This window comes from Phyllobates terribilis, unplaced genomic scaffold (assembly GCF_046119375.1).
Source record: "Phyllobates terribilis strain yellow unplaced genomic scaffold, ASM4611937v1 Scaffold_8__6_contigs__length_399053987, whole genome shotgun sequence".
Lineage (NCBI taxonomy): Eukaryota > Metazoa > Chordata > Amphibia > Anura > Dendrobatidae > Phyllobates > Phyllobates terribilis.
The window spans coordinates 190,683,592-190,827,770 of NW_027362768.1; positions in this window are offsets into that span (position 1 = coordinate 190,683,592).

A 144,179-nucleotide genomic window follows, 5' to 3' on the forward strand; every position below is an offset into this window, starting at 1 on the left:
TAGCATTTTTTATGCGTTTTTGCACTTTTGTATTGCTTTCAACCGTAACAAATGCATTCAGCGGGAAATGTAATTTTAACATTTTACAATCTTATCTGGCCATGTCCTGTGTGACACATGCATACAGTGCTGAAAAGACATGGGAACAGCATGGGGAAGACCCCTGGAAGCATCTCTGACACCCAGGTCACTGCCTAAAAGTGTGCCCATCAGAAGTGATCCTTGCCAAAAAGAACGTTATCTGCCCTACAAAAACAACTATGCTCAGCCAGAACCCCTAAGAAACTGTCATATGTAACGAAATGGGAACAGGATCTGAATAGATCCTTCACCCCTTCTGAAATTAAAAGAATACCACTAGCACCCAAAGCCTCCTCTAGATGTGTTAGAATACAAGAGAATGGCTATAAGGTCCTCTCCAGGTGGTATATGACCCCATCAAAACTTCAGAAATTTTACAAAGGACTTGATCCTAATTGCTGGAGATGCTCTTCTGAAGTGGGCACTATGCTCCACATGTGGTGGAACTGTCCATTGATCAAGCCCTTCTGGACAAAAATAATTCAAGCTATAAATAAAATTTTAAACTTACAACTCTCGACCTCACCGGAAATCTGCTTTCTGTTTTTGTTTCCAGATAGCATCCCTAAATTAAAACTAACTCTTCTTAGACAGCTCCTAGCCTCGGCCAAGATTCTAGTGACATCTTTATGGAAATCTGTGAAGACTCCAAATACCTCACTCTGGGAAATTAAGGTAGAACAAATATATAGGCTAGAAGAACTAGCTAGTTGGGATGAAAAAAGGCATAAACAATTCTCAGTGATATGGCGTCCTTGGCTCAGATATACTACAGATCGTACAATATTAACCTAGAATACTTAGATCGTTAGCCCATTCCAACCCAGCTCCCCTCCCATTCCCCCCCTCCATCTTTATCTTCGTAATCCCCCCCTCTCTTTTCCCCGCTTCTTTCACCTCCTTCTCTATCTTCCCCCTACTTCATGTTTTTCTCTCCTAAAGTTTATTCTTAGGTTATCACATTAAAATTTCTTGAAAATGTAAACATATTATGCGACCACAGTTTTGGACTCTGGCATGTTCAAAAGAATCTAATCTTTCTTTCTTTTCTATATTTTTCTTTCCAGAAACTTGTCACTGACTGGCTGAAACTAGTGAAGTCCGTTTAATTATTTCTTATAATCTATGCGATAACCTTTTATTGAATTGTTTCACAAACAATGTGATATTTCTATGTTCAATTGTAAACCTTCTTTATAAAATCCTAATAAAAAGATGGTTAAAAGAAGTGATCCTTGCCGCATCAGAAGATGCAGACTTGCAACTATCCCCGTGCAAGTCCTTGTCCCAGGGCAGTGTTCAATTGTACCTCCCCCATTCCTTGCAATGCAAATATGCAGCCAAACACCCACCCACCCGCAGGCTGCAATACCATACTGATAGCTTGCTTGCACTTGAAATTGGGCCTTTTAGGCCTGTGGAGGCAGACGCCGGCCACCATGTCAGGACTGCGTCGGCGGCCCTTTTATCCATACTCAGTCCCCAGCCGCCCGGTGGCCGGGTGTCCACGCTCGGTCCCCAGCCGCCAGGGGGCGGCCGGGTGTCCCCACTCGGTCCCCAGCCGCCCCGCGGCCGGGTGTCCACACACGGTCCCCAGCCGCATGGGGGCGGCTGGGTGTCCATAAACGGTCCCCAGCCACCCCTATTTCTCCCGTTACCGACCCACACACTTTTATTAGCCTGGCCTGCTTTAGGGCAGCATTGGACGAGCCCACCAGAGAAACAGACTCCTCCGGTGGGCCCTGGCTTCTCCATCAGGGGAGTTGAGAGTGCCAAGGTGAGGAGCATGATGGTGATAGAAGTTAGCATCTGCTTTGTTTTCTTGGAATGCAAGAGCATGTATGTAGTAACGGCTAGGCCTTAGGTGGTCAGCGTTTTGGCGCATATCCTACCTCCTCCGAGGATTGCTGGATGTTTTCCTGCTACTATCCCAGTTCTATGACTCCCGTTAAAACAAAGCTTCAGGTGATAAATGATGGATGAGGTAGTGGCAAAGGAGAAAGAGCAGGAGGAACAGGGACCATTCACATCAATATCAGGCCAGTCAACCACACATGTCTTGTAGGATATGTTTCTGTAACAAAAGGAGCGGTTCTGCTACACAGTTATAGGGCATACAGTGAGTGCAATACCTACCAAAAATTTCGAGGCACTCCAATGCCCCTTGGAAGTGACATGGAGGTCAGAGGGCCTTAACTAAACCATTTTTTCCATTTATAGCAACTGGGTCTCCTGTACACTGTTGGCAGGGCCGGCTCCAGGTTTTTCTGGGCCCCGGGCGAAAGAGTCTCAGTGGGCCCCTTTAACACATACCACGATTCATGATGCAGAGATACGGCGGAGAAATAAATATAAATATATATAGTACAATGCAAAGATTTCACTTCTTACATTACATGAGTGATATCTATTGTAAATTCCACAATAGCTCAGAAACCGGTGAATCGCTCCACACAGAATACTGGCCCCCATATAAGGCTCCATACGGAATACTGGACCCCATATAACGCTTCATACGGAATACTGGCCCCCATATAAGGCCCCATACGGAATACTGGCCCCCATATAAGGAATACTGGCCCCCATATAAGGCCCCATACGGAATACTGGCGCCAATATAAGGCTCCATGCGGAATACTGACCCCCATATAAGGCTCCATACGGAATACTGGCCCCCATATAAGGCTCCATACAGAATACTGGCCCCCATATAAGGCTCCATACGGAATACTGGCCCCCATATAAGGCTCCATACGGAATACTGGCCCCCATATAAGGCTCCATACGGAATACTGGCCCCCATATAAAGCTCCATACAGGATACTGGCCCCCATATAACGCTCCATACAGGATACTGGTCCCCTTATAACGCTCCATACAGGATACTGGCCCCCATATAATGCTGCATGCAGGCTGTTACCCCCCACATAATGCCCCATACAGGCTGTCCCCCCTTATAATGCTCCATGCAGGCTGTTACCACCCACATAATGCCCCATACAGCCCCCCCCTTTTAATGCTCCATGCAGGCTGTTACCCCCCACATAATGCCCCATACAGGCTGCCCCCCCTCTTATAATGCTCCATGCAGGCTGTTCCCCCCACATAATGCACTATGCAGTCTGCCCCCCCCTTTATAATGCCCCATGCAGGCTGTTCCCCACCTTATAATGCCCCATGCAGGATGTCACACCCCCTCTTTATAATGCCCCATGCAGGATGTCCCCCCCTCTCTTTATAATGCTCCATGCAGGATGTCCCCCCCCCTCTCTTTATAATGCCCCATGCAGGATGTCCCCCCCCTCTCTTTATAATACCCCATGCAGGATGTCCCCCCCCTCTCTTTATAATGCCCCATGCAGGATGCCCCCCCCCTCTCTTTATAATGCTCCATGGAGGATGTCCCCCCCTCTCCTTATTATGCCCCATGCAGGATGTCACCCCCCTCTTTATAATGCCCCATGCAGGATGTCCCCCCCTCTCTTTATAATGCCCCATGCAGGATGCCCCCCCCCTCTGTATAATGCTCCATGGAGGATGCCACCCCCCCCTTCCTTTATACTGCCCCATGCCTCCATACATTAAAAAAAAAATCAAATACTCACCTCCCTTCTCCTCACCTGCTGCCTGCTGCCCGCTGCCCGCTGCTCGGGTCCGAACTCCAGCGTTGTCGGCATCTTCCCGCTCAGCGCTGCCTGTGACGGCTCAGGGGAGGGCGCGGTGGAAAGACGTCACCGCGCCCTCTGACCTGACACGTCACAGGGAGCGCAGAGCAGGAAGACAGCTGATCTGCGGAGGCACGGGGAGAGGTAAGTATCCAGCTGCCGGGGCCCTGAGCAAGCGGCGGAGAAGGGCGGGCGCTGACACCGCTCTCCTCCGCCCATAGCCCAGCGGGGTGCGCGACCGCCAGTGGGCCCCTCTGCCTGCTCAGGGCCCCGGCATTTGCCACGGTGCGCCGGGTGCTGACGCCGGCCCTGACTGTTGGCCTAAGCAGTGAATGGAAGGCTTTCCAAAAATTCTGAGGAACTGCAATGGCCCTTGAAACAGACGTGGATTACAGCGTACTAAAAACTTTCTACCCATTATTGGGGAGTGGGTCTCCGTTAGTTTTCGACTTTGCATTGAAAAGCAAAAGCTGACTAAAATTAGGAGGAAATGCAATGCCCGTTGGAAGAGTCGTGGAGGTTAGAGGTAATTAAAAACAACATTTCAATGCCCCTCGGAAGAGATGTGGAGGTCACAGTAGCTAAACAAGACGGTTTTAATGCCCCTTGGAAAAGTGGTGGAGGTCGCAGTAGCTTAACAAGACGGTTTTAATGCACCTTGGAAAAGTGGTGGAGGTCGCAGTAGCTTAACAAGACGGTTTTAATGCCACTCAGAACAGAGACATGGAGGTTGCAGTAGCTTAACAAGACGGTTTTAATGCCCCTCGGAAGAGACGTGGAGGTCGCAGTAGCTTAACAAGACTGTTTTAAAGCCCCTTGGAAAAGTGGTGGAGGTCGCAGTAGCTAAACAAGACGGTTTTAATGCCCATTGGAAGAGACGTGGAGGTTGCAGTAGCTTAACAAGATGATTTTAAAGCCCCTTGGAAAAGAGGTGGAGGTCGCAGTAGTTTAGCAAGACGGTTTTAATGCCGCTCGGAAGAGACATGGAGGTTGCAGTAGCTTAACAAGACGGTTTTAATGCCCCTCGGAAGAGACGTGGAGGTCACAGTAGCTTAACAAGACGGTTTTAATGCCTCTTACAAGAGCCATACAGTACAGCATCTTAAAAATATTATTCCCATCATTGGGGAGTGGTTCTCCCATAGTCTTTGCTTATGCCTTCCAAGCAAAAGCTGCCAAAAATAAGGACGGAGGAACTTTCAATAATGGCAACACGGACCACGGTCACCCTGGTGGTATAGTGGTGGTGGAGGCTGAGGATAAGGAGAAGAGCATAAAACAGCCGAAATGAGGAAGCGTATACCTATGTGTGGGTGTAAAGCGGTGCATGTGAATACACCTCCCGAAATAACACAGTGGATTTGACTTTATGTTACTCTGCTGTCATTTGGTGGTGATGAGAAGTCTGGCCCAATCCAGCCCTTGTTCATTTTGATAAGGGTCAGCTTGTCAGCATTGTCAGTTGACAGGCGAGCACGCTTATCAGTTATAATTCCCCCAGCGGCACTAAAAACACGCTCCGATAACACGCTAGCGGCAGGGCAGGCCAGGAACTCCAAGGCGTAGAGAGCGAGTTCATTCCAAGTGTCCAGCTTGGATACCCAATAATTAAAAGGCACAGAGGAATCATGGAGGACGATGGTACGGTCGGCAAGGTACTCCCTCACCATCTTTTGAAACTTCCACTCCTTGTGAGAGTACCCCGCGCCTCAGGGTCTGTCCGAAGGGAGGGTCTGAGAAAACTGTCCCAGAACGTTGACAGTGTTCCTTTGCCTCTGCTGGATTGGAGTTGCGTCTCTCTCGCATGTATGCCTTGGTTGGGCAACAAACTGTGACCTTTGCCGCTAGCGTGTTCAGATGGGAATTTTTTAACAGTTCTGCAGCAAGGGCCTTCTGGTACTGCCCCATTTTTGTAGACCTCTGCACCTCAGGAATAAGAGAGTGAAAGTTCTCCTTGTAGCGGGGGTCTAAAAGTGTCACCAACCAGTAATGACTGTCACCCAACATTTTGACAATGCGAGGGTCACGGTTAAGGCAGCGTAACATAAAGTCAGTCACGCGTGCCAGACTGGTAACCGGCAAGACTTCCGTGTCCTCACCAAGATGACGACTGACCATGCTCTCCTCCTCCTCCTCCCCCCCCTGTCCTCAGGCCACCCACGCTGAACCGACGGTATGACAGTTGTACAGGTACTACTGTCTACAGCGCATGATACCAGCTCCTGTTCTTCCTCCTCCTCTTTCTCCTCTCCCTCATTGTCCCCCAAAGCACGTTGGGATGAGATGAGGCTGGGCTGTGTGTAATCGCCCGCTACGGGTTCTTGATCCATCTCATCATACTCTGGCTGAAATGCCTCCTCTTTAATTCTCTGCAGAGAGCATTGCAAAGGACAGACAAGTGGAATGCTGACGCTAATGATGGCGTCATCTCCACTCACCATCTTGGTGGACTTCTCAAAGTTTGTCAAGATGGTACATATGTCAGACATCCAGGTCCACTCCTGAGGTCTTATGTGTAGAGTCTGACCTGAATAGCGACGACCTTGTTGCAGCTGGTACTCCACAACTGCTCTCTTCTGCTCACAAATCCTTTGCAACATGTGGAGGGTAGAGTTCCAACATGTGGGGACATCACACACCAGTCGGTGTGACGGAAGCTGCAAACGCTGCTGCAACACAGCAAGGGCGGTGGAAGCTGTAGCCGAGTTGCAAAAATGAGCTGATAGGCGGCGTACTTTCACGAACAGATCTGGCAACTCGGGGTACGATTTAAGAAACCGCTGAACCACGAGGTTAAGCACATGAGCCAGGCATGGTACGTGTGTGATCTCGTCTCACCTCAGAGCCGCCACCAGGTTACCGCCATTGTCACACACGACCATGCCTGGATGTAGATTCAACGGTCTCAGCCACAGATCGGCCTGCTCATTCACAGCTGTCCACAACTCACAAGCAGTGTGAGGTTTATCACCTAAGCTTATGAGTTTCAGCACAGCCTGTTGCCGCTTGTCTGAGGCAGTACTGCAGTGCGTCCAGCTTGTAACTGATGTGGTGATATCTGAGATGGAGGCTGAACATGAGGAGGAGGAGGAGGATGATGCGCAGGAGCTGTACACTGTGGGGGCAACTCTGACTGACATAGGGCCCGCAATCCTCGGTGTGGGGAGGATGTGTTCTGTCCCAAGGTCCGACTGGGTCCCGGCTTCCACTATGTTTACCCAGTGTGCCGTTAGGGAGATGTACCGTCCCTGGCCACAAGCACTTGTCCACGTGTCCGTTGTCAGGTTGACTCTCCCAGTAACTGCATTGTTGAGGGCACGGCAGATGTTTTGGACACGTGCTTGTGTAGTGCAGGGATGGCACACCGGGCAAAATAGTGTCGGCTCGTGACCGAGACCGAGGGACGGCCACCGCCATAAGGTTGCGGAAGAATTCCGTCTCCACCAGCCTAAAAGGCACCATTTCCAACCCAAGCAGTCGTGAAATGTGCGAATTTAGGACTGTGGCCTGTGGGGCGTTGGCTGCGAATTTCCGCTTTCATTCAAAGGTCTGTGATATGGACAATTGAACGCTGCGGTGGGACGTGGACGTGGACGTTGATGCTGTTTCTTGAGAAGCGGCCATAACAAGTGAAGACTGAGAGGAGGGGGCATCTTTGCATGCAGTATGGACAGGGGATTGCCTTGTACACACAACAGGGGGTTCTATTGCATGCACAACAGTGGAAGAAGCAGTGGTGACACCCGCTGACACTGGTCGTGGACCCTGGGGTTCACCCCACAAAGTCGGGTGCTTTGCTGCCATGTGCCTGATCATGCAGGTGGTGGTCAGGCTGGTAGTTTTGTCACCCCTGCTGATGCTGGCATGGCAGGTGGTACAAATGGCCTTTTTGGGGTTATCAGCAGAGTCTTTAAAAAAATTCCAGACTCTGGAAGACCTACAGGTTGTACTGGCAACGTCCCTCGTGTTGGTGTTACGGGGAACTGTTACCTGCCTTCTGTGTGCCGCCACCACACTTCTTCTTCCTGCCTGTTGGGTACTCTGCCTCCCTCACCCTGTGTGCTGCTGGCCTCGCTCTGCATGTCCTCCTGCCACGTTGGGTCAGTTACTAGATCATCCACCACCTCCTCCTCTTCCACTTGCGCACCACGATCCTCCTCCTCATTTCCTGGCAATTGTGTCTCGTCATCGTCCACCTCTTGTGACAAATTGCCAGCGTCGACTTCCTGTGCCCGTGGCTCTTCAAATATTTGGGCATCGCTACATGGGATCTCCTCTTCCAGCACTTCAAGCGGAGCAGGCGAGGGGCACAAATCTTGAAATGGACCAGTGAACAGCTATTCAGAGTGTCCAAGTGTGGGATCAGTTGCTGTCTGACAACACTCGGCATGCATGGTGTGAGGAAGGAGCATCAGGGTGAGGAGGAGTATGCGGTCGAGACTCACGGCTACTAACATTTGACCGTGTGGAAGACAGACCGGAGCTGGTGTTGGCCAGGTAACTGGAAGTATTATCTGCTATCCAATTAATAACCTGTTCACACTGATCAGGTCGCAATACTGGTGTTTTTCTGTGCTTCCCTAGTAATTCGGTCAAGAACTGGGAGTGAGAAGATGTGGCTGTTGGTTTGGCACATTTTCACCTTGACCATGGCCCCGTCCTCTGCACACACCATCACCAGAACGTCCAGTTCCACGTCCCTTGCCACGCGCCTTGCCCATTGTAAATGAAGTAAAATAGCTTACACTCGCACTATCAATGGAAAAAGGGTAATAAAAAGTAGATTACAACCGTGGAAGAGGAAAACCACAGTTCTATTTCTCGGGCCTACACCAGACTATTTTCAACAGATATATTTGTGTCTGAACAATCAGGAGACACTATTACTGTTTTTCTTGACAGCAAAAAATGCCAAAAGCAGGATAATACAGAGGTTTGACCCGTGGAACTGCAAAACCACACTTCTATTTCTCGGGTCTACACCAGACTATTTTCAACAGATGTATTTGTGTCTGAACAATCAGGAGACACTATTACTGTTTTTCTTGACAGCAAAAAATGCCAAAAGCAGGATAATACAGAGGTTTGACCCGTGGAACTGCAAAACCACACTTCTATTTCTCGGGCCTACACCAGACTATTTTCAACAGATATATTTGTGTCTGAACAATCAGGAGACACTATTACTGTTTTTCTTTACGGCAAAAAATGCCAAAAGCAGCATAATACAGAGGTTTGAACCATGGAACTGCAAAACCACACTTCAATTTCTCTGGCCTACACCAGACTATTTTCAACAGATATATTTGTGTCTGAACAATCAGGAGACACTAATACTGTTTTTCTTTATGGAAAAAATACCAAAAGCAGGATAATAGAGATTTTTTACAGTGGGACGGCAAAACCACAGCTATAATTTACTGGTGTATACCAGAGTCTTTTAAACAGATATATTGGTGTCTGAACAATCAGGAGACACTATTACTGTTTTTCTTTACGGCAAAAAAATGCCAAAAGCAGGATAATAGAGATTTTTTACCATGGGACAGCAAAACCACAGTTATAGTTTACTGGTGTATATCAGACTTTTTTAAATAGATATATTTGCGGCTGAACAGTGAGCGACACACTCAAACTGTTTTTTTTTTTGTAAAAATGGCCCAAAAGTGGATAATACAGAGATTTGACCCGTGGAACTGCAAAACCACACTTCTATTTCTAGGGTCTACACCAGACTATTTTCAACAGATATATTTGTGTCTGAACAATCAGGAGACACTATTACTGTTTTTCTTTACGGCAAAAAATGCCAAAAGCAGGATATTACAGAGATTTGACCCGTGGAACTGCAAAACCACAGTTCTATTTCTCGGGCCTACACCAGACTATTTTCAACAGATATATTTGTGTCTGAACTGTCACAGACACACTTTTTTTTTGGGGGGGGGGGGACCAAAAGGTTAATAAGACGGGTATTTGTACAGTGTGAAGGAGGGAAAAAAAAAAAGAGGATATTGATAAAAAAAAGGATTTTTCCTGGCCCCCGAGACCTGGAGCTAAGTCCAGAAATTTCAGCAACAGGAGCACACAGGACTGTAATGCAGCGTTTGCTGGTATAACCACTGCGTCTCCTATACAGCCTACCTGCCTGATATCTGGGATGGATATTAGTCCTGAGAAGGACTGTTTGTTTGATCTGGCATCCTTTAGAGACCCTACACTACCTATTTCGCAGTATAAATCTCTCCCTAGCTCTGCAGCACTTTCCCTACACTAGCTAATCCCGGGCGTCTGTGTCCAAGATGGCGGCGCGCGGTTTTAAATACTCAAGGTGGCGCTGTGCGGCCAGCCAATCAATGTAATGCCCACAACCAACATGACTGCGGCATTACAGTGACTGGCTGGCACTCCCTGCATGTTCATTGGCTCTGTAAAGAGCGCCAAACATGCAGGGCAGAGACCCGAGCTCCCGCCCGAGTAACCCGGAAATGCTCGGTGCTCGCCGAACATCCCGAGTAGCGTGATGCTCGGGCGAGTACCAAGCAGAGTCGAGCATGTTCGCTCAACACTAATTGTAACCCCTCCTCCAAACAAAAAAACTAGGCACATTGTAACTCTAAAAGCTAAAATGATAGTACCCTCATTGATCAAACATGCTGCCTCTTAGGATTAAAAAGTTGCAGATATCTATGGCTTTTGGATTGTGATTTCCTCTCTCTTCTCAGGATTTTTGGTTTCTTGGGACTCTGAATGTGAAGTTTAAGCTGTGTGCCTTTGTTATGAACCCTTATTCATGGAAGCTTGAGTGGGACCCCTTATCTGTAGCTCTAGATGCCTTGGATTGGATGCCTTAGGGTTAGATGCCTCAATTGGGTGCCGTCATTCATGGCAGCTGGAGTTGGTTGGGAGGCTTTAATAGCTCTATACCCCTTGGTTTGGAGTCCTTACTCATGGCAGCTGGAGCTGGTTAGGAGCTCTTCATTGTGGTAGCTCCATATCCCTTGGTTGGGAGCCCTTCATTGTGCCAGCTGGAGCTGGTTGGGAGCCCTTCATTGTGCCAGGTGGAGCTGGTTGGGTGCCCTTCATTGTGCCAGCTGGAGCTGGTTGTGTGCCCTTCATTGTGCCAGCTGGAGCTTGTTGGGAGACCTTCATTGTGCCAGCTGGAGCTGGTTGGGAGCCTTTCATTGTGCCAGCTGGAGCTGGTTGGGAGCCCTTCATTGTGCCAGGTGGAGCTGGTTGGGTGCCCTTCATTGTGCCAGCTGGAGCTGGTTGTGTGCCCTTCATTGTGCCAGCTGGAGCTTGTTGGGAGACCTTCATTGTGCCAGCTGGAGCTGGTTGGGAGCCTTTCATTGTGCCAGCTGGAGCTGGTTGGGAGCCCTTCATTGTGCCAGCTGGAGCTGGTTAGGAGCCCTTCATTGTGCCAGCTGGAGCTGGTTGGGAGCCCTTCATCGTGCCAGCTGGAGCTGGTTGTGTGCCCTTCATTGTGCCAGCTGGAGCTTGTTGGGAGACCTTCATTGTGCCAGCTGGAGCTGGTTGGGAGCCTTTCATTGTGCCAGCTGGAGCTGGTTGGGAGCCCTTCATTGTGCCAGCTGGAGCTGGTTGGGAGCCCTTCATTGTGCCAGCTGGAGCTGGTTGGGAGCCCTTCATCGTGCCAGCTGGAGCTGGTTGGGTGCCCTTCATTGTGCCAGCCGGAGCTGGTTGGGAGGCCTTAATAACTCTATACCCCTTGGTTGGGAGCCCTTACGCATGGCAGCTGGAGCTGGTTGGGTGCCCTTCATTGTGCCAGCTGGAGCTGTTTGGGAGGCTTTAATAGCTTCATATCCCTTGGTTGGGAGCCCTTACTCATGGCAAGTGGAGCTGGTTGGGAGGCCTTAATAACTCTACACCCCTTGGTTTGGAGTCCTTACTCGTGGCAGCAGGAGCTGTTTGGCCTATTATTGTCTTCAGATGCCTCCATTGGAAGTTTTTTGGTGCCTTCACATAACTCTATTGTGAGCTGTTATTCTTCACTTCAGATACCTCCATTGGGAGCTTTTATTTGTGGCTTCAGACGTCTCTATTCAAAGCCTATATTAGAGATTGCAAAGAAGAGTAGACAAACGGTGATCAGTCCATGTCTAAGGAAATTACAGAAGTAGTTAGCTCAGAGTTTTCTTCTAGCTTTGTTTCTCCTATGAGATGGTCATAACCCTTAACCATTGCAATCCTTGTTCCTTGACATGAGAATCCTACTAGTAGACATTTATGGCCAATCCAATGGACAGCCATTGGAGAAGAAGAAAAGAACTGGCTGCATATAGCTATTAGCGTTCTGCAATCATTGAGCATAAACCCTCTTACTACTTCCATTACTTCTCGGGCCCACATTTAGTGGCTTTATGTGCAACAATCATCAAAGGACCTTGTACCGTTATGGCGTGGTCTGTGTATATTCTGTCACCATAGGAAAGTATTAATGGGGCTAACTGGCACCATTATTACTTTTCTTTCCATTACTGTGTCATCACTGGTTTGAGAACGATTAAGATCTTTAGAGCTTTGTATAAAAATAAAATTGTAAATGAAGTAGATACATGAATAGATTCCATACACCCCCCCTCCCTTGCTGATCATCACTGCATCCTGACCAATAATGGAACATCAATTGTCTCTTATTGCCATTGTATATTGTAATGGAACGAAATGTTTCTTTTTTTTCAACCTCTGCATTTATGTAACAGTTTTACAATATCTGAGTCACAATGTACAGACTGAACCGTCGCCTCCATCAACAATACTATTCTATGTAAGTACAAAATGCTTTTACAGCCGCCAACACAACCCAGGCTTGAAGTCCACTTGATGGCAAACTTGTTATAATAGAAAGCTACAGTTATGTGCCCTTGGTTTACTTTATGTTGAAACAGAGAATTTACTTCTTGGGCGAAAGCAAAAAATAAAAAGTCTATTCTCTGTTAAAAAAGTGGAAAAAGATAAATTGCCTTCTCAGTTCTGAACTTAATACTGAACAATCCCATTAAATCACATGCATTATTCACTTAATCAGATATAGCAACTATTAATTAAGGCATTACACAGATAGCATTTACAGCAGTGTCTTGAATCAGATAGATTAGCTATTACATCATGTCACTTTTGACTTAAATATATTCCATGTTAGAGGAATACATCATGACCTACTGTACTCTACTAAGATCTATAGCCCGGCATTAAAAATTTACTTCCAGCCAAACAGTTTATTTTAAATTGAACATGTCAACTATTGAACCTGTTTTTGAAAGTTCTTAAGACAAAAATACATAAATCACGTCGGTAGCATCCGATAAATAGAGATTTTTCTCCGTGGCCGTTGCTGTTTTCATTTAATGATCGGTCCAGACTGCAGAAAAGTTTAAGTAAATTAGTAATGGGCGATGATAGCTGAAGTCTAATGACTTTATTGTCCATCACACTGCGATCGCGGCTGGCGCCAAGGAGACCTGAACCTATTAAATCTGAAAATTGGTTTTATCATTAGATCATTTTGTTCATTTTTGATATTTTTGCTAATGTGCAGTATATAAATAGGCTTATTGCTGTTCATACCAACAGAGGAATAACTCAACTTCCTATGACCCGAGGTGAACACTCTTAGACAATAAAGTTGGCCAAATTTGCCAATAACACCAGGACTGGCGATCATCTAGTGTTCCCCAACAGATGATGTTGGAGGAGAGAAAAATTGTGCATTTTGAATACTTTTTTTCATGGGAGATCTTCCGACGCCAGTGGAGTATGAGTGGCTTTTTTTTTCCTCTTCCCAATGAAAACCGATTATCCATTGGCTAAGCCGAGCGCTCATGTGTATGTGGAGTTTAGGAAAGATGGGTGGGCAGCCGACCAACAACTACCCAAAGTGTATATGTAATTTTAGTAATGTATCCAAACATCCTGATCATGGCAGAACCCTGGTGCCACCCGGCACCTTGGGCACTTGTCTTATTAGCTATCATTAAGGCATTCTGGAGGTACAATATATTTGAGGATCCACCGCACAGTTTGTCGGAGGCCTCAATGAGCAGTAAAGCAAATGCATATGTATGCACAGAACTTCAAGGAGACATTTCTGAAATTGTATACATAAGGCGCCTGTCTTATATGTGATATTTTTATTGATATCTGGAAGTTTTCACACTTTTGAAGAACCAAATATTAATCCAGAATATTTCATATTCTAGTAAGGGAAATGGAACAAGTGGATTTGGGGGAAGAGTTTTACGGAGAGCAGAATTAGAGAGACAGAGCGTCCGGCCGGTGCAATTCTGGTAGAGACTGGTTTACGGAAGCAAAAGAAGAGTAGAAAGAAGCAAGAGGCCATCGTAGTTGAGCAAAGTTGGAGAACTGGCCAAAGAACATTCAAGTTTATTCCAATTCTGTGATCTCAGAGGCCGAAGAGTAGAAGCAATCAGCATGAAAGTCTGCAACAGGAATTGGTTAGCAAAATAAAACACCTGGTGCACCGATGTTACATATGAGTGGAAGAGGCTGGAGAAACAAGAAAATCATAATAGGGTGGGGATGGAGGATAACAATGTGCAAGGAGGTGCTCAGCTGATGAGGCTGTGTGATACACAACCACTATAGCAGCTCAAAATGTCAGCTGCTGCAAGCCCACGAGTGGATCCAATGACAACTGAATCCAAAGATGCTTCTAGGCATTTTATTAGTAACGCGTTTCAAAGTCATCCGACTTCTTCTTCAGGTTTGTCCAGGTTTTTGTGGTTTGTCCTGATGAAGCAATCGGAGGACTTTGAAACATGCTGATAATAAACCACATGAATGTAAGATGACTGTGCTATTAAAAGGCAACACGCAGGAGATTCATACCACCAGAAGTACAGACAGCAGGAAGAGGGCACTGTCAGCGTTATTGCAGCCTTGTATGTTTTGCTCAAAAAACGTTGCGGCATTTCAGAGAACACATACTATGAATCCCGATTGAGGACTTTGTGTCTCGGTTGACTAGTCTAAGGCCAGTCCCCAGGGGACTTCTCTCTGCCCCGCTCCACTAGACTGTCAGGTTTCTCCTTATGTGTAAATTGACATAGACCTCTCAGTGACGGACACAGACAAAAGAGGGCTCCTGTGCTAGAAGAGTATATGGGCCCTTTTGAGTCAAATATCCAATCATACTTCACAGTGCCGCCTGCTTCAGAGGTGGTAGTGGGCCCCTTACCTCTTAGACCCCTGTGCGCCTGCATAGGTTCCACCAATGATGTGTCCACCTCTGGATTAAATGGAAAAATGTAGCATGTCTATATTTCTCATAACTGAGAAACTTTTGCCTGGAAGTTTTGTTTCATGAGCATAAAGCCACATATGGAAAATGTACACGTCCACCATTCCAGCTCAAACTCCTCGCTAGACATTGCTTAACCATGAATGTTTTTTTTTGTACTGGTAATGTATGAAAGTATTCTGGGCAAAGCAAAGAAATTGTTTGGTGTCCCCTCCTGGCAGCCATGACACTTTCCTCTCCAGCCTCACCGAATCCATCCACCTGACACAGCCTATAAGGGAGATCCATTTCTCATTGATATAAAGCTTTCTCCAGGGTTGTCATCTCCTGCGTCAGTCTTCAATGGAGGTCTTAATCTAATTTCTATCTCATGGGGTCTAAAATCATAAGAAGTCAAGAAAACTTTGTGTGTTTTGGAGAATGGAAAGAAATCCACACAAACAACCAGGAGAACAAAGAAACTCCATGCAGACGTTACCTTCGGTCAGCCTCGAATTCAGCGCTGCACGGTTACATTACCAGCCACCGAGCAGCCGTGCCGCCACTGTGCTCCTCCAGACAAGACCCTCTATTAGGAGTGAATGTATGATACAACTGTACAATTATTTTTTTCTGTTTCCTTTTATTTTTTCTGCATTGACTTGAACTTTTTTTTATATTTTAGAACCCACTTATTAAAAAAGAGAGAAATCAATAAAGTCTACTAAGTATAAAGAAGATGTAACAAAAATAATCTCAGACACCATACATTCCCGGTAAAAAGAGTCTTTGGAACTTACTGTACTTGCAATCCTGTTCCTTTTTCCACCATTATCTGCATTCAAAGTAATTTCTATCTCCCCTAAAATGAATGTATTTTATTGTTATACATGTTTACTGAAGTTTCCAGCTCTGTCTCAGCAGGGAACACACTTTAGTTCATAACTGCCTTTAGGGTAAAGAAAAAGATATTTTCAGTAGAAAAGATTGGATCTTGCTTTTTTTTTTCAAGTCTTAAAGGATCATCTTGTAATATACTGATAGCTTTAGGAGTAAAAAAAAAATACTCCCTGCTAATTCCTTTTATCACTATCATGTTTTTCCAGCAGAATATCATGTGTAGCTTTTTAAATCTACATCTGTTAATACGATCCCCTAGAGTGAGCGCAATCTCTGAATGGAGAAGGTCTACTCGGCAGAAAAAGAAGGAGTTTTTTGCAAGTTTTCCTCTGAAGCTCCGGGCTATAAAATAATACAACCATCAGCGGGAGTGATGGGAACATAATTCTCACCCTAAGGACTCATTCACATGTTATTGATATTTCGCGTACGTGATAAAAACGGACCAATTTTCATCCATGTTTTAAATCTGATTTTTGATCAGGATTTCATCACAGTTTGGATAATGATATTCTTGCATGCAAAAAAAAAAAAAATTGCAAATCTTGTCCTATACATTGCAATGTTAAAAACGGACAGCAAACAGATTCACAAGGATGACGTCCATGAGCTGTCTGTGATTTTCATAGACCCATAGTCTTGTGTGAGTGATTTTCATCAGACATGTCTCTCTGATTTTTTTGGCATAAAAACACAGACATGTGAATTGAACCATAGACTGTAATGGTTTCAGGAAAAACACAGATAGAATATGTACGTGTAAAACAAACGTCTGAATGAGGAATAATAGTAAATTCATAATTTTTAATTAGTGAAGTTTTGACCTCCTCTTCCCACTATATTACATCTACGCGGTGAGGAACGTAAATATTTTGCTCAGTCGCTGTTTGAGCGGATGATATCAGCCAGAATAGTTTATTAACTTTTGAATATCCAAGACTGACAAATCCCTCATAATAATTTCATGGGTGATGCCCACTGTGCTCAAGAGATCGCAGCTGAAGTCCACACCTGGGATCCCACTCCAACAGCCGAGATCAGAGTTTCCTCCAATCAACTTCAGTCCTCAAGACCCACCAGCAGATCATGCTTTCAGCATTTCATTAGTATTACACAGATAATAATTCCATCACCTGTGCAAAACTTAGGAAATCCTGAAAACATGATCTGTTGGTAGGTCTTGAGGACTGGAGTTGAGAACCACTGTTGTAGAAACTCAGCAAGCACTGTGTCTACTAGCAATGGACTCTGAACATGAACTTCTCACGGGAGTCCATGTTGTTGTTCGGGTTCGGCAGCCAGAATAAACCTGGTTGAAAGGCTGCAGCGCATCTGCTCATCACTCCGGCACTCGCACTGCCCTCGTGAGAACCAGCTGCTCTGAACTGAGGTAACCTTACTGACATCACCTCAGTTCACAGAAGTCGGGTCTCGCGGAGCACAGTGTGAGACCCAACAGTGACTGCTGCTCCAGTCTATGGAGCCGCTTTCTCTTAACTGGGCTCCATAGACTGGATGAAAAAGACTTGGGTCATCATGGGACCTCCATTTGGATTACAGAGGACCCTGTATATTATTATTATTTTTTTAATAAGTGGGGGGAAAAAGGGAAATTATTGGGACCTTTTTTTCAAATAAAGATTTTTGTCTGTGTTTTCTTCTCTTTTTATTTACTGGATTAATAATGGGGGTGTCTGATAGATGCCTGTCCATTACTAACCCGTGTGCGTGATATCAGCGGACATTGCACAGCTGACATCAACTCCACAATCCCATTACCCCAATTGCCACTGCACCAGGGAAATCAGAAAGAGCAGAAGCTAAGTGCCAGAATTGGCACATCTAATGGATGTGCCATTTCTGGGACGGCTGTGGGCTAGACTTATTAGACTGGAAAGGGGCCAATATCCATGGCCCTTCCCAGCCTATTCTTATCAGCCCCCAGCTGTCTACTTTGCCTTAGCTGGTTATTAAAAATAGGGGGGACTCCACATCATTTTTTGTGTCCCCCCATTTTTAATTACCAGCAAAGGCAAAGCAGAAAGCTGTGAGCTGATATTATTAGTCTGGGAAGGTCCATGGATATTGGTCCCTTCCCAGAATAATAAGACCAGCTCACAGCTGTCTGCTTTCCCTTGGCTGGTTATTAAAAATATGAGGGTACCTCATGTCATTTTTTTCATTCATTTATTTATTTGTATTTTTCATCTATATATTTATTAGTAATAAATTAATAAATAAATGAAAAAATAGCATGGGGTCCCCCCTATTTTTAATAACAAGCTAAGGGAAAGCAGACAGCTGCATGCTGATATTAATAGGCTGGGAATGCCCATGATTATTGGGCCATTTACAACCTACATATATGAGCCTGCAGCCACCCCAGAAGTGGTGTGTCATATTTGATGCGCCAATTCTGGCGCTTAGTCTCAGCTCTTCCCCATCGCCCTGGTGCAGAGGCAATTGGGGTAATTGTTTTTGAGGTTATTAATGGAGAGGTGTCAATCACACCCCCATTTCATAACCCAGTAGTAAAAATAATAAATACACACATACACACAAACACACAGAAAAAACACTTTGCTTGAATAAAGACTCCCCCACACTAGCCTTCATTTTCCAATTTATTAATACAAAGATCCAGTAAAGTAATCCACACTCATCTTCTTGGTCTCTGTCGCCTGTGGAAAGCAGTAAAGCTACCGCTATGCACAGCATGAACACTCTCATCAGCGTCGCCTGCTCTCATTGCTATCAGCAATAGCGGGCGATGCTGACGATGGTAGCAGTCATCAGCTGGCCCTTACTGGCGCTAACGTTCTCACTGTCGGTCACAACCCCTAGTTCACACACTGTCCTATGTATGACAGCGTGGGAACATGCAGTGGTCTGCTATATCCAGCGGCTGTCACTGGCGGTGACATCAATAAGGTTATTGCCGGTCAGAGATGCTGTTTCCCACGCTGTCACACAGAGGACCGTGTGGGAACTGCTAGCTGTTCGGACCCCCCATTCACTTGAATGTGGCTTGGAATCAAGTTCTGTACCTTTTTGGTACCTGAACCAAACTTTTTTAATAAAGTTCGGCCGAACCCGACAGGCCCAAACATGGGTCCACCCATCCCTAGCAGCGGGCTCTCTCAGGTCACCCTGGGGTAGGCAGTGCTTGAATTTATCCAGGAATTTCAATTTACATTCAATACAAATTAGACCTAGAGCATAATAAACTTAAGTAGAAAGACAAAAAGATTATATTAACCCAGCCTCGCTTGGCTTTCACCAGCGTTCTTCAGCACCTGGCCATCTTTGGAGCCTACTGTGCTTACTGTGGTGAGAGATTGAACATGGTGGACATCCCGGAGAGGGTCCAGTGAAGAGAGGACTGAAAAAGACAAAAGGACGGGCGCGGGCTGCACTGAGGACAGGTGAGCGCCGGGCGAGTATACATATTTATTATTGGAATATGGCTAGGCTCTGTATGGAGGCATGGAGTATGTTTGATGGATAGATAGATAATATTGAACCCAATAATAATAATAATACCCGCACATATGAATATCTCCTACTCGCAGAAGCCGCAGGTTGCTTCATGCCTTCTGCACTTTCTCTTATTCTATTTTTCTTACCATTTGTCAGAAATTAAAGTTCGGGATGCTATTTATTCTTCCCAAAGTTTCGTGCTTTTTTATGTCGTGTCTCAGAAACCAATGACATTTGCGAAGTTCAAGAGGCTAAAAGTTCCCCCCCCCCAGGAGACGTCTGATGTGTGAGTGATGCGCTGAGTCTTGGTGGCTCTCTGCTTGGATTACCTGTTCCTCCGCAGGTGATAATGACTCGTCTTCACACAGTCCATTCACAACTTAGAGCTCAATTCCTCAATCCCGTCTCCTGCTGGGCGAACCTAATGTGACATCTGAACATGAAGAATTCAGTCACTGGGTGATCTGGACTTAAATACTGCGTCTAAGTTTCCATCTGAGCTGAGACGCTGTCTCTGTAGAGCTGCCAATAAGATGCTATCAGCTCGTACAGGATAATTAGCTCCCAGCACTTGGATATCCCATGGCTGCACCCGCAGACTGTCACAGCTGTCTCTGTCATGTAATAGAAGAGGACGTGCGCATTTAGCATTTTTTTTTCTCTTAATAACAGGCATATTAGACTAAGAGGGAAAATGCTTATAATGAGCAGCATATTGGAATTAGTTTTACAGTAAAAGAAGACAGAGATGAGCGAATCAATTCTATGTGAATCAAATTCACATTGAACTTCAGGAAACTTTCTGGAGATCTTCAACACTCCTTGATGTGATTTCTGAAAAAAAATGTGATTTTCCACAAAGAAGAAGATTGATTCAGCTAGAGACTTTAGGCTCAACCGCGCAGACTTCCTTATAATGTCTTGCAGCTATCACGTCACATGGTATAACACAGCCAATCAGGAAAAACTATGATAGCCTGTATAAAAGCCAAGGCAGGGAATGCAGCAGCCATATTAAAATGAATCTGGATATTGAGTGAGCATCGCAGCTCAGCCATAGAGATAGAGAAAAGAAAGCCATAAAACACTGAATAAACATTTCAGATAGTGTGTGACAGCACAGCAGTAAAGATCAGCAACCATCCCATTTACCCATAGCCATACAATATATGTGAAGGTGACTTGGACATTAGTAAAGCTGTGTTTGCATTAGTTGAGCTTGAAAGGAGTTCAGTCCAGTCTTCGAGGTGTTATACACGACTCTTCAGAGCAATTAGAGGCTTTTGCCACATTTGTTTTTTTTTTTTGTAGCAAATTAAACTTTTTCAAAAAATTTGAAGAACTTTCAGACTTTGAATTTCAGAAGATTCGCTCGGCTCTTAAAGAAGGAGAAACAGCTTCATCTAGTGAACTGGAATGGAAAAAAGATTATAACAAAAAATATGTATAATATAAAATACAAAAAGTACAAAAATCCACACAGGGAAGGCAAAGCTGGATGAGAAAAATACTAGGACCTCTGATTTGGAAGCACAGACTTGTTTTTTTTTAGTCCCTTCTCTCAAGACCATCACTCTGGTACAGACTACCTACGATTACATATCACCTCCCCCTGCACCACAATCAAAATGAAAAATAATTAATAAGAATTCTAACATTACAAATAAAACATGAGACGATTCTCAGATAATTATTAAGGTTACATATCCCCTTCCCCAAACAATGGGAACTGGACGACACATTTTACTGAATCAAAAAATTGTAATCAAAGTGAAAATGTATAAATATCATTCATAAAAAGAGTTCTAACAATGGCATGAGGGCATCAGATGATAATCTTTAGACTTCTTCTATCAGAGACGGATCGGTCGGTTCCGTCTCTCAAGATCATAAATCCTGTCTAGTATGACATATCCTTTGCCCCAAGCAATAGAAACTGAAAGACGCCTTTCCACTGTATCACAATTATATTCAAAGTAAAAAATAACAAACATGATCAATCTACGGTGCAAAACTAATAGCACGTAATACAGATGTATTCAGTCCACGGCAGCAGCAGGAGCGCTCTTGCAGATAATCTTTGGGCTGCTTCTCTCAGGGACATTATCCCGGTATAGGCTCCTAGAGTTACAGATCCTCTCCCCCAAGATACTAAAACTAGAAGATGGGAGGGAAAAACCTCATTCTTAAATTTCTAAATAGACGGATTTGTTTCCACCCTCTATATTATCTTCTTAACGTACAACATTACCCGAGAGAGAAAGGCTGCCAGGCTGATCCCTCACTTTCTGAATGCTGAAAAATACTTAATAGCAAAACATTGAAGGCAATCCCATCCACCATGGATCTCTGACTTACACTCCTGACTTCAGCATATCAGGGGTATGGAATATTTGACAGTGTTGTTAAAGGGAATCTGTCACCACAAGGTTTTTGTTCTCCCATCTGGGAACAGCATGATGTAGTAGAAGAGTCCCTGATTCCAATGAGATGTCACTTACTGGGCTGCATAGTGCAGTTTTTTTTATATAAAATCCCTGTTTTATCTGCTGCAGATCTATCAGTTCCCTTAATGCTGAGCTCTGTATAGCCCCACCCACACCACTGATCGGCAGCTTTACGTGTACTGTCTGCATAGGCAGAAAGCTACCAATCAGTGGAGGGGGCGTGGTTGGACTACCTGTCAGCAGGTTTACTAGTCCTCTAATGAATCTCCTGCTGATAAAACTGTGATTTTATTAAAACTACATTAAAGCAGCCTGGTAAGTGATACATCACTGGAATCAGGGTCTCTGCCTCTACATTAGGCTGTTCTCAGATTATTTGCAATAATCTGTTGACAGATTTCCTTTAGATGATAAAATTGTTGCATTTGATGCTAAATGGTCTTTATGGGTCATTTTTGGGATGGGACCTGAATCTGAGTTTTTTAGGTTCCATATTTTCCTTACTTTCTGACTCTACGTGCTCTTTTAGGATGATTTTCCCATATGAAGAAAAGCACTATGAACCTGGAAGAAGAGCACTATGAACCTGGAAGAAGAGCACTATGAACCTGGAAGACGAGCACTATGAACCTGTGAAGAAGAGCACTATGAACCTGTGAAGAAGAGCACAATGAACCTGTGAAGAAGAGCACTATGAACCTGTGAAGAAGAGCACTATGAACCTGGAAGAAGAGCACTATGAACCTGTGAAGAAGAGCACTATGAACCTGGAAGAAGAGCACTATGAACCTGTGAAGAAGAGCACTATGAACCTGGAAGAAGAGCACTATGAACCTGGTAGAAGAGCACTATGAACCTGGAAGAAGAGCACTATGAACCTGGAAGTAGAGCACTATGAACCTGTGAAGAAGAGCACTATGAACCTGGAAGAAGAGCACTATGAACCTGGTAGAAGAGCACTATGAACCTGTGAAGAAGAGCACTATGAACCTGGAAGAAGAGCACTATGAACCTGGTAGAAGAGCACTATGAACCTGGAAGAAGAGCACTATGAACCTGGAAGAAGAGCACTATGAACCTGTGAAGAAGAGCACTATGAACCTGGAAGAAGAGCACTATGAACCTGGTAGACAGGATTGGGGGGCACTAGAGGTGAAGAGGACTAAGTGGGGAGCTACCTAAATAGACAGGTGCAGGTGAGGATGAGGCGAGTATAATTTTGCTTTTCTTAAGCCCTTCCAGGCTCCAAAATGAATCCAGCAAAGTAGTAGCTGGATGTGAGTGAATTGAATCACAAAAATGTGGGTTCTTGAAATCTGAATTTTTGTGTGAAATTTTTGATGTTAATTTATTTACTTTCAAATCAATTCGCTCTTCTCTAATTAATGACGTTGACTTAAATCCCATCTGTACATCTACAATGCCTGGAGCCGGGAGGATTTGGAGCCTGGATAGTTAACATTTTGTACAATCCAACACTTTACTCTTCAAGCACAGTTAACAATAGCAAGTGAGCAATCTCCCATCTCCTGAACAGTGCGTAAAACACTGGAAAATTACATGTAAATGGGTCAAGTAATTATATATGATCCTACCTCAATGTATCTGTAGAAACTCAGTTTTGGATTGAAAAAAATATATTTTTAGTGCCAGGGGCAGTGACACGAGACCTGCAGAATGAAGTGGCACCAATTTATTGATAAAATGAAGACAGTCCGTTTAAGATAATTAATTCGTTACTTTACAACCTGCATTAGGAAGGGAAGAAGTTACAAGGTGATTTTTTTTCTTTCACTTGCTCATCTGCAGCGCTAAATCACGTACCCATCATAGCAACGTTTTCCTTCATGCCTGTCATTTTCGTTTTAATGAGCTGTTTGGGGCAGTCAGCAAATTTTGCATCCTCAAGTTCAAAGCGAGCATGTATATTCTGCATTATTCATTACTCAAATTGTGGTATAGACGGGTTATGAGTTAAATAAGAAAATGTTCCTGAGCAAAACCCAAACGTGTCTCCGATAAAAATCATGAATAATGTAAGCTGATTTTTTTTTTTCTGCTCTTTGCTTTTACTTTTTAGCCTCCTGGTCTATGGCCAGAAAAAATAGTTGTTTAATTTTTTTAAATTATATTTATTTTATCTTATGATTTGCTCATATGTCATTTGTACGCTTGTCATTTTTATATACCGACTTCAGGAATAAAATCATTTATCTTTTCTATTTTTTTTTTTTCGTTTCTATTTTTTTTTTTTCGTTTTTCAACCATTTTTCTACCAATTAGAAATCTTGAGAGAAACCAAAAAGAAAAATGATGCTTCAAAATATCTCACAAATATATCAACATTATTAAATATAAAATGTAACGGATTTTGTTAAAAAAACAGAGTAGCTCAATGGAGGGCTAACAACAAACCTCCGTGACACGCTCCCTGAAGAAGCTGGGTGAAACGCGCGTTGGGGCGCAGGGCTCCACATTATTATTATGTAAGTTTTCCTCCTATACTCTTCTACCTGATGTATATCATTTAGTTAATATAGGAAGGGCCAGCCGCATTACGGCAAAAAAAGTTAGTGAGGGTGCAAAACACTAGGAAGCCAACTCCAGATAGAGTATGCAAAATAGTAGGCCAATGGAGTACACAGGCAAAAGATTTTTATTAAATAAGTACAAAATGTTAAATGAGCAGAGCAAAAAGATTAAACAACAATGCACCACAGAGAGCAAGATAAGCAGGTAGTACAATAGGGTTTATAGGGTAAATACCAGAAAAGGGGGAAGCACCTAAAAGCATGAAACATTACCAGACCAATAGTAAACATATTAATTAATGGCAAGTGCCAAAAAGGTCCCTAGGGCAAAAAAAGTTGGAACAAAAAGAGATGCTTGCCCACAGGTAGAACCACCTGAACCAATATTGCTACTGTGGAGCAGTGAAGGAGGAGGGGAGGGTTGGAAAAATGGCCCGACGCGCGTTTCGCATTATAACGTAACACTTTGTCAAGGGCATGATGTATATCATAACTACTAGGGAATGTAATGTAATAGAAATGTGAGCATACTAATTATATAGTTTATAGCCTTGGGAGGTTTGTTGATAGCCCTCCATTGAGCTTCTCTGTTTTTTTTTAACAAAATCCTTTATATTTTATATTTAGTAAAGTTGATGTATTTGTGACATATTTAAAGCACCATTTTTATTTTTGAGTTTTCTTGTGATACTTAGGTGCATCTTTCTTTTTCCCCCAGATACTTTTTGGTTATAGGAATATTGGTTGGTCCCAAATAGAAATGTTTACTGAATTTTCAAAACACTGAACATGAAAAGACTCAATGTAAGTGAAAAATGACATTAAACACTCAATAAAAAGTAACATATCTCAAATAAGCAGCATTTATATCAACGTAAATTATAAAAAAGCTCCTGGATGCAAAGAAACAAACAAACAAATAGACAACTAAACAAACACTCGTGTTTCAGCAAACTTTGCATGAATCAATAGTACAAGAAAATATCAGAAACTTTGTAATATATCTTATTAGAGAAACAAGCTTCTTTCGCTACTTACAAGCCACTTCTTCTTCTACCCCTGTTTCCTGAACTGCTAAAATCCATCCATTCATGACAATTTGGCTGCCAGCTTACAAGACATGAAATTACATCTGCCTATTGAAGTCAATGGAAGGAAGAGGGAAGACCAACATTAAAGTGAGGAAAATCAACATTCACTGCTGCTTTGTACTAAGTTTTTATCACACCCTAGAGATGGATTCACAGTTACATTGCTCAGCACTGCTGTATACTGTCCTCTATGCTGCAGCTGGATTCTGGTAAGTGTTATATCTTAACTCTGTGCTGAATTAACAGTTACGCCGCTCAGTACTTCTGTTTAATGTCCTGCAAGCTGCAGCTGCTTCTAAACATATGTTACATAGAGAGGAAAGCAGTAATCCTTCATGTCTGTATCTGCAGTGTAGGAAAAACATCATAGCAGCTAGTCCCTTCCCACTAGCTCAGAGACAACTAGACTGGTGAAAAATTCAGAAAACAAACTAGATATAGGGTAATTATTACTCATGTCCACACAAGACAGCATAAATGTAACCTAAAAATGATTGTAATTCCAAAACCCATAAGGTTTACTGATAGAGAGACATGGCCATTCTTATTGGGGTTGTTCGTTGAATATCTTGGTCCCATATTTTCCCTATTCTTTTGTACAGATGTTTCCTAAAACCGTAAAGGACACTGTGCAGTGTATTTCTTCCAAATGAAGTTGTCTGACAGCGCCATTGGTTGTCTATGCGGCTGACTACTTGCTGTGAACATGGAATGGACAGCACAGGAAAGTTGTCGCCGGTGGCACTTTTTTTTACTGAAACTATGTGTGTTGTCCTTTTAGTAATACTGTAGCAATGAAAGGTAGTATTGCATAATATCTCATAAAGCATTCAGAATGAACAGACACTAAAGTAATTATACTAGTAAGTATCACAGTTTGCCGAGGCTTTCTGTCTTGCAGAATACAAAGGGGGATGCAGCATGACGTTATGGAAGTATTCTAGATATCGTAGTGCTCCTGGGAAAATATCTCTATCCTCTTCAAAAGACTGAAAATATCAACAGCAAAGTCTTCCAAAGAAATGAATAGGAAAACTCTTTCAGGAAGTTTTCAAAGCAAACCAACTCCAAAAAAACTCTATTTAGTCAGAACCCAGTGATTAGGAAAGAAAAATATCCTGATGATTCTAAATGAAATTGTGTTGGGTCTTTAAAGGGGTTGTCTGGTCCTGCAGTGAACGTCTGCAGTAACCGCACACTTTTGAGATTATCAGATGTCGCTGCTGAGATCGGGCGGTCACTTGATGGCAAGTATGTGATCTGCATACATGCGGTCACATGCCAACTAGATGTGCTCAGCCTTGCTCAATACAATACTAGCGCGTCTAGTCGGAATGTGACAAATCACATACTTGCAGTCATGTGACAGCTCGATGTTGGCAGGGACATCAGAGAATCCTGAGAGCCTGCGGTGCATGTGCTGTAAGGATGCAGAAGTCTGCAGTCAGAGTGATTGTACACTTTCACTGCAAGGACAGACAACCCCTTTTTGTCACGGGTGTATCAAGTGTGACAGACAATCGCTCTGGATCTGGCTGTAGAAGGTCACTGCGCTTGGCATTGCAGATGCCTCCTTGATCCTCTCATCTCTGTAGTGTAGTGATATCCTTCTTCCTTTAGGACCAAGCAGCGACCTCCACCTTCTGCTGCTAATTGACACACCCTATCTTGGTAGTTAAAAACTCTGAGTGTCTCTAGAGAGTAGCCAGTGATATTTCTATGTTCCTCTGTCCATGCCTGGAGTACTAGTAGTTGGCCAGTTTCTTCTTGGAGTTCCCTTGGAGGACATTTGGCGTTATCTCTCTGGTGTCTTCTCAAGCTAAGTGTATCCCCTTTATTTGTTTACCTTGTTGTCTTTAGTTACAGTGGGACCTGACTAATGCTCACCCCGTCCCCTCGCTACCTAGGGCTAAGCTCTAAGGACATTCAGGTATTAGGTTTCCTGCTCTGTGATAGGTGCGGAACCTACATAGAGACGATAGGGTAGGCAGGGTGATATTAGATCTGCCTAGGGGTCTCTACTCCCCCTTTCCCTAGTTGTTGGGCTCCCTTCCCCCTCTTCCCTTCGTTGTACACTTGTTCCTTCCCTCACCTTGCGTGACACTTTTATACTTCGTATAGTATCAAATGGCAAAATAAATAGTCTAATGAGACTATTAGAAACCCTTAAAATAATAATTTAGTTATGAAAAGAAAAAAAAAATGATACGTTTTTTACATGTGATGTCGATCTTTGGAAAACTCTACAATTGATGGACTAAACGTTTGAAGCCGCGGTTATTTTTAATTCTGATTTTTTTTTTTTTCCTGCGTAGTCTTAATGTCGCTGATAAAATGATGAAATAAACTTACCAGGAGCAGTTTATAAAAGTGCATTATTTTTCACTGTCAATTAAGCTGAGAGATTTTATTAGGTTTCCTACTAGAAAACAAGCGTCGTGCGAGTCTCGGCTAAGTACTCAGCATCTTGTAAACATAAATAGGAAACACAATAAATTTGCAGCCGGATGGAGCGTTATTTGCGGTAACAGAATTTGGCTTGTCATTTCAGTGTATAAAATAACATTCCAAAAAACTCAAAAATGGGATTTTATTTCAAGAAGTTAAAAAGGGATCATTTTTCAAAATAAGCCCGATGTTCGTAAAGTTTCCCGGAGACATAATTTAAGTTTGACAGGGAAATATTACAATTTTCCGCTCGCTTATACAAAATATCCCGACTGTCTCCCCTCCTAATATACGCCGTGGACGAATTTAAATAAAATGAAACATTATTAAATCACGAGCAGAACAAACTCCATCAAGGTGGTTATAAATCTCCAAATATTTGTGATGCATTTCCCTAATTTATTTTTCTTCTTTTTTTTTTATATTTATGTTTTCTTAGATGTTATAACGTTACACAAAAATGTGATAAGGCATTAATGTGCCCCACTTCCATGTTAATGGTTTATGGTCGCGTTGAGACGCTGAGAGTTTTCCTTCCAAAGTGCCAAAGGCGTTTCACTGGTATGAGCAAGGAGATGCGCACCGAGGAGATGATATTAGTGATTATGAAACCATTAAAATTTCAATGTCAGGTCAACAAAGAAAAGTTTTCTTTCTATTTCCTCTAAGGTTCTTAAAAATGAGCTATAAAAAAAAAAAGCAAAAAAAAAAAAAATGACTGTTCGCAAGGGCTGATAATAAAGCAGAGAGCACGTTGCAGGTTGGTATTTGCATAGCAGACACCCCAATCTGTTCGGAGGATTTACACTTGTTTCTCTATTTAAAAATTATAATTCAGAAAAAGAATAAATCACATGTCAAAACGACATTCTATTTAGTGCTGAGGGATTTAGAGGATTAAAGAAAAGTATTTTGTTTTATGTTTTGTCATGCTTCCACAAATACGCGCATACACATTGGCCTGGAGTTGTTTTTGTTACTTTTTTTTTTTTTTTCAACTTCTTAAAAAAAAATCTTGCATTTACATTTACCTTATGATATGCTTGATTTTTTTACTCTACAAATCCAAGATAAGTTAAAAATAAAATAACCAAACATTGTGGTTTAGGGTTAAAATGTGATCCCCAATGGCCAAAGTCAGAAACTATGGCGGATTTAAAGCATAGCTGTCGTTTCAGGCCACTTTTCAGAATAATCTATCATAATTTCTGGCTATGATGTGACTTCTAGCTAGTTTGCGTTCTGTAGGGTGTTGCCACCATTAATCGAGACTGGGGATTTATATGCCAGTAGAGTTGGGAGTATTTATTTCAGTGGAATTAAATTTTACTCAAATTTTACAAAATTTTTCCAGAATACGGAGTTTTGGACTCTTTATAATTCACTCCTTGAAAATTCAGCAAAATGGTGAGGGGACACAAGGGCCAAAAAGGGTTAAAAAAACCTCATACCCACCGCTCACCTCTCTGGCCATCTCTGCTGCTTGCTGTCCCCCATACCATCCTTTCCTTACTGCTACTGTGCACTGAAAGACCTCTGCACGCCAGGCCAGAACTTCCAGCCGTGACAAAGACTAGGAAATTTCTGCATACGCACATTGAAAGGTCACGGCAATGTTGTGACATCATGATGTGCACTGCAGGGAGAGACCAGGGGCACTGCAGCATCGGGAGAGAGCAGGGACACTGCAGCATCAGGAGAGAGCAGGGACACTGCAGCATCAGGAGAGAGCAGGGACACTGTAGCATCAGGAGAGAGCAGGGACACTGCAGCATCAGGAGAGAGCAGGGACACTGCAGCATCAAGAGAGAGCAGGGACACTGCAGCATTAGGAGAGAGCAGGGACACTGCAGCATCAGGAGAGAGCAGGGACACTGCAGCATCGGCAGACAACAGGGACACTGCAGCATCGGCGGACAACAGGGACACTGCAGCATCAGGAGAGAGCAGGGACACTGTAGCATTAGGAGAGAGCAGGGACACTGCAGCATCGGCAGACAACAGGGACACTGCAGCATTAGGAGAGAGCAGGGACACTGCAGCATCGGCAGACAACAGGGACACTGCAGCATCGGGAGAAAGCAGGGACACTGCAGCATCAGGAGAGAGCAGGGACACTGCAGCATCGGCAGACAACAGGGACACTGCAGCATCGGGAGAAAGCAGGGACACTGCAGCATCGGGAGAGAGCAGGGGCACTGCAGCATCGGGAGAGAACAGGGACGCTGCAGCATCGGGAGAGAGCAGGGACGCTGCAGCATCAGGAGAGAGCAGGGGCACTGCAGCATCAGGAGAGAGCAGGGACACTGCAGCATCGGCAGACAACAGGGACACTGCAGCATCGGGAGAAAGCAGGGACACTGCAGCATCAGGAGAGAGCAGGGACACTGCAGCATCAGGAGAGAGCAGGGACACTGCAGCATCGGCAGACAACAGGGACACTGCAGCATTGGCACAGAGTAGGGACACTGCAGCATCGGGAGAAAGCAGGGACACAAAAGCATCGGGAGAGAGCAGGGACGCTGCAGCATCACGAGAGAGCAGGGGCACTGCAGCATCAGGAGAGAGCAGGGACACTGCAGCATCGGCAGACAACAGGGACACTGCAGCATTGGCACAGAGTAGGGACACTGCAGCATCGGGAGAAAGCAGGGACACTGCAGCATCGGGAGAGAGCAGGGACGCTGCAGCATCGGGAGAGAGCAGGGGCACTGCAGCATCAGGAGAGAGCAGGGACACTGCAGCATCGGCAGACAACAGGGACACTGCAGCATTGGCACAGAGTAGGGACACTGCAGCATCGGGAGAAAGCAGGGACACTGCAGCATCGGGAGAGAGCAGGGACACGGCAGCATCGGGAGAGAGCAGGGACACTGCAGCATCGGGAGAGAGCAGGGACACTGCAGCAACAGGAGAGAACAGGGACACTGCAGCATCAGGAGAGAGCAGGGACACTGCAGCATCGGCAGACAACAGGGACACTGCAGCATCGGGAGAAAGCAAGGACACTGCAGCATCGGGAGAGAGCAGGGACGCTGCAGTATCGGGAGAGAGCAGGGACACTGCAGCATCGGCAGACAACAGGGACACTGCAGCATTGGCACAGAGTAGGGACACTGCAGCATCGGGAGAAAGCAGGGACACTGCAGCATCGGGAGAGAACAGGGACGCTGCAGTATTGGGAGAGAACAGGGACGCTGCAGCATTGGGAGAGAGCAGGGGCACTGCAGCATCGGGAGAGAGCAGGGACGCTGCAGCATCGGGAGAGAGCAGGGACGCTGTAGCACCAGGAAAGAGCAGGGGCACTGCAGCATCGGGAGAGAGCAGGGGCACTGCAGTATCGGGAGAGAGCAGGGACACTGCAGCATCGGCAGACAACAGGGACACTGCAGCATTGGCACAGAGTAGGGACACTGCAGCATCGGGAGAAAGCAGGGACACTGCAGCATCGGGAGAGAGCAGGGACGCTGCAGTATCGGGAGAGAACAGGGATGCTGCAGCATCGGGAGAGAGCAGGGACACTGCAGCATCGGCAGACAACAGGGACACTGCAGCATTAGGAGAGAGCAGGGACACTGCAGCATCAGGAGAGAGCAGGGACACTGCAGCATTAGGAGAGAGCAGGGACACTGCAGCATCAGGAGAGAGCAGGGACACTGCAGCATCGGCAGACAACAGGGACACTGCAGCATCGGCAGACAACAGGGACACTGCAGCATCAGGAGAGAGCAGGGACACTGTAGAATTAGGAGAGAGCAGGGACACTGCAGCATCAGGAGAGAGCAGGGACACTGCAGCATCGGCAGACAACAGGGACACTGCAGCATCGGGAGAAAGCAGGGACACTGCAGCATCGGGAGAGAGCAGGGGCACTGCAGCATCGGGAGAGAACAGGGACGCTGCAGCATCGGGAGAGAGCAGGGACGCTGCAGCATCAGGAGAGAGCAGGGGCACTGCAGCATCAGGAGAGAGCAGGGACACTGCAGCATCGGCAGACAACAGGGACACTGCAGCATCGGGAGAAAGCAGGGACACTGCAGCATCAGGAGAGAGCAGGGACACTGCAGCATCAGGAGAGAGCAGGGACACTGCAGCATCGGCAGACAACAGGGACACTGCAGCATTGGCACAGAGTAGGGACACTGCAGCATCGGGAGAAAGCAGGGACACAAAAGCATCGGGAGAGAGCAGGGACGCTGCAGCATCACGAGAGAGCAGGGGCACTGCAGCATCAGGAGAGAGCAGGGACACTGCAGCATCGGCAGACAACAGGGACACTGCAGCATTGGCACAGAGTAGGGACACTGCAGCATCGGGAGAAAGCAGGGACACTGCAGCATCGGGAGAGAGCAGGGACGCTGCAGCATCGGGAGAGAGCAGGGGCACTGCAGCATCAGGAGAGAGCAGGGACACTGCAGCATCGGCAGACAACAGGGACACTGCAGCATTGGCACAGAGTAGGGACACTGCAGCATCGGGAGAAAGCAGGGACACTGCAGCATCGGGAGAGAGCAGGGACACGGCAGCATCGGGAGAGAGCAGGGACACTGCAGCATCGGGAGAGAGCAGGGACACTGCAGCAACAGGAGAGAACAGGGACACTGCAGCATCAGGAGAAAGCAGGGACACTGCAGCATCGGCAGACAACAGGGACACTGCAGCATCGGGAGAAAGCAAGGACACTGCAGCATCGGGAGAGAGCAGGGACGCTGCAGTATCGGGAGAGAGCAGGGACACTGCAGCATCGGCAGACAACAGGGACACTGCAGCATTGGCACAGAGTAGGGACACTGCAGCATCGGGAGAAAGCAGGGACACTGCAGCATCGGGAGAGAGCAGGGACGCTGCAGCATCGGGAGAGAGCAGGGGCACTGCAGCATCAGGAGAGAGCAGGGACACTGCAGCATCGGCAGACAACAGGGACACTGCAGCATTGGCACAGAGTAGGGACACTGCAGCATCGGGAGAAAGCAGGGACACTGCAGCATCGGGAGAGAGCAGGGACACGGCAGCATCGGGAGAGAGCAGGGACACTGCAGCATCGGGAGAGAGCAGGGACACTGCAACAACAGGAGAGAACAGGGACAATGCAGCATCAGGAGAGAGCAGGGACACTGCAGCATCGGCAGACAAAAGGGACACTGCAGCATCAGGAGAAAGCAAGGACACTGCAGCATTGGGAGAGAGCAGGGACGCTGCAGTATCGGGAGGGAGCAGGGACACTGCAGCATCGGCAGACAACAGGGACACTGCAGCATTGGCACAGAGTAGGGACACTGCAGCATCGGGAGAAAGCAGGGACACTGCAGCATCGGGAGAGAGCAGGGACGCTGCAGTATTGGGAGAGAACAGGGACGCTGCAGCATTGGGAGAGAGCAGGGGCACTGCAGCATCGGGAGAGAGCAGGGACGCTGCAGCATCGGGAGAGAGCAGGGACTCTGTAGCATCAGGAAAGACCAGTGGCACTGCAGCATCGGGAGAGAGCAGGGGCACTGCAGCATCGGGAGAGAGCAGGGACACTGCAGCATCGGCAGACAACAGGGACACTGCAGCATTGGCACAGAGTAGGGACACTACAGCATCGGCAGACAACAGGGACACTGCAGCATTGGCACAGAGTAGGGACACTGCAGCATCGGGAGAAAGCAGGGACACTGCAGCATCGGGAGAGAGCAGGGACGCTGCAGTATCGGGAGAGAACAGGGATGCTGCAGCATCGGGAGAGAGCAGGGACGCTGCAGCATCGGCAGACAACAGGGACACTGCAGCATTAGGAGAGAGCAGGGACACTGCAGCATCAGGAGAGAGCAGGGACACTGCAGCATCGGCAGACAACAGGGACACTGCAGCATCGGCAGACAACAGGGACACTGCAGCATCAGGAGAGAGCAGGGACACTGTAGAATTAGGAGAGAGCAGGGACACTGCAGCATCAGGAGAGAGCAGGGACACTGCAGCATCGGCAGACAACAGGGACACTGCAGCATTAGGAGAGAGCAGGGACACTGCAGCATCGGCAGACAACAGGGACACTGCAGCATCGGGAGAAAGCAGGGACACTGCAGCATCAGGAGAGAGCAGGGACACTGCAGCATCGGCAGACAACAGGGACACTGCAGCATCGGGAGAAAGCAGGGACACTGCAGCATCGGGAGAGAGCAGGGGCACTGCAGCATCGGGAGAGAACAGGGACGCTGCAGCATCGGGAGAGAGCAGGGACGCTGCAGCATCAGGAGAGAGCAGGGGCACTGCAGCATCAGGAGAGAGCAGGGACACTGCAGCATCGGCAGACAACAGGGACACTGCAGCATCGGGAGAAAGCAGGGACACTGCAGCATCAGGAGAGAGCAGGGACACTGCAGCATCAGGAGAGAGCAGGGACACTGCAGCATCGGCAGACAACAGGGACACTGCAGCATTGGCACAGAGTAGGGACACTGCAGCATCGGGAGAAAGCAGGGACACAAAAGCATCGGGAGAGAGCAGGGACGCTGCAGCATCACGAGAGAGCAGGGGCACTGCAGCATCAGGAGAGAGCAGGGACACTGCAGCATCGGCAGACAACAGGGACACTGCAGCATTGGCACAGAGTAGGGACACTGCAGCATCGGGAGAAAGCAGGGACACTGCAGCATCGGGAGAGAGCAGGGACGCTGCAGCATCGGGAGAGAGCAGGGGCACTGCAGCATCAGAAGAGAGCAGGGACACTGCAGCATCGGCAGACAATAGGGACACTGCAGCATTGGCACAGAGTAGGGACACTGCAGCATCGGGAGAAAGCAGGGACACTGCAGCATCGGGAGAGAGCAGGGACACGGCAGCATCGGGAGAGAGCAGGGACACTGCAGCATCGGGAGAGAGCAGGGACACTGCAGCAACAGGAGAGAACAGGGACACTGCAGCATCAGGAGAGAGCAGGGACACTGCAGCATCGGCAGACAACAGGGACACTGCAGCATCGGGAGAAAGCAAGGACACTGCAGCATCGGGAGAGAGCAGGGACGCTGCAGTATCGGGAGAGAGCAGGGACACTGCAGCATCGGCAGACAACAGGGACACTGCAGCATTGGCACAGAGTAGGGACACTGCAGCATCGGGAGAGAGAAGGGACGCTGCAGTATTGGGAGAGAACAGGGACGCTGCAGCATCGGGAGAGAGCAGGGGCACTGCAGCATCGGGAGAGAGCAGGGACGCTGCAGCATCGGGAGAGAGCAGGGACGCTGTAGCATCAGGAAAGAACAGGGGCACTGCAGCATCGGGAGAGAGCAGGGGCACTGCAGCATCGGGAGAGAGCAGGGACACTGCAGCATCGGCAGACAACAGGGACACTGCAGCATTGGCACAGAGTAGGGACACTGCAGCATTGGGAGAAAGCAGGGACACTGCAGCATCGGGATAGAGCAGGGACGCTGCAGTATCGGGAGAGAACAGGGATGCTGCAGCATCGGGAGAGAGCAGGGACGCTGCAGCATCGGGAGAGAGCAGGGACGCTGCAGCATCGGAAGAGAGCAGGGACGCTGTAGCATCAGGAGAGAGCAGGGGCACTGCAGCATCGGGAGAGAGCAGGGGCACTGCAGCATCGGGAGAGAGCAGGGGCACTGCAGCATCAGGAGAGAGCAGGGACACTGCAGCATCAGCACAGAGCAGGGGCACTGCAGCATCAGGAGAAAGCAGGGACACTGCAGCATCGGGAGAGAGCAGGGACACTGCAGCATTGGCACAGAGTGGGGACACTGCAGCATCAGGAGAGCAGGGGCACTGAGTCATCGGCAGAGAGCAGGGGCACTGCAGCATCAGGAGAGAGCAGGGACACTGCAGAATCGGCAGAGAGCATGGACACTGCAGCATTGGGAGAGAGCAGGAAGACTGAAGCATCAGCAGAGAGAAGGGGCACTGAGGCATTGGAAAAGAGCAGGGGCACTGCAGCATCAGGAGAGAGCAGGGGCACTGCAGCATCAGGAGAGAGCAGGGGCACTGCAGCATCAGCAGAGAGCAGGGGCACTTCAGCATCAGCAGAGAGCAGGGACACTGCAGCATCAGCTGAGAGCAGGGACACTGCAGCACTGACAGAGAGCAGGGACACTGCTGCATCAGCACAGAGCAGGGGCACTGCAACATTGGGAGAGAGCAGGGACACTGCAGCATCGGGAGAGAGCAAGGATACTGCAGCATCAGCACAGAGCAGGGGCACTGCAACATTGGGAGAGAGCAGGGACACTGCAGAATCGGGAGAGAGCAGAGACACTGCAGCATCAGCACAGAGCAGGGGCACTGCAGCATCGGCAGAGAGCAGGGGCACTGCAGCAGGAGTGAGCAGGGACACTGCAGCATCAGCAGAGAGCATGGACACTGCAGCATCGAGATAGAGCAGGGACACTGCAGCATTGGGAGAGATCAGGGACACTGCAGCATCAGCACAGAGCAGGGGCACTGCAGCATCGGCAGAGAGCAGGGACACTGCGGCATCAGCCGAGAGCAGGGACACTGCAGCATCGGCAGAGAGCAGGGACACTGCAGCATCGGGAGAGAGCAGGGACACTGCAGCATTGGCACAGAGTGGGGACACTGCACCATCAGGAGAGAGCAGGGGCACTGAGTCATCGGCAGAGAGCAGGGGCACTGCAGCATCAGGAGAGAGCAGGGACACTGCAGAATCGGCAGAGAGCATGGACACTGCAGCATTGGGAGAGAGCAGGAAGACTGAAGCATCAGCAGAGAGAAGGGGCACTGAGGCACTGGAAAAGAGCACGGGCACTGCAGCATCAGGAGAGAGCAGGGGCACTGCAGCATCAGGAGAGAGCAGGGGCACTGCAGCATCAGCAGAGAGCAGGGGCACTTCAGCATCAGCAGAGAGGAGGGACACTGCAGCATCAGCTGAGAGCAGGGACACTGCAGCACTGACAGAGAGCAGGGACACTGCTGCATCAGCACAGAGCAGGGGCACTGCAACATTGGGAGAGTGCAGGGACACTGCAGAATCGGGACCGAGCAGGGGCACTGCAGCATCGGCAGAGAGCAGGGGCACTGCAGCAGGAGAGAGCAGGGACACTGCAGCATCAGCAGAGAGCATGGACACTGCAGCATTGAGATAGAGCAGGGACACTGCAGCATTGGGAGAGATCAGGGACACTGCAGCATCAGCACAGAGCAGGGGCACTGCAGCATCGGCAGAGAGCAGGGGCACTGCAGCAGGAGTGAGCATGGACACTGCAGCATCAGCAGAGAGCATGGACACTGCAGCATCGAGATAGAGCAGGGACACTGTAGTGTAGCACCCTGAGGATTCGGCTGCTACAGGGGTATTGCACCTCAATCCAGAGGTGTGATATTCCACTCCCGGGTAAGGAAGGAGTGTGGATCTGAGCTCGGTAGGCTGCATGCACTACACACATCCCATTTCCGAGGAGCAGACCGACGGTACTCCCACTTAGAAATGTGCAGGTACGACCGAGTCTGTTCCTGGTTGGAGTGGGAGGGGGGTGGTACATCCCAAGTAGTGTAGGGGCAGATAGGGGGAGCAGCCTGAGTAAAGATAGGAGCTCATTGGGTGCTGGTCGCCTGAGCTCACACATAGAGGGTGTATATAAGGTGGGCACCATCAAAGAACAGGGTCAGTTGCAGAGAGAAAGTCAGGAGCAGAGGAGAAGAGAGACCCAGAGTGAGAGAGGAGAGAGGAGAGAGAGAGAGACTCAGAGGCACAGAAGAAAAGGACTCTAAGACCCCAAACTAAATCCCCGGGTGAAGAGTCGGCACCAGGGTACCGGAACCCAAGCTGGTGGGGGTAAAAACATTCCCCAGCCAGAGACCGGAGACCGTGGGCAGCGTTTGCCACGGTCACCCACCACATCCACCACGAAGGCATACCACGAAGAGGGTCAGGGAACCCAAGGCCAAGGGTGTCCCAACAGAAGGCCCGAGGGAGCTGGACCTGGGTGGATCAATAGTGGGGACGGCCAGAGAAAGGACTGAAGGAGAGCTCAGGGTCACGCTCCGGACTTATTTGGGAGTTGGCTGGATCCAGAACCTGGTGGACGCAGCACGGCTCGGGAGGTCACTCGAAGCTGGAGTGACCAGAACATCAGCAGTGAGTAAACATCCTAAACTGCATAACCCGACTCTGTCTCTGACTGCCGTCTACACTGCATCACCACAACTCCCATCCTCTGCACCTGATCCCCCTGAGGCTATACCCCACCCGTTGGGGGTTATACCATCACAAGCTGCACCTACACCATCAGCCTCAGCGGACCCTGTTGCAGCGGCGGCCACAGTGACCGCAACACAACGGGTGGCGTAGTCGACAAATAAAGAACTTATAACATCTGTAGGACTGCCACATACAACTGAGTTTGACACCCTGGGCACGGACCGGGTCACAGCCACTCGGAAGACTACAACCCCCATCTGATCCGGCTCCGGATATTCCCACTAACGAATATGGCCCAGGGGGCGCGTCAACTTTGGCGTAGTCGGCAGGATTACGTGCCCGCAACACCCGGGTACTGCGTGCCTGAAGAAAAGTGCAAGTTTACCTCAAAAAGAAGTCTCCTGCCGGTTCCGGAGGGTCCCCGCCATCGGACCCCATCACCAGTCGATTCCAGCCGGTTGTCCGCCATTAACAACTTTTTCCCGCCATCTGCAGAGTTTCCCGCCACTGGGAAGCGATTCCCGCCATTTCCAAAGGTTTCCCGCCTTGGAAGAGCGGACGCCATTATGGGCGTGCCAGAGGGTGGCGAGAGGCCACCTCCCATCGTGGGCCAGGACGGAAAATGGCGCCAAAAGTGGAAACCGCCCCCACCAACAGAGACTGTGATGCTAGAGGTGTCTGTCAGCGTGAAAGAACTGCCCCTGGAGCTGACAGTCACCAAGTGGCCCAGGGACCGCCCTCGAAGGGGGAGGAGACGAAAGAAAAGAACAAAGATGGGTGCCGCCTGGAGCAGTCTAGAGCGAGCGCACCCGGAGGCAAGAAGCCTGGAGAGGAGTAGCAGAGAATCTCACCCGGAGATGGCGAGAGAGCAGAGCAGCACCGGCCCGCTGGCCAGGAGCCTGCTGGAAGAAGAGCAGAGCAGCACCGACCCGTTGGTCAGGAGCCTGCTGGAAACCGCGACCCCACTAGGCCTAGTGGAGGTCCTTGCACAGCTCCCCCGAGACCGGGAGTGTGCACAAACTGCCCTGGAGGGCCTCGCAAGGAGGATGGCCCGGGTACAGCGAGAGACATTGGCGGAGTGGAGCCGAGAGATGGCCCAGCAAACCAAGACCCGGAGTACGCCAGCCAAGATGAGGAGACAGACCGCCTCTGAGGATGGCGCGGGAGGACCCAAGGCCGGAGACGGCGCCGAGAAGGGAGCCGAACGCATGGAGGCAGGTAAAGGGGACGTCTATACCCCAAGCCGGGACACCGCTTACCTGCCCCAGCTCCCCGTCGCAGAGCCCGAAAGTCCCCCTGCTGTGCCCGAAAACGCCATGTCACCGACGCAGACTAGGCCCCAACCGGAAGCCGCCGCCGCGACCCCTGTGACGTCACACGCCTCGACCCCGAGCGTGACCAAGCAGGAAGTACCACCAGCCTGGTCGCAAGGCCTAGTACCCCCGGGCGTCGCATCACCAACAGCGCCCCCTACCTCCGCGGAGCCTCCGGCCTGGCCGCAAGGCCAGGTAGCCCAGGGTGCCGCCGTCCTAACGGTGCCCTTCACCTTCCAGGTGCCCCAGGCCTGGCCGCAAGGCCTGGGCAACCCGGGCGCCACCACCACCGCGCCCGCACCCGTAAAACCAAGGGTGCCGCGTCTGGGAGAGGACTTGTTTGCCCAGCACACGTGGCCGGACGGGCAGCCTTTCATCTGGCCCCAGTAGTATTACGAACTGGAGCACCAGAGGAGGGTTGGGGCCATGTGTGCACCCCTGATTCCGGCTCCGAAGCCCGTAATAAGGATCTCGCCCCCGCTAGCGGAAGCGCAGTTTGAGTGGGACCCCACCGGAGAAGATCTAATGGGGTTCACTCAGGAAACCAGGGCAGCTGCAGCGGAGCGTGCTGAGTGCTGCCGCCAGCAGCTCGAGGAGTTTGCGAGGGAGCGGAGAGAGAGGCGGGTCCGGGAACAACAGGCCCAAATAAGGAGCGCCGAGCAGAAGAGCCGAACCAGGAGGGACCCCCGTGCAGCGCACAGTCCCCGCACCACCGGGACTGTAATTAAGTTCAATATGCAGCATGGGTGGGGCTTCATCAGAGACCACAACACCCCCGGCGACGTCTTTGTCACGCGCAGAGATGTGGAGTCCCATCTGCCGGAGGGGCACAGAGGTCGTGACCTTTATATCGGGGACGAGGTCACCTTTACCCGGCACAAGTGTGCCAAAGGACCTTACGCCCTCCATGTGCATCGCCTGACAGAGGAGGAGCTGCGATGTGAGGAGGAAGAGCAAGAGGATCCGGACGGGTCTGAAGCTGAGATCCCCAAAGAAAGAGCAGGAGGAAGACGTTGTTGAGTACAGCGGAGTAGATGCTGTAAATAGTTGCCCGTCGGGGCACCATAAACTGAAACTGTTGCTGCTGCTAATATAGTCCCCGTTGGGACCAGCTGAGTGAACTGTTTACCCGTTTACCCTTAATCCCACAGGCTGAGGACTGTGAGCAGCCATTCCCTTCCCCTCCTTAACTGGCCGAGGACTGAGAGCGGCCATACCCTTGTAAATAGTTGCGCGTCCTAAAGCGCCCCCTACCGGTTTTATAGGAAAAAACATTTTTCTAGAAAGACTGTCGCACTTTACCCGGTCACACGTTGCACAGTGACCGGAGGAGGAGCCTGAGACGACGAGAAAGTTTTATCTGCTAAGATATGTTATTTATATAATGTTTTATATGTTTATATGAAAATTTTGTATGTTTTTGGTGTTATGTCTTACAGCCCGAGGACGTGCTGTGATTTACCAGGGGGGAATGTAGCACCCTGAGGATTCGGCTGCTACAGGGGTATTGCACCTCAATCCAGAGGTGTGATATTCCACTCCCGGGTAAGGAAGGAGTGTGGATCTGAGCTCGGTAGGCTGCATGCACTACACACATCCCATTTCCGAGGAGCAGACCGACGGTACTCCCACTTAGAAATGTGCAGGTACGACCGAGTCTGTTCCTGGCTGGAGTGGGAGGGGGGTGGTACATCCCAAGTAGTGTAGGGGCAGATAGGGGGAGCAGCCTGAGTAAAGATAGGAGCTCATTGGGTGCTGGTCGCCTGAGCTCACACATAGAGGGTGTATATAAGGTGGGCACCATCAAAGAACAGGGTCAGTTGCAGAGAGAAAGTCAGGAGCAGAGGAGAAGAGAGACCCAGAGTGAGAGAGGAGAGAGAGAGAGACTCAGAGGCACAGAAGAAAAGGACTCTAAGACCCCAAACTAAATCCCCGGGTGAAGAGTCGGCACCAGGGTACCGGAACCCAAGCTGGTGGGGGTAAAAACATTCCCCAGCCAGAGACCGGAGACCGTGGGCAGCGTTTGCCACGGTCACCCACCACATCCACCACGAAGGCATACCACGAAGAGGGTCAGGGAACCCAAGGCCAAGGGTGTCCCAACAGAAGGCCCGAGGGAGCTGGACCTGGGTGGATCAATAGTGGGGACGGCCAGAGAAAGGACTGAAGGAGAGCTCAGGGTCACGCTCCGGACTTATTTGGGAGTTGGCTGGATCCAGAACCTGGTGGACGCAGCACGGCTCGGGAGGTCACTCGAAGCTGGAGTGACCAGAACATCAGCAGTGAGTAAACATCCTAAACTGCATAACCCGACTCTGTCTCTGACTGCCGTCTACACTGCATCACCACAACTCCCATCCTCTGCACCTGATCCCCCTGAGGCTATACCCCACCCGTTGGGGGTTATACCATCACAAGCTGCACCTACACCATCAGCCTCAGCGGACCCTGTTGCAGCGGCGGCCACAGTGACCGCAACACAACGGGTGGCGTAGTCGACAAATAAAGAACTTATAACATCTGTAGGACTGCCACATACAACTGAGTTTGACACCCTGGGCACGGACCGGGTCACAGCCACTCGGAAGACTACAACCCCCATCTGATCCGGCTCCGGATATTCCCACTAACGAATATGGCCCAGGGGGCGCGTCAGTAGCATTGGGAGAGATCAGGGACACTGCAGCATCAGCACAGAGCAGGGGCACTGCAGCATCGGCAGAGAGCAGGGACACTGCGGCATCAGCCGAGAGCAGGGACACTGCAGCATCGGCAGAGAGCAGGGACACTGCAGCATCGGGAGAGAGCAGGGACACTGCAGCATTGGCACAGAGTGGGGACACTGCAGCATCAGGAGAGAGCAGGGGCACTGAGTCATCGGCAGAGAGCAGGGGCACTGCAGCATCAGGAGAGAGCAGGGACACTGCAGAATCGGCAGAGAGCATGGACACTGCAGCATTGGGAGAGAGCAGGAAGACTGAAGCATCAGCAGAGAGAAGGGGCACTGAGGCATTGGAAAAGAGCACGGGCACTGCAGCATCAGGAGAGAGCAGGGGCACTGCAGCATCAGGAGAGAGCAGGGGCACTGCAGCATCAGCAGAGAGCAGGGGCACTTCAGCATCAGAAGAGAGGAGGGACACTGCAGCATCAGCTGAGAGCAGGGACACTGCAGCACTGACAGAGAGCAGGGACACTGCTGCATCAGCACAGAGCAGGGGCACTGCAACATTGGGAGAGTGCAGGGACACTGCAGAATCGGGACCGAGCAGGGGCACTGCAGCATCGGCAGAGAGCAGGGGCACTGCAGCAGGAGAGAGCAGGGACACTGCAGCATCAGCAGAGAGCATGGACACTGCAGCATCGGGAGAGAGCAGGGATACTGCAGCATCAGCACAGAGCAGGGGCACTGCAGCATTGGGAGAGAGCAGGGACACTGCAGCATCAGCACAGAGCTGGGGCACTGCAGCATCGGCAAAGAGCAGGGACACTGCAGCATTGAGAAAGAGCTGGGAATTCGACCATCACTGATAGGCTGTAGAAGTGGCCAATGACCAAAGCAATGAGCAGTAAACATTAAAATGAAGAATCCCTCTATTTTAAAAAATGATTTATTAAGGAGATATTTAATAGGAGGTGAATTGCAAATTTGCTACTTTTCATAGGATTTTGAAATTTTACAAATTTAAGAAGTTAAAAAAACCATTAGCATTTTACCTTAATCATTTGTTCCCTAGTTTTGCTCTTGCATTGATACCCTAATTTGTCAGCGGGTATTCTGAATTACTGATCAGAAATTCTTAAAACTCATGTTTTTCTTTCACCATTTTCTATCACCATTTGATAGTATTAATATTATGAATGAATGAAGCAGCTCCCTCTCCTCCCCTCCCAGCAGTAAGTCCCAGCACATCTCAGGCATCAGTCCCAGTCAATCACAAAACTGTGCCTTATTTTTGAAGCTGAAGAAATGCAGAAATTAAGGGAAGCATCGCCCCTTCTCCAGCACTGAAGACTCAATGGAACCATTGTAAACTCTACTGCTACAATGTAACAGTTGTACATATATTTGCCTTGTTTTATCATTCTCCTATATTTTGGCTGGAGTTACATTATTTCTTGCATATTTTTTATGAATTGTGAGTTGTATAATGGCTGGCTGGCAGAGTCACAGATGAACCTTTGATAATATCTTCTATATTGTGTCAATGCCCCGCTTCATCTGTCCCATCTCTCACTATCAGCAGTTTAGATAAAGAATAAAATCCGGATCTTTGTAGATCTTTTTCAGCAGACTTTAAATTGCTTTGGTGCATGGTTAACAGCCCACCACGGCAACAGTTTTATTGCAGCTTTCTGAAAGATTATAATTATAATGTCAGCTCTAACCTCCAGACTAACTTTGTAAGCATGTGGCGGATGGTATCATGTTGATTTTGCTGTTGTGATATTGAAAGTAATTGTCCTTGAAACAGTTTTTTTCTCCCACACTGTCGAAGCTGGAGCTTTTTGTGACTGTGTGCTTCAGAGTTCTTAGAGGTTTTTTTTTTGGTTCAACAACTCTACATATTAGTTTTCCAATTTTTAACTTTTTTAAGGATTTTTTTTAAACTTGTAACTTATTTTCAAAATTTCCGGTTGTATTAGTTTTCATTACATTTTGCGAGTTCATATTCTATCATTACTTCATTGTGTAACATCGTTCCCTGAGCGTTGTAATTTACATGTTAGCTTGATTGTGTTGGTTATAATGAGTAAGAGAACATATTTTGTTTAGCTTTAACCACTTTTTATTAATAATTATTATTTTTTTCATTTTATTTTTTTCTTCCTGCATTTATTTGATTACAGTTTGATATTTTTTTCGGCCCCAATACAGTTTTTTTTTATTTTATTTAGAATGCTTTGTAATTCTTTACCTTTGTGTTCCATTGCTTAGTTAATAGCTTATGCCTAAAATCGCACTAATATAACTAATAATTAAAAGTAAAGAATTACAGAAGAAATATAATTAGTGAATCTCCTGACTATATAATATGACAAAAGATAAACATTTATTAAAAACTGGATAGTTATGCTACCGCTATATTTTGATACGAATATTGTCAGCATCTGTCCTGCTTACTGATGATCTCCAAGCTGGGGTCAGTGTTTTGTTTACATTCAGAGTATACTCCAGGAAAACTTTCGATTCACATGTTACCCATGTCTATAGTGAGGTGGAGTTGCTAAGCCATTCATTAGAGATTGGAGCTGATGATGGAGCTGAACAAGCCAGATGTTATTTGGAAAAGCGAAGATCAGAAGACCTGCACATGCTGGACTGGACAAGAAGCAGTGGAGCTGGAAATGCTGGATGGCACAATAATCAGCAGAGCAGGGGATATGGACAGGCACTTTGGAGTAGCAGAGCTGAGTGTGCAGTTATCACATAAGAACAGAAGAGCTGAATCAATTGTCAGGGACCTTGCAGTAGCAGAGCTGAGTGTGCAGATGTCACCTAGGAACAGTGGAGCCGAGTCAGCAGTCAGGCATCTAGAAGAAGCAGAGCCAAAAGTGCAGACGGTGCACAGGAACAGCAGAGCTGAATTAGCAGTCAACCACCTTAGAGCAGCAGAGCCGAATTTGTGGACAGCACACATAAACTGCAGAGTAGTGTTTGTCAATTGGCATGCTAAGAATTAAATGAAACAGAGCCCAGTAGTTGCATAGCTGGGTAGGTGAAGTAATTAGCTCCAGGAACACAAATGGGAGCAGTGTTTGTTCCTCTCTCAATACTCAGGTGGCACACACCCAAACTTAAGAGGTCTAGGCAGATGACGTGGGTGCACACCAGTTTACCATACTAAGCCAACGTGCACAAGAGCAGAGGGAACCAGCCGCGGTAGAAAAGCATAGACTGGTCGTGGAGGTAGAACAGGCGGCTAACACACAGGACTCCATTACTTAGGATACTGTTTTGGTCTTTGTCTGGATTCAATGTTCCATCCAACTGAGTTTAGTAGAAAAAAAAAAAACATTTTCTGCTAAATTTACTTTTTTTTCAAAATGTAAACAGGAAAGTCCTGCTCCAGAGTGGACATTTTGGGGGGTATTAAATGCAAAAGATTTTGACCAGTAAATATTTCTAAGTATGAGATCAAGAATGTAAAGATCCAGAAACTTCTAGAAATAGAAAATTAAGTCTGTATGGTGAAGTTACAACCCAACAGTCTGACGCTGTATTACTGAGACACAATTCTGCAGTCTGTTTCATTGGAAAGCAACACAAAATAAGAGGTTTTAGATAAGTGCGACAATGCTCAGATATACAGACAACTCTGCCACTATCAACTCAGGAAGGGTGAAGATCTTGTTACATGTAATGATCTGTATCAATGTAAGATCTCATTTCATTTTCTATAAATCACAATTTGTTATGGTCAGAAAGTCTCAAAAATGAAGCCACTGACATTGGGTCTATACCTAAGAAGTAGTGTTGAGCATTCCGATACTGAAATATCGGGTATCGGCCGATATTCGCGGTATCGGAATTCCGATACTTAATTCCGATACTTTTACAATATCGAATGCACGTCACTGACAGCGTGGGAAAATTCTCCTGCACTCAGCGCTTCAGCGTGAGAATTTTCCCACGCTGTCAGTGACGTGCATGAGGTGAGCTGAGTTCATTGGACATGAACTCGGCTCATCTGGATGCCGTCACAGAGAGACACTGAGGAGCGCAAGCATGCCTGCGCTTCTCAGTGTCTGCGGGATGACAGGCTGGATGGCAGCGTTCTGCTGCGGTCCAGCCTGTCATCTCGATGTAGCAGAGCTGGAGCCGTCCTGGGAACCATGGAAAGGTAAGGATGATGTTGGTTTATTATTTTTCTTTTATTGCAGGAGATCGTTGGCTTCAGCTGGAATGGGCGTGATGGTAAGTATAGTTTAATTTAGAACAATAAAGAATTGTGTGTTTATTTCAATTAAAGGACTTTATTCTGGGTGTTGTGTTTTTGTTTTTTTAACTTTGACTATGGGGTTAGTAATGGGGGTGTCTTATAGACGCCTCTCCATTACTAACCTGGGCTTGATGTCAGCTGGCATTATAAGCTGACATCAACCCCAGCCCTATTACCCCCTGCCACCGCTACAGGGCAGCGTGGAAGAGCGAGGCTAAGTGCCAGAATTGGCGCATCCTATGGATGTGCCATTTCTGGGGCGGCTGACGGTTGGTGTTTCTAGCCTGGGAGGGGGCCAATATTCATGGCACCCTTCCTGGGCTATTAATATCAGCCCCCAGCTGTCTGCCTAGCCTTTGCTAGCTATTAAATTAGGGGGAACCCCATGTCATTTTTTTGGGGGTGTCCCCCATTTTAATAGCTAGTAAAGGCTATGTATTCAGCTGGGGGCTGATATTAGCAGCCTGGGAAGCTCCGTGGGTATTACCCCCTTCCCAGGCTTCAAACATCTGCCCCAGCCGTCTGCTTAACCTCCGCTAGAGATTAAAATTAAGGGGAACCCCACGTCAATTTTTTTAAATAAATCCTTTATTTTAACACTAAATGACAAGTACAGTGATCAACACTATCACTGTACTTCTTATATATGTGACTGACATGTTTCTATCTATGTATGATTCTCTATTCCTTCTATTCTAAATTGTCGGGTACAGATGCTGAATTGCCGGCCGGCTTTCTTAAAGAGACGGTGCATGAAAACACTATTATTTTTTTAAATTAATCCTTTACACTAAATGACATGTACAGTAACCAACACTGTCACTGTACTTCATATATATGTGATTGGCATGTTTATATCTATCTATGTGTGATGCTCTATTCTTTCTGTTATAAATTGTCGGGTACCGCTGCTGAATTGCCGGCCGGCTTTTTTAAAGAGACGGTGCACGAAAACACTAATATTTTTTTTAATAAATCCTTTGCACTAAATGACAAGTACATTAAGCAACACTGTCACTGTACTTCATATATATGTGACTGACATGTTTCTATCTATCTAATCTATGTGTGAAGCTCTATTCTTTCTGTTGTAAATTGTCGGGTACCGGTGTATGCGCTGATGAATTGCCGGCTTTTCGCATAATACATTCTACATTATTCTTAGTTGTTTTACTTCATGTAGAATTAACCTACAAGGAAAGAAAGGGTTTATTTTCATTCCGATATTTCTGTCCCATTGACTTGCATTGGTTTCCGGTATCGGAATCGGCGATATCCGATACTCTTTGAGTATCGGTCCGATCCAATCCGATACGATATTTCCTGATATCGGAAGGTATCGCTCAACACTACTAAGAAGGGAAAAATGTGTCATCAGAAAATGACCTCTTCTTTAAATCAATTTTTTGCGTTAAATGTATTTTTTGGGCAATATTTTTTTATCAGAACACAATCTGTGTTAAAAATATGGATGAGAATTTGTGCAATTTGCACATCAGCCTATATGACTCTATCTGTTGTATTGATGCATCTAATGTGCAAGGGTCATTGTTAAAGGAGTTGTCCACTACTATTGTTGTCCTATTCAATTGAATGGGAGGTGGATGTGCAGTATCCCGAGGCGGCCACTACAACTTGACGGCCAAGCAACGCAGGTAAGCACTTCCGGCCTGCGGACGATAACAGCTGATCGTCCGGGGTGCCGCGTCCGGGACCTCGGCCGATCATACATGGATGCCCTATCTTGCGGATAGGGCATCAATGTGAAAGTAGTGGACAACTCCTTTAAGGGAGAGGGAGGAAGAGGAGGGGTGAGCTGTGACGCCTAATGTGAATGTATATCCTGTGTCTCCTACTGTATATAGAGATGTTATCAGTCCTTGTACAGGAGGTGAGATGTGACATCATCTTTCACGTACACACTTCTCAGCACATGACGTGAGGTGCACCTGCAAGGGTTAATTTATCTCCTCTGACACAATCCAGCTCCCAACCTTGTTTTTGGCTATAAAGTGAACATAAATCACACCCTGACACAGTCCACACACCCAAGTTACTTCTGTGTCACCCTACCTGGATGCCACAAGTGTAATTAAAGCTGTGTCTGAGAGCAAGGGGGAGGTTCTCTGGTCAGGGGAACATTAGCATGCAATGCCTCCTGTCTCAGGCCAGTAGGGGGAGCAGGCTGCCCCTATAAAAGCTGGTACTGGGGACAGGGTTAGGGAGAACTGGATTGCCTGTCTCAGCTTTGAGACGTGTCCCAGAGTGGAGCAGGGACAGAAATTTGATTGCACCTAAGAGGAAGTGTGGCAGTAGGAGAGAGCCACAAGCCAGAGACAAGAGGCGAAGAGAGCCTGTCTTGGCAGAGAAAAGACTTAACTTTACCAGACTTTGGTGTCTGAGGCTGGAGGGATTCCACATCCCCCAGCAGAGAACCAGCCCGCAAGGGACTGTACATTCCTTGGCCTAAGAAGCCTGGAGGCCCTGCCACAACCGAAGGGACCAGAAAAGCCGTACAAGGCTGGGAGCAGAAAGGAACCCACGTCGCAGGCCATACAGGCGAGAATACACGAAAAGCTTGGAAACGTGGGCTGTTACCCTATAACGAGGAGATAGCCAGAAGGAGCGCAGAAAGCACGGTAGGCCTACACCCTCACCCTGACCAGGGCCAATTTCCCCGTTGCTCTCAGACATCCAGGTCCCCTCCTAGCTGGGACTGTTTGTGGGTCAGTTTGCCTGTTTAGTAAAGACCCTGGACTGCAACCTGTTGTCTGTGTGCTCCTTGCTCCTCCAGCACTATCAGCACTGGGACCCTCACTACCATCACTCCCACCATCCACTATACTGCCCTGGGGCCGCACTCTTCCCGTGGGGAGTCACACTACCCTAGTTGCACACCTCATCAGCCCCAGCGGTCTGCATGCAGCGGCGGTTCCTAATAACCGCAAATCCACGGGTGGCGTAGTCGTACATAAACATCAGCACATAACGGATTACCACTGGCCTGACCACCCTGAGCCACGGAACCGGGTTGCCACTACTACTCCCATCGTTCCCCTACTGCCCGGATCCGAGTGCCCCACGGCCCAGGGGGCGAGTCACTTCACCCACTCTGCCACCACTCATCAAACACACGGGGTGATGAGTCCCCAATATATGTTACTGTCTGACAATAAAAAGGTCACACACTCTCTCAAAGGCTATGGATTCTTTAGAGCATACAAGGATCAAACTTATTAAAGATTTTAAGCTTTCATATAAAAATATACAGTGCTTACAATAAAAGATATAAAAAAGATGAAAATAAAATGACACACAAATATGCCAAACAGTTATAAAATAAAAAAGGAGAAATAGCAGAAATACCTAAACATTTCCATCCACAGTTATCTTCTGTTTCCTTGAGGAAAGGAGAAATGACTTATGGATCACATCAGCATACACAGCCCTCACATGTGAACAACTTCTTTTTGTGCCACCCATTTTTTCATAGTCCCGACCATAGCCTCATATTTTCAGGAAGACCAGGATTGGCCCATTTAAAAGTTGCTGTTTGTGAATGGACAATGGGCATATTATCAGGTGTTATCAGTCATTGTACTAGAGGAGGAAGTGAGCCGTAACATCACCTATTGTGATTGGTAGAACATGTGATATTAGCTGTGCATAGAGGTGTTATCAGTCATTGTAAATAAGTGGGAGGTGAGTTATGACATTACCTATTGTGAATGGTGGATCAGGTGTTATCAGCTGTATATAGAGGTGTTATCAGTCATTGTACAGGAGAAGGGGGTGAGCTGTGACATCACCTATTGTGAATGGTGGATCCTGTGTTATCTACTGTATATAGAGGTGTTATCAGTCATTGTACCGAAGAGAGAGGAGGTGAGCTGTGACCTCACCTATTGTGAATGGTGAATCCTGTGTTATTTACTGTATATAGAGGTATTATCAGTCATTGTACAGGAGGAGGTGAGCTGTGACATCACCTATTGTGAATGATGAATCCTGTGTTATTTACTGTATATAGAGGTATTATTATCAGTCATTATACAGGAGGAGGAGGTGTACGAAAACAAATAAAGATACGTTTAGACAAAATGAAGAACTGGGAAAAAAAGGGTTACCTATCATTATAAAGGAGGAGGAGAAGGTGAGCTGTGATATCACCTATTGTGAACAGTGGATCCTGTGTTATCTACTGTATATAGAGGTGTTATCAGTCATTGTACAGGTGTCACACTGCACGAAGGAGGCAAATGGCGCACTACGAGACAGATGGGAAGGAAAGCACTGTGACTAGTGAATGATTAAAGGGGCACCCCTCAATCTTGCCCTGCACAATCCTGAGCTCCCTGACGCCCCTAGATGAGTTCTTTCACCCCTTGCAGTGATCATGCTCCTAATCCCTGTCTTGCCCTAAGCATGGCCCTGGCTAGTGCTTGGGGCAGCAGGAACGCTAGTCCTGTTCTATGATACAGACACAAAGAGAGACAGACAAGGGTAAAGAAAACAGCAAATCACTCTCAGCACCCCCAGACTAAGGAATGGTATATAATGGGAGAGGAAGGATGAGGCAAACCGAAAAGGGAAATAAGGAGAAGGATAACAACAAACAAACTTCCAAACAGCAATCTCCAGAGACAACTTCTTTTTCCACAGCTCCAGTGTATAGCAAGCTATCACTTGCAACTACCCAAGCTAAGAGGTGAGTACTTATACCAGAGGGTAGTGGCAAACTCAGAACAGCTGAGATAACTCAGGAGGGAGAGCTCTGGGAGACAAACAGAACTGTTTAACCCTTGCAACAACAGAGCAAGGGAAATTTGCACAGGTTAAACCTTGCAACACCAGAACAAGGGAAATATGCACATCTAACTGGAAGGAAAAGCAGATCCATCCAGTGCAGGTGCACATGTAGGCAGACGCTGCAATCTTCTGACCCCTCTCTATCACTGTATCACTGTGACAGTACCCTCCTCATAAGAGGGGACTCTGGACCCTCAAGACCAGGTTTATTTGGATATGAGGCATAAAAAGACCGAACTAACCTGATCGCATGAACGTCAGACTCTGGTACCGACATTCTCTCTAGTGTTGAGCCACCCCCGTAGTGTTCGAGTTCGGTTCGGTTCGTCGAACACCCGTGTGTTCGCCGAACTGTTCGTCGAACTGTTCGTCGAACACCTTCGAACACCGTTAAAACCAATGGCAGGCAAACAAAAACACATAGAAACACATAGAAAACACCTTCAAAGGTGTCCAAAAGCTGACAAACTGCTCAGAAGACACAACTAACACATGGAAAAGTGACAAGTACATATAGTCATGCGAAAAGAAAAGAGGTGGAGGAGTAAAAGGAGGGGGAGACACAGATATAGGCATGTCATGCCCTTCTAAAATCCAAAAAGTGAGAAGCCGAGACGGCCAGTCCGCTCCTGCCCGTGCCACCTCCGTGTCGCCGGGTTTGTGCCAGAGCCGCGGTGAACCCTGACGGCCAGCCCCCCTCTCCCAATACTGGTGCCTGTCCGCTGGTGGGTCGAGAGAGCCCCCCTGTGGTGGAGGCAGCTCTAAGCTTTTTAATTTAAATTGTCCCTCTAATTTGAATGAATACACTTTAAATCCATTTACAAGGATCTATTGGAGGGCAAGTCTCATGCCAGCAGCCGCGTAATTCCAGCTCCAGTAGCGTCCACTAAAGCTGCTGCAGTTAAAAAGCTTTTATAAGGATCGAGCTCGGCTGTCCACCGCAAGGCATCCTAGTGCCAGTCCCAGCCCCTATGCCTTGGGGTGCCTCCTGATGCTCTTCACTAAGTATCCCGTGTTCCCGAAGCATTTCCTTTGGAAAAATTAAGTGTCCAAACTACAGGTGGTGTAGCTTGCTTAACAGCCGGGATAATCCGCTGACTAGCAGACACTGCTACTAGGCACAAAGTATTTCCTGGGCTAGATGCAGTTAAAAATTTGTAAGTAGATACTCTCGTTGGATGCTGAGAAAGCATTCCATAGAGTCTCCTGGCACGCCATATATGATTCTCTTAAAAAGCTTGGGGTAGGGGTCTAGGGGACCCTTTTATAGCCAAAATCACGGCCCTGTATCACAATACGTCACCTAGGCTGAAGATAAATGGAACTGTAGCACCGAGGGCTCAGTTGCTACAGACGTATTGCACCTCACCCAGAGGTGTGATATCTCACTCTCAGATAAGGATGGAGTGTGGATCAGGACCCGACACCTGCATGCATTACACCACATTGCCGTGGGGCAGGGCGACCAATATGCCCCTGAGATGGGCACGACAGTCCCTGTCCCTGGCTGGAGTGGGGGGAGGGAACACTGAGGAAGGGGAACCCTGCAGTGCAGGAGCAGGGAGGAAGCAGTTCCTGGGTGCATTGAGAAGGGAGTATAAAAGGTGGGCACCATCTTAGTTCAGTGCAGAGAAGTCTGAGCAGAAGTGGCAGGGAGCAGGGGCTCTGCATGAGCTCTGCTCCGGAGGCGGGCCTAGTAACAGAGGCCCAGGCCTGCAAGAGGGAGAAGGAAGGAAGAGGAGCGGAGAAGGCTCCAGGAACGAGGAATGAAGGGATCCCAGGGGTGCGGACGGGCGAGTCGCCACCGCACGCCCGAATCCACCTGCGTGGAGGGGTCAGGCCAAAGGGGGAGACCGGTCCCCGAACTAGTGGAGGCAGGAAACGACCCTCAGCTAGAAACCGGAGGCTCTGACATTTTATGTGGCGCAGCCCCTTGCTCCACCCGCTAGGAAGGCACCACATAGGGTCAGGGAAACTGGTGCCAAGTTTACCAAGAGGAGGCCCGAGGCAGCCGGACAGAAGTGTTGGTAAGAAAGGCCAGACAAAGGACACACAAAGGGGGTCCTGTGAAGCGCTCCAAAGTTATCTGGGAGTTGTCTGAGCCCCTCACCTGGTGAGCACAGTACGACGTGGGCAGCCGTTACCTGCAGACGTGGTCTGGATAATAAGAACTGTGAGTAAAGGCCCTGAACTGCATCACTGACTCCGTGTCGTTACTGCTGCTGCCCTGCACCATCACCCCCATCCTCCGCATACACTGCCCTGAGGCTATACTCCTCCCGTGGGGAGTTATGCTACGCTCTGCTGCACCCACAACACCATCCTCAGCGGTCTGCCCTGGAGCGGCGGTTCACTCTGACCGCAATCCACGGGTGGCGTAGTCGGACATTTAAACATCAAAACCACATAAATAGTTCCGCCACTGGTTTGACCGCCCTGAGCCACGGAACCGGATCGCCGCCACGAAGACTACAACCACCAGCATCCACCAAAAAGGGTCCGGCTCCGGGTGTCCCAAGGCCCAGGGGGTGCGTCAGAACATTTTCATCACCTTTCACAATCACCAATGGGACAAGGCAGGGATGTCCTCTGTCCCCTCTCTTATACATCCTAGTGACGGAGCACCTGCTCTCATCAATTCGCCATAACCCCAATATTAGGTGGATTGAGGTGGGAGGCACCGAGTACAAGTGCTCTCTATTTGCTGATGATGTCCTAGTATATATCACTCAATCACATATATCCATCCCTGCTGTTATGGCTGAAATAGATCACTTTGTTACATGGTAAAATTTTAAAATCAATGCAGCGAAGTCTGAGGCCCTCGATGTCTCCCTCCCCAAATCCATATAGGATTCCATCCAGTCCAACTTTCCCTTTGCCTGGCCCTCACAGGGTATCAAATACTTAGGAATTCCTATTCATAGAGACCTCTCCCATCTATGTTATCTTAATTTTGGGCCCTTTATTGAACAATTCCATACAGACCACGGTTGGCAAGTTGGAACTGTGAGATTCACTACGTGCACCACTGGTATTTTGTGGAAAAGCACATGTAAGATTCTGCAACAGTCTCTGCTGATACTCCTGCATGCGTGCATCCCTTTCTATGGCAGGAATAATTTCTGCAAATTTACTTTTGTACCGGGGATCTAACAGTGTGGCAACCCAGTAGTCAGGATTATTTCTAATTCTCACAATTCGAGGGTCATGTTGCAGGTAGTGCAGCAAGAAGGCACTCATGTGTGTTGCGCATCCAGGAGCACCAAGTCCCTGTTGTGTTGGTGGCGAGGTAACAATCATGCTTCCTTCCTCTGTCCTCTCCCCCCAACCTCGCACAACAGAAATGTGATCAAGGTCTCCCTCATCTGATGAGTCTTCCATCAGTTCGTCCTCCACTTCTTCCTGGGCTCCTGCACCTTCCTCACTAGTTTGGCTGCTACCATGCGCCCTGGTAAAATCATCTCCCCCACCCTCACATGCCTGCCGCCCTGGTGCTGCCGACCGTCTGGACCTTGCAGATGTTAGCCCTTCCGCATACAACTCCTCCTCCTCTACTTCCTCCACCTCCTCTTGTGCCACCACCTGACTCCGAATTCTGTTTAACATGTGCTCCAGCATGTAAATCACCGGAATAGTCATGCTGATAATGGCATCGTCAGCACTAAACATCTTCGTCGCCATTTCAAAACTGTGCAGAAGGGTGCATAGGTCCCTGATCTGAGACCACTCCTCCAGCGTGATTTGCCCCACCTCTGAATCTCGTTGGCCCAGGCTATACGTCAGAACGTATTGCACCAGGGCTTGTCGGTGCTGCCACAGTCGCTGCAACATGTGCAGAGTTGAATTCCACCGGGTAGGCACATCGCATTTTAGCCGGTGAAGTGGCAGGCCCAACGACTTCTGTAGAGATGTAAGTCGCTGAGCTGCGGGATGCGAACGGCGGAAGTGAGCACACAGCGACCGTGCCCTCTGCAGAAGGCCATCTAGTCTGGGATAGTGGGCTAAAAATTGCTGGACAACCAGGTTCAACACGTGAGCCATACAAGGCACGTGTGTGACATTGCCCCGGCAAAGGGCCGCACCCAGGTTTGCAGCATTGTCGCACACGGCCTTCCCTGGTTTCAGGTCCAGTGGAGACAACCATTCATGAAATTGGTTCTCCAGAGCTGACCACAACTCCTCAGCTGTGTGACTCACATTTCCCAGACATTTCAATGTAAAAACCGCCTGATGACGTTGAGCCCTACTGCCAGCATAGTAAGGAGGTGTGCAGGATCCCTTCTGCGCAGTTAGAAAGCTTGTGGCATGACCAGACAGGCTTTGGGTGCAGGTGGAAGACCGAGAGGAGGTTGAGGAGGCAGAAGCAGTGGAGGAAAAATGACATAAAGAGGATTGACGCACAACTCGTGGGGACGGCAAGACTTGGACAGCAGCCCCTTGTCCTGCTGTCACCATAGTTACCCAGTGCCCAGTAAGCGACATGTAACGCCCCTGTCCATGCCTACTCGTCCAAGTGTCTGTGGTGAAATGCACCCTGTCACACACAGAGTTTCTCAAAGAAGCGGTGATGTTGTGTGCGACATGCTGGTGGAGCGCAGGCACACCTTTCTTTGAGAAGTAGTGCCGACTGGGCATCTGGTACTGGGGCACTGCGACGGACATAAGGTCTCGAAAATCCTCTGTGTCCACCAAGCGGAAAGGCAGCATTTCTGTAGCCAAGAGCTTGCAGATGGTGAAATTCAACCTCTTAGCTTTCTCATGGCTAGGAGGAAATGGTCTTTTACTTGTCCACATCTGAGGGACCGAGTGCTGGCTATTGTGCTTAGACGGGGTTGATAAGGGTGTCCCCGGCAAACTGCCGGTCTGTGAGGAAGATGCAGGCGGACATGTTAGGTTGCCTTGATCCAAAGGTGGTGCTATCGATGTCGGACAGCGCTCAAGACCAGCTGGTGTTACCACCTCCAAAGAAAATGATGACCTGCCAATCACGCTGGCTGTTGCGGGTAAAGAGGTGGCAGGTCTGCGCCCCAAAACAGGTGTGACTGCTGTCCCCCCAGTCACAGAGGATGAAGAGGCCGCGGATGCACAAGATATGGCAGACGGTGGTTGGCCCGGCCGGCTAGACCGCATTGTAGCACACTGAGCTTCCCACTGCAACTTATGCTTCATGTCCATGTGCCGGTTCATGCATGAAGTACTCAAACTATGTATTTTTTGGCCTCTACTTAGCTTTTGCTGACAAATGTTACAGATAACACGAGTTGGGTCATCTTTATCGATCTGAAAAAATGCCCAGGCTATGCAAGGCTTAGCACCCATGCGACCTGAAGAACCACCACGACTTGTGGTGAGAGGCAGAGTTGTGTTTGAGGATGCAGTTGTTGACGTGCTTCCAGTACTACGTCTCTGTCCAGGAAGGCGCAACCTGACCTCGTCGTCACTAGCATCTTCCTCCACCTCCTCTGCTGACCTCATCTCTTGGCTGACTGTGGGTTGACAGTAAGTGGGATCTCCGACCTCATCATCATCACCCTGTGCGTTATCACACCCGTCGTCCTCAGAGCCAACCTGTTCCTGCCCTGACAAAAAACTAAAGTTGTCGCTCCAATCAGGTATTTGAGTCTTATCATCGTCTTCCTCATTGTCTCCACCAACAGGAGTTACAGTTTGGGAATGAGGGTCTACATTATGGTCAGAACCTTCTGCGTCTGGTCCTGGATCCGACTCATAAAGATTCTGGGCATCAGTGCAGATCATTTCCTCGTCTGGATTCACAGAAGCGCTGGAGTCGACCTCTGATTCCCAGGCTATAGTATGAGTAAACAGCTCTGCAGACTCAACCATCTGTTCTACCTCATACTCAGACAGGCAGCTGGAGATTTGGGAGCTGTGAGGAAGCAAGTGCGATTTGGGTGACACCTTTGAGGACTGGAGTATTTGTGATGTTGAAGTTGATGCGGAGGAGAGCCCACTTAAAGGAGCACTTGATATCCGTTGAAGCACCTGCTGTTTTTGTGCCTCATCTGGAATTTGTAGCGATTGGCGTGGCCGTAAGAAAGGGATCTTATCACATTGTCCGCTAAAAGAAGTAGACATTTTAGTTTGGCTGGAAGATGGTCTTTCTTCTGCACCTACCCCACGGACACAACCTTTTTTCCCCTTCCCAACACGCCTATTCCCCTTTCCACCAGCAGCAGGCCTTTTTCCACTCATTTTGGTGGTTAACTAATTCACAACTCTGGAGTTGTTTGCACAAAAAAACAATGGATGGTAACCGAGCAGAGCTGAGTGGCCAAACTGTGGTATTAGGCCAAAACTATTGGCTGGGTTAGATGCAGAAAAAAATTATTTTTAATTTGCAACCTGATGGAGGTCAGTATAGATGGACTAATAGACCAAGTCCCATACACCGCTAGAAGCCCAAATATTTTTTCAGAGCTAGATGCAGAAAATTTTTTTATTCAATTTGCAACCTGATGGAGGTCAGTATAGATGGACTAATAGACCAAGTCCCACACACTGCTAGAAGCCCAAATATTTTTTCAGAGCTAGATGCAGAAAAAAATTATTTTTAATTTGCAACCTGATGGAGGTCAGTATAGATGGACTAATAGACCAAGTCCCACACACCGCTAGAAGCCCAAATATTTTTTCAGAGCTAGATGCAGAAAAAAATTATTTTTAATTTGCAACCTGATGGAGGTCAGTATAGATGGACTAATAGACCAAGTCCCACACACCGCTAGAAGCCCAAATATTTTTTCAGAGCTAGATGCAGAAAAAAATTATATTCAATTTGCAACCTGCTGGAGGTCAGTATAGAAGGACTAATAGAACAAGTCCCACACACTGCTAGAAGCCCAAATATTTTTTCAGAGCTAAATGAAGAAAAAAATTATTTTTAATTTGCAACCTGATGGAGGTCAGTATAGATGGACTAATAGACCAAGTCCCACACACTGCTAGAAGCCCAAATATTTTTTCAGAGCTAGATGCAGAAAAAAATTATTTTTAATTTGCAACCTGATGGAGGTCAGTATAGATGGACTAATAGACCAAGTCCCACACACCGCTAGAAGCCCAAATATTTTTTCAGAGCTAGATGCAGAAAAAAATTATATTCAATTTGCAACCTGCTGGACGTCAGTATAGAAGGACTAATAGAACAAGTCCCACACACTGCTAGAAGCCCAAATATTTTTTCAGAGCTAAATGAAGAAAAAAATTATTTTTAATTTGCAACCTGATGGAGGTCAGTATAGATGGACTAATAGACCAAGTCCCACACACTGCTAGAAGCCCAAATATTTTTTCAGAGCTAGATGCAGAAAAAAATTATTTTTAATTTGCAACCTGATGGAGGTCAGTATAGATGGACTAATAGACCAAGTCCCACACACTGCTAGAAGCCCAAATATTTTTTCAGAGCTAGATGCAGAAAAAAATTATATTCAGTTTGCAACCTGATGGAGGTCAGTATAGATGGACTAATAGAATGATGCTATGCCCAAAAGATTTTACTTCACTAGGTGCAGTAAAAAAATTGGTATTCTATACACAGGTGGTATATCTTGCAACACAGATAGGCTACTCCACTGACTAACACACTCTGCAATAGGCCAAAAAGGATTAGCTTTGCTAGATTCAGCCAAATGCTGTGAAAAAAACTTGCACAGCACTGGCACAGACCTGCCTGGCAAAAACTGATAGGAACTGATGTAACCTAGTCCTGAAAAGGACTGCAATTACAATTAGTCTTTACTCCCACAATCTATCTATTTAAGAGCACAGACCTGCCTGATAAAAGTCGTAGGACATGCTGTAACCTAGTCCTTAAAAGGACTGCAATCACAACTATTCCCTACTCCCAAGCTATCTGTATATTTGTGCGAAAATTGGCTTGAAATTAACAAGGTATAGCGCACACAGCAACAGCGGTGCCGTCTAACACGCAGCTGCAGCAGTGAGAAAATGGTGGCGACGGGGAAAATGGCTTGGTCTTATAGGGCAAGGACATGTGACATACACTGCCAATCACACATGCCCTTGCTTGTGTGAAAAAAAGCACTTCGCTCCGTGTGTGCGCTGCTGATAGGCTGACAGATTGCACCTCCCCACTGCAAATGCGGGAAAGAGAAAAAAAAATGGAGATCTTCATTGTTCCTGCAGAGATCCATCCCCTGCCCCTCCCCCCGCCCCGCTGTACACTCAAACTGCGTATTAACATTAATTTTCATCATTACTGAGAAAAAATCCAGTTATGATTTTGGTGCACGAACAGTTATCGAACATAACCTCGAACAGCCGAATTTTTCTCAAATTGTTCGTGTTCGCCGACCGGCTCGAACACCGCCCAAAACAGCTCGAATTTGAGATTGGCGAACAGTTCGAGTAGAACAACGCTCATCTCTAATTCTCTCCTCCTGTACCGTAACCTTTCCAGTGTACCAAATACTGAAGTGACCGGCGTACAAAGCGAGAGTCAATAATCTTAGTTATCTGGAACTCCAGATTCCCATTAACAAAGACCAGGGAAGGTGGCAGTGAAGCCAGTTCTGAGGAAGCAATATATTTTTTGAGAAGTGATCAGTGAAACACATTATGGATTTTGAAAGGTGGCAAGTCAAGACGAAACACTACTGGATTGACGACGGCAACTATCTTATAGAGACCGATGAACCTGGGTCCCAGTTTCCAAGAACGAACTTTCAACTTAATGTTCTTAGTGGACAACCACACCAAATCATCAAAACACAGGTCCCGACCCACTAAGTGCTTCCGATCAGCCATACTTTTATATTTGAAACCCATCATCCTTAAATTATTAAGAGCACCCCGTCAAAGAAAGAAAGACAAAGAAAACCGCTCCTCCTCAGGCATTCCTGAAGGATGATTTCCATTAAAGGTGCAGAATTAAGGATGGAAACCAAAAAATAGGGACTTGTCAGTAGATTCATGACGATGGTTATTCATAGTGAACTCAGCTAAAGGTAAATAAGAGACCCAATCCTCCTGATTCTCAGAAACAAAACACATTAGGTGCGCCTCAAGAATCTGATTCACCCGTTCAGTCTGCACATTAGATTATGAATGAAAGGAGGACGAAAATGAAATATGAATTCCTAAATGAGCACAAAATGCCTTCCAAAACTTCAATATAAATTGGGTTCACTGATCAGAAACAATATCAGAGGGGATCCCATGGAATTTCACAATCTCATTAATGAAAAGTTGTGCCAAAGTTTTAGCATTTGGAAGTGCTGGTATCGGAATAAAATCAGCCATTTTGGTAAATCTATCTACTACCACTAATATTACCATGTTACCTGCGAACACGGGCAAATCAGTGCTAAAATCCACTGACAGATGAGTCCAAGGTCAACCAGGAATAACCAAAGCTTGCAGAACCCCGGACGGACGAGTATCGGAGGTCTTTGAACACAGACAAGTACTACAAGATGAGACATAATCCCAAACATCCTGGTGCAACCTTAACCACCAAAAATGATGAGAAAGTATATCCATAGTGGTTTTATTAGCAGGATGTCCCACAAGAACCGAATCATGATGTTCACTTAATATTCTAAGTCGGAGGTTCACAGGGACAAACAGTTTACCTGGAGGACAAGCGGCAGGGGCGTCCCCCTGGTCTTCTACGACCTCCTTCTCTAGATCCACACATATTGTGGCAATGACTACTCCTTTCTGCAAAATGGTTACAGGCTCACCACCACTTCCTCCGCCTGGAAAATAACAGGACAATACCTCGTTTTTATTCCCTGGTCGATAAGTCACAAAAAAGTTAAATCTGGTGACCAACAAAGATCATCTTGCCTTTCTAGGAGTAAGTCGTTTAGCTCATATCAGATATAATACATTTTTACGTTCTGTGATGACCATGACCAGATGCACTGCCCCCTCCAAAAAATGACCCCATTCCTCGAAAGCCAAGAGTTCTCTATCGCCGATATCATAGTTCCTTTTTGGCGGGTAACAACTTTTTAGAGTAAAAGGCACACAGACGTCATTTACTTGGTGACGAACCCTGTGGCAATACAGCTCCTACCCCACAATCAATGGTTGAGTATCGTCAGGCTGTATGAGGATCGGAGCAAAGAAGCAAATGCTTCACGGGCCAGATTAGACCATCTTGAAAAAGTCTGTCCCTTTTTTGGTAACATCCGTAAGTGATTTAACCACTACTGAAAAGTCCTTGATGAACCTGTGGTAATATTTGGTGAAACCCATAAACTGCTGTAAAGCCTTCAAATTTTCAGGAAGATCCTAATTCAGTACCGCCAGGACTTCGCAGGATACATACAAAAACTGGTGGATGATAATAGATACCCCAGAAATGGAATCTCCTGAAAAGTAAACATACATAGCATTTATTCACCCTAAGTCTTGGAAAACCTGTCTCACATGTACCTGGTATGACTCAAGGTCAGGCGAATAAACTAATATGTCATCCAAATAGACTACTACAAATCTACCTGCCAGATGTCGAAAAATGTCATGTTATTTACAAAATTCCACCTAGTGTCCATGGACCATCTGCAGAACCCAGAGCAGAACTCTTCTGGCCGGTCTCCCTGCTGAAGTTGACGTAGTTTTGATTCAGCCAGGGAGACACGGTCGGGATCATCATACACGAGTAACACCGCACTAAAAACTCCTCAACCATTCACAGCAACTGAGAGAAGGATGGAAGGGGAAAAGCCCAGGTTTGGGGGACCCCCTGGAAAGGGAGATGATTATCCCCATCCGCTGCTCCTCGGTACCTGGAGAATGTGGTCGCAGCCTAAAGTACAGTTTGCAGGCCTCTCTAAACACCACAAACTTGTCCCAACCTCCAAAGAACCTATGTGGCAAAGCCAGTTTAGATCCATCCAGTACAGATGTACGTGTAGCCAGACGCTGTGATCTTCTGACCCCTCTTCTGTCTCAGTATCCCCGTGACAACAGGAGGGGAGGAGGTGAGCTGTGACATCCCCTATTGTGAATGGTGGATCCTGTGATATCTACTGTATATAGAGGTGTTATCAGTCATTGTACAGGAGGAGGAGGAGGTGAGCTGTGATATCACCTGATGTGAATGGTGGATCCTGTGTTATCTACTGTATATAGAGGTGTTATCAGTCATTGTACAGGAGGAGGAGGTGAGCTGTGTCATCACCTATTGTGAATGGTGGATCCTGTGTTATCTACTGTATATAGAGGTGTTATCAGTCATTGTACAGGAGGGGGAGGAGGTGAGCTGTGACATCACCTATTGTGAATGGTGGATCCTGTGTTATCTACTGTATATAGAGGTGTTATCAGTCATTGTACAGGAGGAGGAGGAGGTGAGCTGTGATATCATCTATTGTGAATGGTGGATCCTGTGATATTAGCTGTGTATAGAGGTGTTTTCAGTCATTGTACAAGAGGAGGAGGTGAGCTGCGACATCACCTATTGTGATTGGTGGATCCTGTGTTATCTACTGTATATAAAGGTGCTATCAGTCATTGTACAGGAGGGAGGAGGAGAGCTGTGATATCACCTATTGTGATTGGTGGATCCTGTGATATTAGCTGTGTATAGAGGTGTTATCAGTCATTGTACAGGAGGAGGAGGTGAGCTGTGACATCACCTATTGTGAATGGTGGATCCTGTGTTATCTACTGTATATAGAGGTGTTATCAGTCATTGTACAAGAGGAGGAGGTGAGCTGCGACATCACCTATTGTGAATGGTGGATCCTGTGTTATCAGCTGTATATAGAGGTGTTATCAGTCATTGTACAGGAGGAGGAGGAGGAGGTGAGCTGTGATATCACCTATTGTGATTGGTGGATCCTGTGATATTAGCTGTGTATAGAGGTGTTATCAGTCATTGTACAGGAGGAGGAGGTGAGCTGTGGCATCACCTATTGTGAATGGTGGATCCTGTGTTATCTACTGTATATAGAGGTGTTATCAGTCATTGTACAAGAGGAGGAGGAGGTTAGCTGTGACATCACCTATTGTGAATGGTGGATCCTGTGTTATCTACTGTATATAGAGGTGTTATCAGTCATTGTACAGGAGGAGGGGGTGAGCTGTGACATCACCTATTGTGAATGGTGGATCCTGTGTTATCTACTGTATATAGAGCTGTTATCAGTCATTGTACAGGAGGAGGAGGTGAGCCGTTACATCACCTATTGTGATTGGTGGATCCTGTGATATTAGCTGTGTACAGAGGTGTTATCAGTCATTGTACAGGAGGAGGAGGTGAGCCGTTACATCACCTATTGTGATTGGTGGATCCTGTGATATTAGCTGTGTACAGAGGTGTTACTTGTCATTGTAATCCTGGTTCTGATGATAAGGAACCTGCTGAAAACTCTTCCAAAAATAACAGGAGCTGAGTCTTAATTAGCCCTAGAGTCAGTGTGAAAGTGGCAACATTTCTAATTTTGCTTTTGAATAAAGATCGTAATATGAAAAAAAAAATAAAAATTTTAAACTACGTGTAACACAAAACCATACAAAAATAAGTTTATATATTCCAGGTAGGTCTTCCCTAATTATTATTCCTGCAGTAGGTTATATAAATCCATTTTACCTCATATTCTCCTATACATAGCACATAATACTTATCCGGAAAGAAACATACTGTATATTTTTCTCTTTTTTTTTCCCTTTATTTTTTTTTAAGCAAAGCCGAAATCTGCACACTTGAAATTTTCTCTGCAACTGGCAGGAACTCACCGTGCTTACATAGTAGGATGCTGAGCAGTCTTAATCTTTCTCAGCCTCCATAATGCAATGTAATTATAATACATGATTACGACTTATTATAATCAATCAGCATAGTCTTAAGTGTAATTTATTTTCCAGCAGATGTGGATGCATTAAATCATCCCGTAAAATGGACTTTCTTTCCAAAAAGAGGAATTACTGTATTACAATAAAACCGTACAGCAATACAGTAAACCGCTTAATGCATCGTAAATTACAGCAATTACACCATGATCTGTCAACCTTTCCTTTGTTTTGCTTTGGGGGGCCAAGACTCAACCTGTAAGTAAATAAGTAGTGTCATTTATATGATCCGACCTGCCCTTTTGGGCCATTTCTAATCCCTTATTATAATGGCTCTCTAGATGTGCGGTGCGGGATGTCATTTTCTTTAAACTTTAATTAATTTTAAAGGGCACTTCCATTTAAATGAGCAATGTATTCTCTATAAGGAAGAGTTCTACTTCATCCTTAATATTAAAGGGGCATTCCCACTGTAGACCTTTATGACATATCCACAGGATAGATGCGGGTCCCACCTCGGGGGACTCACACCTCTCTCTAGAATGGGGTCCCCAATGCCCATCACATCACAAGTCATAAGCACTAATAGAAATATGAGGTCCAGGGTTTGAATCTGACCAGGGTCATGTTTGTAAGAAATGTACTTCACACCCTTAGGACTCCCGCACCTTGAAGGAGATCCTCTACGACTGCTCGTACATAGCCACACAGCGTCCATGCATTGCCGTGCAGGCTCCGTCGGATTCCCTCTTTACGTACTAGGAAGACCCTCCTAGAAGCAAATCTTCTTGGGCAGAGAACCTCTGTACTTAGGAAGCATGTTACACTTTATTAATTTATATTTGTATAAATCCATTCCATGCATGAAATTAGTGGCATATCGACGTATGGTAGAGGCTTCATGGACCTCCTTTATTACAGCTCTGTACCAATAGAGCCGCCATTGCTTTATTGGTCTGTCGCATGTGATTACACATCATTAATGCAGTCACTATTGAATTAGTGGGACTAGTAAAATGTGAAATAGTAAAAACAAATGTAGTTTTGCCCAATTTCCTATTGTTTTCAGCATTTTAGCATCATTACACCTCAGGATGGAGCATAGATTTCATACTTGAGAGGAGCCTCCCCTGCGCGCTTTGTCACTGCCTGCTGAGGAATGTACTTAGCATGACCTGCTGCGGAGTCCTGGATAAAAATTACTTATTTTATGATGATATCTTCTCCAAAGCTCATCGACAAAACTGTTCATTCAGTCTGACCAAAAAATCACCCTAAAATTAAAGGACACCGAAGAGAGAATCCCTGTGTGGTGAAATGCCCCTCCGGTCGGGCGCAATACAATGTATCAGTTCTGGAATGTTGCTTACAGTGTGGTACAACTTTGCAACTTTCTTCAGTTACCTAGGTAACCTGGTGTGATGTGGGATTTTCAGGCTGCTCTAGGCTAAAAAATATGCCTTCCAATTCTCCCTAAATTGGGTTGAGATCTCCAGGATTTGAAGCTGGAAAATTTTCCAAGTGCAAGTGCCCTACAAACTCACCTGTCCTGTTCCTGTATATTTGCAGAACAATTGCCACAAAACATTGTCACATCTCTTTCTACCTCACCAGTCACAACGAGTGACCAAATTTCCATTCTGGAATTCTGCTCAGGGCATGTGATAGCTGGCGGTCTGGGATAAATTGTGGATTCTGTAAACAAATCCAACTAATTGCAGGTGTGAACTTAGACAAGACAGTGAAAAGATGCACCAAGTTTATTAACCAGCATGAAGCACTGTGATACATTTAAGGAAAAAAGAAAAAAGTCAGCTCACCCAGTCGGAGACCGCACGCAAGGATCAGTGGTGCCACATGGAGGTAAATCAGTTAGGAGAAATATCCAGCTCAGGAGTTTCCGATAAATACCTTTATTAATCCATATAAAATCCAAGAGGCCAGATGCATAGAAAACTTGCAACCAAGACAAGCGTAAGGGTTAGATTTCAGCAGCAAACGCGTTTCGGATAGTAATCCGCTTATCCTGATGGGTCGGCGTTTTATGTCATTTCCCTTTGGTACACGTGACCCGTAACTTCCAGTGAAAGGACATATTAAAAAACTGATATAAGACATTATTAAAAACATAACATACAGGAAACAATGAGAAAGGTAACATTCAATCATAATGATATTGTAACGGGTCTGGGAGGCGGAACCTCTGAGCTACTATACAAGGGGGCGGTCCTTGTAAGGGAGCGGGTGGCGACCAGGGTAGACGGGCAGGCAGTCACAGCAGGTGACTGGGACAGTCTCTGAATGAACGGACAGGAGGTCACGGCAAGTGACCGGGGCAGTCTCTGGATGAACGGGCAGGAGGTCACGGCAAGTGACCGGGGCAGTCTCTGGATGAACGGGCAGGAGGTCACGGCAAGTGACGGCAGAGCCTCCTGGTAGGCTAGCAGACAGGCAGCAGATGAGCGCTCCCAGGTGAGCGGGCAAGCTGGTCCTTAGACAGACTGACAGGAGTTGGAAGGCAGACTGTCGGACCTCAGGCAAGCAGGCAGGTAGAAGATGTGCGCTCCCAGGTGAGCGGGCAGGCTGGTCCTTAGACAGACTGACAGAAGTTGGAAGGCAGACCGTCGGACCTCAGGCTAGCAGGCAGGTAGCAGGATATCAGGCAGGAATTAGACAGCAGACTGGCAGGAATCTGGCAGGTATCTGGCAGGTAACTGGCAACGGGACCTGAGGGCTGAAGCAGAGTAGTGAACAGTGCTACAACATTGCTCGGGCACCTCCATTTTGGAGGAGGTGCCTTTTATATGGGAGGTCCTCCGGCAATTGACCGGGGACTCCTTAGGATGGCGCGCGCGGTCCCTTTAAGAGAGGGGGAGCGCGCGCGCGCCCTAAGCACACTGCCGGGGAAGGAGCGCGTGCCGGAAGCAGCGGGGAGAGAAGCGCTGGAGGACGCCGCGCCAGGAGCGGGGAGGTGAGAGGGACGGCGTCTCTGCCTAGACCGGGGCAGAGACGCCGATGCTACAGTACCCCCCCCTTTAGGCCCCCTCTTTTTTTGGTCAGAAAGAAATTTCTCAAGGAGAAGCGGGGCGTTGATGTTCTCCCTGGGTTCCCAAGTTCTCTCCTCAGGACCAAACCCCTTCCAATCTACCAGAAAAAAGGTTTTTCCTCTTACCCTCTTGGAGGCCAGAATACTCTCTACCTCAAAGATGTCATCAGCGGAAACCGGAGCAGGAGGGGCACCTGGATTTTTGGAAAAAAAGTTAAAGACAACGGGTTTGAGGAGAGATACGTGGAAGGAGTTGGGGATCCGTAGGGTGGCCGGGAGTTTTAATTTGTAGGCCACAGGGTTAATTTGCCTGAGGACTTCGAAGGGGCCGATGAATCGAGGACCCAACTTGTAGGAGGGTACTTTGAGCCGCACATGTTTGGATGAGAGCCAAACCTTGTCTCCCGGACGGAATTGGGGCGGATCCAGACGTCTCTTATCAGCATATCTCTTCATCCGCTCAGAGGAGAGAAGAAGAGCGGACCTGGTGCTCTCCCAAATAGTAGAAAATTCGCTGACAAGAGACTCCGCAGCAGGGTTGTCCACAGAAACGGAGACAGGAAGTGGAATCCGGGGATGTTGACCACCGACTATAAAGAACGGGGATTTGGAAGAGGACTCGCTCTCATGGTTGTTATAAGAGAACTCGGCCCAAGGTAGGAGATCCACCCAGTCCGAGTGGTGAGCATCAACGAAGTGCCGGAGGTAGCTGGACAAGATCTGATTGATCCGCTCCACTTGACCATTGGAGTGAGGGTGGTAAGCGGAGGAGAAATCCAGGGTAATGTCCAGCAGCTTACATGTGGCTCTCCAGAAGCGAGAGGTGAACTGAACCCCACGATCCGACACGATGTGGAGGGGCAGACCATGGAGACGGAAGATGTGGCGGATAAAGTCTTTAGCCAGCTCGGGTGCAGACGGAAGACCAGGCAGGGGAATGAAGTGGGCCATCTTAGAAAAACGGTCAGCGACAACCCAAATGACAGTACAACCGGCAGAAACTGGAAGGTCGGTGATAAAGTCCATAGCGATGTGTTGCCAAGGAGCAGCAGGTACGGGAAGGGGCAGGAGATGGCCGGCAGGTAGATGTCGGGGAACTTTGTTACGGGCACAGGATGAACAGGCCGCGACGAAGTCTACCACGTCCTTACGCAGGGTAGGCCACCAGTAATGCCGGGTAATAAGTTGGAAGGTCTTCTTTTGGCCAGCATGGCCAGCTAGTTTAGAAGAATGTCCCCAGCGAAGAACCCTCTCCCGATCTGGCACAGCTACGAACGTCTTACCGGGTGGAAGACGAGTCAGATCCAAGGGGGCCACATTCATCACCTTGGAGGAGTCGATGATGTGCGTAGGTTCCTCCTCTTGATCGGAGGACAGGAAGGACCGGGACAAGGCATCAGCTTTGACGTTCTTGTCCGCCGGACGGAAATGAAGAATGAAGTCGAAGCGGGCAAAAAACAACGACCACCGGGCCTGGCGAGGATTGAGTCTCTGGGCATTTTGGAGATATGCCAGGTTTTTGTGATCCGTGTAGATAATTACGGGGTAGAGAGCCCCTTCAAGCAGATAGCGCCACTCTCCCAGTGCCAATTTGATGGCTAGCAATTCCCAGTCTCCAATGGAGTAGTTGCGCTCCAACGAGGAGAAGATTTTGGAGAAGAAGCCGCACGTTACCATTCTCCCGGTAGAAGACTTCTGGGTGAGCACCGCTCCGGCTCCGGAGGAGGAGGCATCAACCTCCAGGTAGAATTGTTTATTACAGTCCGGACGGTGCAGGACGGGAGCAGAGGCGAAGGCTTTCTTTAGGGAAAGGAAGGCCTCCACGGCTTCAGGCGACCATGTCCTGGGGTTAGCCCCCTTACGGGTAAGTGCAGATATGGGAGCAGTCCGAGACGAGAAGTGTGGGATGAAAAGACGATAATAATTAGCGAAGCCCAGGAATCGCTGTATCGCCTTCAAACCTTCAGGACGAGGCCATTTTAGAACGGAAGAGAGCGTCTCGGGATCCATTTGCAGACCTGTTTGGGAGATGACATAGCCCAAGAACGGAAGGGAGGTCTGATCGAAGAGGCACTTCTCGTATTTGGCGTAAAGGTGGTTCTGCCGAAGCCTAAGCAGGACCTGACGAACATCCCTCCGGTGTGTGGGGAGATCCGGAGAGAAGACCAAGATATCGTCCAGGTATACCACTACGCAGGAGTACAGGAGGTCACGGAAGATGTCGTTGACTAGTTCCTGAAAGACCGCGGGAGCATTACAGAGACCGAAGGGCATCACAAGGTACTCATAGTGACCGTCCCGGGTATTGAATGCCGTCTTCCACTCGTCTCCTTGACGGATACGGACCAGATTATACGCTCCTCGTAGATCCAGCTTGGAGAAGATCCTGGCACCCTTGAGACGGTCAAACAATTCGGAGATGAGTGGCAGGGGATATTTGTTTTTTACCGTGATGAGATTGAGTCCTCTGTAGTCAATACAGGGACGTAGCGAGCCATCTTTCTTTTTGACAAAGAAGAATCCGGCTCCAGCCGGGGAGGTAGATTTTCAGATAAATCCCCTAGCCAGATTCTCTTCAATGTACTCAGACATGGCTCGGGTCTCGGCTGCAGACAACGGGTAGATACGCCCACGGGGAGGAGTGGTGCCAGGTACCAGGTCGATCGGGCAATCGTATGGCCTATGGGGTGGCAACGTCTCAGCTTCCTTCTTACCGAAGACGTCCGCATAGGGCCAGTAGGGAGCCGGGAGACCAGGTAAGTTAGCTGGAGTAGGCTGAGGGCGAAGTGGACGGACCGGGACCAGGCAGGTCCTATGGCAGTCAGGGCCCCATCGGAGTACTTCAGCGGACCGCCAGTTCAATACGGGTTCATGTGTCTGGAGCCAAGGTAGACCTAGCAACAGGGAGTGAGAAAGTCCGGACAGCACATGGAATGAGATCTCCTCAGAGTGCAGCATTCCCACCTGCAGGATTATGGGTTCGGTGACGAGCAGGATGGTCTCCGAGAGAAGTCTTCCATCCACGGAGGCGACTGACAATGGTTCAGCCAGGGACTTGGTGGGAATATGGTATCTCTCTACCAGAGACTGGGAGATGAGGTTTCCAGCAGCTCCAGAATCCAGATGGGCGAGTTCAAAGAGACGGTTTTCTCCCCAAGCAATAGAGACCGGTAAGGTCAGAGACGGAGAGGGCTTACTTTTGTCTAGGACGACCTCTCCGAGTGGTCCTAGACACTGGCGTTTCCCAGCTTTTCCGGGCAGGAACGGATGAAGTGCTTCATACTGCCACAATAGAAACAGCTTCCCTCGGCTCGGCGAGATTCTTGGCGAGAACCGACCATCTTGGTCTGGTCGACCTGCATAGGCTCAGGAGAGTGTAGCTGAGGAGAGACGGAGGGAGTGACGGGTTTCTGAAAAGTAGGAGCTAGACGTGGAAACCTCCTTTCACGGGTGACCTCTTTGGCACGCTCCTGGAACCGCAGGTCAATCCGGGTGGCAAGAGTTATTAGGTCATCGAGAGTGGTAGGAATGTCCCGACCGGCAAGTTCATCTTTAATACGGCCGGACAGACCCTCCCAGAAGACGGAAACCAGAGCGTCATTATCCCAGGCCAGCTCCGAGGAAAGGGTACGGAACCGTATGGCATATTGGCCCACAGTGAGACTTCCCTGACGGAGGCGTAGCAGAGATGATGCGGATGAGGTCTTCCGTCCGGGTTCGTCGAAGACTTTCCGGAAAGCCGTGAGAAAGGCAGGCAAGTCGGACACCAGGGGGTCTCCTCTCTCCCATAGAGGATTTAGCCAGGCCAGGGCCTCTCCGGTGAGATGGGACATGATGAAGGCAATTTTGGCCCGGTCGGAGTTAAACTGGTGAGACAGGAGTTCAAAGTGCAGGGTGCACTGATTTATGAAGCCCCGAGCCTGGGCGGAGTCGCCTCCGAAACGAGGAGGTGCAGAAAGCCGGGGTCCGGGGTAGGATACCATGTTATTAGTGAGCAGTGGAGCTGCCGGATTGCGAGTCATGGCACTGGCGGTGGTTGCAGGCAGAGCAGTCAGAGTGTCCAGGCGAGAATTGACATTCCGCAGGTGACCCAGGATGGACTCCTGTTGGGACCTCTGACGGGACAGTTCATGACAGAGGTCCGAGAGCGAGGGAGCTTGGGTGCCACCGGGTTCCATGGCCCGAGCAAACTGTAACGGGTCTGGGAGGCGGAACCTCTGAGCTACTATACAAGGGGGCGGTCCTTGTAAGGGAGCGGGTGGCGACCAGGGTAGACGGGCAGGCAGTCACAGCAGGTGACTGGGACAGTCTCTGAATGAACAGACAGGAGGTCACGGCAAGTGACCGGGGCAGTCTCTGGATGAACGGGCAGGAGGTCACGGCAAGTGACCGGGGCAGTCTCTGGATGAACGGGCAGGAGGTCACGGCAAGTGACCGGGGCAGTCTCTGGGTAAAGGATTGGTACGACCTGTGGCGGCAGATGATAGACGTGAGCTCCCAGGTGAGCAGGCGAGAGTCTCTGGATAATCGGGTGGTCACAGCATGTGACAGCGAAGCCTCCAGGAAGACCAACAGACAGGTAGCAGATGAGCGCTCCCAGGTGAGCGGGCAGGAGTCTCTGGACAGGCGGGTGGTCACAGCACGTGACGGCAGAGCCTCCTGGTAGGCTAGCAGACAGGCAGCAGATGAGCGCTCCCAGGTGAGCGGGCAAGCTGGTCCTTAGACAGACTGACAGGAGTTGGAAGGCAGACCGTCGGACCTCAGGCAAGCAGGCAGGTAGAAGATGTGCGCTCCCAGGTGAGCGGGCAGGCTGGTCCTTAGACAGACTGACAGAAGTTGGAAGGCAGACCGTCGGACCTCAGGCTAGCAGGCAGGTAGCAGGATATCAGGCAGGAATTAGACAGCAGACTGGCAGGAATCTGGCAGGTATCTGGCAGGTAACTGGCAACGGGACCTGAGGGCTGAAGCAGAGTAGTGAACAGTGCTACAACATTGCTCGGGCACCTCCATTTTGGAGGAGGTGCCTTTTATATGGGAGGTCCTCCGGCAATTGGCCGGGGACTCCTTAGGACGGCGCGCGCGGTCCCTTTAAGAGAGGGGGAGCGCGCGCGCGCGCGCCCTAAGCACACTGCCGGGGAAGGAGCGCGTGCCGGAAGCAGCGGGGAGAGAAGCGCTGGAGGACGCCGCGCCAGGAGCGGGGAGGTGAGAGGGACGGCGTCTCTGCCTAGAACGGGGCAGAGACGCCGATGCTACAGATTTACTGTATAAGGTGGTCATGTCTTAAATTCATTCCCTTTGGGAACCTGGTGTTGAGCTCGTACATCCACCAAGCTTCCTTATTTAGGAGTTTTCTCCAATAATCTCCTCCCCTGTATGGTCTCTTTACCTTTTCAATCCTGGTAACTACACCGGGATACCTCTAACTGTGTAGTTACGGGGATTGAAAAGGTTAAGAGACTCATTCGCGTTCTAATCAAGAATTGAAAAAGAAATTCAGTTTGCAAGAAAACATGAAACTCTTACAGACATGAACCTGATAGTCTTGAAATAGTCTCATGAGATATGCAACAAAACTGCACAAGAATAAGAGAAGGAAAAAAAGTTCACGATAAGATAAAGGACCGGTCATAAGAACCATCCTGTTGCCAGAAATTTAATATGAAATGGTTTTTAAGGTTCCATTATTTTTCATGCATTATTACAAATTGTTCAGTGGAGAATAACAAATTATACAGTCATGGCCAAAAGTGTTGGCACCCCTTAAATTATTCCAGAAAATAAAGTATTTCTCCCAGAACATTATTGCAATTCCACATATTTTGTTATACACAGGTTTATTTCCTTTGTGTGTTTTGACATAAAAATAGAGAAAAAAAGGCAAATTGGACATAATTTCACATAAAACTTCAAAAATGAGCCAGACAAAATTGTTGTCCCCCTCAACTTAATATTTGGTTGCACCCTTTGGAATAAATAACTGCAATCAATCGCTTCCTATAACCATCAGCTTCTTACTCCTTTCAGCCGGGATCTTGGACTCTTCTTACAATCTGCTCCAGGTCTCTCATATGTGAAGACATCTTCTCCCAACAGCAATTTTAAGATCTCTCCACAGGTGCTCAATGGGATTTAGATCCAGACTCATTGCTGCCACTTCAGAACTCTCCAGCGCTTTATTTCCATCCATTTCTGGGGGCTTCTTGAAGTATGTTTGGGGTCATTGTCCTGCTGGAAGACCCATGACCTAGGACACAAACCCAGCTTTCTGACACTGGGCACTACATTGCCACCCAAAATTATTTTGTAATCTTCAGATTTCATGATGCCTTGCACACAGTCAAGGCACACAGTGCCAGAGACAGGAAAACAACCCCAAAACATCTGTGACCCTGCCACCATATTTGACTGTAGGTATTGTGTTGTTTTCTTTGTAGACCTCATTCCATTTTCGGTAATCAGTAGAATAATGTACTTTACCAAAAAGCTCTATTTTGGTCTCATTTGTCCACAAGACGCTTTCCCAGAAGGATTTTGGCTACGCACAAACATTTTGGCAAACTGCAGTCTAGCTTTTTATGTCTGTGTCAGCAGTGAGGTCCTCCGGAGTCTCCTGTTATAGCGTTTCATGTTATTCACATGTGGTTGGATAGTTCGCGCTGACACTGATACACCCTGAGCCTCCAGGATAGCTTGAATTTCTTTGGAATTTGATTGGGGCTGCTTATCTACCATCCGGACTATCCTGAGTTGCAGCCTTTCAACAATTTTTCTCTGGCATCCACATCCAGTGAGATTAGCTAAAGTTCCATGGGTTGCAAACTTCTTGATTATATTGCGCACTGTGGCAAAGGAACATCAAGATCTCTGGGGATGGACTTGTAACCTTGAGATTGTTGATATTTTTCAACAATTTTGGTTCTCAATTCCTCAGAGAGTTCTCTTCTCATCTTTCTGTTCTCCATGATTAGTGTGACACACACAGACACAATGCAAATATTGAGTCAACTTCTCCCCTTTTTATCTGGTTTCAGATGTGATTTTCATATTGCCCACACCGGTTACTTGAAACAGATGAGTTTGAATGAGCATCACATGCTTGAAACAAAGTTGTTTACCCACAATTTTGGAAAGGTGCCAACAATTTTGCCCTGCCAAGTTTTGGGGTTTTGTGTGAAATTATGTCCAATTTGCCTTTTTTTCTGTTGTTCCAAAGGAAATAGACATGTGTATAACAAAACATGTCTAATTACAATAATTTTCTGGAAGAAATGCTTCATTTTCTGTAACAATTTCAATGGTGCCAACACTTTCTGCGTTGACTGTATATTATTGCTTTGGCTGAGACAGAGAAGGGGGCTGGTTTTGCTTTTGAAAAAAGCCAATAGGTCAGCGGCATCTCAAACAGCATTGTTGGCTAGTAAACACAGGAAAGCTGTCTTGTGTCAAGCTTAAATTGGAAGCAGAGTTCCCAGGCCAAGAGGAGTAACACTATTTCTGTCCATTATATGACATACAGTGGGTACGGAAAGTATTCAGACCCCTTTAAATTTTTCACTCTTTGTTTCATTGCAACCGTTTGGTAAATTCTAAAAAGTTCATTTTTTTCTCATTAAGGTCCACTCTGCACCCCATCATGACTGAAAAAAACAGAAATGTAGAAATTTATAAAATGTATTAAAAAACTGAAATATCACATGGTCATAAGTATTCAGACCCTTTGCTCAGTATTGAGCAGAAGCCCCCTTTTGAGCTAGTACGGCCATGAGTCTTCTTGGGAATGATGCAACAAGTTTTTCACACCTTTTGGGGATTCTCTGCCATTCTTCCTTGCAGATCCTCTCCAGTTCCGTCAGGTTGGATGGTGAACGTTGGTGGACAGCCATTTTCAGGTCTCTCCAGAGATGCTCAATTGGGTTTAGGTCAGGACTCTGGCTGGGCCAGTCAAGAATGGTCACAGAGTTGTTCTGAAGCCGCTCCTTTGTTATTTTAGCTATGTGCTTAGGGTCATTGTCTTGAAGAAGGTGAACCTTCGGCCAAGTCTGAGGTACAGAGCACTCTGGAAGAAGTTTTCATCCAGGATATCTCTGTACATGGCCGCATTCATGTTTCCTTTAATTGCAACCATTCGTCCTGTCACTGCAGCTGAAAAACACCCCCATAGCATGATGCTGCCACCACCATGTTTCACTGTTGGGATTGTATTTGGCAGGTGATGAGCAGTACCTGGTTTTATCCACACATACCGATTAGAATTATCACCAAAAAGTTCTATCTTCCTCTCATCAGACCAGAGAATCTTATTTCTCATAGTCTGGGAGTCCTTCATGTGTTTTTGAGCAAACTCTATGCGGGCTTTCATATGTCCTGCACTGAGGAGAGGCTTCCGTCGGGCCACTCTGCCATAAAAGCCCGACTGGTGGAGGGCTGCAGTGATAGTTGACTTTGTGGAACTTTCTCCCTTCTCCCTACTGCATCTCTGGAGCTCAGCCACAGTGATCTTGGGGTTCTTCTTTACCTCTCTCACCAAGGCTCTTCTCCCATGATTGTGACGCGCCCCCTGGCCCTGTGTTGTGCAGGGGAACCCGGAACCGGGCCTGTTGTAGAATGCTGGGGGTTGTAGTCTCCGTGTGGCGGTGACCCGGTCCGTGCCCAGGGTGGTCAAACCAGTGGCAGTCTTAATGTATAGCAAATGTCCGACTACGCCACCCGTGGATTGCGGTCAGTGGGGACCGCCGCTGCGCTGCCGACCGCTGAGGCTGATGTTGTTTGCGCAGCCGAGTATGGGATAACTCCCCACGGGAGAAGTATTGCCTCAGGGCAGCTAATGTGAGAGATGATGGGAGTGATGGTGTGAGGGTCCCAGTGCTGATGGTGCTGGTGCGGCAAGGAATCACAGAGACGTGAGGTGCAGTTCAGGGTCTTTACTGATGGTACAAGGCAGACCCTCCCGGGAGTACTGGCTAGTATAAGGGGCCTGGTCAGTCTGCGAGCAAGCAGGAGTACCCCTGGCCAGGTGGAGTTGTAGGCCTCCCCGTTTATCTGCACTCTTCCTGGCTACCTTGCTGTCAGCGGTTACAAGTAGCCCACGTCCCTGAGTATACCGTGTGGTGCTCACCCGTATGGCTGGTGACTTGGGGCCTTCTGTTAGCCTCCGCTCCTGGATGGCGGCGCTGGTCCCTTCTTTGTGACTGAGCCTCCGGGCTTCTATGGTCAGAGGACCTGGTATCCCCTGCCGGTTAGTTTCTGCTGCTGGGTATATATCAGTCCCCACAGCCTCGGACTCCTGTGTCCGGTTTTAGTAACTTCAGCCAGGGCGAGCTATATCTCTGCTCACAGCCCCTGGCCTTCTGCCTCTGCTCCTACAGAGCTCCTGTTCTCACTTTCCCTCTCCAGGCTCTGACTGCTCTGCTTGTTCTGCAGGCTCTGTCTCTGTCTGCAGCTTCACTCACTAATCCCGCCCCAGACCCAGTTTATAAGGGCAGATTCCTCCCCTCCCAGGTCTGGGTGGGCCGTGTTGCATGTTTAGGGCTCCTGACCAGAGAAACCTCCCACTTGCTCTCAGACATAATATCTCTATTACTGTGGCAACCAGACCCCTGGGGTGTCACATTCCCCCCTAGTAAATTTTAGTACTCCGGGACTAAACACATTTTTAAAACATAATAACAGGGTATAAACAATAATACGATAACATATTTACAAGAAGCTTTAGTTCTTTAAAGGTCACGGCGTGTCCGCAACCGGGTGTCCATATCACCCAAGGTGAAGTTTTAAGGGAAGTAGGGGACCTGTCCAAAGCAAACCCCTTGCGTTGTCCTTTGGCGTGGCTGCAAGGCTGGAGCTAGCTACTTTGGGCCGCAAGTAGGCCACGCCAGACAGGTTTTATCTTCCGCGGCCGTCTTCGCAAGAGGCACCAAGGTGCAACTATCTACAAAACTGTTCCGGTTATCCAGCGTCCATAACCTGTTAGTCCATAAAAATCTGCAGGGTAACTGAGAAACATAATTAATAACAGGCAACAAACATAAACCATAAACAGTTAACAGATAAATTCACAGTGCATTAGTTTAGATTCTCCAGCGAGCGGGCATTTGACCTCTAGTGACTCTAGTGGACCTACGGAGCTCACTAACTGGTTCTGCACTACAGGGTGTAGGAGGTGTTATGGGTAAGCTGGGCAGCTGTCTGCGCACTCTTTGGCTCACTAGGGGCACGGCAGGCTCACTACTAGCAGAGGGTTGATCCTCCTGTACTGCTGGTGTGGACTCTTCTGCCTCTTGGGCCGGCTGCTCTTCCAGCTCTACCGGTTCCTCTGTAGGCACTTGCGGGGCTGGCTGGAGAAAGGTGAGGACGGGTACTACGACAGCGCTGTTTACTTGTGTCCAAGACCGGGGGAAGTCTCCGAGTACGGTACTGATCATTTCTTCCCTTTCCTCTGCGGGTTGAGGGTTTCCTTAATCTTCTTCAGGGCTTTGCAGCTGCTCGGGACACTTCTTCAGGTGGTCTCTGGAGACAATGGCTGTGGTTTCTCCTCCATCCTTACTGATTACGCAGATTTTTGGGTTCTCATGGCTTGATGGCAGTACGGTGTACGGGTCCTTCTCCCACTGGTCGTCCAACTTGTGGAGCCGCCTCTTCCTCTTCAAGACCTGCTCTCCAGGTACCAGGGGAACAGCGGGAGCATACTGGTTATAAGCCTTCTCTTGCCTTTCTCTAGCTTGAGACAGACTTCGCTCGACGCTCTCCTGTACTTTCCGATACTGCTGCTGCCGTTCTGTATCCCAGTCTGCCTCTGGCGAGGTGTCCTCAGGCGTCAGGACTCCCATATCCAGGTCAATAGGCAGCTTACCAGGTCTTGCTCTCATTAGGTAAGCCGGGGTACAGTTGGTGGAACCTACAGGGATGTGGTTATATAGGTCCACCAGATCGGGCAGTTTCTCAGGCCACAGACTGCGTTCTTCCAGGGGCAATGTTTTTAGCAGATCTATCACCACCTGGTTCATCTTCTCGCAGAGTCCATTGGTTTGAGGGTGATAGGGCGTTGTTCTTATCTTCTTGCAGCCATACAGGTTGCAGAACTCCTGGAAGACCTCCGCTTCGAAGGCTGGTCCTTGGTCTGTCAACACTTGGTCCGGGTACCCGTGTGGACGGCAGAAGTGCTGCTGGAAGGCTCTAGCTGCTGTTTGAGCAGTTAAGTCCTTGACCGGGACCACCACCAGGAACCGGAAGTAATGATCTACGATTGTGAGGGCGTAGACATACCCAGATCTGCTTGGAGCCAGTTTCACATGGTCCAGGGCCACCAGTTCCAGTGGCTGTCTGGTGATGATGGGCTGCAGGGGAGTCTTCTGGCTGGCTCGGTCTTTTCTTCTCAGGTGACACGGGCCACAGTCTCTGCACCACCTCTCGATGCCTACCCAGTAGAACCGTTCACGCAACAAGAACTCCAGCTTCTTCCATCCGAAATGCCCTGCTCCGTTGTGGTATGCCTCCAGAACCATAGCCGCGTCTCGTCTTGGGACCACTACCTGCCAGGTCAACTCATGTGTTCGAGAGTTAACCATTCTCCGGCACAGCTTCTCCCTGTAGAGGAACAGCTTACTTTTCTCCTTCCACAGTTGCTTGGTCTCCTCCAGAGCATCTGGGTCAAGACGGGCATCGGCCTGGGTCAGCATTTCCTTCACCAAATGGACGGCGGGATCACTGTCTTGCGTCTCCGCCCAGTTGTAGTGGGGCAAGGGATTGAACGCCACGGAGCGCCTGTCCTTCACACGGTGGGAATACAGGGTAATCCCATGACGGTGGAACGCAGGGAGCTCAACTTCTTCCAGATCTTCTGGATCTTCCCCTACGTCCGGTAAGTTCGGCATTCTAGACAGGGCATCCGCGTTGGCATTTGAGCGTCCTGCCCGGTATTTGATGGTGAATTCAAAGTTGGACAGGCGGGCCATCCATCTCTGTTCCAGGGCACCGAGCCTTGCAGTGTCCAGGTGTGTCAACGGGTTGTTATCCGTGTACACGGTGAATTTGGAGGAGGCAAGGTAATGCTTGAAACGTTCGGTCACTGCCCAAACTACTGCCAGGAACTCCAGCTTGAATGAGCTATAATTCTCAGGGTTCCTCTCCATGGGCCGTAGCTTTCGGCTGGCGTAAGCGATTACCTGTTCTTTCCCTTGCTGGATCTGGGACAGTACGGCTCCTAGCCCGATGTTGCTTGCGTCCGTGTGGAGGATAAAGGGCTGGCTGTAGTCTGGATATGCCAGGATTTCATCCCCCGTGAGGGCCATCTTCAGCTGGCAGAAGGACTTCTCTTCCAGCTTTTCCCACCTAAAGGGCGGCTTCTGGTTTTTCGCTTTCCGAGATTGACCTATCAGGAGGTCCTGCATAGGGGCTGCGATTTTGGTGAAACCGGGAATGAATCTTCGGTAGTAGCCTACCAACCCCAGGAACTGCCGCACTTCCTTTATGCTGGAGGGTCTTGGCCAGTCCTTAATCACGGTGATCTTATCAGGGTCGGGAGCCACTCCGTCAGCACTCACCACGTGTCCCAGGTACTGCACCTTTGGTTTCAGGAGGTGACACTTGGAGGGTTTCACCTTTAGGCCATAGTTTGCCAGAGATTCGAACACTTCTGCGAGGTGTTTCAGGTGGTCCTCGTAGGTCTTGGAATAGACGATGACATCGTCCAGGTATAACAGGACCGTCTCGAAGTTCCGGTGTCCCAGACAGCATTCCATCAACCGTTGGAAGGTTCCTGGTGCGTTGCAGAGCCCGAACGGCATACAGTTAAATTCACTGAGACCCATCGGGGTGGTGAATGCGGTCTTCTCCCGGTCCGCCTCTGCTACAGGAACCTGCCAGTACCCGCTAGTGAGATCCAAAGTAGAGAAGAAGTTAGCAGATTTTAATGCAGCTAAGGACTCTTCTATCCTTGGTAACGGGTATGCATCTTTGTGTGTGATACGGTTGACCTTCCTGTAGTCTACACACATTCTCATGGTGTTGTCTTTCTTTTTCACTAAGACTAGTGGAGCTGCCCAGGGGCTACAGCTGTCCCTGATTACCCCAGCCTCATTCATGTCTCTAAGCATCCCCTTGGCGTGTTGGTAGTGTGCCGGGGGTACGGGTCGGTATCTCTCCTTTATGGGAGGATGGTCTCCCGTGGGGATGTGGTGTTCTACCCCCTTTACTCGCCCGAAGTCTAGCGGGTGTTTACTAAACACTCTCTCGTACTCTCAAACCACCCGATAGACTCCCTGTTTCTGGTGTGAGGGAGTGGAGTCAGTACCCAAATGCAGTTGCTGACACCAGTCCTCCATTGGTTTCTTAGAGCCGTTACCTTCCTCTGGTTGAGATGGAGGCAAGGGTTCCACGGCCTGTACAGAGTTCTGGTTGATGGTGAACAATTTGGCTAGCGTGGCATACCGGGGCAGGTGTAATTCTCTCTCCCCGATATTTATGATGCGAACGGGCACCCTCCCATGGCGTACATCGACCACCCCCCGTGCTGTCAAAATGGTGGGCCTACTGTCTGAGTAGACGGGTTCTACCATTGCTTGGTAGTCTCTACCTCTTAGACCAATAGCTGCCCGGCACCAAATCATCATCTCACTTTTTGGGGGCATGGCAATAGGGAACGGGTCACACATTCTCACGCTACCTATCTCACCACCAGATAGTTCCACCTGTTGCCGCTTCATCAGTGCCCGGATCTCTTTTTGGAGCACACGCTGCTGGCCGGAACTGGCGTTCTTGGCAACCTGCTGTAAAATGAGAATCACCTCTGCAAGACAATTTTAAATCACATTAGTTCCCAAGGTTATTCTAGGGTGACTCTCATGACGGTCTATGTCCACTATAATCAGTCCTTGTGCCGCCAGTTCGACTTTACCGATCTTAATGGTCACCTCTTTGAATCCCACCTGCGGCACGGGCTGACCATTGCTGGCGATGATACTCAGGTCGTCATCTGGGTAGCGGGTTATGTCCGAGTCATTCCAGTACTGTTTAAAGAGCACGTACGGGATGGTGGTCACCTGTGACCCAGTGTCTAGTAGGGCATTCATAGGAATGCCATCCAGTACCACAGGCAAGATTGGACGTCCCCCTACGTATTTATCACGCCAGTTTGATGGGCCTGATGGTCTTATGCCTGGGGGTTGGCCCTCTACCCCAGGTTGTGCCCGTTTAAATGACAGTACCTTGCCACATGTCCGGGTTGATTGCAGCGGCGGCAGATGGGTCGTCCGTCCTCGTTGTATCTGTCGCTGGGTTTTCCTCTGGCCGGTGGGGTTCTCCTCAGTCGGTGCCACGGGACGTCCTCCGGTCCGGATGCCAGCTGGATCTTTCCTGGAGAAGAGACCTGTAAAGACTGCACAGTTCTGGTTAGCGCGGCAACGCTCTTAGTCAGCTCTTGGACCTGATGGTGCAGGTCTGTATCCGGGTCACTGTTTAAAGCCTGCGCATCAGCTCCCACAGGCCCTGCAGACAAGGGCGCCATCTCCTGGTAGTTAGTGATAGCAGGGCGCCTGTGGGTCACAGCGCCACCTGGTGCCGGTTCTCGGAGCACCCGGATGGCTCAGTCCTTGAACTGTGCAAAGTCCAGGTCAGGGTCCTGTAAGGCCATTGCCTGCAACTGGGTTCGGTGGGCACTGCACAGTAGACCCTCAATAAATTGTTCAGTCAACAGCTTATCTTCATTTCCCACGCTGTCAGGGTCTGCCTGCTTAATGGCTCTCAGGGCCTCTTGTAGGTTTAGAGCATAGTCTCTTATACTCTCATGTGCCCGCTGTTTACACCCGTAAAATCTGAGCTTTATTTCGGCTGAGGTGCGGGTATCAAATGTGTCTTTCAGCCGGGCTAGCATTTCTCTGACAGTCCTCTTCCTCCCAGGTGGCCAGGACTTTACCTCCCTTTGGGCTGCCCCGATTAATTGGGCCACCAGGATGCTCACTTTTTGCTCTTCTGTGAGGGGGTACACTTGGAAGAGGCTATCCAGTCTTTCTCTAAAGTCATTTAGAGTATGTGACTCCCCTGAGTACTGGGGTAGCCAGGTTGCCCCCGGGATATAGGGCATGGTGAATGGCATGACTGCTGCAGCAGTTGCACTGGCGGTGGCTGTGGCAGTGGAGCTCCCCTCGGTATCCGGCATCCTCCTCCCCCCTAGTGGACCGTGGCCTACCTTGCGATGCTCTTCTTCTGTAGGCCGCGGCTCCGCAGTCGATCGTCGGGGTTGAGGACCAGGCGTCGCGCTCCGATGACGTCAGCGTCGCTCTTCCTCCCTTCCAGGACCTTGCGCAGTGTCAGAGCGTGGGGCGGAGCGTGGGGCGGAGCTTCGGATCTCGCGCGCTTTCGGCGTCCACGCCCCTCTTCTTCCCGTGCGGCGTCCCGAAGATGGCGTCCGAAGGCGGGAAGCAGCTGCGGATGGCGGGAAGAAGGCAGAAGACGGCGGGAAACGGTCCAAGATGGCATCTGATGGCGGGAATCGGCTCCGGACGGCGGGAAACGACTCCGGACGGCGGGAAACTTCACCACAGGTAAGTTCAAAAGTCTTTTTCAGGCACGCAGTACCCGGTGGTTCCGGGCACGAAATCCTGCCGACTACGCCAAAGTTGACGCGCCCCCTGGGCCTGTGTTGTGCAGGGGAACCCGGAACCGGGCCTGTTGTAGAATGCTGGGGGTTGTAGTCTCCGTGTGGCGGTGACCCGGTCCGTGCCCAGGGTGGTCAAACCAGTGGCAGTCTTAATGTATAGCAAATGTCCGACTACGCCACCCGTGGATTGCGGTCAGTGGGGACCGCCGCTGCGCTGCCGACCGCTGAGGCTGATGTTGTTTGCGCAGCCGAGTATGGGATAACTCCCCATGGGAGAAGTATTGCCTCAGGGCAGCTAATGTGAGAGATGATGGGAGTGATGGTGTGAGGGTCCCAGTGCTGATGGTGCTGGTGCGGCAAGGAATCACAGAGACGTGAGGTGCAGTTCAGGGTCTTTACTGATGGTACAAGGCAGAGCCTCCCGGGAGTACTGGCTAGTATAAGGGGCCTGGTCAGTCTGCGAGCAAGCAGGAGTTCCCCTGGCCAGGTGGAGTTGTAGGCCTCCCCGTTTATCTGCACTCTTCCTGGCTACCTTGCTGTCAGCGGTTACAAGTAGCCCACGTCCCTGAGTATACCGTGTGGTGCTCACCCGTATGGCTGGTGACTTGGGGCCTTCTGTTAGCCTCCGCTCCTGGATGGCGGCGCTGGTCCCTTCTTTGTGACTGAGCCTCCGGGCTTCTATGGCCAGAGGACCTGGAATCCCCTGCCGGTTGGTTTCTGCTGCTGGGTATATATCAGTCCCCACAGCCTCGGACTCCTGTGTCCGGTTTTAGTAACTTCAGCCAGGGCGAGCTATATCTCTGCTCACAGCCCCTGGCCTTCTGCCTCTGCTCCTACAGAGCTCCTGTTCTCACTTTCCCTCTCCAGGCTCTGACTGCTCTGCTTCTTCTGCAGGCTCTGTCTCTGTCTGCAGCTTCACTCACTAATCCCGCCCCAGACCCAGTTTATAAGGGCAGATTCCTCCCCTCCCAGGTCTGGGTGGGCCGTGTTGCATGTTTAGGGCTCCTGACCAGAGAAACCTCCCACTTGCTCTCAGACATAATATCTCTATTGCTGTGGCAACCAGACCCCTGGGGTGTCACAATTGCTCAGTTCGGCTGTACGGCCAGGTCTAGGAAGACTTCTGGTGGTCCCAAACTTCTTCCATTTAAGGATTATGGAGGCCACTGTGCTCTTAGGAACCTTGCGTAATGCAGAAATTGTTTTGTAACTTTGGCCAGATCTGTACCTTGCCACAATTCTATCTCTGAGCTCCTTGGGCAGTTCCTTTGAGCTCATGATTCTTATCTCATATATCATATCATTCTGTGAGCAGTGAGGTCTTATATAGACAGATGTGTGCCTTTCCAAATCATGTCCTATCAGTTTAATTAAACACAGCTGGACTCCAATGAAGGAGTAGAACCATCTCAAGGAGGATCACAAGTAAATGGACAGCATGTGACTTAAATATGAGTGTCTGAGCAAAGGGTCTGAATACTTATGACCATGTGATATTTCAGTTTTTCTTTTTTAATACATTTGCAAAAATTTCTACATTTCTGTTTATTTCAGTCAAGATGGGGTGCAGAGTGGACTTTAATGAGAAAAAATGAACTTTTTAGAATTTACCAAATGGCAATGAAGCAAAGAGTGAAAAATTTAAAGGGGTCTGAATACTTTTCGTACCCACTGCATACAGTTGTGTTCAAAAGTTTACTTATCCTGGCAGAATTTTTCCTTTCTTGGCCTTGATTCAGAGAATATGAATGATAGCAAAAAACTTTTTTTCCACTCATGGTTATTGGTTGGGTAAAGCCATTTATTGTCAAATGTTTTGGGGATATGTGAGCTACAAAGGCACAGGAAACTTTGTAAAAGTTGAAGGACAGAAGAATGCAGCACGTTATCAGCAAATACTGGAGGCAAATTTGCACTCATCAGCCCGGAAGCTGCGCATGGGACGTACTTGGACGTTCCAACATGACAACGATTCAAAACACAAGGCCAAGTCGACCTGTCATTGGCTACAGCAGAACAAAGTGAAGGTTCTGGAGTGGCCATCTCAGTCTCCTGACCTCAATATCATTGAGCCTCTCTGGGGAGATCTCAAGCGTGCAGTTCATGCTAGACAGCCCAGGAATTTACAGGAACTGGAGGCTTTTTGTCAAGAAGAATGGGCAGCTTTACCATCTGAGAAAACAAAGAACCTCATCCACAACTACCACAAAAGACTTAAAGCTGTCATTGATGTTAGAGGGGGCAATATGCGGTATTAAGAACTGGGGTATGGGAACTTTTGATCAGGGTCATTTGGATGTTTTTGGTTGTCATTAAGATTTAAAAAGAGAAAACATAGTAGTTTGACAATAAATGGCTTCACCCAACCAATAACCGTGAGTGGAGAAAATTTTTTTTTGTTATCATTCATATTCTCTAAAACAAGGCCAAGAAAGGAAAAATTCTGCCAGGGTATGTAAATGTGGCACCCCAAGGGTCTGGTTGCCACAGTGGCATTGCTTCCCTCAAAAGAGGTAATGCCATGTCTGGGAGCAAGCAGGAGTTCTTTTAGCCAGGTACACAATACATGCACTTCCTGGCTCTAGACCAGCAAGGGGAGGACCCTACTTTTGGCAACTGGATCTGGAGGCAGGGTTAGTTAGTCTCAGTGTGAGAAGTTGAGTTTAGGACTTCGAAGAGAGAGGAGCTAGGGACTGGAGCTGGAGATAGCTCATTCTAGCTGGACTACACAAAGAACCGGACACCGGAGTCCGAAGCTGTGGGATACTTCAGGCCCAGCAGCAGATACCGCAGGGCAGGAGATTGCAGGTCTCCTGGCCCCCATCAGATGCCCGGAAGCTCAGTAGCACAGAGGGACCAGTACCGCCATGGAGTAGCGAAGCATCCACATGGCCCGCGCTACCAGCCTTACGGGTGAGCACCACACGTTACACTCAGGGGCTACAACGCAGCTACAAGCAGGGAAGCCAAAGAGTATACTAAGAACGGCAGGCCTACAACTCCACCTGGCAAGGAGGACTCTATGCTTGCTTCCAGGCTGACCGGACTCTTACTTCTAGCCAGTACTCCAGTCCAGGCCTGTCTAAAGTGTCATCAGTAAAGACCCTGGGACTGCATCACACTGACTCCGTGTTTATTATTGACTTCCTGCACAATAACCACCATCATCCACACACACTGCCCTGAAGCTACACCCTTCCTATGGGGAGTTATACCACCCTTGCTGCCAAACCATCAGCTTCAGAGGACTGTTCCGCAGCGGCGGCCTCATTAGCCGCACTCCACAGGTGGCGTAGTCGGACATTATATCACCTACATATATATATTACCCTTGGATTGACCGCCCTGGGTCACGGACCGGGTCACCGCCACAGTGACTACAACCCCCAGCATCTACCGGCCCGGCTCCGGGTACCCCACGGCCCTGGGGGCGCGTCATAAACTTTTGAGCAAAACTGTATTCTGTAGTTTTCACCAGTTTTACCTCTCTAGATTTTATTCCTGATTTTCAGTAGTCTCTGACCTGCTTAGTGGAAACTAACTGCAATGATGACTTTCAAACAAAGAACACAGAGACATATGGGATTCCTGCTCTACTGTCTCTATGTAGCACATATTCAAAAGAAGTTGCAGCATGGAAAAACATTATAGTAGAGTAGTACTGAGCTGTGCAACTGTTAATCCAGCGCTGGGGTGAGATAAACTATTTCTAGAAAACAACAGCATAGAGGATACAGCAGTACTTGGCAGTGTAGCTATAGATTCTGATAAGAGCGAGTTAAAACAGCTGTAGCATAGAGAACATTATATAGCAGTACTAAGCAGTGTAACTGTGAATCTGTAACGGGTCCGGGAGGCGGAACCTCTGAGCTATTATACAAGGGGGCGGCCCTTGTAAGGGAGCGGGTGGCAGTCTCTGGGTGAACGGACAGGGAGTTACGGCAAGTGATCAGGGCAGTCTCTGGGTAAGGGGTAGGTACGACCTGTGATGGCAGAGCCTCCGGGTAGGCTAGCAGGCAGATGGTAGATGTGTGCTCCCAGGTGAGCAAGCGAGAGTCTCTGGAATAGCAGGTGGTCACGACACGTGACGGCGGAACCTCCGGGCTGGCAGGCAGGTAGGTAACGGAGAAGCGCTCCCAGGTGAGCGGGCAAGAGTCTCTGAGATAGCTGGTGGTCACAGCACGTGACAACGGAGCCTCCGGGCTGGCAAGCAGGCAGATAACGGAGAAGCGCTCCCAGGTGAGCGGGCAAGCTGGTCCATAGACAGACTGACCGGAGTAGTAAGGCAGACCGTCGGACCTCAGGCAAGCAGGCAGGTAGCTGATATGCGCTCCCAGGTGAGCGGGCAGGCTGGTCCTTTAGACAGACTGACAGGAGTAGTAAGGCAGACCATCGGACCTCAGACTGGCAGACAGGTAACAAGTATTCAGGCAGGAATCAGGCAGGTAACTAGCAGGAAACTGGCAGGAAACTGGCAGGTAACTGGCAGGTAACTGGCAACGGGACCTGAGGGCTGAAGCACAGGTGAGACACAGGTGCAAACAACATTGCTCGGGCACCTCCATCTTGGAGGAGGTGCCTTATATATGATGAAGTCCTCCGGCCATTGGCCGGGGACTCCTTAGGACGGCGCGCGCGGTCCCTTTAAGAGGAGGGGAGCGCGCGCGCGCGCGCCCTAAGCACAGGGGCCGGGAAGGAGCGCGCGCTGAGAGCAGAGCGGGAGGAGGACGCCGGGAAGGAGCGCGCGCTGACAGCAGAGCAGGAGGAGGACGCCGGGACGGAGCGCGCGCTGACAGCAGAGTGGGGAGAGGACGCCGGGCACGGAGCAGAGCGGTGAGGGGAGCAGCGTCCCTGCCTAGCAGAGGGCAGGGACGCCAGCGCTACAGTACCCCCCCCTTTAGGCCCCCCCTTTTTTAGGCCAGACAGAAATTTAGCTAGGATGAGAGGGGCATGGATGTTCTCCCGGGGCTCCCACGTTCTCTCCTCAGGACCAAACCCCTTCCAATCTACCAGAAAAAAGGTCTTTCCTCTTACCCTTTTGGTGGCAAGAATGTTCTCTACCTCAAACTCGTCCTCAGCAGAAACCGGAGCAGGAGGCGTACCTGTAGACTTGGAAAAAGAGTTAAGCACTACAGGTTTGAGGAGAGACACATGGAAGGAGTTAGGGATCCGTAAGTTGGCCGGGAGTTTCAATTTATAGGCCACCGGGTTGATCTGACTGATGACCTCCAGTGGGCCGATGAACCGAGGCCCTAACTTATAGGAAGGGATCTTGAGCCGGACATATTTGGACGAGAGCCAGACTTTATCCCCAGGGCGGAATTGAGGAGGGTCCAGACGTTTTTTGTCAGCGTGTCTTTTCATACGCTCGGATGACAGAAGGAGTGCGGACCGGGTACTCTCCCATATGGAGGAAAATTTGTTAACAAGAGATTCCGCAGCCGGATTGTCCGCCGAGGTGGAGACGGGAAACGGGATCCGAGGATGCTGACCGTAGACTATAAAAAACGGGGATTTGGAGGAAGACTCGCTCTCGTGATTGTTGTACGAGAATTCGGCCCATGGCAGGAGATCCACCCAGTCAGAATGGTGGGCATTAACGAAGTGCCGAAGGTAACTGGTCAGGTTCTGATTGATCCGCTCCACTTGACCATTAGACTGTGGGTGGTAAGCGGAGGAGAAGTCCAGGGTGACGTCCAGCAATTTACAAGTGGCTCTCCAGAAACGGGAAGTGAACTGTACCCCACGATCCGACACGATGTGACGGGGCAGGCCATGAAGACGGAAGATGTGGTGGATAAAGTCTTTAGCCAGCTCGGGTGCAGACGGAAGACCTGGCAGTGGAATGAAGTGAGCCATCTTGGAGAAGCGGTCAGCGACCACCCAAATGACCGTACAACCGGCAGAGACGGGTAGATCAGTAATGAAGTCCATCGCTATATGCTGCCAGGGGGCAGCAGGTACTGGCAGAGGTAGGAGGCGGCCGGCCGGCAGGTGTCTCGGAACTTTGTTGCGGGCGCAGGACACACAGGCAGAAACAAAGTCTATTACATCCTTGTGCAGGTTAGGCCACCAGTAGTGCCGGGTAATAAGCTGGAGGGTCTTTTTCTGACCGGCGTGGCCAGCTAGTTTAGACGAATGACCCCAGTGTAGGATCTTCTCCCGATCAGGTACTGGTACGAACGTCTTACCAGGAGGAAGACGATTTAGACTCACGGGAGCCACCTGCATTACTCTGGCGGGATCGATGATATGTTTCGGATCCTCCTCGAGATCAGACACCAGAAAGGACCGAGACAAGGCGTCCGCCTTGACGTTTTTGTCAGCCGGGCGAAAATGAAGGACAAAATCAAAACGAGCAAAAAACAAGGACCACCGGGCTTGGCGCGGGTTAAGTCTCTGGGCATGCTGGAGGTAAGCCAAGTTCTTGTGGTCAGTGTAAATTATTACCGGGTGAAGAGCCCCCTCGAGCAGGTAACGCCACTCCTCCAATGCCAGTTTGATGGCCAATAACTCTCGGTCTCCTATGGAATAGTTGCGCTCAGAGGAGGAGAAGAGTTTAGAGAAGAAGCCACAAGTTACCATCCTCCCGGAAGATGATTTTTGAGTAAGTACCGCTCCGGCTCCAGAGGAGGAGGCGTCAACTTCCAGGAAGAACTGTTTGTTGCCATCTGGGCGATGCAGCACCGGGGCGGAAGAGAAGGCCTGTTTAAGGGAAAGAAAGGCCTCCTCTGCTTCGGGTGGCCACTCTTTGGGATTAGTACCTTTACGGGTGAGCGCAGAAATTGGGGCCGTCCGGGAAGAGAAGTGTGGTATGAAGAGGCGGTAGTAGTTGGCGAAGCCCAGGAATCGCTGAATGGCCTTCAACCCCTCCGGTCGGGGCCATTTCTCGATGGCAGACAGTTTCTCAGGATCCATTTGTAGGCCGGTCTGAGAGATAATGTAGCCCAGAAACGGAAGCGAGGTCTGCTCAAAGAGGCACTTCTCAAATTTAGCGTAGAGATGGTTCTGCCTTAGCCTGAGCAGGACCTGACGAACGTCCCTCCGGTGAGTCTGGAGATCCGGAGAGAAGACCAAGATGTCGTCCAGGTACACCACTACGCAGGAGTAGAGAAGGTCCCGGAAGATGTCATTGACCAACTCTTGAAAGACGGCAGGAGCGTTACAGAGACCAAAGGGCATTACCAGGTATTCATAGTGGCCGTCCCGGGTGTTGAATGCCGTCTTCCATTCATCCCCCTGACGAATACGAACCAGGTTGTACGCCCCACGAAGGTCCAGTTTGGTGAAGATCCTAGCCCCCCTCAGGCGATCAAATAATTCTGGAATGAGCGGAAGGGGGTACTTATTCTTCACCGTGATCAGGTTTAGGCCTCTATAGTCTATACAGGGACGGAGAGAGCCGTCCTTCTTTTTGACGAAAAAGAAGCCTGCTCCCGCCGGGGAGGTAGATTTCCGGATGAATCCTCTGGCCAGATTCTCCTCAATATATTCGGACATTGACCGGGTCTCAGCAGCGGATAAAGGATAGATACGCCCACGGGGAGGAGTAGTACCGGGTAGCAGATCGATGGGACAGTCGTATGGTCTATGTAGTGGTAATGTCTCTGCCTCCTTTTTATTAAAGACATCTGCATAAGACCAATAAGGAATCGGAAGTCCAGGTAGATTAGCTGGGGTAGGAGAGGGACGGACGGGATGGACGGGAACCAGGCAGGTTTTATGACAGTCTTGTCCCCAGCGAAGGACCTCTCCGGTTTGCCAGTCTAGCACGGGTGCATGTCTCTGGAGCCAGGGCAGACCTAGCAAGAGGGCGTGAGAGAGTCCAGGCAGAACATGAAAGGAGATACTTTCAGAATGCAGCATTCCCACCTGCAGGGTAATGGATTCGGTGATGAGTTGAATGGGGCGAGGTAAGAGGCCCCCATCCACGGCAGCGACAGACAAGGGTACAGCCAGAGGTTTGGTAGGGATGCGGTATTTCTCAACCAGGGACTGTGAAATAAGGTTCCCGGCTGCTCCAGAGTCAAGTTGGGCTAGTTCGAAATAACGGTTCTCCCCGTAGATGATCGAAACTGACAACAGCAGGGATGGAGAGGATTTATTCTTGTCTAGGTGGACCTCTCTGAGCGAACCTAGACACAGGCGTTTTCCGACCTCTCCGGGCAGGCACGGATCCGGTGCTCCTTACTGCCACAGTAGAAGCAGCTCCCCTCGGCACGGCGTGAGTCCTGACGGGTTTTGACCATCTTGGTCTGGTCGACCTGCATAGGCTCAGGAGAGTGTACCTGGGGAGAGATGGAGGGAATGACGGGTTTCTGGAAAGTAGGAGCTAAACGTGGAATCCTTCTCTCACGGGTGACCTCTTTGGCACGCTCCTGGAACCGTAGGTCAATCCGGGTGGCAAGGGTTATTAGATCATCGAGAGAGGTAGGAATGTCCCGACCAGCAAGTTCATCTTTAATACGACCGGACAGACCCTCCCAGAAGACGGATACCAGAGCGTCGTTATCCCAGGCCAGCTCCGAGGCAAGGGTGCGGAACCGTATGGCATATTGGCCCACGGTGAGACCCTCCTGACGGAGGCGTAGCAGAGAGGATGCGGATGAGGTCTTCCGTCCGGGTTCGTCGAAGACTTTCCGGAAAGCCGAGAGAAAAGCAGGCAAGTTGGACACCAGGGGGTCTCCTCTCTCCCATAGAGGATTTAGCCAGGCCAGGGCCTCCCCGGTGAGATGGGACATGATAAAGGCAATTTTGGCCCGGTCGGAATTAAACTGATGGGACAAAAGTTCAAAGTGCAGGGTGCACTGATTTATGAAGCCCCGAGCCTGGACGGGGTCGCCTCCGAAGCGAGGAGGTGCAGAAAGCCGGGGTCCGGGGTAGGATACCATAGTATTAGTGGGCAGCGGAGCTGCCGGATTGCAAGATATGGCACTGGCGGAGGTTGTTGGTGGATCAGACAGGGTGTTCAGGCGAGTATTAACATTCCGCAGATGACCCAGGATGGCCTCCTGTTGGGACTTCTGACGGGACAGTTCAAGACAGAGGTCCGAGAGCGAGGGAGCTTGGGTGCCACCGGGTTCCATGGCCCGAGCAAACTGTAACGGGTCCGGGAGGCGGAACCTCTGAGCTATTATACAAGGGGGCGGCCCTTGTAAGGGAGCGGGTGGCAGTCTCTGGGTGAACGGACAGGGAGTTACGGCAAGTGATCAGGGCAGTCTCTGGGTAAGGGGTAGGTACGACCTGTGATGGCAGAGCCTCCGGGTAGGCTAGCAGGCAGATGGTAGATGTGTGCTCCCAGGTGAGCAAGCGAGAGTCTCTGGAATAGCAGGTGGTCACGGCACGTGACGGCGGAACCTCCGGGCTGGCAGGCAGGTAGGTAACGGAGAAGCGCTCCCAGGTGAGCGGGCAAGAGTCTCTGAGATAGCTGGTGGTCACAGCACGTGACAACGGAGCCTCCGGGCTGGCAAGCAGGCAGATAACGGAGAAGCGCTCCCAGGTGAGCGGGCAAGCTGGTCCATAGACAGACTGACCGGAGTAGTAAGGCAGACCGTCGGACCTCAGGCAAGCAGGCAGGTAGCTGATATGCGCTCCCAGGTGAGCGGGCAGGCTGGTCCTTTAGACAGACTGACAGGAGTAGTAAGGCAGACCGTCGGACCTCAGACTGGCAGACAGGTAACAAGTATTCAGGCAGGAATCAGGCAGGTAACTAGCAGGAAACTGGCAGGAAACTGGCAGGTAACTGGCAGGTAACTGGCAACGCGACCTGAGGGCTGAAGCACAGGTGAGACACAGGTGCAAACAACATTGCTCGGGCACCTCCATCTTGGAGGAGGTGCCTTATATATGATGAAGTCCTCCGGCCATTGGCCGGGGACTCCTTAGGACGGCGCGCGCGGTCCCTTTAAGAGGAGGGGAGCGCGCGCGCGCCCTAAGCACAGGGGCCGGGAAGGAGCGCGCGCTGAGAGCAGAGCGGGAGGAGGACGCCGGGACGGAGCGCGCGCTGACAGCAGAGCGGGGAGAGGACGCCGGGCACGGAGCAGAGCGGTGAGGGGAGCAGCGTCCCTGCCTAGCAGAGGGCAGGGACGCCAGCGCTACAGAATCCAGCATTAGGCTAAGATAAAACACCAGAAAGCAGCTGCATCATCTCTAATGTTCTCCCTCACTCTGCTTCTCTTTCCTGCTCCCCTCTCAAAAGGCTTCACTTTCCAGGTGTAATCTGTTTCAGAATGAATGGTGAGTTCAGGAGATGCGGTGATGAGGAAGACGTGGCTCAAAAGTGAAAAAAGAAACATTACTCTGATAAGATATATCACACAGTTTCTTATATTCCCTTGTAGCATTGATTTATGCAAAGTATGCTGAAAAGACAGTGACCAATGCTCCCATTACCTCTGTTTTCATCCATCATGCCTTAACAATGAGACACGATTTACAACTAAAGCAAATGAATGCATATTAAAAAGAGCCCTTCCTACAACCGCGAAATGACATCGTCCATGAAAAGTACAGAATTTTTCAATTAGAGGATTTTATTGTAATAATGACAAGAAAATGAAACAATATCTCCTTCCTCATCTTTGACCATCAATGACCTGCTCAGCCTTTACGATGAAGATAAGAGGCAATCGTGCATCGTGAACTGAACTTTGAAGCTCTTACTCAAGATTCTGGTTCCTTCACCTGCTACACAATGATAAAAAGGGAGTCTTCAGCGGTCAGACAGGGGCCTATCAATCAACCGGCACAGGAGAGAAAAATTGACTTTGTCATGATAGGATTCTTAAAGGAGTAGTAATAAATCCCATATAAACTATGAGCCTGCAGCGTAGCTAATTTATTCATTATCCACCCCAGAAAAAATAATTAAGTCATGCTTTCTTTCCTGGCGCTTCATTACGGTTTAGTTTTTTTTTTTTTTTTCTTTTTTTCTCCCTGTCGAAACCAGTGACTGAACGCTTATTAAAATAAATTAGATGCTAAACTTTTAACTCTGGCTTAAAGAAAAACTAATCCACTTTTCTAGTAGAAGCAATATTGATTAAATACATCTAGTTTCATGCAGAGCAGACTAATTCCTTTAGCTACAGTTTCCGATTTTAAATCATGTTGTATCTGTATTACCGAGGTTTGAGCAGTACATAATGAGCTGTGGAGTTTATAATTGGTATTAACCTCTTTAGATGTGGGCTATTTCCATAGAACTTCCTCTACTTCATTTCAGAAGTGACTATAGATTAAGTTGTGCAAAAGTCTGACTTGACTAACCGGCAAGATTTCTAGATTTAGGGTTTTTTTTTTTTTCATTTTATTGTCTTCAATTTTTACACTTCTAAATGTCAATGTTTACAGTGTTGATATTTTCAATGTTTTTCTTTTTATAAGTTTTGTTAACTTGATGGCATTTTTTAAAACTTTACTGTTTTAAAATTTAGTTACCTTTATTTGCAATATAGTTGTCTCTTCTTTAGTTCAGAAGCTATTTTTGATTTTCTTTTACTTAGCTGAATTGGTTAATAGATTTTTTTTCCTTTGTTTATTTTATTTATTTATTATTTTATGCTTATTTTTCTTTTCTTGTTTTATTACTTTTTATATGTTTTTTTTAGTTTACTTTATTTGTTACTTTTTTAGAATATTTTATTTTTCTAAATATATTTTCTAATTTACTTTAGAACCTACTATAGACTAAGTTGTGCATGTCTGACTTGAGTACCGTAAAATTTTCTGGATTATTGTTTTATTTTTATTAGTTTTTTCAAGTTAATGCTTTTTTTATTTTTTATTGTTTTACTTTTTATACATAATTTTTTGTTTACTTTATTTTGCCCTTTTGTAAAATATTTGACTTTTCTACACATAATAGTTTGTACTTAAGTTGCTAACGATTAAGTTGTGCATGTCTGACTTGAGTAATTGGAAAGTTTTCTAGATTTTTAATTTATTCTTATTATTTTTATAAATTTATACTTTTTATTTTTTAATTCATTTACTTTTTAACAATTTTTTTAGTTTGTTTTGTTTCATTTTTGTTAACATTTGACTTTTCGACATGTAATATTTTCTAGGCCAGGAACTGCTATAGGTTAAGTTGTACATGTCTGACTGGAGTAGCGTGAAAATTTTCTAGAATTTTTTTTTCTTTTTATTGTTCTTTATTCTTACAATTTCATTCATTTGTTATTGTTTTACTTTTTCTAAGATTTTTAATATTTTAGTTTATTTTTTTACATTTTTTTAAATATCTGTTTTCTTTCAACCAATTATTTACATAAAGGCCACGGCCCCACTATCAGTATTTGGTCAGTATTCGGTCAGTATTTTTTCTCAGGAGTGGGAGACAAAACCAGGAGTGGGTGATAAATGCAGAATTGGTGACTTGTTTCTATTAGACCTTTTCTCTGATTGTTCCTCACCTGGTTTTGTCTCCCGCCCCTGAGAAAAAATACTGACTGAATACAGACCAAATACTGATAGTGGGGCCGTGGCCTAATTTTCAGATAATTTTCTCATTTTTTTTTCAGAAGCAATGTAAGTTTAGTTGTGCTTTTCTAAGTTAAGTAAAATAAACATTTTATATTTTTTTTTCTCATTTTATTCTTGTTTTTATTTTTCCACTTTTTATTCTTTTACTTTTTTATATATATATTTTTTATTTTTACTTTTCCTTGTTTTGTTACTTTTTTTAAAATGATTTAACTTTTTCAAAGTTATTTACGTATACATTTTTCAACTTTAATTCCAAAACTGACATATATCAAAAAGGACTTGTCACCGGGTAAAAAGCATTCAGTTTTTACTTTTATTTTATTCCTGCAGAATAATCTTTTTTTTTTAAATAAGCCATACAGTTTTTGACCTAGTGACAGGTCCACTTTTAGTTGAGCAACTCTGAATTAAGTAATGGACATGTTTTCTAGATTTTATTTATTTTCTGAGTTATTTATTTTTTTCATTTTACTTATTTGTTATTGTTATACTTTTTTTTTTTCTAAAATACATTTCCAGTTTTTATTTATTTTAAATATTATACTTTTTAAATCTTTTTATTTATTTATTTATTCGCACTGGGCATCAAATCACCAAAGTAAAAAGTTATAGAAGAAACTGGAAAAAATGAGATTGGATTAAAAAAAATAATAAAAAAAAATGATGAAAAATACTTTGGCGCATTCATCTTCTCAAATGGTAATGATTTCTGTCTACTGTAGCTAAACGCAAGTCATTTCTATGCAGGCAGATTAATAAGAGAATATATTCTTTGAAGTGAATCTCTGTGTCAGTTCTTCCAGTGACTTAGAGAGTTCTTTTTTTTTTCTTCTTTTCCTATGCTGTCCCTGAACCTGTCACTATAGTCATAATATCCTTAGCTTTATATTACAGGATATCAATGTAGGACTCTCATCATCATTACTTGTCTCTTTGTTTAGTAACAGTGTAACACGAGCGCTTGTCTCCGTTTCGAAGCGTTTGTGATATAATTGAGTGTATAATTGTAGCTATTGGAATGAGAAGCCAATTAAATTCATATATCTGAAGTGAGTGCCATATACGGGTCTGTACTGAGCTAATGCAGGGGAATTTGTGAGCTTTCCTACAGTGACAGGTTAGTCTTATATTCCAGTGCAGTACTGCTGGGAACACTTTCTATACTTTCACATTATATACACACGAGATTGCTACATGCAGAGACCCTCTATGGGTGAAGAGAAGTCTGCATTGAGAACCCGGAATCAATGGGATGTATCGTGCACCATAGTCTTCTTCGTGCAATTCTTCTAGGGTCTTGTACTTGCCAGTATAAGAACAGTTGACCAGTTAAGCCTTACTCCAATCCCACCTGGGGTTGCCCCCAAAACTGAGAAAGAATGCCCTTTTTTAAGTAGAGCTTGCATAAAACCCACCTACTTTGGCTTGGAACCTCTCTAAATTTGCTAGGATTGAATCCATAAAATCAAGACAGTCCTGGAAAATTCCAGACAGTTGGCATCTAAAGGGGTTGAATGCAAAAAGAAAGTGCAAGTCGTCAGCTCATTCATATGTTATTTGCAACCGCTAGAAGATCTGTGCAAGGAACCTGTGTTCTGCAAACTGTAACACACAACGCATTTCGGATTACTCTGTGATCATGGTGTCGCCACAACGAAGTGTCTTGTAACCTTAAACTCTCTACTTGTTTCATATTAGTCCTTCATCAATGTAACACCATTTCAAAGCTTTTCTGATATAATTGCATATGTATAATTGTAGAAATAGCAATGAGAAAAGCGTAGGTGTTTCAGTTCACAAAACACGTGGGGATAAAATCTGCATGTTTTAATCGCACATAATAAAGAAACAATATACAAAATTTGACAACATGTCGTAGAGAAAAATTGCAAAATCCATAAGACATCTTCGGAGAGAGGACATATCACCCTCGCATTGAACATTTGGAATTAATTATCACTGGGGAAGTGAGAAAGAGATGACACTTCAGCCTCCATTGAACTATGACCCCCTGCAGTGAACAGGTAATTAAAACAATGGATCTACTGCAGCCACAAAGTCTAGAATTTGTATATTCAGAGGCAGAGAAGTACAATTCCCAAGATAAGAACTTCCTCTGTGCAAAGGAATTACCTCAAACACTCTGGAGCCAGTGATCAGTGATAAACTTTGGGTTTGCCTCACTCTGATATTTATGGGAGACATATTTTAGGTGTCGTGGTGATTGGTGAAGTGGCGAACATAATGCATTCACTCCCATCACCGTAAAGTCGGTCTAACACCTCCAACTGAATATCATCCAGGTGGATGATGCTATCCATGCCATGTTTCATCTTTATAGAAAGATAAAATTGTGATAGGAAACATAACAATATCTCCTGCCTAGGACCCCCAGGGGCGAAGATATCCTGAAAGTTGGGGATCTCAAAATCTTCTAAGGATCTAGCACATACCACAACCAACCCCCAATATGGGCTCAGGGAAGGTATGTGGGCATAACCTTGATATAATAAAAAGCAGAGTTTGTGTTTTTGTCATGTGTCAGTCCTGGAAGATACAGCTTGCTGTGGTTCTGGCCATTTTCCTAAAAGAAGTTCTTCAATCCGCTAAGCCCTGAGCCACTTCTGTGATACAGGTTTAGTACATTTCTTTTGCTATCCCTTTTATTCTATATGATTGTATATACTGTATTGTTTTGTAACAATGTTGTAATATCTTTGTATATTTTTTTTTATATGAATAAAGAGAAAATTTCAGCTCACCCCTGAGATGTAATCCCAGTCTGACATGGAGCATGGCGTCCTCGCTGCTGCACAGCGCCTGGGTCAATGAGGAAGTGAAGATGGATCCAGCTCAACACACCGGGCAATCAATTGAAATTCAACAATCTTTATTGGCAAATCCTTTTAAAAATTTGTAGAAAAGACAAAAAATGGACATCTCAGACGACAAAGCATATAGTTTGGGGTGGTGTGTATAAAATATAGCCAGTGTTTAAGAGTTTTTCACTCGAAACGCGTGTGGCAAAATATTTTATACACACCACCCGATAGTGTATGCTTTGTCGTCTGAGATGTCCATTTTTGTCTTTTCTACAAATTTTTAAAAGGATTTGCCAATAAAGATTGTTGAATTTCAATTAAATGCCCGGTATGTTGAGCTGGATCTATCTTCACGTCCTCATATTTTTTTAAACACTGCCTACCTTTGTGCATTAAGTATACAAAATTTAATAGCTCTGTTCCTCTTGCTCTGTAAACCGTACTCCTAAAGCCATACTCTACCTGTAACAGGTGACCAATCGGCCTGTATAAAAAATTGGTTTTGGCAGCAAGTAGTTCCTCATATTGTTGTGGAGTTGGCAGTGATCATATTGTGGCATATATACTATATACTATACTATATTACATGCGTTAGAATTGGAGGTGTATATACCATACGCTCACTGCGATTTCCCAATAACCGGCCTAGTAGGGAAAACAGCCGCGATCTTTTCCATCACTCTTCAGTCAATTGTATAATTGTCCTGATGATTGGAGACAGCGGAGTTATGTTCCTTGACACAACGCAAGAAACAAAAGGTCCTAATTCATATTTAACCAGAGCCAAATTGAGCTACAGTAGATCATAGTGTCATACCAGGATATGCAGTGGTGCTTGGAAGTTTCTGAATTTTCCATATTTCTGCATAAATTTGACCAGAAACAACATTATTTTTCCACACAAGTCCTAAAAATAATGAACCAAATCAAATAAATGATGAAAAAATTATAGACTTAGTCACCTTTTTAATTGAGGAAAAATGATCTAATATCACATGACTGTAAGTGGTATAAATTTGAGGTTAAAGAAGAATAAAGGTGAAGTTTTGGAATGTCCAAGGCACAGTCCTGACCTTGGTCCCATAGAAATGTTATAAGGACCTGACGTCAGCAGATAATGTGACAAACCCACCAAGATAGCAGAGATGGAGCTGCTTTGTAAGGAGTATTGGAATAGCATTCCTCCATTCGATATGCAGGAATAATCAGCGATTACCAGAAACGTTTAGATACTAATGTGTCACGTTCTATACAGAGAGCAAAGGTTTACATACTTTTACTACTCACGGACTTGTGATATTGGATTATTTCCCTCATTTAAAAAAACTCACACAGTCTAATATTTTGACTCAATTGTTTGATTTGCTTTTTTATCTACTTTTAGGGCTTGTATGAAAATTTGATGTAGTTTTGGGTCAAATGTATGCATTTGTATGGTCTTAATCTGTGTTTAATGTTACATTTCTTGTATTTGATATCTTACCCGGCGCTGGAACTACAATGGAGCAGTGGTGGCAGTGGTTCCTAGGCTCAGGCACTAGAGAGGACCAAAAAGCCCCTCTATCACCTTGGCTCATGCTCTCACTTTTTCCGCTATGTAAGAGCTTATGCACATGACAATGCATGTATCCTATACGACATTTTATGAATTTTCTACTAGAACCTATTACTGACTCTTTGGCACTCGCTTTACTCCATGAGGCATCATATTCTATAAAAGCAAAGCTCAACTCAAACTCAAAGTTACTTTACAGAGATAAGCAAATCTTTTAAAATTTGAAATTGCAAGCTTTGCCAAATTTTTCGGAAAATTTGATTAGCAGAAAATTGATTTGAAGTGAATTGCAAGAGCTACAATTGTCCTAAAAAACTGTATACAACTCTCCAAGGTCTCGTAAGACTGTATCAAACTCATTTTAGGAGCTTTAACACAATCACAGGCTTATTGATGTGAACAATGTGATGCAGCAACAGCAGGAAAAAAGGCAAATACTGTTCTGGGATGTATTAAGAGAAGCATAGAGTCTAGTCTCTACTCCTCCATGGTCAGGCCTCATCTGGAATACTGTGTCCAGTTCTGGGCACCACATCTTAAAAAAGACATTGAAAAACTGGAGCAAGTTCAAAGAAGAGCGACCAGGATGGTGACCGACTTGCAAAGTATGTCCTATGAGGAACGGTTAGAAGATCTGGGAATGTTTAGCTGCAAAAGAGAAGACTGAGAGAAGACTTAATAGCTGTCTACAAATATCTGAAGGGCTGTCACACTGTAGAGGGATCATCCTTATTCTCATTTCCACATGGATACACGAGAAGCAATGGGATGAAACTGAAAGGGAGAAGATACAGATTAGATATTAGAAGACACTTTTTGACAGTGAGGTGATCAATGAGTGGAACAGGTGGCCACGAGAGGTGGTAAGTAGTGTTGAGCGAGCATGCTCGACATTGCTCGGTACTCACCCGAGCATCTCACTACTCGGGATGTTCGGCGAGCACCGAGCATTTCCGGGTTACTCAGGCGAGAGCTCGGGTCTCCGCCCTGCATGTTTGGCGCTCTTTACAGAGCCAATGAACATGCAGGGATTGCCAGCCTGTCTGTAATGCCGCAGCCATGTTGGTTGTGGGCATTACAGTGATTGGCTGGCCGCACAGCGTCACCTCGAGTATTTAAAACCGGGCGCCGCCATCTTGGACACAGTCGCTCCGGATCAGACGGTGTAGGGAGAGTGCTGCTAAGCTAGGGAGAGATTTATACTGCGAAATAGGTAGTATAGGGTCTCTAAAGCCTGCCAAATCAAACGACCAGTCCTTCTGAGGACTAATATCCATCCCAGATATCAGGCAGGCAGGCAGGCAGGCTGTATAGGAGACGCAGTGGTTATACCAACAAACACTGCATTACAGTCCTGTGTGCTGCTTTTCAAATTGCTAGACTTAGCCCCAGGTCTCAGGGGCAAGGAAAAATCCTTTTTTTTTCATCTAAATCCTTTTTTCTTTTTTTTTCCTCAGTCAGACTGTACAAATACCCGTCTTATTAACCTTTTGATATTTCCCCCCACCCCCCAAAAAAAAATAGAGTGTGTCTGTGACTGTTCAGACACAAATATATCTGTTTAAAAGAGTCTGGTGTAGGCCAGATAACTAGAAATGTGGTTTTGCAGTTCCACGGTTCAAATCTCTGTGTTATCCACTTTTTTGCATAAAAAGAAAACATTTTCAGTGACTCGCTAACTGTTCAGACACAAATCTATCTGTTTTAAAGAATCTGGTGTAGGCCAGACAAATAGAACTGTGGTTTTCCTTGTCCACGGTTCAAATCTGGGTGTAATCCACCTTTTTGAATTAAAAAAAAACATTTCGAGTGTCTCGCTGACTGTTCAGACACAAATATATCTGTTTAAAAGAGTCTGGTGTAGGCCAGATAACTAGAACTGTGGTTTTGCAGTTCCACGGTTCATATCTCTGTATTATCCACTTTTTTGCCTTTTTTCAATAAAAAAAAACATTTTGAGTGTCTTGCTGACTGTTCAGACACAAATATATCTGCTTAAAAGATTCTGGTGCAGGCCAGACAAATAGAACTGTGGTTTTCCTCTTCCACGGTTCTAATCTACTCTTTATTACTCTTTTGCCATTGATAGTGCGAGTGTAAGCTATTTTTCTTCATTTACAATGGGCAAGACGCGTGGCAAGGGACGTGGAACTGGACGTTCTGGTCATGGTGCGTGCAGAGGACAGGGCCGTGGCCAAGGTGAAAATGTGCCACAACCAACAGCCACATCTTCTCATTCCCAGTTCTTGACCAAATTACTAGGGAAGCACACAACAGCACCACTATTGCGAACTGATCAGTGTGAACAGGTTATTAATTGGATAGCAGATAATACTTCCAGTCACCTGGGCACCACCACCTCCGGTCTGTCTTCCACACGGTCAAGTGTTAGTAGCCGTGAGTCTCGACTGCATACCCCTCCTCACCCTGATGCTCCTTCCTCCCACCATGCCGAGTGTCAGACAGCAACTGATCCCACAGTTGGACACTCTGAAGAGCTGTTCACTGGTCCATTTCCATATTTATGCCCCTCGCCTGCTCCGCATGAAGTGTCGGAAGAGGAGATCCCATGTAGTGATGGCCAAATATTTGAACAGCCACGGCCACAGGAAGTCGACACTGGCAATTTGTCACAAGAGGTGGACGATGACGAGACACAATTGCCACGAAGTGAGGAGGAGGACCGTGGTGTGGAAGTGGAAGAGGAAAAGGTGGTGGATGATCTAGTAACTGACCCAATGTGGCAGGAGGTCACGCAGAGCGAGGACAGCAGCACACAGGGGGAGGGAGGCATAGTACCTCAACAGGCAGGAAGAAGCAGTGTGGTGGCCGCAGACAGAAGGCAGGCAACCGCTCCCCGTAACACCAACACGAGGGACGTTGCCAGTACAACCGGTAGGTCTTCCAGAGTCTGGAACTTTTTTAAAGACTCTGCTGATAACCCCATAAAGGCCATTTGTACCACCTGCCAGGCCAGCATCAGCAGGGGTGACAAAACTACCAGCCTTACCACCACCAGCATGATCAGGCACATGTCAGCAAAGCAATCAACTTTGTGGGGCGAACCCCAGGGTCCACGACTAGTGTCAGCAGGTGTCACCACTGCTTCTTCCACTGTTGTGCGTGTAAGAGAACCCCCTGTTGTGCGTGCAAGGCAATCCCCTGTCCATACTGCATGCAAAGATGCCCCCTCCTCTCAGTCTTCACTTGTTATGGCAGTTTCTCAAGAAACAGCATCAACGTCCACGTCCACGTCCCACCGCAGCGTTCAATTATCCATATCCCAGAGCTTTGAACTAAAGCGAAAATTTGCAGCCAACGCCCCACAGGCCACAGTCCTTAATTCGCACTTTTCACGACTGCTTGCGTTGGAAATGCTGCCTTTTAGGCTGGTGGAGACGGAATCCTTCCGCAACCTTATGGCAGTGGCCGTCCCTCGGTACTTGGTCCCCAGCCGACACTATTTTGCCCGGTGTGCCATCCCCGCACTACACAAGCACGTGTCCCAAAACATCTGCCGTGCCCTGAACAACGCAGTTACTGGGAGAGTCCACCTGACAACGGGCACGTGGACAAGTGCTTGTGGCCAAGGACGGTACATCTCCCTGACGGCACACTGGTTAAACATAGTGTAAGCCGGGACCCAGTCAGACCTTGGGACGGAACACATCCTTCCCACACCGAGGATTGCGGGCCCTATGTCAGTCAGAGTTGCCCCCACAGTGTACAGCTCCTGCGCATCATCCTCATCCTCCTCCTCATGTTCAGCCTCCATCTCAGATATCACCACATCAGTTACAAGCTGGAAGCACTGCAGTACTGCCTCAGCCAAGCGGCAACAGGCTGTGCTGAAACTCATAAGCTTAGGTGATAAACCTCACACTGCTTGTGAGCTGTGGACAGCTGTGAAAGAGCAGGCAGATCTGTGGCTGAGACCGCTGAACCTACATCCAGGCATGGTCGTGTGTGACAATGGCCGTAACCTGGTGGCGGCTCTGAGGCGAGGCGAGATCACACACGTACCATGCCTGGCTCATGTGCTTAACCTCGGGGTTCAGCGGTTTCTTAAATCGTACCCCGAGTTACCAGATCTGCTGCTTCCGCCGCCCTTGCTGTGTTGCAGCAGCGTTTGCAGCTTCCGGCACACCGACTGGTGTGTGATGTCCCCACATGCTAAAACTCTACCCTCCACATGTTGCAAAGGATTTGTGAGCAGAAGAGAGCAGTTGTGGAGTACCAGCTTCAACAAGGCCATCAATATTCAGGTCAGACTCCAAACATAAGACCTCAGGAGTGGACCTGGATGTCTGACATATGTACCATCCTGACAAACTTTGAGGAGTCCACCAAGATGGTGAGTGGTGAGGATGCCGTCATTAGCTTCAGCATCCCACTTGTCTGTCTTTTGCAACGCTCTCTGCAGAGAATTAAAGAGGAAGCGTTGGAGCCAGAGTATGATGAGATGGATCAAGAAGCTGTAATGGGCGATTACACACAGCCCAGCCTCATCTCATCCCAATGTGCATTGGGGGACAATGAGGGAGAGGAGGAGGAGGAAGAACAGGAGCTGGTACCATGCGCTGTAGACGGTAGTACCTGTACAGCTGTCATACCGTCGGTTCAGCGTGGGTGGCCTGAGGACAGGGGGGAGGAGGAGGAGAGCATGGTCAGTCGTCATCTTGGTGAGGACACGGAAGTCTTGCCCGTTACCAGTCTGGCACGTATGGCTGACTTTATGTCACGCTCCCTTAACCGTGACCCTCGCTGTGTCAAAATGTTGGGTGACAGTCATTACTGGTTAGTGTCACTTTTAGACCCCACTACAAGGAGAACTTTCACTCTCTTATTCCTGAGGTGGAGAGGTCTACAAAAATGGGGCAGTACCAGAAGGCCCTTGCTGCAGAACTGTTAAAAAAATTCCCATCTGAACACGCTAGCGACAGAGGTCACAGTTCGTTTCCCAACCAAGGCGTACAGTAGAGAGAGGCTCAACTCCAATCCAGCAGAGGCAGGGGAACACTGTCAACGTTCTGGGACAGTTTTCTGAGACCCGCCCAGCTTACAGGCCCTGAGGCGTGGGGTACTCTCACAAGGAGTGGAAAGTTTCAAAAGATGGTCAGGGAGTGCCTTGCCGACCGTACCAGCGTCCTCCGTGATTCCTCTGTGCCTTTTAATTAATGGGTATCAAAGCTGGACACTTGGAATGAACTCGCTCTGTACGCCTTGGAGGTCCTGGCCTGCCCTGCCGCTAGCGTGTTATCGGAGCGTGTTTTTAGTGCCGCAGGGGGAATTATCGCTGATAAGCGCACTCGCCTGTCAACTGACAATGCTGACAAGCTGACCCTTATCAAAATGAACAAAGGCTGGTTTGGGCCAGACTACTCATCACCACCAAATGACAGCATAGTAACATGAAGTCAAATCCACTGTGTTATTTAGGGAAGTGTATTCCCATGCATTGCTTCACACCCACACATGGGTATAGGATTCCTCTTTAAGGCTGTTTTTTGCTCTTCTCCTTATCCTCAGCCTCCACCACCACTATACCACCAGGGTGACCGTGGTCCATGTTGCCAGCATTGCAAGTTCCATCGTCCTAATTTTTGGCAGCTTTTGATTGGAAAGCATAGGCAAAGACTATGAGAGACCCACTCCCCAATAATGGGAAAAATAATTTTAATATGCTGTACTGCATGGCTCTTGTAAGGGGCATTAAAACCGTCTTGTTAAGCTACTGTGACCTCCACGTCTCTTCCAAGGGGCATTAAAACTGTCGTGTTAAACCACTCTGAACTCCACGTCTCTTCCAATAGGCATTAAAACTGTCTTGTTAAACCATCTGAACTCCACTTCTCTTCCAAAGGGCATTAAAACCATCTTGTTAAACCACTCTGACCTCCATGTCTCTTCCAAGGGGCATTAAAACCATCTTGTTAAGCTACTGTGACCTCCACATCTCTTCCAAGGGGCATTAAAACCTTCTTGTTAAGCTACTCTGACCTCCACGTCTCTTCGAAGAGGCATTGAAACTGTCTTGTTAAGCTACGGTGACCTCCACGTCTCTTCCAAGGGGCATTAAAACCGTCTTGTTAAACCACTCTGAACTCCACGTCTCTTCCAAGGGGCATTAAAACCGTCTTGTTAAACCACTCTGACCTCTATGTCTCTTCCAAGCGGCATTAAAACCGTCTTGCTAAGCTACTGTGACCTCCACGTCTCTACCAAGGGGCATTAAAACTGTCTTGTTAAACCACTCTTAACTCCACGTCTCTTCCAAGGGGCATTAAAACCGTCTTGTTAAGCTACTGTGACCTCCACGTCTCTTCCAAGGGGCATTAAAACCGTCTTTTTAAACCACTCTGAACTCCACGTCTCTTCCAAGGGGCATTAAAACCGTCTTGTTAAACCACTCTGAACTCCACGTCTCTTCCAATGGGCATTAAAACCGTCATTTTAAACCACTCTGAACTCCACATCTCTTCCAAGGGGCATTAAAACCATCTTGTTAAACCGCTCTGAACTCCACGTCTCTTCCAAGGGGCATTAAAACTGTCTTATTAAACCACTCTGAACTGCACAGCTCTTCCAAGGGGCATTGAAATGTTGTTTTTAATTACCTCTAACCTCCACGACTCTTCCAACGGGCATTGGATTTCCTCCTAATTTTAGTCACCTTTTGCTTTTCAATGCATAGGCGAACACTAAGGGAGACCCACTCCCGAATAATGGGTAGAAGGTTTTTAGTATGCTGTAATCCACATCTGTTTCAAGGGGCATTGCAGTTCCTCATAATTTTTGGAAAGCCTTCCATTCACTGCTTAGGCTAACAGTTTACAGGAGACCCAGTTGCTATAAATGGAAAAAATGGTTTAGTTAAGGCCCTCTGACCTCCATGTCACTTCCAAGGGGCATTGGAGTGCCTCGAAATTTTTGGTAGGCATTGCACTCACTGTATGCCCTATAACTGTGTAGCCGAACCGCTCCTTTTGGTACAGAAACATATCCTACAAGACATGTGTAGTTGACTGGCCTGATATTGATGTGAATGGTCCCTGTTCCTTCTGCTCTTTCTCCTTTGCCACCACCTCATCCATCATTCATCACCTGAAGCTTTGTTTTAACAGGAGTCATAGAACTGGGATAGTAGCAGGAAAACATCCACCAATCCTCGGAGGAGGTAGGATATGCGCCAAAACGCTGACCACCTCAGGCCTAGCCGCTACTACATACATGCGCTTGCATTCCAAGGAACAGAAAGCTAAGGAGATGGATGGCCTCATGATCATGAATAATTTACTCGTTGTGTAGGAGGCCGACCACTGCTGCTCTCTACCTTCTGAACTTTGTGTTGAAGCCTGATTGACCCAGGACCCGCAATCCTCTATGTCTGGAGGACGTGTTGCATCCCAGTGTCCAACTGTGTCCCGCCTTCCACAATATTAACCCAGTGTGAAGGCGTCAGTGAGATGGACCATCCCTGGCCACATTCACTTGTTCACGTGTTTGTGGTTAGGCTGTCCTTCCCACTAAATGCACTGGGGAGGGCACAGGTAATGTTTTGGTATGCGCGCTTGTGTATAAGGCTTGTGTATAAGGTGCACCGGGACAAATAGGGGTGGCTGGGGACCGTTTATGGACACCCGGCCGTCCCCAGGTGGCTGGAGACCGTGTGTGGGCACCCGGCCGCGGGGCGGCTGGGGACCGAGTATGGACACCTGGCCGCCCCCAGGCAGCTGGGGACCGTGTGTGGGCACCCGGCCACGGGGCGGCTCAAGACCGAGTATGGATTCCAGGCCGCCGACGCAGCCATGACGTGGTGGCCAGATTTCGCCTCCACTTGCCTAAAAGGCCCAATTTCAAGTGCAAGCAAGCAGTATGGTATTGCAGCCTGTTGGTGGGTTGGTGGCAGGCTGCATACTTGCGCTTGTATTGCAAGGAATGGGGGATGTACAATTGAACACTGCCCTGGGACAAGGACTTGCATGGGGATAGTTGCAGGTCAGCATCTTCTGATGCGGCAAGGATGACTTCTGATGGGCTTCCAGGGGTCTTCCCCATGCTGTTCCCATGTATTTTCAGCACTGTATGCATGTGTTACACAGCACATGGCCAGATAAGGTTGTAAAATGTTAAAATGACATTTCCCGGTGAAAGCATTTGTCACGGTTGAAAGCAATTCAAAAGTGCAAAAATGCATAAAAAATGCTACTTGTGAACATAGCCCAAGGTGTGGAGGAGTATTTTTGTCTTTGGTTATTTATTTTACCTTATACACAAGTCTTTACCCTGGAAAGGATGCTCCTTAACATATTTCACAGGAAAGCAGTTTCAGTATCGTTTTTGAACATTTTATTGTGAACCCGTAAAAGTGGCTTAATACCTCTGACCACGTTGTTGACAGCAGTGACCTGGGGGTCAGAAATGCTTCCTCGGGCTATCCCCATGCTGTTTCCATGTCATTTGAGCACTGTCACTATCGTCGTTTTGGGCACTTTTTAGGCTTTCTATAGACTGCCGGGGGTGCCGCCGCAAAAATGCTTGGCTCTCCCATAGACTAACATTGGGCTTGTTGCTCGGGTCGAGCACCCGAGTATCATGGTGAGCTCGACCAGAGCTTCGAGCACCCGAGCATTTTAGTGCTCGCTCAACACTAGTGGTGAGTTCTCCTTCAATGGAAGTCTTCAGAGGCTGGACAGACATCTGTCTGAGATGGTTTAGTGACTCCTGCACTGAGCTGGGGGTTGGACACGATGACCTCTGAGGACCCCACCAACGAGAAGATTCCAGGATTTTATGATTTCACACTTAGAGAATTCTTTCTTTTCTAAAAAAATGTTTACAGACAAAAATGACAGTTTTCATTCACTGAAATGTAAGCTGTCCTTGCTGCAATGCTAAGTAGAGAATGTACAGTACAGATTCCAAGGAGAACTGCGCAATGCTTGCTGTCATCACTATTTTCTGTATGCAGCTTTTATGCAGACTTATTGAAAGTCTAAAAGAAATGCAGAAATCTCTTATTCCTAATGTGATGGTGGCCGCAGATAGTCGCAATGTCATCATTTTTCATATTTTTTGAGTGGGGGCATTTTTTAATTGGTACTTGGTAGAGTATGTTATACAGTGAAGAAATTACCTGTCACTCTACAGGTGCCATGTCCAGTGATCCCAGGTGGTCCTGCAGTATGAATTCCCATCAATCAACAATGTGACCGCTGCAGCCAATCTCATTTCCTTAGTCTTCTGCCCTATATATAAGGGTCACTCCTGAGGTGAGTGATTGGCTGCAGCTGTTACATTAATTATTGATTATTATGCAATGACATCATGACTGTAAGCCAGCGAGGACCACCAGAGTGGTGGGGAAACTATATGTTAAGTTATTTTATCATAACTCCCATGGAAGCTCTGACAGCTCTTGTTCCTTGGGCTGGATTTGATGGCTACCAACCACCTCATCCGGAGGCAGACAGCTATGCAATTGTCGTCTGAGGTGGGATTACTGTTTAAAGGGGTCATCCAGAAAATTAATTTAAAAAAAGACTCAGAGCAGAATAAAAGAAAAAAAAGAAGCAATACTTACCGCCTCTGATCCCCACACCTCCTATTCCAGTGATCCCTTGGTCCCCGCTGGTCTCTACTCCCTGATGATGTCTCAACAAATAGGAAATGCCTGGTAAAGTTCACTCGGCCAATCACTGGCAGCAGCAGTGACCAACCTCAGACAGCCATTGGCTGAGCAGCATTTCCTGTAGGCAAAGAGGAATCATTAGAGCTGGAGCGGCGGTGATCAGAGGGTAAGAATTGCTTTTTATAGTCACTTTTATCTGTTTTATCCGAATGACCCCTTTAAATAATTTTATCAGCGACACTAGTACTTTTTATATTCTTTGCCCTTGTGTTATTTAGTTTTTATTTTATTTCCCGGCTTTATAAATGGATCTATTATTCCCTCACTTTATAAGAAAACTTTAAAGATTTCTCTCCGGTGTAGTTAAGAAACATTTTATTACATCACCTCCGTGAAATGTAGAAATGTAACTTTACCTTCCGTTGACTTAGTTCCCATTAATCACCCGACAAAGTAATTGCAGTATAATTTGCTTTTATGTGTTATTGACTCTTAATCAGCATCACACAATTGACTCCAACTGACTGCCGGGAAGTAGCATGGGAAAAAAATAAGAAAATGAAATCAATATTTTAATAAAGTACCTTCTTGATATAACACCTTCTTAATCTAATTCTCTTTACTTCCTATTTCTTCAAACTTTTTTTATTTTTTATTTCCAGCAGGTACCGAGACCAAATCGATGGCTGGGAAAACTCAGAGAGCATAGGCTTTTAATTAAGACATTGATTGAAGCCGACGATTAATTATAAAACAATGAAGTGAGGAAGAAGAATTATAGACTTGAACCTTCCTCATGGATCTTCTTAGAAACCGATCTGGCTCCTTTGTGGCAAATCGTCCAAGGATAGATGACCAAGCAGACCTTTTGGACGAGTACCAGCATGATAGATAAACCTTTGCTTGGTCAAGGACTAATATCAAAATCTCATTGATACAGTTTTCTCCCCTCCCCAAAACCCTAAATGTTAGAATTTAGTATCTTGTTTCCCTAAATCTTTTCCCTCTGGTGCGACAGTGAAATACGGGGGTGAAATTTGATTTACCAGAATGGAGAGAATCACGTTAGGCGGGAAATTATGAGCCTTGGAGCTTCAGATAAGGTTTTAATTAATATCAACGCGTTTCTGCTCCAGACCGGCGCCTTTTTCAAGGTCCAAAACCAAATAGATGAAATTTCATGCATCCGACCCTTCAAACAGCAGATCATGTTGAGATATTCGATCACCGGTTCACCAGTTTTGCTGCACAAACTAGTGAAAAAGCCAAATGAGAACTGATGCCGCTTTGACACCAGTTGTCACCAGTTGAGGCACAAAACATTGATACTGATGGTGCAGATGACGCGCCCCTGGGCCTGTGTCGCGCTGCGTTGCGCACGCGGGAGCTTACCCGGAGCCGGATCTCTTGAGGGTTGTAGTCTCGTGGCGGCGACCCGGTCCGTGCCCAGGGAGTCAAACTGAGCGGCGATGTACTAGCAGTAGATGGTTGGTGACTACGCCACCCGTTGAATGCAGCTATGGAGCTGCCGCTGCAGGGCAGACCGCTGAGGCCGGTGGAAGGATGGTGCAGCGTGGATGGTATAACCCCCAACGGGAGGGGTATGGCCTCAGGGCAGCCGACGTGGATGATGGGGGTAGCAGGAACCACTCAGAGACGGTGCGGTGTAGTTCAGGGTCTTTACTGGTGACAACGATAGACCCTCCTGGAGTACTTGCTAGTGAACGGGGCCTGGTCAGTCCTTGAGCAGATGGAATCTCCCCTGGCCAGGCGGAGTTGTAGGCCTCCCAAACTGACTGTACTCTTCTGGCTACCTTGCTAGAAGCGGATATAAGTAGCCCACGTCCCTGAGTGTACCGTGTGGTGCTCACCCGTATGGCCGGTGACTCGGGGCCTTCTAATGGCTTCCGCTCCACGATGGCGGTGCTGGTCCCACGCGTGTGACCGTGCCTTCGGGCTTCTGGGCCAGAGGACCTGAAATCCTCTGCCGGACGGTTTCTGCTGCTGGGTAGGAGTTAGTCCCCACAGCCTCGGACTCCGGGTCCGGTAAGAAATCTTCTCAGTCAGGGCAAGCTCTGTAGCTGCCAGCCCCTGACTCGTTGTAACACCGCTCCCCACAGAGCTCCTGATGTTCCTTGCTATGCTGCTTCTCTTCTCTACTCTTGTTCTGTCTTCTTTCTCTCAGAACTCCCTACCCTGCCTCAGCCCCAGGTTTATATAGGGGAAGTCCTTCCCCTCCCAAGACTGGGCAGGAGGTGTGGCATGCACAGAATCCCTGACCAAAGGACCTCCCACCTGCTCTCAGACGTAATATCTCTATCACTGTGGCAACCAGACCCCTGGGGTGTCACATTCCCCCCTAGTGAAATTTAGTACTCCGGGACTAAACATATTTTTTAGAAAAACATAACAAGGTATAGCAATAACAATACAATAAGAAAAACACATAAAATGGTTACGGCGTGTCCGCAACCGGGTGCAGTTTTGAAAAGCAAGGTGTCCATTTCACCAAAACAGGGAGACGTAACCAGGTAGGGGTCTGTCCTACCCCGAGTCCTTAACAGTCTTTTAGTCCATCCTGGGTTACGCTCCACTAACTGTACAAAGGATTCCCGGTAAATCCACCAAGGACTCCTATAAATAACTGGAAACACATAATATTTACAAGATATGGCCGCTCTCAGTCCTCGGCCAGTGGGGATAAGGATTGGCTGCTCACAGTCCTCAGCCTGTGGGGAGATGGGATGGCTGCTCACAGTCCTCAGCCTGGTTAAGGATAAGGGACACACGGGAACAGTTCACACTTGTCCCAACGGGGACCATATTTTAATTAGCAACACAAGTACCCCTACGGGTAACTATGTACAGTTCCACTTTACCGTACTTCAGTAACGGCATCCTCCTGCTCCTTCTTGTGTGTAGGCTTCAGACCCGTCCGGGTCCTCTTGGCCTTCCTCGTATTGGTAGTACTGCAGCTCCTCCTCAGTCAGACGGTGTACATGGAGGGCGTACAGTCCTTTGGCACCCTTATGCCGGGTGAAAGTAACCACATCACCCGGATAGAGATCACGTCTGCGGTGCCCGTCCGGGCTGGCATGTTGTGCGAAAAGATCTGCGCCCAGGGGTGGCACTGTGGAGGTTGAGGGCGCCGTAGGGGCGGCAGCGCCCGGGGGTACTCGGCCTTGCGACCAGGCCGGGGGTGCTTTGGAAGTAGAGGGCACTGTTGGAACAGCGGCGCCCTGGTTCACTAGGCCTTGCGACCGGGCCTGGAGAGGGTCGCCGTTGATGACGCCCGGGGTCAGAGAGTGCGACTTTGGGCCTGGGCGCGGGCTGGTGGTGGTAGTGCCCAGGGCTGGAGGGCTTGGCCGCAGGGCTTGTTGCGGGGGCTGGAGCAGGTCGGTGTCTGCAGCGCCCGGAATCGGCGGCTCCACCAGGGGGCCCAGGAGCAGGCTGACGCTGGCAGCGTCCGGGACAGGGAGACTCCTCTTACCTGCTCCCGCGACCGCTCCTGCGTCACGCGTCTTCTCCCGACACTGGTCGGGGCCGGCGACGACTGGGGCACTGCCGATGCTGGGCAGCTTAGTCTGCTGCCGGTCCGCCATCTTGCTGTCCGTTCCTGGTGTCCTCCTCCCCCCTAGTGGACCGTGGCCTACCTTCCGGAGATCCTCTTCCGTAGGCCGCGGCTCCGCAGTCAATCGTCGGGGTAGAGGACCTGGCGTCGCGCTCCTGTGACGTCGGCGTCTGCTGGGCTCCTTCCAGGACCTTACGCAACGTCCGGACGTGAGGCGGGGCTTCAGTTCTCGCGCGCTTTCGGAGTCCACGCCCCTCTTCTTCCCGCGCGGCGTCTCCAAGATGGCGCCGGATGGCGGGAAAACTCCTCGGATGGCGGGAAGAAGGCAGAAGATGGCGCCGGATGGCGGGAAAACTCCTCGGATGGCGGGAAGAAGGCAGAAGATGGCGCCGGATGGCGGGAAAACTCCACGGATGGCGGGAATCTTCACAGATGGCGGGAATCTTCACCACTGGTAAGTTTGAAAAGTCTCTTTTTCAGGCACGCAGTACCCGGTGGTTGCGGGCACGAAATCCTGCCGACTACGCCAAAGTTGACGCGCCCCTGGGCCTGTGTCGCGCTGTGTTGCGCACGCGGGAGCTTACCCGGAGCCGGATCTCTTGAGGGTTGTAGTCTCGTGGCGGCGACCCGGTCCGTGCCCAGGGAGTCAAACTGAGCGGCGATGTACTAGCAGTAGATGGTTGGTGACTACGCCACCCGTTGAATGCAGCTATGGAGCTGCCGCTGCAGGGCAGACCGCTGAGGCCGGTGGAAGGATGGTGCAGCGTGGATGGTATAACCCCCAACGGGAGGGGTATGGCCTCAGGGCAGCCGACGTGGATGATGGGGGTAGCAGGAACCACTCAGAGACGGTGCGGTGTAGTTCAGGGTCTTTACTGGTGACAACGATAGACCCTCCCGGAGTACTTGCTAGTGAACGGGGCCTGGTCAGTCCTTGAGCAGATGGAATCTCCCCTGGCCAGGCGGAGTTGTAGGCCTCCCAAACTGACTGTACTCTTCTGGCTACCTTGCTAGAAGCGGATATAAGTAGCCCACGTCCCTGAGTGTACCGTGTGGTGCTCACCCGTATGGCCGGTGACTCGGGCCTTCTAATGGCTTCCGCTCCACGATGGCGGTGCTGGTCCCACGCGTGTGACCGTGCCTTCGGGCTTCTGGGCCAGAGGACCTGAAATCCTCTGCCGGACGGTTTCTGCTGCTGGGTAGGAGTTAGTCCCCACAGCCTCGGACTCCGGGTCCGGTAAGAAATCTTCTCAGTCAGGGCGAGCTCTGTAGCTGCCAGCCCCTGACTCGTTGTAACACCGCTCCCCACAGAGCTCCTGATGTTCCTTGCTATGCTGCTTCTCTTCTCTACTCTTGTTCTGTCTTCTTTCTCTCAGAACTCCCTACCCTGCCTCAGCCCCAGGTTTATATAGGGGAAGTCCTTCCCCTCCCAAGACTGGGCAGGAGGTGTGGCATGCACAGGATCCCTGACCAAAGGACCTCCCACCTGCTCTCAGACGTAATATCTCTATCACTGTGGCAACCAGACCCCTGGGGTGTCACACAGATATATGGAAATTTGGACTAAAAGGATTTTCAAATTTGCTGAGGCCAGAGATTGACTGCAGCGGTCACATGGTTGCAGTCAAGAGAACAGTGACCGGTGAGAGGAGCGGAGTGCCAGTGCTGGAACAGCAGAAGAACTTAACCAGTGGGAGTATATGATATTTTTTTTATTATTTTATTATATAAAATTAAAATGTTCTAATATGCACAGTGTCATTTTGACAAAGTATCTTCTTGAGTTCTTAAGTTTTAATGACATTGAAAGAGTTGTCTAAAAAGAAAAAAATATATTTTTCCACTAGCAGCACCAAATTTGTTCATTGGTCATGTCTAGAATTACAGGTCACTCTCATTCAGATATATGAGGATAACCTGGAATACCACACATTGCCCATGGACAAAAATGACGCTTTAAAAAAAAAAACGTAAAAAAAAGTCCTTTTGTCTAACCCCGGAAGATACTATTTTACGCCACATTCACACGTTCAGTATTTTACATCATTAATTATAAGTAAAAAACAGAACTATCAGAAGAAAAGTATAATAGAAACACATCACCACTTCTGCATTTATCATCCTCTCCTGGTTTTGGCTGAGAAATACTGATATAAAATACTGACCAAATACTGAATGTGTGAACATAGCCTTACCGTGTGGAGATTCAGTTAATAGGTGCCTTTAGGACTTGGCTTCCAGAGAAACTGGATCCAAATTATCTCAACAAAGGAGAAAACCTTCTTTTTGATGTGACCTATAGGTGAATGTGCTACACTTGGAATAGCATGAAAATTCACAGAGAAAAAAACGCACCAACTACTCGTTGTATGAACTTCGCCTAAAGCATAATATTAACAGAATTTATTTTACATTTTGCAAAACAATTGAATACTTTATCTGGCGTCGGACCTCCCCTTTAAGACAATTCTGCATGCCTAATGCTGAACATATTATTCTGGTACCGTGCGGCGCCCCAGTTTACCACTAATCTGAGCCATTTGTGATGAACAGAAAGGTTTGTTACGGATGTAAATTACTTTTTCAAATCTAAAATTAAAAGAGTTCTGAGGGATCGTTAATTGTCTTCTCTAATTGATATACATAATTACATTATCACATTTTTTGCTGACTGAAAATGATTATGCACATGTTTATTTTTTTATTTTTTTAATAGATGAAGTAGACAACAACAGCCCTGAATGTTCATCAATGGGACTAATGAATGCAGCGCAGAGCGAGAAAGTAGAAAATCTGGTAATTAAGTTGTGGATCTTGTAGATTTCTACAAAACTCTGCACAACAACCAGGACTGGATCAAATCTGCTCCCCCCTAAACTAACAATTAAGGATGGTGTGCTCCCAATCTGTTGTCGGGTATAGAATCAACTAAAATGAAGTCACCGTAACAAAGGTGAAACGTGTATTTTGTTTTTATGTGTCCTTCCTTTCCTGTATACGTGTGACGCAAATTTAACAACTATGAAAAAAAGTTGATTTTGCGATGCTCTGTTGGAAAAGGTTTATTCTACATGTATCTTTATGTAGCCACCCAGTGGTCATGATGTAAACTACGGCCTGTCAAGACTTTTGCTTGTATGTTACATTAATGTATCGAATGTGTATTGTGAGAAATTAGATTCCTAAATAAAATTCAGTAAAAGGTAAAAGTGGACGCATCTGTATTTCTGCAGATAACTGAACCAGACACTTCAGGTCAATGAAAGGGGCTCTCTAGTCTTACATGGACTAATATTATTCAGTCCATCGGCCACTCATATGTATTCCGCCAGGAGGTGTTCACTTTCCCTACAGCGCCACCACAGGGAAAACAAAGAATTACCCAGTGTCCATCTATATTGATGGGTTGTCTGTAGAGTTGAGCGAATCTGGAAAAATAAAAATCAAATTTGACAACTTGCGCAGATTTTATAAGGAAATTTGATTTGCAGCAAAGTTATTCTTTGCAAATTGAATGTTCCTTTTTATGCTCCAGAGTCTCTCCAGATAAAAATTTGTACAGTTCAAGTTGAATTTAATTTCCCTATAATCCCTATGAATAAATTTGCTCATCTCTAGATGTCTGTGTTTTGCAGACCAGGACTTGTCCTCCTGGGCCAGATACACTATTTAAATTTTCCTTCAACTCTGGCTAAAAGATGTGGATCCTTAAAGTTTCCCCATCCAGTACTATCATCTCAGAATTCTCCAATTGGGCTTATGAAAATGGGCCGTCCAAACTGACTGACACATAAAAAAATCTGATAAGTTTCTGCATTTTTTCCTTAAGATAGAGTCTAGTAACGATGTTACTTTTTCTCATACTGTACATAACTGTAACAGTTTTGTAGAATCTTTCCCCCAAACTCTCCCTTCCCCTGGCTCCACCATCCCTCCTTTACAATAACCTGATCTCATTACTTTCCCTTTAACCTTTGTGTTCTTTTCTCCTGATTTTTCTCGGTGCACGGTGCCGGTTCTGCATCGTCATCTTCTCTTTCGCCTTCTCCGAGGTTTGACGTTCCTATCTCAGTCATTTTTATTGCAAGCTACAAATAATGAACACTTCTGTGTAATTGAATCTGATCTTTTACCTTACAAGTCTCCTCGCCGCTTGTAATAAATAAATGGTCTAATTATTTTAAAAAGGGGACCTTTTTTCTTTTTTTTTCCGAGATGACTATTTCACATTTTCTTCGATGTTTTTCTGTGCTCCAGATAGACGTTCTTAATTCACCTTTTTACAGATTCAATGGGTGATTTGTCTCCTGAAAACTGTATTTAAAATGTTTATTCTTTGTATCATCTTTGAATAACACCTTCTTTTCATCGTTTGTATCACAAATTGTGCTCCGCTGAGAAGAAATTGACAACAAAATATATTATTTGATGCTTAGTTTTTACTTTGTTATTGTTTGATTTTTCTTTTTTTTAGATAAGATGAGGACTGGAAGGCAATCCAATTATCTATGTTTGCCGCAAACAAACGCTTTGAATACGTGGAAGCTATTTTCAAAGTTAGGGAAAAGAACAGTCCATAACCACCTTTTCTCTTATCTGTGGGATTATAATTTAGTCTGAAACACTTCACTTGGTTGATTTAACTCTGACTTCATTTCTACATCCTTATTTAAGGAGCATTTCCATGAAAATAGTGAGAAAAAACAAGACCTCAAGCCATTATCTTCTCTCATCTTGCAAATTTGTTTTTACTATGGATTTCAACCAATATGTCTACTATTTGGGGCCAGTCTGGCCTACCAGAGTATCAGTGGGTCCTCTGGAAAGCCAAGACTCCAATACGATATGGTCCTTCAAGATGAAACCGAAGACAACCCCATTTGAAGCTGAATTTTGTGTCATCTCATATATTCTGTCTCTCATACTATGAACTTCAACCAGTTTGGCTACCATTCAGGGTCAGACTGGCCCATAAGAATACCAATTAACCTGTTGTAGAGCCCAGAGTCAAAAATAAAAATGGGCATGAAGGTTGAGCGGAAGTCAACTCTATTCGGAGCTGACTTTAGAGTAATCTTATAAATTCTATCTCTTCTACTATGGATTTCAACCAATATGGCTGCTGTTTAGGGTCAGACTGTCCCACCAAAGTACTAGTGGATCCTACAGTGAGTACAGTCTATAATTGGCTTGAAAGATGATCAGAAGACAACCTCGTTAAGAGATTGCTTTAGAGTCCATCATTCTTTGATAGGTTTGGCTTTTTCTCCACCATCATTTCAGGAGCCTTTCCATGAAAAATTAAAGAAAATGAAAAATATTAAGCCATTAACTTTTGTCATCTTGCAAATTGTATTCATTTGTCTCTTTTAACAAACAATATGGCTATCATTCAGGATCAAACTGGACCACCAAAGCACTAATGAGTCTATAGGAGAGCTTAGACGCCCACACAAAAATGGGTATGAAAGTCGAGCAGAAGATAACCTTATTTGAAGCTGACTTTAGAGTCATCTTATAAATTCTGTCGTTCTTACTATGGATTTCAGTCAATATGGCTACTTTTCACAGTCAGACTGGGCCACCAAAGAACTTAAGGATCATTCAGAGAGCCAAGTCTTCAACACAATAAAAGGGCTTGAAAGCAGACAAATGAATCACTGTCCACTAGGGTCTACTTATTCCACATCTTGATTCAAAGAGTCTTTCCTTGAAAAGTTGGGAAAATACAAGACCTCAAGACATTTTCTTCTGTCATTTTACGAATTCAATTCAATTATCTTTCTTACTATGGATATCAGCAGACATTTTGACCTGATAGTGACCTGCATAGTGAGAGGACATTATAGCTCATAGCCAAGCCATGTAAATAGGAGAAAAAGCCATAAAAAACTGAAAAAACTGTACAGATAGTGTGTGACAGAAGAGCAGTGAAAAACAGTTACCATCTACAGTAGCTATATATGTTGAGATCACTTGGACAAAGAATAAGAGAATCATAGGAGGATAGAACTGGAAGGGACCTCCAGGGTCCTCGTGTCCAACCCCCGGCTCAATGCAGGATTCACTAAACCATCTCAGACAGGTGTCTGTCCAGCCTCTGTGTGAAGACTTCCATTGAAGGAGACCTCACCACCTCTCGTGGCCGCCTGTTCCACTCATTGATCACCTCACTGTCAAAAAGTGTTTTCTAATATCTAATCTGTATCTTCTCCCTTTCAGTTTCATCCCATTGCTTCTTGTGTTTCCATGTGCAGATGAGAATAAGGATGATCCCTCTACACTGAGCCCTTGAGATATTTGTAGACAGCTATTAAGTCTCCTCTCAGTCTTCTCTTTTACAAGATAGACATTCCCAGATCCTTTAACCGTTCCTCGTAGGACATAGTTTGCAGACCGCTCACCATTCTGGTCGCTCTTCCCTGAACTTGCTCCAGTTTTTTATGTCTTTTTTAAGATGTGGTGCCCAGAACTGAACACAGTATCCAGATGAGGTCTGACCAAAGAGGAGTAGAGGGGGATAATTACTTCACGTGATCTAGACTCTATGCTTCTGTTAATACATAGGGATTCACTGACTGAGGACCAATAACTCAAAATATATTATAACCACCAACATACACAAAAATCACTGACTGAGGTGGAATAACAATAATTAAAATATGATACTTTATTATAAATATTAAAATATGATGAACAAAACCACCGTACTAAATGCAGTCTATCCTGTATGTCCCCTCTTTTATCACACGGGTCATACTCAGGATATTAATATTCCCTAAAACCAATCACCCAATGTGTAATAACTGATGTCTAGACTACTCTCAATATACAGTGATGCTTAGCACTTGTTGGCCCTTTTGCCTTCACTCTGTGGTCCAGCTCACCCCAAATGATTGGGTTCAGGTCTGGTGACTGTGGAGGCCAGGTCATCCATTCACCTTTTCTGCATCGCACAAAGACACGGTGGTTGGAACAAAAGGTCTCAAATTTGGACTCATCAGACGAAAGCACAGATTTCCACTGGTCTAATGTCCATTCCTTGTGTTCTTTAGCCCAAACAAGTCCCTTCTGCTTGTTGCCTGTCCTTAGCAGTGGTTTCCTAGCAGCTATTTTACCATGAAGGCCTGCTGCACAAAGTCTCCTCTTAACAGTTGTTGTAGAGATGTGTCTGCTGCTAGAACTCTGTGTGGCATTGACCTGGTCTCTAATCTGAGCTGCTGTTAACCTGCGATTTCTGAGGCTGGTGACTCGGATAAACTTATCATCAGAAGTAGAGGTGACTCTTGGTCTTCCTTTCCTGGGGCGGTCCTCATGTGAGCCAGTTTCTTTGTAGCGCTTGATGGTTTTTGAAACTGCACTTGGAGACACTTTCAAAGTTTTCCCAATTTTTCGGACTGACTGACCTTCATTTCTTAAAGTAATGATGGCCACTCATTTTTCTTTACTTAGCTGCTTTTTTCTTGCCATAATACAAATTCTAACAGTCTATTCAGTAGGACTATCAGCTGTGTATCCACCAGACTTCGGCACAACACAACTGATGGTCCCAACCCCATTTATAAGGCAAGAAATCCCACTTATTAAACCTGACAAGGCACACCTGTGAAGTGAAAACCATTTCCGGTGACTACCTCTTGAAGCTCATCAAGAGAATGCCAAGAGTGTGCAAAGCAGTCATCAAAGCAAAAGGGGGCTACTTTGAAGAATCTAGAATATAAGACATATTTTCAGTTTTCACATTTTTTTTGTTAAGTATATAATTCCACATGTGTTAATTCATAGTTTTGATGCCTTCAGTGTGAATGTACAATTTTCATAGTCATGAAAGTACAGAAAAATCCTTAGAATGGAAGGTGTGTCCAAACTTTTGGTCTGTACTGTATATCCTAAATTGCCAACCCTTAGACGAATATAAGTTATTTCCACAGGGGGAACATGGGATTATTATTGCACTTTGCCCTCTGCAGAATATCAGACTATAGACCCCTTCTTATCCTGTATATAGTCGGGGTTGTATGAGACAGGAGAAATATTATTTTTTTCCATAGGGGGAGCATATGATTATTATGATTATTATTATCATTTGCTCCCCCTATCGAAATAATTTATATTTCTCCTGTCTCATATAACCCCAACTATATATAAGATAAGAAGGGGTCTATAGTCTGATATTCTGCAGAGGGCAAAGTGCAATAATAATCCCATGTTCCCCCTGTGGAAATAACTTATATTCGTCTAAGGGTTGGCAATTTAGGATAGAGATATATTGAGAGTAGTCTAGACATCAGTTATTACACATTGGGTGATTGGTTTTAGGGAATATTAATATCCTGAGTATGACCCGTGTGATAAAAGAGGGGACATACAGGATAGACTGCATTTAGTACGGTGGTTTTGTTCATCATATTTTAATATTTATAATAAAGTATCATTTTTTAATTATTGCTATTCCACCTCAGTCAGTGATTTTTCTGTTAATACATCCAAGAACTGTGTTTGACTTTTTTGCTGCTGCTGCATCACACTGTTCACATCAATAAGACTGTGCTTGTGTTAAAGCTCCTAAAATGAGTTTGATACAGTCTTAGGAGACCTCGGAGAGTTGTATACAGTTTTTCAGGGCAATTGTAGCTTTTGCAATTCACTTCAAATCAATTTTCTGCTAATCAAATTTTTGGAAAAATTGGGCAAAGCTTGCAATTTCAAATTTTAAAAGTAAAAAAGTAAAGTAAAGTAACTTTGAGTCTGAGTTGAGCTTTGCTTTTATAGAATATGGTGCCTCGTGGAGCAAAGCGAGTGCTAAGGAGTCAGTAACAAGTTGTAGTAGAAAATTCATAAAATGCCATACAGGATACATGCATTGTCATGTGCATAACTGAGCCTAGCTCAGCCCCGGGTAAGATATCAAGTACAAGAGATGTAACCTTAAACACAGATTAAGACCAAATATACTGGTGTAATTTTTATTGCAGATTTTGATACAGAATAATTTACCTAAGAAGACAAAAGATTTTTATTTTTTCTGCAGATTTTGGAAAGAAAAACTGAAAAATAAACCTATGAAAGTAATTGTTTAGAAGTTGTAACCGTTGCCTTTATTATTCTCAAAGTTTAACTTAAGAACATTAAAAATATCAGTAACTCATTTTACTTCATTTGACATTCATCAGCTGTTTTTTTATTCCTTTTTTTTTTTAGTATATTTTTTTTATTTTAAATTAGCGCGATTCTCTCCGGCACATCGCAGTTATTATAAGAGCGGTTTCACGAAGGTAGAATAGATGGGAAGCATTAAAGGCTGGTTGTTATGGAAGCAGCCGAAGCCTCGAATTCTGCCGACAATTTTCAGTCTTTCGACCTTCTGTCTACTGAAACAGTTTGTACTCTGCAGCTACTTAGAGCCGGATCCTCGCAGAGTTGACAACAAGTAAATGAGCAGCGCAGACACATGAAGGGATATCTAATACCGCACAAGACAGCATTAGTTAAAGCAAATTAGTGTTTTACGCCGCATAGAAAATTGTGTTCAGACCTGTCATCCACGTGAAAGTCACGTTCTCGGAGTTACAGAAAGGATACATTAGATAAACGCTTAAGAATAAATTTTTTTCAACAATTCTAATTTTTTTTACTGTCATTGGGTTTAAACTGTAAAAATATAAGTTTAAGGCAAGGCTGGAACTATACGGGAAGGAGGATCTCTGGGTGGGTAGGTTCCTTGGGTGACAAAGACTCTTCTATTCAAGGCGCAGGTTCCATGTTGCTCCAATTCCAGTGCTCTCCCCATCTTGTTGGTTGCTCCTCTGGCTATGTCGGATCTGCTAAAGAGTGAAAGCAGTGGCCGTGGCTGGGGAGTGGGGCTCCAGTTCGGTCTGCAACATTTCTGTGCATGTATCATGTCCCGTGTATCTGTGCATTGACATCGGAGGCTGGAAAACTTTCCCAGTGCATAGAGGTGGAGGTGGGGGAGCTTTCAGATAATTGGACCACAGTCAGGATACTGAGCAGTGAGCACGGTAATAAGAGAGAAGGCACATCACTCTGCTGGCCCATGTGAAAAGACTGTGCAAAATGTCGGGCAAGAGTGGGCCCCAAGAGTCCAGTAGGCTGGCACTACGGAGTACTGAGCCCACATATGGGGTACTGTTGCAAATTGCTACCTGTGTGTGATCCATAAGGTCCCATGCCCACATGAGGGGAGCAGCACTATAAATAATGCATCATAAGCAGGGGCCCTTGCTAGAGATTTTGCATAGAGCCCCAATAGTTTAAAGAGAAAGAGGAATCCAGCTTCCAAAATTCCAAAAATTTATTAGGTAGAAAAACTTCACGCAGTTAAAAGAAATTCATGGCAAATCGGAAAATCTCACAAGTGAAAGCTCAAAAGCTTTTGCGAAAAAAAACACCAGTGTGTGTTTGAAACGCGTCGCTCTGTTTCACTTGTGAGATTTTCCATGAATTTCTTTTAACTTCGTGAAGTTTTTCTACCTAATAAATTTTTGGAATTTTGGAAGCTGGATTCCTCTTTCTTCTCTTCTTTTTGTACCTTGCACGTGCGGCCACACGTTCCTTCCATGCACTACAAGCCGTCCAGGTGAGCTGATCTTTCATTTTTTCTATCCCAATAGTTTAAGTTATGCCTTTGGTTTGGAACATGCAGAATTGACAACATTTCTAGAGGTGTTAAAAGTCCCCTAGCAGAAATGTCCACAACCCACCCTGAATCACCCACTTTTAGGTGGGGTATGCATAACCCTGGCCAGATTTGGCCCAGAAGTCCCGGGTAATCAGGGACAGCTTTCATCTATGTGCTGACTGAGAGTTAGAGTTTTGCAACAGCTTGAGATACAGAAGTTAAAGATCACTGCCACAAAGATATATCAGAAGGTGCAAATTGCTGAGAGTCCGGGGGCTGGAATTAAGGGGTGCATGTGACCCTTGTGCTGCTCTAGCTCTATGCTATGTATGGGCTCTTACAAATACTTTATAGCAAAGGGAAAAGAATGACAAACAGCCTCAGGTACAGCAGGACATTTTCCCCTTTTGTTTTACAAATCACTGAAGATCTCAGCCACCAAACCCCTCACTTTTTGAGGGACAGCTGCCCTTATAGAACTGCACTATTCCATGCACTTGTGTTATGTAGAACGGTCAATTGGTCTTAAGTAGTTGAGCGATACCTTCCGATATCAGGAAATATCGTATCGGATTGGATCGGGCCGATACCCAAAAAGTATCGGATATCACCGATTCCGATACCGGAAACCAATGCAAGTCAATGGGACACAAATATCGGAATGAAAATAAACCCTTTCTTTCCTTGTAGGTTAATTCTACATGAAGTAAAACAACTAAGAATAATGTAGAATGACATGAAAAGCCGGCAATTCATCAGCGGCATTCACCGGTACCCGACAATTTACAACAGAAAGAATAGAGCTTCACACATAGATTAGATAGATAGAAACATGTCAGTCACATATATATGAAGTACAGGGACAGTGTTGCTTACTGTACTTATCATTTAGTGTAAAGGATTTATTTTAAAAAATAATAGTGTTTTCATGCACCGTCTCTTTAAAAAAGCCGGCCGGCAATTCAGCAGCCGTACCCGACAATTTATAACAGACAGAATAGAGCTTCACACATAGATTAGATAGATAGAAACATGTCAGTCACATATATAAGAAGTACAGTGACAGTGTTGATTACTGTACTTGTCCTTTAGTGTTAAAATAAAGGATTTATTTAAAAAAAAATGGCGTGGGATCCCCCATAATTTTAGTCTCTAGCGGAGGTTAAGCAGACGGCTGGGGCAGATGTTTGAAGCCTGGGAAGGGGGTAAAACCCTCGGAGCTTCCCAGGCTACTAATATCAGCCCCCAGCTGAATACCTAGCCTTTACTAGCTATTAAAATGGGGGACCCCCCCAAAAAAAATGACGTGGGGTCCCCCCTATTTTAATAGCTAGCAAAGGCTAGGCAGACAGCTGGGGGCGGATATTAATAGCCCAGGAAGGGTGCCATGAATAATGGCCCCCTCCCAGGCTAGAAACACCAGCCGTCAGCCGCCCCAGAAATGGCGCATCCATAGGATGCGCCAATTCTGGCACTTAGCCTCGCTCTTCCACGCTGCCCTGGTGCGGTGGCAGGGGGTAATAGTGGTGGGGTTCATGTCAGCGCCAGCTGCCATGAAGCCCAGGTTAGTAATGATGGGCGTCTATAAGACACCCCCATTACTAACCTACAAAGTGTTAAAAAGAAAAAACACACACTACACCAAGAAAAAAATAATTTATTTGAAATAAAACACACCATTTCATTTAATTCTTAGTTTACTAAAAATAATAGTTACCTGTCCACGTTCCTGCGCTGATCTCCCATGCACAGCTGTCACATCTGGAGATGGTGACAGCTGTGCATGGCTGCTGTAAGCTCACGCTGCCGGGAACACGTCCGCTCCCGGCAGCGTGAGCCACTGACTGAGGTCACCGGAGTGAATTCAGGCAGCGCAGCTCCGGAGACCTCCTTTACCGCACTGCTGTACCGTGGGAATTTCTCACGATATAGCAGGGCCGTAAAGCAGCTAACCGGAGCAGCGCTGCCTGAACTCCGGTGAACCCGCTTATGCAGTGACGGGGCTGCTTTACGGCCCCGTCATTCTAGCGGCGGCAGCGGTTCAGAGCGGTCACATTCTATGTGGCTGCTCTGAACTGGAGATCTTCGTGGGACACTCGTGGACTACTACGGAGGGGTAAGGATAAGGTTGTGGTTTATTATTTTATATTTTATTACAGGAGATCGATGGCTTCGGGGAATTAGGTGTGTAGGTGAGTATAGGTGTAGTTTTTTATTTTTTACTTTATTTTAGGTGGCGATCGGCGGGGACAGGTAATGTATGAACTAATTTATTGTAGGCAACCACTGGCCACCAATGACATGTATTTAACATTTATTGGGGAAACAGTAGGGCAATTTAAATAGCAGGATCAGGCTGATGGGAACTACTGCTCCCATCGAGCTGATCCTGCTGGCAGGAGTGGACGGGGGACAGACATAGGCCGATGGGAGTAGTAGTGTCACATCGGCCTATGTCTGCCTGCACGCACACACCCCCCAGACATCGCACACACACCCCGCACACACACCCCGCACACACACCCCGCACAAACATCGCACACACACCCCGCGCACACACACCCCGCGCACACACACCCGCACCCCGCACACACACACCCGCACCTCGCACACACACCCCGCACACACACCCCGCACACACACCCCGCACAAACATCGCACACACACCCCGCGCACACACACCCGCACCCCGCACACACACACCCGCACACACACACCCGCACACACACACCCGCACACACACCCCGCACACACACCCCGCACACACACCCCGCACACACATCGCACACACACCCCGCACAAACATCGCACAGACACCCCGTACACATACCCCGCACACAAACATCGCACACAAACCCCGCACACACACCCCGCACACACACCCCGCACACACACCCCGCACACACACCCCGCACACACACCCCGCACACACACCCCGCACACACACCCTGCACACACACCCGCACACATCGCACACACACCCGCACACACACTAATCATGACCGGTCTGATGGTCTGGGAGGTGAGGCTGACCTGTGCGGCCGTGGGAAAGTTCATGTGAGTTCATGCAGTGAAGCATGAACTCACATGAACCCTCAGAGGGCACCGCGGCGACTTCAAATGAACAGCTGATCGGCATCACCTGATACCTCAGCTGTTCATTTGAAATAACCGGCGGGAAAGCGCAGCACAGAACGGGAAAGCCGGCGGTGAAGTCTTTTCACTGCCGGCTTCCCCGCCCGGGTCCTTCGCTCCCCGCTCCTTGGTGCTGCGCTCCCCGCCCGGTCCTAACTTACGATCAGGATGGGGAGAGCGGAGGATCGGGGTGGGAGGCTGCGGGGAAGCAGTATGGGGCTGTGTGATTGTTTAAAAGCCGGCGGCTTTTTACCGCGCGCCGGCTTTTAAACAATCAGGAGAATTCTCCCCCGCTGGGATGGCATTCTGATGACAGGCTGGATCTCAGCGGAGCGCTGCCATCCAACTTGTCATCCTTCACAGACACTGCAGAGCGCAGGCATTATGGGAACTTCCGATTCCGGTATTCGATATTGTAAAAGTATCGGAATTAAGTATCGGAATTCCGATACCGCGAATATCGGCCGATACCCGATATTACAGTATCGGAATGCTCAACACTAGTCTTAAGGCGTTGTCCAATACTTTGCACCAGTTTCCCTCTGAAGTACCACGGTTTTGACTTTTCTAAATATGTTTCTTAAGTTATCTTGCCCCGTTCCTGCTATGCAGAATCTGGAGTTGTGAGCCTGTAATTCAGCTTCTCCTTGGCTACCTCCACGTTGTAAGCACCAATATGTGGAGTTGTACAGCTCCTGTGAGGCATCTTCTCAGTCTTGCCTCTGTGATGTTCCATCCAAAGCTGGAGGCTTGGAGGACATCCCTCAGGTGGACCGAAGCAGGGAGCTAGGGCACAACTGACCGATGGTATCACATGACCAGAATCTTCACTGAGGCATAGGGCAAGGACCTGTGGACAAATCTTCCTTTTCCAAGCGTAAGTACAAATGACTCAAGATGAAAATTAGATCAAAGTTGTGGACAACCCATTTGGTGAAAAAGTAAAATAAGATTTACATCCCGACCTCGAGGCATCTCTCCATCCGGCATATTGATGATTATCCACCGATGAGAAAGGGATTTGTGGAAATGATTGCCGCTTCTAATCTGTGATCCGATATGTGGAAATATGATTTTTTGTTTCCATCTAAATCCTCTTGAGAGAATTGGTTTAGTGTCAATTTGGAGACACATAATCATGAGCATTAAATGCAGCGGGGGATGTTTCTTCACCGGTTTGGAGATGCAGACCTTATAATCCATTGATTTTGTGACTAACCATCCACAACGGTAATAGATTGCGCTGTGTGTCGAGCTCGGTTCTTCTTCTTATGTTCTTACTTCCCAGACGACTTTCCTGTTAGAAGATCCTTTAATATTATTTAATGCTTATTACGGACTGTCTCTACTACGTATCCATATTAACCTCCATGATAACATCACAGCGGTCACAATTACAAACTTCCGGTCGCCCATAAATAAGATATCCCTTTGTATAACATGAGAGCTATCAAGTCAGACCTGCCTCCAAATAAGACTCCTCAGCTCAGGCGATGGTCCCTTATAAGCAGCCCACCACCACTGATTGCTGGTCTCTTTGGTATTTCATGACTTCTGATGGCCACGTCCGGTAATTACAATCCTGTAGAGTTGTTTTAATGACAGGTATGGTCCTTTAGAGGGTATTGTGCAATAAAATAGAGCCTAAGCTACCTCCTAAGGGGGCACTTCTCTACTTTTTGGAAGAGGCTAACCTGCATATCCTTTTTACGCCTTAAACCTCCATCAAATGCCTGTCTGATAAAGGGCAAGAATCCGGAAACAGCTGTCTGCAGATGGAGGTCTTTCCTTATGGAAATATACTCTGAATTTACGGAATATCCTACATTACACAACAAGAATTATTATAGGGGCAACATTGGCTATCTCCATTGCGTCAACCAAGTTCCCTCCTTTTGTAAGAGGCTAATTTGCATATCTTTTTTCCCAGGAATCATTGTCTGCCCTATGACGCTCTCCTGGACTAAAGTAATCAATCTTGTCACAAGACTTACAGCTTCTAGAATTTCATAAGTACTATTTTGAGATTTTTTTTCCGCAGGAACCCCCTATTTTTATATATTTGGGGATATAACTATAGGGGGTGCCAAACTGGTGTTTCTTTGTCCCAGTAGTGCATATTATTTTGAGGCTCATCCTCCATTTATTCAGAACTTTTGCACTTTTAATAGCATCCTAACCTATATCACTATCATTGCACCCACAAGACAGATCACAATGTAAAAATGCTACAACAAACCTTTGAGGCTCGCTAATGAAGCTTGTCTACTCTATGTACTTAGATCGGCCACTTGTTTACTCCTTATTGCAACACAACACTGACATCACACAATTGTGTATGAGAATCCATCGCATTAGGCAATCATGGCGGAGTGAACAAGCATTTTCAGATGACTTCCTCTAATATTTGCAATAATATTTTTTGTTCCTGAGCCAACAAAATTCACAACTTTTTGCAATTCATCAGTAGGTAATTTATAAAGTAACTCATGAGAGGCAAATTATAGTGGAGATTGGCTAAAAAATATCTGCTCCACATGAGATTGTCTTCTGCAGGAACTTTGCGTTTATTATTAATTCAAAACCTGGCCCCACCCATGAGGAACTTATCCTTTTCCTGAGGGTTACTTTGAATCATGGGGTTGCAGATTCCAAAAATCCATTGGTCACATAAGAGAACAGCTGTGTTTTAAAGATTACAGTACAGCTTTCCAATGGCGCCTATAAGCTTCTAGTGGATGTAGTCCTTTTTATCAGATGCTATGATCATGTTATTCCTGGCTACAAAGAAATTACTGCAAAACCGTGCTAGTGTGCAAAGTGCAGGATTCTCCTCTATTTCTAGCGCGAGTGTGCGATCACGTGTTGATTAGATTCTCATCCCCTTCTCCCAAGTGAAAGTGCTAGATAGTCGGCAAAGGGGAGGTCCGAAGTCAAACTAACTTTCATTCTAAATCCCTATCTATTTAGTGCCGTAATTTAAGCTATTTTCTATTATACTTGATAAGCAGGAGAAAGACAGAGTTTATAGATATAAAAGTGAAAAATATTTATTAAGCATAAGTACAAAAGTTTCATGTGTCATAAAAAACTGGACAATACAACAAAATGTCAGCCATAGTACCTCCACAACCACAATCAAACAACTCAAAAAAGCATTGAGTAATGATTTCCATCAAAGAAATTGTAACATTTCTGGCGGTGTGCTGGCATGGCTTACCACCTCCCACCATGCAAGATCGCCATCTTACCTATCAATCCAGGCTGCACACTTTGCTCCAGTACTTGCTCTGTCTCTTGTCTGATTGCTTAGGGCAGCGGAGCGGCTACTGCCTGATTCTTATAGTTACTGTGTACGCACTCCGAATGCCTGCCCAGCCTATTGCTGTGAGTCACTGGATACTTAAACCCCCTCCACCCAGTAGGGGGTGCCTGAGCAACACTTTCATTCAGTGTCCGAACCTTCCTTTTTCCTGCAGTGTCTGAACCTGCACCTAGCTCCAACTCGTTGTCTCTGAACTTCTGTTTGTGAGTTTTGTGTACACTCACTACTTCATTGTAAGTACCTTGTGTGTATTTGGTTCTGCTTGTTCACCGCACCTGCGGTTTTGCTCTGCCCTGCTTGTTCACCGCACCTGCGGTTTCGCTCTGCTCTGCTTGTTCACTGCACCTGCGGTTTTGCTCTGCTCTGCTTGTTCACCGCACCTGCGGTTTCGCTCTGCTCAGCTTGTTCACCGCACCAGCGGTTTCGCTCTGCTCAGCTTGTTCACCACACCTGCGGGTTTTGCTCTGCTCTGCTTGTCTACCGCACCTGCGGGTTTTGCTCGGCTCTGCTTGTTTACCGCACCTGCAGTCTTTGCTCTGCTCTGCATGTCTACCACACCTGCGGGTTTTGCTCTGCTCTGCTTGTCTACCACACCTGCGGGTTTTGCTCTGCTCTGCTTGTCTACCGCATCTGCGGATTATGCTCTGCTCTGCTTGTCTACCGCACCTGCGGGTTTTGCTCTGCTCTGCTTGTCTACCACATCTGCGGGTTTTGCTCTGCTCTGCTTGTCTACCGCATCTGCGGGTTTTGCTCTGCTCTGCTTGTCTACCGCATTTGTGGGTTTTGCTCTGCTCTGCTTGTCTACCGCATTTGTGGGTTTTGCTCTGCTCTGCTTGTCTACCGCATCTGCAGGTTTTGCTCTGCTCTGCTTGTCTACCGCATCTGCGTGTTTTGCTCTGCTCTGCTTGTCTACCACATCTACGGGTTTTGCTCTGCTCTGCTTGTCTACCGCACCTGCGGGTTTTGCTCTGCTCTGCTTTTCCACCGCACCTGCGGGTTTTGCTCTGCTCTGCTTGTCTACTGCACCTGCGGGTTTTGCTCTGCTCTGCGTGTCTACCGCACCTGCAGGTTTTGCGCTGCTCTGCTTGTCTACCGCACCTGCGAGTTTTGCTCTGCTCTGCTTGTCTACCGCACGGGCGGGTTTTGCTCTGCTCTGCTTTTCTACCACACCTGTGGGTTTTGCTCTGCTCTGCTTGTCTACCGCACCTGCGGGTTTTGCTCTGCTCTGCTTTTCTACCACACCTGTGGGTTTTGCTCTGCTCTGCTTGTCTACCGCACCTGTGGGTTTTGCTCTGCTCTGCTTGTCTACCACATCTGCGGGTTTTGCTCTGCTCTGCTTGTCTACCGCACCTGCGGGTTTTGCTCTGCTTTTCTACCGCACCTGTGGGTTTTGCTCTGCTCTGCTTGTCTACTGCACCTGTGGGTTTTGCTCTGCTCTGCTTTTCTACCGCATTTGCGGGTTTTGCTCTGCTCTGCTTGTCTACCGCATCTGCGGGTTATGCTCTGCTCTGCTTGTCTACCGCACCTCCGGGTTTTGCTCTGCTCTGCTTGTCTACCACATCTGCAGGTTTTGCTCTGCTCTGCTTGTCTACCGCATTTGCGGGTTTTGCTCTGCTCTGCTTGTCTACCGCATTTGCTGGTTTTGCTCTGCTCTGCTTGTCTACCACATCTGCGGGTTCTGCTCTCCTCTGCTTGTCTACCGCACCTGCGGGTTTTGCTCTGCTCTGCTTTTCTACCGCACCTGTGGGTTTTGCTCTGCTCTGCTTGTCTACCGCACCTGTGGGTTTTGCTCTGCTCTGCTTGTGTACTGCACCTGCGGGTTTTGCTCTGCTCTGCTTTTCTACCACACCTGTGGGTTTTGCTCTGCTCTGCTTGCCTACCGCACCTGCGGGTTTTGCTCTGCTCTGCTTGTCTACCGCATCTGCGGGTTTTGCTCTGCTCTGCTTGTCTACCGCACCTGCAGCTCCTTTCCTGTGTCCCAGTCTGTACTGGTCCCTATCCTACCTGCATTCCTACCTGCCAGTACCCGCCTGTCTGCATGCCAGCCGTGCCTGCCAGTGCCCACCTGTCTGCATACCAGCCGTGCCTGCCAATACCCACCTGTCTGCATACCAGCCGTGCCTGCCAGTACCCATCTGTCTGTTCCGGAATTCCCCGGTGTGGGTCAACAGCTGTGACCGGGGTCTGACCTTGAGTAGCACCTGGTCCCTCTGCTCGGTTCCTCCCTGGTTCACGGAGTCGACTGAGCTGCCGTGTGACCTTGGTCGGACCGAGTTGATACTTAGTTACGCCTCTCCAGGCACTCCTTGGTTCATGGTCCAGTGGGATCACTAATCATGCTCACGCCAGTCAGTCTGGGCATGTGCGTAACAGAAATATTTTGAGAGGGATTAAGCTTACCAAGGGAGGAAGTGTCAGTATCAGCTGGCAAAGAGGTGGTAATGAACAGTCACGTAGTGTTAGAACCCTCCTGTAAGTTATTTTTCTATTTTGTTGGTCACATGACTTTCTGCCTATATAATCCTGCTCCGCCCTTCTGGCCTTGCTGGACTTCAGTGTTTCTTTTACTCTTAAGCTAGCCAGGTGCCTTGTACCTAACTCTGTAGTTTGCTTGGTCTTTTGACCACTAGTACTTTTTGTTTGTTTGTCTTTGCTCTGCTACAATTTCTGCAGGAAGTGTCCAACTATATCCCAGTCCTTAGTTCTTGTAAGGACCCCTCCCTTATATCTATAGGTCTGCGTTCAGACTAGCCGAGGACTTAGACTGGTCTGTTCACAAGGAACTGGTCCCCCCTGCATCATAGGGAATCAGCTTAGTCCTATTGTAGGGACAGTTTTCCTATCTTTCCTTAGTGCTTGTAGCAGTTCATAACACGTAGAACATAGAACAAACAATTAATAAGACACATAAAAAGCAATAAAAAATGAAAGTAGAGAATGTATATGAATCCACCGTTTCATGGATGGGGGGACAACAATATCAAATATGGTAAACATGTAACAGGTTGTTACCCACCTTTACAAAAAGGGGGAGAAACTAAGGGTCTCATTCAGGCCATTTGGGGTCATGGTATTTAAAATCACAATCCACTTGGTTTCGGTTTGGGACAAAAGTTTTTTATGTTGCCCCCTCCCCCGAATTCTAATATGGATGACATCGATCACACGTACCATGGAGGACCTGGGATCAGTTGTGAATGGCTCCAAAATGGCATGGGATTGTCTTTGATATTGTTTTCCTCCCAACCACCCCATTCGAGGGATTCAATTTCTTATACATTCTATACTTTTATTTTTTATTGTTTTTTAATTGTGTTATTGTTTGTTCTAGGTTTCAAAATAGCCTTTACTTCAATCTGCGGTATGTAGGACGACCTTTTGGGACCATCCATCGAACGGTTTCTTCTTATAATACCTAATGGAGAAATGGGCTTGGCTGGAACACAAGTTGGATTACAGATCGACCATTATTACATTATGAGACTTGTATTATGCTTACTATTCTTTCCTGTGTTCTTCCACTGCCCTGTACCCATTTATTGACACTGTTCACATTGATGCCTCTGACTGAGGGTGGGGTGTGCGTGCATGGCATGGTGCTGTTGTCCGGCGTGTGCCCGGCTGTCCTTCTGCCTGTTGTGCATGACCGGTAGCTTTGATTCCCCTCGCGCTCCTGCACTTGCGCGATTCGGCTGGATGGCTTAGGCCCGTGTGTGTGTGACGCGGTGGCCACGTTGAGCTCGCACCATTGGAGCACCGCCCTTACTAACGTGCTTTGTCTCGTGACATTACTTCCGGTCAGGATGTTAGCAGTGTCAGAACATCCGACATGCAGGAGACCAGTGACATCACTAGCAGGGGCGGCTCTAGCCTCCAGCATGCCGGGTGTTCTATCACTGCTCTGTTACTGGCTGATTATTACTGATATGAGCCGACAACAGAGTGTACACTTTCAGTGTGCAGATCGCACAGTCCACAGCTTGCAGGGAGGGACACAGCAGCGACGAGCACAGCCCCTGTAATGAGTGTCACTGATGACGCTTCATTTTATGGAGGGGGCAGGGGCTGTGCAGTGATCTCAGCCTCCCACCCTGCTCTGATGATGCTTTGTTTGAGTATCTTAGCATGCACTGGTGTAAAGGACATATTAATATTCATGCTACCCAAGTGTAAAGGACATATTGATACTCATGCTATAGCAACTCCATTTTGTCTGCTTGCTTTAAAATCATGTTATTATACTCCTTGCATAACATACATTCTTTCCTTCTTTTCTCATTCAACTTTCCCACACTAACCTTTTCTCACAAGAACATTCTTTGAGACACTCTGCTCCTGTTATCTAACTGGTCTGAGCCGGGATGTGTATAACCTTGTAAATTTCCATCATGCACCGAACTAACGATAATATGACCATATGTGTATTTCTGTAATAATTGTACTAACATTGGTTCAAGCCTGTAGTATGGCTGTAGGTGATTGGCTATTGATATACTCAAAACAATATAAAATGCTAAGTGGAAATAAACGAGATTAGAGATTCTCTGAATCCTCCCATACAGAGCATTGCCTCCGTTTGGTTTTCTGTTGGATTGCGCAATCAACATAATAATTTGACACTCACTTGGTCAACCTGAAGGGACGTTGGTGCCCTCCCTCAACACTGGGATACTCAAACAAAGCATCATTACACAGGAAATAGGAAAAAAAATAGAATTACAGAGTAGTTAGAGAGCGGTAGGGAATTTTTAATACAAGTATAATAGAAGATATAGAAAATAGCTTAGATTATGGCACTTTATAGATAGGGGTTTAGAATGAGATTTAGTTTGACTTCAGACCACCCAAAGGGGTGGTCTGAAGTCAAACTAAATTTCATTCTAAATCCCTATCTATAAGCTCATTTCACAAACCCCTAAATCTGCATCACGTTCTATCCCTTTACCATAGTATCCAATTAGAAAAAAAATGGAGCCCCAGCATTACTAACCTTATCCGCCTTACATAGCGCAGGGTCCATCAGTCACATCACACCTAGATTTTGTTGCAGTTTGTTCATCCAGTAGCTGATTGTGTAAATATCTGGCTCCTATCGCTGCACACAACATTCACAATATATTTGCTATAAACTGACAAGGACATGAGGTTCGTGTTTTCTGCATTGATACAAAGCTCCAGGTCAATACAACAATGTTTCATTCATCCGGCAGAATCGAAAAGATCATTTCCTCTCATGATCACACAATCTGCAGTTATTATCGCTCCCCGTGTAATTATCTTCTGCTCAGTCGGTAATTATGTATCAATACCGGATCCGGGGTTGTATCACTGCATTGATCATTGCTGCAGATCTTCTCTTTAGGACGGTAGAAATGTTAATCTCTGCAGAGGTTGTGCAACAATATGGCTGAGCTGCAATACCAGACATGGTCTCTGGAAAAGAGTGGGGCTAAAAAAGAAACTATTAGGAAAGTTTATTTTCATTGAATTTATATAGAACCTGTAAGAAACAACCAGTGTATTATTTCCATATGAAAACTAAGAGACATACAAAGAAATAATGGTTCCCATAGACTTCTGTGCTCTGGGTATTAGTGCACATTTCTGACTCTAACGAACGTTGATCAATGGTAAAAGGTATAGCAAGTCGATCGGTATTAATTTATAGATACAAACTCTATTGGGACCGCTTGTTAATATATTCAATACGACTCCATACCGCGTGCATTACATAATTACATGGGGTGAGATGTGTTGCCAGCAATGACGATTTAAAAGCCTACAGAAATGATTCAGTCCTCCAGCGAACAAGCATTCTGCTCATTTGTCTGCAGATAGGTGGTAAGTTTTCACGAGCCAATCATTGTGAAGGAGAATTCTTCTGAATGCTAACTAAGTTATAATACTGATTACTAAACAGAAGGAAAAACATTTACAGGATTGGTTTGATCCTCCATAGCAGCCGGACAAGTGCGGTGATGTCTTCTGCTCCGGTAGTCCTCTGCCCGCCATCATGGGTGCCTCTGCTACTTATTAGAACACCGCAGAATCATGAAGTCATGGGGGCCTTGTAAGCGATAGAGTCGACCAGGATGAAGAGGATTACTGGATCAAAAGTGATCACTGCCCTGGACCGGCTTCCATGCAGGACCACTCTGGATGCCAGAACAGGGCAGAAGAAATCTTCTTCATACACATTACTAGAGGATTCTGAGGTTGTGAAGAGCTTCATCTCTTGGCCAAAGAGCTGCTACAAATAATATCCCTCGCTCTGGAGGACCCATCCTGTCCTATCCTGCATAGCATAAACAATCCATTAGTTTGGATGGACGCTGTGCACTTCTTCATTTCCCCTGTGGTAGCGCTGTAGGGAAATTGAGCACTTACTTCCAGGTCTCTCTACAGATGGCGGCAGATCATTGGCTGTTCCAGCAAGGGGTCATTTTATGAACGGATTAACCTTTTAATGAGTTGTGATTCTCTAAAGGGAAGAGACCCTTCCACCGATCCTTGAGACTGGGCTCTGAAATACCTCTTTAGAATGAAGCTCCATTTATTGTTTATTCCTTTAAATGGAAGCTATCATAAGGATTTCACAGCTCAAATGATTGATTTGTGCATGTAGCTCTTTCAAAGACAAAGTTCAGCGATACCATGACCAGTCCTTTCCTTGGTCACTGAGAAATCAGCATTTGAATTGATATGCAAATGAGACTGAAGAGCTATGATAGATCTGAAGCCTCTGTCACTCCAGCTCTATTCCCCACCCTGTGTTACCTTCTTTTGCTTGACTGTCAATCTCTTTACCTAAAGTCACACGCATAGAGACTTTCGGTCAACCAGAAGGAGGCGGCGACACTGGGAGGGGATAGAGCTGGAGTGACAGAGGCTTCAGATCTACCATAGCTCTTCAGCCTCATCTTCATATCAATTCAAACACTGATTTCTCAGTGATCGAGGAATGGACCAGCCATGTAAAGGTATTTCTGGTCTTGTCTTTGAAAGAGCGACGTGTGCATATACATATATAATTTGGGGTGAATTCTTGCCGACAGATTCCCTTTAATGATCAAACAATGTTTTGCATTTTTGTCTCTCTGATATTTGCAGCGGCTGTATCTTTTTCAATTTCTCACTTACATAGCTGTATGCTGTATGAGGCATTGTTTTACGTGGGCGATAATTATTTCCTTTTTGACGATGTTTTGGGAGGTTCATAAATTACTGTGAAATTTCTTTTCTTTTCAAACAAGAATATAGAAAAAGCTCTTAAGGTTTTGTTTTTTTTATGCTTTTAATACCATTTGTATTTCACACTAAATAATTAGTTTAATTAATTCTTCAGGTTATTAAAGTTATATAGTACCTAATCAGTGTAGCGTTTTATAATCTAATATACAGTATGTAGAATAAAAATGTGTTTTACTTGCCTTCTTTTCTGGGTCCTCGGCTGACGCTGACAGTTTGATACCCGACCCGGTTCTCCCGGAAGACGAGTTTTAAGACATTGCTGTAGACGCACGGCCCAAACCGCTCACCATCAAAAGACTGAAAGTGGTAAAAAGGTTTTTCTAGGCTGAAGACTCGGAATTCAGCAGTCGCTCTGTGTGACTGCAGATTGCTGAATCCTGACAGTGTGCGCAATGCTCACTGTCAGGATTCCCTTTCATTTCCAGTGCGAGTGGGCGGAAACAAGATCAAGAATGCAATTTCAAATTGTTCACTTGATGTCACATGAAGCCTGCTCGCACTCGAAATAGGAAGGAATCCTGACAGTGTGCAAATTGCAAGAATCACCAATATGCGGTCACATAGAGTAAAAGCAAATTTTTTTTTGTGAGTGAAGTAAAATCCCTTTAAGTGAATGCCAGAGAGAGAGCGGAGTAAGCACTTGGCTATTTCCAGCATCCAATAGGAAATTAATGGTGCAATGATGTCCGTGAGTGACCTCCACTCCATCTTAATAAGAAATTTCAAAGCCCAGTTCTCAGTATCGATGAGTGTCCCGGTGGTGAATCCTCAGCTGTCACCCATGTACAACTTTTGCTATGAAGGCACAACCCCTTTAATTCGAATGGTCACTCTGTAATGCATCATCTCACCTATGGAGGCGCTGCAGAGAAAAGACAGGTTTCCTCACAGATAACAGCTGATCACTGGTGGTCCCACCGGTTGGCACTTTGTGATCAGCTTGGGATTAAAGAATGCGGAGACAACTGTCCAAGACTGAATCAGAACTCGATTGGGCAGAGGACTTGCATCCGACATTGATAATTAGTGTTGAGCCACCCCCGTAGTGTTCGAGTTCGGTTCGGTTCGTCGAACACCCGTGTGTTCGCCGAACTGTTCGTCGAACTGTTCGTCGAACACCTTCGAACACCGTTAAAACCAATGGCAGGCAAACAAAAACACATAGAAACACATAGAACACACCTTCAAAGGTGTCCAAAAGCTGACAAACTGCTCAGAAGACATAACTAACACATGGAAAAGTGACAAGTACATATAGTCATGCGAAAATAAAAGAGGTGGAGGAGTAAAAGGAGGGGGAGACACAGATATAGGCATGTCATGCCCTTCTAAAATCCAAAAAGTGAGAAGCCGACACGGCCAGTCCGCTCCTGCCCGTGCCACCTCCGTGTCGCCGGGTTTGTGCCAGAGCCGCGGTGAACCCTGATGGCCAGCCCCCCTCTCCCAATACTGGTGCCTGTCCGCTGGTGGGTCGAGCGAGCCCCCCTGTGGTGGAGGCAGCTCTAAGCTTTTTAATTTAAATTGTCTCTCTAATTTGAATGAATACACTTTAAATCCATTTACAAGGATCTATTGGAGGGCAAGTCTCATGCCAGCAGCCGCGTAATTCCAGCTCCAGTAGCGTCCACTAAAGCTGCTGCAGTTAAAAAGCTTTTATAAGGATCGAGCTCGGCTGTCCACCGCAAGGCATCCTACTGCCAGTCCCAGCCCCTATGCCTTGGGGTGCCTCCTGATGCTCTTCACTGAGTATCCCATGGTCCCGAAGCATTTCCTTTGAAAAAATTAAGTGTCTAAACTACAGGTGGTGTAGCTTGCTTAACAGCCAGGATAATCCGCTGACTAGCAGACACTGCTACTAGGCACAAAGTATTTCCTGGGCTAGATGCAGTTAAAAATTTGTAATTAGATACTCTCGTTGGATGCTGAGAAAGCATTTCCATAGAGTCTCCTGGCACGCCATATATGATTCTCTTAAAAAGCTTGGGGTAGGGGTCTAGGGGACCCTTTTATAGCCAAAATCACGGCCCTGTATCACAATACGTCACCTAGGCTGAAGATAAATGGAACTGTAGCACCCTGAGGGCTCGGTTGCTACAGAGGTATTGCACCTCACCCAGAGGTGTGATATCTCACTCTCAGGTAAGGATGGAGTGTGGATCAGGACCCGACACCTGCATGCATTACACCACATTGCCGTGGGGCAGGGCGACCAATATGCCTCTGAGATGGGCACGACAGTCCCTGTCCCTGGCTGGAGTGGGGGAAGGGAACACTGAGGAAGGGGAACCCTGTAGTGCAGGAGCAGGGAGGAAGCAGTTCCTGGGTGCATTGAGAAGGGAGTATAAAAGGTGGGCACCATCTTAGTTCAGTGCAGAGAAGTCTGAGCAGAAGTGGCAGGTAGCAGGGGCTCTGCATGAGCTCTGCTCCGGAGGCGGGCCTAGTTACAGAGGCCCAGGCCTGGAAGAGGGAGAAGGAAGGAAGAGGAGCGGAGAAGGCTCCAGGAACGAGGAATGAAGGGATCCCAGGGGTGCGGACGGGCGAGTCGCCACCGCACGCCCGAATCCACTTGCGTGGAGGGGTCAGGCCAAAGGGGGAGACCGGTCCCCGAAACTAGTGGAGGCAGGAAACGACCCTCAGCTAGATATCGGAGGCTGTGACATTTTATGTGGCGCAGCCCCTCGCTACACCCGCTAGGAAGGCACCACATAGGGTCAGGGAAACTGGCGCCAAGTTTACCAAGAGGAGGCCCGAGGCAGCCGGAGAGAAGGGTTGGTAAGAAAGGCCAGACAAAGGACACACAAAGGGGGTCCTGTGAAGCGCTCCAAAGTTATCTGGGAGTTGTCTGAGCCCCTCACCTGGTGAGCACAGTACGACGTGGGCAGTCGTTACCTGCAGACGTGGTCTGGATAATAAGAACTCTGTGTAAAGGCCCTGGACTGTATCACTGACTGCGTGTCGTTACTGCTGCTGCACTGCACCATCACCCCCATCCTCCGCATACACTGCCCTGAGGCTATACTCCTCCCGTGGGGAGTTATGCTACGCTCTGCTGCACCCACAACACCAGCCTCAGCGGTCTGCCCTGCAGCGGCGGTTCACTCTGACCGCAATCCACGGGTGGCGTAGTCGGACATTTAAACATCAAAACCACATAAATAGTTCCGCCACTGGTTTGACCACCCTGAGCCACTGAACCGGGTCGCCGCCACGAAGACTACAACCACCAGCATCCACCAAAAAGGGTCCGGCTCCGGGTGTCCCAAGGCCCAGGGGGTGCATCAGAACATTTTCATCACCTTTCACAATCACCAATGGGACAAGGCAGGGATGTCCTCTGTCCCCTCTCTTATACATCCTAGTGACGGAGCACCTGCTCTCATCAATTCGCCATAACCCCAATATTAGGTGGATTGAGGTGGGAGGCACCGAGTACAAGTGCTCTCTATTTGCTGATGATGTCCTAGTATATATCACTCAATCACATATATCCATCCATGCTGTTATGGCTGAAATAGATCACTTTGTTACATGGTCAAATTTTAAAATCAATGCAGCGAAGTCTGAGGCCCTTGATGTCTCCCTCCCCAAATCCATATAGGATTCCATCCAGTCCAACTTTCCCTTTGCCTGGCCCTCACAGGGTATCAAATACTTAGGAATTCCTATTCATAGAGACCTCTCCCATCTATGTTATCTTAATTTTGGGCCCTTTATTGAACAACTCCATACAGACCACGGTTGGCAAGTTAGAACTGTAAGATTCACTACGTGAACCACTGGTGTTTTGTGGAAAAGCACATGTACACTGCGTTCCAAATTATTATGCAAAAAGTGTTTAGGAGTGATAAGGGAAGAATTTATTTGTTTGTCAGTTAAACTCATTGATGGTGATGTGTGTCAGGGCTCTTTATATCACTGTAAGCAATTGCAGACACCTGTGCTAATTAGTTTGGCAGGTGTGTCCAATGAAAGGCAAGACTACTTAAGAAGGTTGTCTCACATTATTAAGCAGCCTACATTTTCTGCCAAAATGGGAAAGAAAAAGGATGTGTCGGCTGCTGAGAAGCAACAAATTGTGGAGTGGTTAGGTCAAGGCATGACTACAATCAACATTGTGCGATGATCAGGATGAAGTGTCTTGGCAATCAAGAAGTATGTAGCTGATTCACAGTACACACGTGTGCGTGCTGATAAGGGCAAATTGAGGACTCTTTCCTACAGGCAATTACGTCAGGTTGAAAGAGCAGCGGCAAAAAAGCCTTGTCATAGCAGCAGACAAGTTTTTGAAGCTGCTTGTGCCTCCAACGTCCCCCGAACAACAAGATGCAGGGTCCTTCAGAGGTTTGCAGCTGTGCATGCGCCATCCTGTCGACCTCCTCTATCCACTTCACACAAGCAGAAACGGCTCCAGTGGGCCAAACATTACATGAAGACTGATTTCAAAACTGTTTTGTTCACGGATGAGTGCCGTGCAGCGCTCGATGGTCCAGATGGATGGAGTGGAGGATGGCTGGTTGATGGACACCCCACGCAAACACGGCTACAGCGCCAACAAGGAGGAGGTGGAGTAATGTTTTGGGCTGGAATCATGGGGAGAGAGATTGTCGGCCCCTTTAGGATCCCTGAAGGCGCTAAAGATGAACTCCATAATGTATGTGGATTTTCTCAAACAGCACTTCCTGCCATGGTTCAAGAAGAAGAACCGTGTATTTCACAGCAAGATCATTTTTCTGCATGATAATGCACCATCTCATGCTGCACATAAAACATCTGCATCTCTGGCTGATATGGGCATAAAAGGGGACAAACTTATGGTGTGACCCCCATGCTCCCCTGACCTGTACCCCATTCAGAACCTTTGGAGCATCATTAAAAGGAGTGTCTATGATGGCAGGAGGCAGTTCACATCTAAGCAACAGCTCTGGGAGGGTATTCTGTCCTCATGCAAAACAATTGAAGCAGAAACCATCCAAAACCTGACAAATTCAATGGAAGAGAGAGTTCAGAAGCTCCTTTCGAACAAGGGGTCCTATGTGAAAATGTAACATCACCTAGAATAAAGTTTTGAGTTGAAAACTGTTTGATTTCAGTTTCTAACAACCTGCTAATGCTTATAATTTCAAAAATGACCATTTTTTTGGTCTTTATTAAAATGAAAAGGTTGATCGAAAAGTTTGGGGGATCTAAGAGTGTGGCAACCCAGTAGTCATGATTACTTCGAATTCTGACAAGATGAGGGTCATGCTGCAGGTAGTGCAGCAAGAAGGCACTTATGTGTCTTGCGCATCTCGGAGCCCCAAAATTATTTTCCGGGCTAGATGCAGCTAAAAATTATTATTAATTTTAAATCTGGTGAAGCTTTAGTATAGATGGCCTAATAGGATCAGTGCTGCACACTGCTACAAAGCCCAAATTATTTTCCAGTCAAGATACAGATAAACATGATTAGTAATTTTAAATCTGATGGATTTTATTATAGATGGCCTAATAGAATCAGTGCTGCACACTGCTACAAAGCCCAAATTATTTTCCAGCCAAGATACAGATAAACATGATTAGTAATTTGAAAGCTTAAAACGGTTGGTAGGGTGATTTTAACCAATCATCAAGCTTTTACTCTCCCCAGGATGACACAGGGGTAGAAAAGTCGTTTCGGATCCATGATTTGTTCATCTTTATGAACGTGAGTCTGTCTACATTATCAGTGGAGAGCCGCGTGCGCTTATCTGTCAGCACACCACCAGCAGCGCTGAACACACGTTCAGACAGAACGCTGGCTGCGGGGCATGACAAGATCTCCAAGGCGTAAGTGGCTAGCTCCGGCCATTTATCCAGATTGGAAGCCCAAAAAGAGGAGGGTCCAGTGACACAGTCGTGGCTTCAATGTTTACTTGGAGATACTCCTGTACCATCGTCTCTAGGCGTTGACTATGTGTCAGACTTCTTGTCTCCTGTGGCCTTGCAAAGGATGGGCTAAAAAAGTGGTGAAATGATTCCGCAAAATTGATGTTACCAGCAGATACTGTGGTTCTGTTACGGTTTGAGTGCTGAACACTTGACGGTCCCACGGTTGGCAAGTTTGAACTGTGAGATTCACTACGTGCACCACTGGTATTTTGTGGAAAAGCACATGTAAGATTCTGCAACAGTCTCTGCTGATACTCCTGCATGCGTGCATCCCTTTCTATGGCAGGAATAATTTCTGCAAATTTACTTTTGTACCGGGGATCTAACAGTGTGGCAACCCAGTAGTCAGGATTATTTCTAATTCTCACAATTCGAGGGTCATGTTGCAGGTAGTGCAGCAAGAAGGCACTCATGTGTGTTGCGCATCCAGGAGCACCAAGTCCCTGTTGTGTTGGTGGCGAGGAAACAATCATACTTCCTTCCTCTGTCCTCTCCCCCCAACCTCGCACAACAGAAATGTGATCAAGGTCTCCCTCATCTGATGAGTCTTCCATCAGTTCGTCCTCCACTTCTTCCTGGGCTCCTGCACCTTCCTCACTAGTTTGGCTGCTACCATGCGCCCTGGTAAAACCATCTCCCCCACCCTCACATGCCTGCCGCCTTGGTGCTGCCGACCGTCTGGACCTTGCAGATGTTAGCCCTTCCGCATACAACTCCTCCTCCTCTACTTCCTCCACCTCCTCTTGTGCCACCACCTGACTCCGAATTCTGTTTAACATGTGCTCCAGCATGTAAATCACCGGAATAGTCATGCTGATAATGGCATCGTCAGCACTAAACATCTTCGTCGCCATTTCAAAACTGTGCAGAAGGGTGCATAGGTCCCTGATCTGAGACCACTCCTCCAGCGTGATTTGCCCCACCTCTGAATCTCGTTGGCCCAGGCTATACGTCAGAACGTATTGCACCAGGGCTTGTCGGTGCTGCCACAGTCGCTGCAACATGTGCAGAGTTGAATTCCACCGGGTAGGCACATCGCATTTTAGCCGGTGAAGTGGCAGGCCCAACGACTTCTGTAGAGATGTAAGTCGCTGAGCTGCGGGATGCGAACGGCGGAAGTGAGCACACAGCGACCGTGCCCTCTGCAGAAGGCCATCTAGTCTGGGATAGTGGGCTAAAAATTGCTGGACAACCAGGTTCAACACGTGAGCCATACAAGGCACGTGTGTGACATTGCCCCGGCGAAGGGCCGCACCCAGGTTTGCAGCATTGTCGCACACGGCCTTCCCTGGTTTCAGGTCCAGTGGAGACAAC